Here is a 144,179-nt window from a genome sequence, read left to right as displayed (position 1 = left end):
AGAAATTGCATGGTGACTGATACAACACATACTATGACGACTTCTGTCCAGGCGAGTAACGCAGCAAACGGTCTGTGCTTGGAACCTTTCCTGGGAGCCCAGTAGTAGTTTTTGATGCACCGCTGCTGGTTTACTGTAACCCTTGGAGCTTCACATTGTCGATGGAACACAATAATTGCATCGGGATTTATTACACCAGGCACAATGTCGACTTCTGTCCAGGGGAGTAACGCTGCAAACGGTCTGTTTTGGAACCTTTCCTGGGAGCCCAGTAGTAGTTTCCGATGCACCACTGCAGGTTTACAAATTCTCATTGGATATAAAACACAGAAATTGCATGGTGATTGATGCAACACATACTATGACGACTTCTGTCCAGGCGAGTAACGCAGCAAACGGTCTGTGCTGGGAACCTTTCCTGGGAGCCCAGTAGTAGTTTTTGAAGCACCGCTGCTGGTTTACTGTAACCCTTGGAGCTTCACATTGTCGATGGAACACAATAATTGCATCGGGATTTATTACACCAGGCACAATGTCGACTTCTGTCCAGGGGAGTAACGCTGCAAACGGTCTGTTTTGGAACCTTTCCTGGGAGCCCAGTAGTAGTTTCCGATGCACCACTGCAGGTTTACAAATTCTCATTGGATATAAAACACAGAAATTGCATGGTGATTGATACAACACGTACTATGACGACTTCTGTCCAGGCGAGTAACGCAGCAAACGGTCTGTGTTTGGAACCTTTCCTGGGAGCCCAGTGGTAGTTATTGATGCGCCACTGCAGGTTTACTGTAACCCTTGGAGCTTCAAATTGTCGATGGAACACAATAATTGCATCGGGATTTATTACACCAGGCACAATGTCGACTTCTGTCCAGGGGAGTAACGCTGCAAACGGTCTGTTTTGGAACCTTTCCTGGGAGCCCAGTAGTAGTTTCCGATGCACCAGTGCAGGTTTACAAATTCTCATTGGATATAAAACACAGAAATTGCATGGTGATTGATACAACACGTACTATGACGACTTCTGTCCAGGCGAGTAACGCAGCAAACGGTCTGTGCTTGGAACCTTTCCTGGGAGCCCAGTAGTAGTTATTGATGCGCCACTGCAGGTTTACTGTAACCCTTGGAGCTTCACATTGTCGATGGAACACAATAATTGCATCGGGACTTATTACACCAGGCACAAAGTCGACTTCTGTCCAGGGGAGTAACGCTGCAAACAGTCTGTTTTGGAACCTTTCCTGGGAGCCCAGTAGTAGTTTTTGATGCACCGCTGCTGGTTTACTGTAACCCTTGGAGCTTCACATTGTCGATGGAACACAATAATTGCATCGGGATTTATTACACCAGGCACAATGTCGACTTCTGTCCAGGGGAGTAACGCTGCAATCGGTCTGTTTGGGAACCTTTCCTGGGTGCCCAGTAGTAGTTTCCGATGCACCAGTGGAAGTTTACAAATTCTCATTGGATATAAAACTCAGAAATTGCATGGTGATTGATACAACACGTACTATGACGACTTCAGTCCAGGCGAGTAACGCAGCAAACGGTCTGTGCTTGGAACCTTTCCTGGGAGCCCAGTAGTAGTTATTGATGCGCCACTGCAGGTTTACTGTAACCCTTGGAGCTTCACATTGTCGATGGAACACAATAATTGCATCGGGATTTATTACACCAGGCACAATGTCGACTTCTGTCCAGGGGAGTAACGCTGCAAACGGTCTGTTTTGGAACCTTTCCTGGGAGCCCAGTAGTAGTTTTTGATGCACCGCTGCTGGTTTACTGTAACCCTTGGAGCTTCACATTGTCGATGGAACACAATAATTGCATCGGGATTTATTACACCAGGCACAATGTCGACTTCTGTCTAGGGGAGTAACGCTGCAAACGGTCTGTTTTGGAACCTTTCCTGGGAGCCCAGTAGTAGTTTTTGATGCACCGCTGCTGGTTTACTGTAACCCTTGGAGCTTCACATTGTCGATGGAACACAATAATTGCATCGGGATTTATTACACCAGGCACAATGTCGACTTCTGTCTAGGGGAGTAACGCTGCAAACGGTCTGTTTTGGAACCTTTCCTGGGAGCCCAGTAGTAGTTTTTGATTCACCGCTGCTGGTTTACTGTAACCCTTGGAGCTTCACATTGTCGATGGAACACAATAATTGCATCGGGATTTATTACACCAGGCACAATGTCGACTTCTGTCCAGGGGAGTAACGCTGCAAACGGTCTGTTTTGGAACCTTTCCTGGGAGCCCAGTAGTAGTTTTTGATGCACCGCTGCTGGTTTACTGTAACCCTTGGAGCTTCACATTGTAGATGGAACACAATAATTGCATCGGGATTTATTAAACCAGGCACAATGTCGACTTCTGTCCAGGGGAGTAACGCTGCAAACGGTCTGTTTTGGAACCTTTCCTGGGAGCCCAGTAGTAGTTTCCGATGCACCACTGCAGGTTTACAAAATCTCATTGGATATAAAACACAGAAATTGCATGGTGATTGATACAACACATACTATGACGACTTCTGTCCAGGCGAGTAACGCAGCAAACGGTCTGTGCTTGGAACCTTTCCTGGGAGCCCAGTAGTAGTTTCTGATGCACCGCTGCTGGTTTACTGTAACCCTTGGAGCTTCACATTGTCGATGGAACACAATAATTGCATCGGGATTTATTACACCAGGCACAATGTCGACTTCTGTCCAGGGGAGTAACGCTGCAAACGGTCTGTTTTGGAACCTTTCTTGGGAGCCCAGTAGTAGTTTCCGATGCACCACTGCAGGTTTAAACATTCTCATTGGATATAAAACACAGAAATTGTATGGTGATTGATACAACACGTACTATGACGGCATCTGTCCAGGCGAGTAACGCAGCAAACGGTCTGTGCTTGGAACCTTTCCTGGGAGCCCAGTAGTAGTTATTGATGCACCGTGGCTGGTTTACTGTAACCCTTGGAGCTTCACATTGTAGATGGAACACAATAATTGCATCGGGATTTATTACACCAGGCACAATGTCGACTTCTGTCCAGGGGAGTAACGCTGCAAACGGTCTGTTTTGGGACCTTTCCTGGGAGCCCAGTAGTAGTTTCCGATGCACCACTGCAGGTTTACAAATTCTCATTGGATATAAAACACAGAAATTGCATGGTCATTGATACAACACATACTATGACGACTTCTGTCCAGGCGAGTAACGCAGCAAACGGTCTGTGCTTGGAACCTTTCCTGGGAGCCCAGTAGTAGTTTTTGATGCACTGCTGCTGGTTTACTGTAACCCTTGGAGCTTCACATTGTCGATGGAACACAATAATTGCATCGGGATTTATTACACCAGGCACAATGTCGACTTCTGTCCAGGGGAGTAACGCTGCAAACGGTCTGTTTTGGAACCTTTCCTGGGAGCCCAGTAGTAGTTTCCGATGCACCACTGCAGGTTTACAAATTCTCATTGGATATAAAACACAGATATTGCATGGTGATTGATACAACACGTACTATGACGACTTCTGTCCAGGCGAATAACGCAGCAAACGGTCTGTGCTTGGAACCTTTCCTGGGAGCCCAGTAGTAGTTTTTGATGCACCGCTGCTGGTTTACTGTAACCCTTGGAGCTTCACATTGTCGATGGAACACAATAATTGCATCGGGATTTATTACACCAGGCACAATGTCGACTTCTGTCCAGGGGAGTAACGCTGCAAACGGTCTGTTTTGGAACCTTTCCTGGGAGCCCAGTAGTAGTTTCCGATGCACCACTGCAGGTTTACATATTCTCATTGGGTATAAAACACAGAAATTGCATGGTGATTGATACAACACATACTATGACGACTTCTGTCCAGGCGAGTAACGCAGCAAACGGTCTGTGCTTGGAACCTTTCCTGGGAGCCCAGTAGTTGTTTTTGATGCACCGCTGCTGGTTTACTGTAACCCTTGGAGCTTCACATTGTCGATGGAACACAATAATTGCATCGGGATTTATTACACCAGGCACAATGTCGACTTCTGTCCAGGGGAGTAACGCTGCAAACGGTCTGTTTTGGATCCTTTCCTGGGAGCCCAGTAGTAGTTTCCGATGCACCAGTGCAGGTTTACAAATTCTCATTGGATATAAAACACAGAAATTGCATGGTGATTGATACAACACATACTATGACGACTTCTGTCCAGGCGAGTAACGCAGCAAACGGTCTGTGCTTGGAACCTTTCCTGGGAGCCCAGTAGTAGTTTTTGATGCACCGCTGCTGGTTTACTGTAACCCTTGGAGCTTCACATTGTCGATGGAACACAATAATTGCATCGGGATTTATCACACCAGGCACAATGTCGACTTCTGTACAGGGGAGTAACGCTGCAAACGGTCTGTTTTGGAACCTTTCCTGGGAGCCCAGTAGTAGTTTCCGATGCACCACTGCAGGTTTACAAATTCTCATTGGATATAAAACACAGAAATTGCATGGTGATTGATACGACACATACTATGACGACTTCTGTCCAGGCGAGTAACGCAGCAAACGGTCTGTGCTTGGAACCTTTCCTGGGAGCCCAGTAGTAGTTTTTGATGCACTGCTGCTGGTTTACTGTAACCCTTGGAGCTTCACATTGTCGATGGAACACAATAATTGCATCGGGATTTATTACACCAGGCACAATGTCGCCTTCTGTCCAGGGGAGTAACGCTGCAAACGGTCTGTTTTGGAACCTTTCCTGGGAGCCCAGTAGTAGTTTCCGATGCACCACTGCAGGTTTACAAATTCTCATTGGATATAAAACACAGATATTGCATGGTGATTGATACAACACGTACTATGACGACTTCTGTCCAGGCGAGTAACGCAGCAAGCGGACTGTGCTTGGAACCTTTCCTGGGAGCCCAGTAGTAGTTTTTGATGCACCGCTGCTGGTTTACTGTAACCCTTGGAGCTTCACATTGTCGATGGAACACAATAATTGCATCGGGATTTATTACACCAGGCACAATGTCGACTTCTGTCCAGGGGAGTAACGCTGCAAACGGTCTGTTTTGGAACCTTTCCTGGGAGCCCAGTAGTAGTTTTTGATGCACCGCTGCAGGTTTACTGTAACCCTTGGAGCATCACATTGTCGATGGAACACAATAATTGCATCGGGATTTATTACACCAGGCACAATGTCGACTTCTGTCCAGGGGAGTAACGCTGCAAACGGTCTGTTTTGGAACCTTTCCTGGGAGCCCAGTAGAAGTTTTTGATGCACCGCTGCTGGTTTACTGTAACCCTTGGAGCTTCACATTGTCGATGGAACACAATAATTGCATCGGGATTTATTACACCAGGCACAATGTCGACTTCTGTCCAGGGGAGTAACGCTGCAAACGGTCTGTTTTGGAACCTTTCCTGGGAGCCCAGTAGTAGTTTCCGATGCACCACTGCAGGTTTACAAATTCTCATTGGATATAAAACACAGAAATTGCATGGTGATTGATACAACATATACTATGACGACTTCTGTCCAGGCGAGTAATGCAGCAAACGGTCTGTGCTTGGAACCTTTCCTGGGAGCCCAGTAGTAATTTTTGATGCACCGCTGCTGGTTTACTGTAACCCTTGGAGCTTCACATTGTCGATGGAACACAATAATTGCATCGGGATTTATCACACCAGGCACAATGTCGACTTCTGTACAGGGGAGTAACGCTGCAAACGGTCTGTTTTGGAACCTTTCCTGGGAGCCCAGTAGTAGTTTCCGATGCACCACTGCAGGTTTACAAATTCTCATTGGATATAAAACACAGAGAAATTGCATGGTGATTGATACAACACATACTATGACGACTTCTGTCCAGGCGAGTAACGCAGCAAACGGTCTGTGCTTGGAACCTTTCCTGGGAGCCCAGTAGTAGTTTTTGATGTACCGCTGCTGGTTTACTGTAACCCTTGGAGCTTCACATTGTCGATGGAACACAATAATTGCATCGGGATTTATTACACCAGGCACAATGTCGACTTCTGTCCAGGGGAGTAACGCTGCAAACGGTCTGTTTTGGAACCTTTCCTGGGAGCCCAGTAGTAGTTTCCGATGCACCACTGCAGGTTTACAAATTCTCATTGGATATAAAACACAGAAATTGCATGGTGATTGATACAACACATACTATGACGACTTCTGTCCAGGCGAGTAACGCAGCAAACGGTCTGTGCTTGGAACCTTTCCTGGGAGCCCAGTAGTAGTTTTTGAAGCACCGCTGCTGGTTTACTGTAACCCTTGGAGCTTCAAATTGTCGATGGAACACAATAATTGCATCGGGATTTACTACACCAGGCACAATGTCGACTTCTGTCCAGGGGAGTAACGCTGCAAACGGTCTGTTTTGGAACCTTTCCTGGGAGCCCAGTAGTAGTTTCCGATGCACCACTGCAGGTTTACAAATTCTCATTGGATATAAAACACAGAAATTTCATGGTGATTGATACAACACATACTATGACGACTTCTGTCCAGGCGAGTAACGCAGCAAACGGTCTGTGCTTGGAACCTTTCCTGGGTGCCCAGTAGTAGTTTTTGATGCACCGCTGCTGGTTTACTGTAACCCTTGGAGCTTCACATTGTCGATGGAACACAATAATTGCATCGGGATTTATTACACCAGGCACAATGTCGACTTCTGTCCAGGGGAGTAACGCTGCAAACGGTCTGTTTTGGAACCTTTCCTGGGAGCCCAGTAGTAGTTTCCGATGCACCACTGCAGGTTTACAAATTCTCATTGGATATAAAACACAGAAATTGCATGGTGATTGATACAACACATACTATGACGACTTCTGTCCAGGCGAGTAACGCAGCAAACGGTCTGTGCTTGGAACCTTTCCTGGGAGCCCAGTAGTAGTTTTTGATGCACCGCTGCTGGTTTACTGTAACCCTTGGTGCTTCACATTGTCGATGGAACACAATAATTGCATCGGGATTTATTACACCAGGCACAATGTCGACTTCTGTCCAGGGGAGTAACGCTGCAAACGGTCTGTTTTGGAACCTTTCCTGGGAGCCCAGTAGTAGTTTCCGATGCACCACTGCAGGTTTACAAATTCTCATTGGATATAAAACACAGAAATTGCATGGTGATTGATACAACACATACTATGACGACTTCTGTCCAGGCGAGTAACACAGCAAACGGTCTGTGCTTGGAACCTTTCCTGGGAGCCCTGTAGTTGTTTTTGATGCACCGCTGCTGGTTTACTGTAACCCTTGGAGCTTCACATTGTCGATGGAACACAATAATTGCATCGGGATTTATTACACCAGGCACAATGTCGACTTCTGTCCAGGGGAGTAACGCTGCAAACGGTCTGTTTTGGAACCTTTCCTGGGCGCCCAGTAGTAGTTTCCGATGCACCACTGCAGGTTTACAAATTCTCATTGGATATAAAACACAGAAATTGCATGGTGATTGATACAACACATACTATGACGACTTCTGTCCAGGCGAGTAACGCAGCAAACGGTCTGTGCTTGGAACCTTTCCTGGGAGCCCAGTAGTAGTTTTTGATGCACCGCTGCTGGTTTACTGTAACCCTTGGAGCTTCACATTGTCGATGGAACACAATAATTGCATAGGGATTTATTACACCAGGCACAATGTCGACTTCTGTCCAGGGGAGTAACGCAGCAAACGGTCTGTTTTGGAACCTTTCCTGGGAGCCCAGTAGTAGTTTCTGATGCACCACTGCAGGTTTACAAATTCTCATTGGATATAAAACACAGAAATTGCATGGTGATTGATACAACACATACTATGACGACTTCTGTCCAGGCGAGTAACGCAGCAAACGGTCTGTGCTTAGAACCTTTCCTGGGAGCCCAGTAGTAGTTTATGATGCACCGCTGCTGGTTTACTGTAACCCTTGGAGCTTCACATTGTCGATGGAACACAATAATTGCATCGGGATTTATTACACCAGGCACAATGTCGACTTCTGTCCAGGGGAGTAACGCTGCAAACGGTCTGTTTTGAAACCTTTCCTGGGAGCCCAGTAGTAGTTTCCGATGCACCACTGCAGGTTTACAAATTCTCATTGGATATAAAACACAGAAATTGCATGGTGATTGATACAACACATACTATGACGACTTCTGTCCAGGCGAGTAACGCAGCAAGCGGACTGTGCTTGGAACCTTTCCTGGGAGCCCAGTAGTAGTTTTTGATGCACCGCTGCTGGTTTACTGTAACCCTTGGAGCTTCACATTGTCGATGGAACACAATAATTGCATCGGGATTTATTACACCAGGCACAATGTCGACTTCTGTCCAGGGGAGTAACGCTGCAAACGGTCTGTTTTGGAACCTTTCCTGGGAGCCCAGTAGTAGTTTTTGATGCACCGCTGCAGGTTTACTGTAACCCTTGGAGCATTACATTGTCGATGGAACACAATAATTGCATCGGGATTTATTACACCAGGCACAATGTCGACTTCTGTCCAGGGGAGTAACGCTGCAAACGGTCTGTTTTGGAACCTTTCCTGGGAGCCCAGTAGAAGTTTTTGATGCACCGCTGCTGGTTTACTGTAACCCTTGGAGCTTCACATTGTCGATGGAACACAATAATTGCATCGGGATTTATTACACCAGGCACAATGTCGACTTCTGTCCAGGGGAGTAACGCTGCAAACGGTCTGTTTTGGAACCTTTCCTGGGAGCCCAGTAGTAGTTTCCGATGCACCACTGCAGGTTTACAAATTCTCATTGGATATAAAACACAGAAATTGCATGGTGATTGATACAACACATACTATGACGACTTCTGTCCAGGCGAGTAACGCAGCAAACGGTCTGTGCTTGGAACCTTTCCTGGGAGCCCAGTAGTAATTTTTGATGCACCGCTGCTGGTTTACTGTAACCCTTGGAGCTTCACATTGTCGATGGAACACAATAATTGCATCGGGATTTATCACACCAGGCACAATGTCGACTTCTGTACAGGGGAGTAACGCTGCAAACGGTCTGTTTTGGAACCTTTCCTGGGAGCCCAGTAGTAGTTTTTGATGCACCGCTGCTGGTTTACTGTAACCCTTGGAGCTTCACATTGTCGATGGAACACAATAATTGCATCGGGATTTATTACACCAGGCACAATGTCGACTTCTGTCCAGGGGAGTAACGCTGCAAACGGTCTGTTTTGGAACCTTTCCTGGGAGCCCAGTAGTAGTTTCCGATGCACCACTGCAGGTTTACAAATTCTCATTGGATATAAAACACAGAAATTGCATGGTGATTGATACAACACATACTATGACGACATCTGTCCAGGCGAGTAACGCAGCAAACGGTCTGTGCTTGGAACCTTTCCTGGGAGCCCAGTAGTAGTTTTTGATGCACCGCTGCTGGTTTACTGTAACCCTTGGAGCTTCACATTGTCGATGGAACACAATAATTGCATCGGGATTTATTACACCAGGCACAATGTCGACTTCTGTCCAGGGGAGTAACGCTACAAACGGTCTGTTTTTTAACCTTTCCTGGGAGCCCAGTAGTAGTTTCCGATGCACCACTGCAGGTTTACAAATTCTCATTGGATATAAAACACAGAAATTGCATGGTGATTGATACAACACATAATATGACGACTTCTGTCCAGGCGAGTAACGCAGCAAACGGTCTGTGCTTGGAACCTTTCCTGGGAGCCCAGTAGTAGTTTTTGATGCACCGCTGCTGGTTTACTGTAACCCTTGGAGCTTCACATTGTCGATGGAACACAATAATTGCATCAGGATTTATTACACCAGGCACAATGTCGACTTCTGTCCAGGGGAGTAACGCTGCAAACGGTCTGTTTTGGAACCTTTCCTGGGAGCCCAGTAGTAGTTTCCGATGCACCACTGCAGGTTTACAAATTCTCATTGGATATAAAACACAGAAATTGCATGGTGATTGATACAACACATACTATGACGACTTCTGTCCAGGCGAGTAACGCAGCAAACGGTCTGTGCTTGGAACCTTTCCTGGGAGTCCAGTAGTAGTTTTTGATGCACCGCTGCTGGTTTACTGTAACCCTTGGAGCTTCACGTTGTCGATGGAACACAACAATTGCATCGGGATTTATTACACCAGGCACAATGTCGACTTCTGTCCAGGGGAGTAACGCTGCAAACGGTCTGTTTTGGAACCTTTCCTGGGAGCCCAGTAGTAGTTTCCGACGCACCACTGCAGGTTTACAAATTCTCATTGGATATAAAACACAGAAATTGCATGGTGATTGATACAACACATACTATGACGACTTCTGTCCAGGCGAGTAACGCAGCAAACGGTCTGTGCTTGCAACCTTTCCTGGGAGCCCAGTAGTAGTTTTTGATGCACCGCTGCTGGTTTACTGTAACCCTTGGAGCTTCACATTGTCGATGGAACACAATAATTGCATCGGGATTTATTACACCAGGCACAATGTCGACTTCTGTCCAGGGGAGTAACGCTGCAAACGGTCTGTTTTGGAACCTTTCCTGGGAGCCCAGTAGTAGTTTTTGATGCACCGCTGCTGGTTTACTGTAACCCTTGGAGCTTCACATTGTCGATGGAACACAATAATTGCATCGGGATTTATTACACCAGGCACAATGTCGACTTCTGTCCAGGGGAGTAACGCTGCAAACGGTCTGTTTTGGAACCTTTCCTGGGAGCCCAGTAGTAGTTTCCGATGCACCACTGCAGGTTTACAAATTCTCATTGGATATAAAACACAGAAATTGCATGGTGATTGATACAACACATACTATGACGACTTCTGTCCAGGCGAGTAACGCGGCAAACGGTCTGTGCTTGGAACCTTTCCTGGGAGCCCAGTAGTAGTTTTTGATGCACCGCTGCTGGTTTACTGTAACCCTTGGAGCTTCACATTGTCGATGGAACACAATAATTGCATCGGGATTTATTACACCAGGCACAATGTCGATTTCTGTCCAGGGGAGTAACGCTGCAAACGGTCTGTTTTGGAACCTTTCCTGGGAGCCCAGTAGTAGTTTCCGATGCACCACTGCAGGTTTACAAATTCTCATTGGATATAAAACACTGAAATTGCTTGGTGATTGATACAACACATACTATGACGACTTCTGTCCAGGCGAGTAACGCAGCAAACGGTCTGTGCTTGGAACCTTTCCTGGGAGCCCAGTAGTAGTTTTTGATGCACCGCTGCTGGTTTACTGTAACCCTTGGAGCTTCACATTGTCGATGGAACACAATAATTGCATCGGGATTTATTACACTAGGCACAATGTCGACTTCTGTCCAGGGGAGTAACGCTGCAAACGGTCTGTTTTGGAACCTTTCCTGGGAGCCCAGTAGTAGTTTTTGATGCACCGCTGCTGGTTTACTGTAACCCTTGGAGCTTCACATTGTCGATGGAACACAATAATTGCATCGGGATTTATTACACCAGTCACAATGTCGACTTCTGTCCAGGGGAGTAACGCTGCAAACGGTCTGTTTTGGAACCTTTCCTGGGAGCTCAGTAGTAGTTTCCGATGCACCACTGCAGGTTTACAAATTCTCATTGGATATAAAACACAGAAATTGCATGGTGATTGATACAACACATACTATGACGACTTCTGTCCAGGCGAGTAACGCAGCAAACGGTCTGTGCTTGGAACCTTTCCTGGGAGCCCAGTAGTAGTTTTTGATGCACCGCTGCAGGTTTACTGTAACCCTTGGAGCTTCACATTGTCGATGGAACACAATAATTGCATCGGGATTTATTACACCAGGCACAATGTCGAGTTCTGTCCAGGGGAGTAACGCTGCAAACGGTCTGTTTTGGAACCTTTCCTGGGAGCCCAGTAGTAGTTTCCGATGCACCACTGCAGGTTTACAAATTCTCATTGGATATAAAACACAGAAATTGCATGGTGATTGATACAACACATACTATGACGACTTCTGTCCAGGCGAGTAACGCTGCAAACGGTCTGTGCTTGGAACCTTTCCTGGGAGCCCAGTAGTAGTTTTTGATGCACCGCTGCTGGTTTACTGTAACCCTTGGAGCTTCACATTGTCGATGGAACACAATAATTGCATCGGGATTTATTACACCAGTCACAATGTCGACTTCTGTCCAGGGGAGTAACGCTGCAAACGGTCTGTTTTGGAACCTTTCCTGGGAGCTCAGTAGTAGTTTCCGATGCACCACTGCAGGTTTACAAATTCTCATTGGATATAAAACACAGAAATTGCATGGTGATTGATACAACACATACTATGACGACTTCTGTCCAGGCGAGTAACGCAGCAAACGGTCTGTGCTTGGAACCTTTCCTGGGAGCCCAGTAGTAGTTTTTGATGCACCGCTGCAGGTTTACTGTAACCCTTGGAGCTTCACATTGTCGATGGAACACAATAATTGCATCGGGATTTATTACACCAGGCACAATGTCGACTTCTGTCCAGAGGAGTAACGCTGCAAACGGTCTGTTTTGGAACCTTTCCTGGGAGCCCAGTAGTAGTTTCCGATGCACCACTGCAGGTTCACAAATTCCCATTGGATATAAAACACAGAAATTGCATGGTGATTGAAACAACACGTACTATGACGACTTCTGTCCAGGCGAGTAACGCAGCAAACGGTCTGTGCTAGGAACCTTTCCTGGGAGCCCAGTAGTAGTTTTTGATGCACCGCTGCTGGTTTACTGTAAGTCTTGGAGCTTAACATTGTCGATGGAACACAATAATTGCATCGGGATTTATTACACCAGGCACAATGTCGACTTCTGTCCAGGGGAGTAACGCTGCAAACGGTCTGTTTTGGAACCTTTCCTGGGAGCGCAGTAGTAGTTTTTGATGCACGGCTGCTGGTTTACTGCAACCCTTGGAGCTTCACATTGTCGATGGAACACAATAATTGCATCGGGATTTATTACACCAGGCACAATGTCGACTTCTGTCCAGGGGAGTAACGCTGCAAACGGTCTGTTTTGGAACCTTTCCTGGGTGCCCAGTAGTAGTTTTTGATGCACCGCTGCTGGTTTACTGTAACCCTTGGAGCTTCACATTGTCGATGGAACACAATAATTGCATCGGGATTTATTACACCAGGCACAATGTCGACTTCTGTCCAGGGGAGTAACGCTGCAAACGGTCTGTTTTGGAACCTTTCCTGGGAGCCCAGTAGTAGTTTCCGATGCACCACTGCAGGTTTACAAATTCTCATTGGATATAAAACACAGAAATTGCATGGTGATTGTTACAACACGTACTATGACGACTTCTGTCCAGGCGAGTAACGCTGCAAACGGTCTGTGCTTGGAACCTTTCCTGGGAGCCCAGTAGTAGTTTTTGATGCACCGCTGCTGGTTTACTGTAACCCTTGGAGCTTCACATTGTCGATGGAACACAATAATTGCATCGGGATTTATTACACCAGGCACAATGTCGACTTCTGTCCAGGGGAGTAACGCTGCAAACGGTCTGTTTTGGAACCTTTCCTGGGAGCCCAGTAGTAGTTTTTGATGCACCGCTGCTGGTTTACTGTAACCCTTGGAGCTTCACATTGTCGATGGAACACAATAATTGCATCGGGATTTATTACACCAGGCACAATGTCGACTTCTGTCCAGGGGAGTAACGCTGCAAACGGTCTGTTTTGGAACCTTTCCTGGGAGCCCAGTAGTAGTTTTTGATGCACCGCTGCTGGTTTACTGTAACCCTTGGAGCTTCACATTGTCGATGGAACACAATAATTGCATCGGGATTTATTACACCAGGCACAATGTCGACTTCTGTCCAGGGGAGTAACGCTGCAAACGGTCTGTTTTGGAACCTTTCCTGGGAGCCCAGTAGTAGTTTTTGATGCACCGCTGCTGGTTTACTTTAACCCTTGGAGCTTCACATTGTCGATGGAACACAATAACTGCATCGGGATTTATTACACCAGGCACAATGTCGACTTCTGTCCAGGGGAGTAACGCTGCAAACGGTCTGTTTTGGAACCTTTCCTGGGAGCTCAGTAGTAGTTTCCGATGCACCACTGCAGGTTTACAAATTCTCATTGGATATAAAACACAGAAATTGCGTGGTGATTGATACAACACATACTATGACGACTTCTGTCCAGGCGAGTAACGCAGCAAACGGTCTGTGCTTGGAACCTTTCCTGGGAGCCCAGTAGTAGTTTTTGATGCACCGCTGCTGGTTTACTGTAACCCTTGGAGCTTCACATTGTCGATGGAACACAATAATTGCATCGGGATTTATTACACCAGGCACAATGTCGACATCTGTCCAGAGGAGTAACGCTGCAAACGGTCTGTTTTGGAACCTTTCCTTGGAGCCCAGTAGTAGTTTCCGATGCACCACTGCAGGTTCACAAATTCTCATTGGATATAAAACACAGAAATTGCATGGTGATTGATACAACACGTACTATGACGACTTCTGTCCAGGCGAGTAATGCAGCAAACGGTCTGTGCTTGGAACCTTTCCTGGGAGCCCAGTAGTAGTTTTTGATGCACCGCTGCTGGTTTACTGTAAGTCTTGGAGGTTCACATTGTCGATGGAACACAATAATTGCATTGGGATTTATTACACCAGGCACAATGTCGATTTCTGTCCAGGGGAGTAACGCTGCAAACGGTCTGTTTTGGAACCTTTCCTGGGAGCTAAGTAGTAGTTTTTGATGCACCGCTGCTGGTTTACTGTAACCCTTGGAGCTTCACATTGTCGATGGAACACAATAATTGCATCGGGATTTATTACACCAGGCACAATGTCGACTTCTGTCCAGGGGAGTAACGCTGCAAACGATCTGTTTTGGAACCTTTCCTGGGAGCCCAGTAGTAGTTTTTGATGCACCGCTGCTGGTTTACTGTAACCCTTGGAGCTTCACATTGTCGATGGAACACAATAATTGCATCGGGATTTATTACACCAGGCACAATGTCGACTTCTGTCCAGGGGAGTAACGCTGCAAACGGTCTGTTTTGGAACCTTTCCTGGGAGCCCAGTAGTAGTTTCCGATGCACCACAGCAGGTTTACAAATTCTCATTGGATATAAAACACAGAAATTGCATGGTGATTGAAACAACACGTACTATGTCGACTTCTGTCCCGGCGAGTAACGCAGCAAACTTTCTGTGCTTGGAACCTTTCCTGGGAGCCCAGTAGTAGTTATTGATGCGCCACTGCAGGTTTACTGTAACCCTTGGAGCTTCACATTGTCGATGGAACACAATAAATGCATCGGGATTTATTACACCAGGCACAATGTCGACTTCTGTCCAGGGGAGTAACGCTGCAAACGGTCTGTTTTGGAACCTTTCCTGGGAGCCCAGTAGTAGTTTCCGATGCACCAGTGCAGGTTTACAAATTCTCATTGGATATAAAACACAGAAATTGCATGGTGATTGAAACAACACGTACTATGTCGACTTCTGTCCAGGCGAGTAACGCAGCAAACGGTCTGTGCTTGGAACCTTTCGTGGGAGCCCAGTAGTAGTTATTGATGCGCCACTGCAGGTTTACTGTAACCCTTGGAGTTTCACATTGTCGATGGAACACAATAATTGCATCGGTATTTATTACACCAGGCACAATGTCGACTTCTGTCCAGGGGAGTAACGCTGCAAACGGTCTGTTTTGGAACCTTTCCTGGGAGCCCAGTAGTAGTTTCCGATGCACCACTGCAGGTTTACAAATTCTCGTTGGATATAAAACACAGAAATTGCATGGTGATTGATACAACACATACTATGACGACTTCTGTCCAGGCGAGTAACGCAGCAAACGGTCTGTGCTTGGAACCTTTCCTGGGAGCCCAGTAGTAGTTTTTGATGCACCGCTGCTGGTTTACTGTAACCCTTGGAGCTTCACATTGTCGATGGAACACAATAATTGCATCTGGATTTATTACACCAGGCACAATGTCGACTTCTGTCCAGGGCAGTAACGCTGCAAACGGTTTGTTTTGGAACCTTTCCTGGGAGCCCAGTAGTAGTTTTTGATGCACCGCTGCTGGTTTACTGTAACCCTTGGAGCTTCACATTGTCGATGGAACACAATAATTGCATCGGGATTTATTAAACCAGGCACAATGTCGACTTCTGTCCAGTGGAGTAACGCTGCAAACGGTCTTTTTTGGAACCTTTCCTGGGAGCCCAGTAGTAGTTTCCGATGCACCACTGCAGGTTTACAAATTCTCATTGGATATAAAACACAGAAATTGCATGGTGATTGATACAACACATACTATGACGACTTCTGTCCAGGCGAGTAACGCAGCAAACGGTCTGTGCTTGGAACCTTTCCTGGGAGCCCAGTAGTAGTTATTGATGCGCCACTGCAGGTTTACTGTAACCCTTGGAGCTTCACATTGTCGATGGAACACAATAATTGCATCGGGATTTATTACACCAGGCACAATGTCGAGTTCTGTCCAGGGGAGTAACGCTGCAAACGGTCTGTTTTGGAACCTTTCCTGGGAGCCCAGTAGTAGTTTCCGATGCACCACTGCAGGTTTACAAATTCTCATTGGATATAAAACACAGAAATTGCATGGTGATTGATACAACACATACTATGACGACTTCTGTCCAGGCGAGTAACGCTGCAAACGGTCTGTGCTTGGAACCTTTCCTGGGAGCCCAGTAGTAGTTTTTGATGCACCGCTGCTGGTTTACTGTAACCCTTGGAGCTTTACATTTTCGATGGAACACAATAATTGCATCTGGATTTATTACACCAGGCACAATGTCGACTTCTGTCCAGGGGAGTAACGCTGCAAACGGTCTGTTTTGGAACCTTTCCTGGGAGCCCAGTAGTAGTTTCCGATGCACCACTGCAGGTTTACAAATTCTCATTGGATATAAAACACAGAAATTGCATGGTGATTGATACAACACATACTATGACGACTTCTGTCCAGGCGAGTAACGCAGCAAACGGTCTGTGCTTGGAACCTTTCCTGGGAGCCCAGTAGTAGTTTTTGATGCACCGCTGCTGGTTTACTGTAACCCTTGGAGCTTCACACTGTCGATGGAACACAATAATTGCATCGGGATTTATTACACCAGGCACAATGTCGACTTCTGTCCGGGGGAGTAACGCTGCAAACGGTCTGTTTTGGAACCTTTCCTGGGAGCCCAGTAGTAGTTTCCGATGCACCACTGCAGGTTTACAAATTCTCATTGGATATAAAACACAGAAATTGCATGGTGATTGATACAACACATACTATGACGACTTCTGTCCAGGCGAGTAACGCTGCAAACGGTCTGTGCTTGGAACCTTTCCTGGGAGCCCAGTAGTAGTTATTGATGCGCCACTGCAGGTTTACTGTAACCCTTGGAGCTTCACATTGTCGATGGAACACAATAATTGCATCGGGATTTATTACACCAGGCACAATGTCGACTTCTGTCCAGGGGAGTAACGCTGCAAACGGTCTGTTTTGGAACCTTTCCTGGGAGCCCAGTAGTAGTTTTTGATGCACCGCTGCTGGTTTACTGTAACCCTTGGAGCTTCACATTGTCGATGGAACACAATAATTGCATCGGGATTTATTACACCAGGCACAATGTCGACTTCTGTCCAGGGGAGTAACGCTGCAAACGGTCTGTTTTGGAACCTTTCCTGGGAGCCCAGTAGTAGTTTTTGATGCACCGCTGCTGGTTTACTTTAACCCTTGGAGCTTCACATTGTCGATGGAACACAATAACTGCATCGGGATTTATTACACCAGGCACAATGTCGACTTCTGTCCAGGGGAGTAACGCTGCAAACGGTCTGTTTTGGAACCTTTCCTGGGAGCTCAGTAGTAGTTTCCGATGCACCACTGCAGGTTTACAAATTCTCATTGGATATAAAACACAGAAATTGCGTGGTGATTGATACAACACATACTATGACGACTTCTGTCCAGGCGAGTAACGCAGCAAACGGTCTGTGCTTGGAACCTTTCCTGGGAGCCCAGTAGTAGTTTTTGATGCACCGCTGCTGGTTTACTGTAACCCTTGGAGCTTCACATTGTCGATGGAACACAATAATTGCATCGGGATTTATTACACCAGGCACAATGTCGACATCTGTCCAGAGGAGTAACGCTGCAAACGGTCTGTTTTGGAACCTTTCCTTGGAGCCCAGTAGTAGTTTCCGATGCACCACTGCAGGTTCACAAATTCTCATTGGATATAAAACACAGAAATTGCATGGTGATTGATACAACACGTACTATGACGACTTCTGTCCAGGCGAGTAATGCAGCAAACGGTCTGTGCTTGGAACCTTTCCTGGGAGCCCAGTAGTAGTTTTTGATGCACCGCTGCTGGTTTACTGTAAGTCTTGGAGGTTCACATTGTCGATGGAACACAATAATTGCATTGGGATTTATTACACCAGGCACAATGTCGATTTCTGTCCAGGGGAGTAACGCTGCAAACGGTCTGTTTTGGAACCTTTCCTGGGAGCTAAGTAGTAGTTTTTGATGCACCGCTGCTGGTTTACTGTAACCCTTGGAGCTTCACATTGTCGATGGAACACAATAATTGCATCGGGATTTATTACACCAGGCACAATGTCGACTTCTGTCCAGGGGAGTAACGCTGCAAACGATCTGTTTTGGAACCTTTCCTGGGAGCCCAGTAGTAGTTTTTGATGCACCGCTGCTGGTTTACTGTAACCCTTGGAGCTTCACATTGTCGATGGAACACAATAATTGCATCGGGATTTATTACACCAGGCACAATGTCGACTTCTGTCCAGGGGAGTAACGCTGCAAACGGTCTGTTTTGGAACCTTTCCTGGGAGCCCAGTAGTAGTTTCCGATGCACCACAGCAGGTTTACAAATTCTCATTGGATATAAAACACAGAAATTGCATGGTGATTGAAACAACACGTACTATGTCGACTTCTGTCCCGGCGAGTAACGCAGCAAACTTTCTGTGCTTGGAACCTTTCCTGGGAGCCCAGTAGTAGTTATTGATGCGCCACTGCAGGTTTACTGTAACCCTTGGAGCTTCACATTGTCGATGGAACACAATAAATGCATCGGGATTTATTACACCAGGCACAATGTCGACTTCTGTCCAGGGGAGTAACGCTGCAAACGGTCTGTTTTGGAACCTTTCCTGGGAGCCCAGTAGTAGTTTCCGATGCACCAGTGCAGGTTTACAAATTCTCATTGGATATAAAACACAGAAATTGCATGGTGATTGAAACAACACGTACTATGTCGACTTCTGTCCAGGCGAGTAACGCAGCAAACGGTCTGTGCTTGGAACCTTTCGTGGGAGCCCAGTAGTAGTTATTGATGCGCCACTGCAGGTTTACTGTAACCCTTGGAGTTTCACATTGTCGATGGAACACAATAATTGCATCGGTATTTATTACACCAGGCACAATGTCGACTTCTGTCCAGGGGAGTAACGCTGCAAACGGTCTGTTTTGGAACCTTTCCTGGGAGCCCAGTAGTAGTTTCCGATGCACCACTGCAGGTTTACAAATTCTCGTTGGATATAAAACACAGAAATTGCATGGTGATTGATACAACACATACTATGACGACTTCTGTCCAGGCGAGTAACGCAGCAAACGGTCTGTGCTTGGAACCTTTCCTGGGAGCCCAGTAGTAGTTTTTGATGCACCGCTGCTGGTTTACTGTAACCCTTGGAGCTTCACATTGTCGATGGAACACAATAATTGCATCTGGATTTATTACACCAGGCACAATGTCGACTTCTGTCCAGGGCAGTAACGCTGCAAACGGTTTGTTTTGGAACCTTTCCTGGGAGCCCAGTAGTAGTTTTTGATGCACCGCTGCTGGTTTACTGTAACCCTTGGAGCTTCACATTGTCGATGGAACACAATAATTGCATCGGGATTTATTAAACCAGGCACAATGTCGACTTCTGTCCAGTGGAGTAACGCTGCAAACGGTCTTTTTTGGAACCTTTCCTGGGAGCCCAGTAGTAGTTTCCGATGCACCACTGCAGGTTTACAAATTCTCATTGGATATAAAACACAGAAATTGCATGGTGATTGATACAACACATACTATGACGACTTCTGTCCAGGCGAGTAACGCAGCAAACGGTCTGTGCTTGGAACCTTTCCTGGGAGCCCAGTAGTAGTTATTGATGCGCCACTGCAGGTTTACTGTAACCCTTGGAGCTTCACATTGTCGATGGAACACAATAATTGCATCGGGATTTATTACACCAGGCACAATGTCGAGTTCTGTCCAGGGGAGTAACGCTGCAAACGGTCTGTTTTGGAACCTTTCCTGGGAGCCCAGTAGTAGTTTCCGATGCACCACTGCAGGTTTACAAATTCTCATTGGATATAAAACACAGAAATTGCATGGTGATTGATACAACACATACTATGACGACTTCTGTCCAGGCGAGTAACGCTGCAAACGGTCTGTGCTTGGAACCTTTCCTGGGAGCCCAGTAGTAGTTTTTGATGCACCGCTGCTGGTTTACTGTAACCCTTGGAGCTTTACATTTTCGATGGAACACAATAATTGCATCTGGATTTATTACACCAGGCACAATGTCGACTTCTGTCCAGGGGAGTAACGCTGCAAACGGTCTGTTTTGGAACCTTTCCTGGGAGCCCAGTAGTAGTTTCCGATGCACCACTGCAGGTTTACAAATTCTCATTGGATATAAAACACAGAAATTGCATGGTGATTGATACAACACATACTATGACGACTTCTGTCCAGGCGAGTAACGCAGCAAACGGTCTGTGCTTGGAACCTTTCCTGGGAGCCCAGTAGTAGTTTTTGATGCACCGCTGCTGGTTTACTGTAACCCTTGGAGCTTCACACTGTCGATGGAACACAATAATTGCATCGGGATTTATTACACCAGGCACAATGTCGACTTCTGTCCGGGGGAGTAACGCTGCAAACGGTCTGTTTTGGAACCTTTCCTGGGAGCCCAGTAGTAGTTTCCGATGCACCACTGCAGGTTTACAAATTCTCATTGGATATAAAACACAGAAATTGCATGGTGATTGATACAACACATACTATGACGACTTCTGTCCAGGCGAGTAACGCTGCAAACGGTCTGTGCTTGGAACCTTTCCTGGGAGCCCAGTAGTAGTTATTGATGCGCCACTGCAGGTTTACTGTAACCCTTGGAGCTTCACATTGTCGATGGAACACAATAAATGCATCGGGATTTATTACACCAGGCACAATGTCGACTTCTGTCCAGGGGAGTAACGCTGCAAACGGTCTGTTTTGGAACCTTTCCTGGGAGCACAGTAGTAGTTTCCGATGCACCACTGCAGGTTTACAAATTCTCGTTGGATATAAAACACAGAAATTGCATGGTGATTGATACAACACATAATATGACGACTTCTGTGCAGGCGAGTAACGCAGCAAACGGTCTGTGCTTGGAACCTTTCCTGGGAGCCCAGTAGTAGTTTTTGATGCACCGCTGCTGGTTTACTGTAACCCTTGGAGCTTCACATTGTCGATGGAACACAATAATTGCATCTGGATTTATTACACCAGGCACAATGTCGACTTCTGTCCAGGGCAGTAACGCTGCAAACGGTCTGTTTTGGAACCTTTCCTGGGAGCCCAGTAGTAGTTTTTGATGCACCGCTGCTGGTTTACTGTAACCCTTGGAGCTTCACATTGTCGATGGAACACAATAATTGCATCGGGATTTATTACACCAGGCAGAATGTCAACCTCTGTCCAGTGGAGTAACGCTGCAAACGGTCTGTTTTGGAACCTTTCCTGGGAGCCCAGTAGTAGTTTCCGATGCACCACTGCAGGTTTACAAATTCTCATTGGATATAAAACACAGAAATTGCAGGGTGATTGATACAACACATACTATGACGACTTCTGTCCAGGCGAGTAACGCAGCAAACGGTCTGTGCTTGGAACCTTTCCTGGGAGCCCAGTAGTAGTTATTGATGCGCCACTGCGGGTTTACTGTAACCCTTGGAGCTTCACATTGTCGATGGAACACAATAATTGCATCGGGATTTATTACACCAGGCACAATGTCGAGTTCTGTCCAGGGGAGTAACGCTGCAAACGGTCTGTTTTGGAACCTTTCCTGGGAGCCCAGTAGTAGTTTCCGATGCACCACTGCAGGTTTACAAATTCTCATTGGATATAAAACACAGAAATTGCATGGTGATTGATACAACACATACTATGACGACTTCTGTCCAGGCGAGTAACGCTGCAAACGGTCTGTGCTTGGAACCTTTCCTGGGAGCCCAGTAGTAGTTTTTGATGCACCGCTGCTGGTTTACTGTAACCCTTGGAGCTTCACATTGTCGATGGAACACAATAATTGCATCTGGATTTATTACACCAGGAACAATGTCGACTTCTGTCCAGGGGAGTAACGCTGCAAACGGTCTGTTTTGGAACCTTTCCTGGGAGCCCAGTAGTAGTTTCCGATGCACCACTGCAGGTTTACAAATTCTCGTTGTATATAAAACACAGAAATTGCATGGTGATTGATACAACACATACTATGACGACTTCTGTCCAGGCGAGTAACGCAGCAAACGGTCTGTGCTTGGAACCTTTCCTGGGAGCCCAGTAGTAGTTTTTGATGCACCGCTGCTGGTTTACTGTAACCCTTGGAGCTTCACATTGTAGATGGAACACAATAATTGCATCGGGATTTATTACACCAGGCACAATGTCGACTTCTGTCCGGGGGAGTAACGCTGCAAACGGTCTGTTTTGGAACCTTTCCTGGGAGCCCAGTAGTAGTTTCCGATGCACCACTGCAGGTTTACAAATTCTCATTGGATATAAAACACAGTAATTGCATGGTGATTGATACAACACATACTATGACGACTTCTGTCCAGGCGAGTAACGCTGCAAACGGTCTGTGCTTGGAACCTTTCCTGGGAGCCCAGTAGTAGTTTTTGATGCACCGCTGCTGGTTTACTGTAACCCTTGGAGCTTCACATTGTCGATGGAACACAATAATTGCATCGGGATTTATTACACCAGGCACAATGTCGACTTCTGTCCAGGGGAGTAACGCTGCAAACGGTCTGTTTTGGAACCTTTCCTGGGAGCGCAGTAGTAGTTTCCGACGCACCACTGCAGGTTTACAAATTCTCATTGCATATAAAACACAGAAATTGCATGGTGATTGATACAACACATACTATGACGACTTCTCTCCAGGCGAGTAACGCAGCAAACGGTCTGTGCTTGGAACCTTTCCTGGGAGCCCAGTAGGAGTTTTTGATGCACCGCTGCTGGTTTACTGTAACCCTTGGAGCTTCACATTGTCGATGGAACACAATAATTGCATCGGGATTTATTACACCAGGCACAATGTCGACTTCTGTCCAGGGGAGTAACGCTGCAAACGGTCTGTTTTGGAACCTTTCCTGGGAGCCCAGTAGTAGTTTTTGATGCACCGCTGCTGATTTACTGTAACCCTTGGAGCTTCACATTGTCGATGGAACACAATAATTGCATCGGGATTTATTACACCAGGCACAATGTCGACTTCTGTCCAGGGGAGTAACGCTGCAAACGGTCTGTTTTGGAACCTTTCCTGGGAGCCCAGTAGTAGTTTTTGATGCACCGCTGCTGGTTTACTGTAACCCTTGGAGCTTCACATTGTCGATGGAACACAATAATTGCAATGGGATTTATTACACCAGGCACAATGTCGACTTCTGTCCAGGGGAGTAACGCTGCAAACGGTCTGTTTTGGAACCTTTCCTGGGAGCCCAGTAGTAGTTTCCGATGCACCACTGCAGGTTTACAAATTCTCATTGGATATAAAACACAGAAATTGCATGGTGATTGAAACAACACGTACTATGTCGACTTCATTCCCGGCGAGTAACGCAGCAAACGGTCTGTGCTTGGAACCTTTCCTGGGAGCCCAGTAGTAGTTATTGATGCGCCACTGCAGGTTTACTGTAACCCTTGGAGCTTCACATTGTCGATGGAACACAATAATTGCAATGGGATTTATTACACCAGACACAATGTCGAGTACTGTCCAGGGGAGTTACGCTGCAAACGGTCTGTTTTGGAACGTTTCCTGGGAGCCCAGTAGTAGTTTCCGATGCACCACTGCAGGTTTACAAATTCTCATTGGATATAAAACACAGAAATTGCATGGTGATTGATACAACACATACTATGACGACTTCTGTCCAGGCGAGTAACGCTGCAAACGGTCTATGCTTGGAACCTTTCCTGGGAGCCCAGTAGTAGTTATTGATGCGCCACTGCAGGTTTACTGTAACCCTTGGAGCTTCACATTGTCGATGGAACACAATAAATGCATCGGGATTTATTACACCAGGCACAATGTCGACTTCTGTCCAGGGGAGTAACGCTGCAAACGGTCTGTTTTGGAACCTTTCCTGGGAGCCCAGTAGTAGTTTCCGATGCACCACTGCAGGTTTACAAATTCTCGTTGGATATAAAACACAGAAATTGCATGGTGATTGATACAACACATACTATGACGACTTCTGTCCAGGCGAGTAACGCAGCAAACGGTCTGTGCTTCGAACCTTTCCTGGGAGCCCAGTAGTAGTTTTTGATGCACCGCTGCTGGTTTACTGTAACCCTTGGAGCTTCACATTGTCGATGGAACACAATAATTGCATCTGGATTTATTACACCAGGCACAATGTCGACTTCTGTCCAGGGGAGTAACGCTGCAAACGGTCTGTTTTGGAACCTTTCCTGGGAGCCCAGTAGTAGTTTTTGATGCACCGCTGCTGGTTTACTGTAACCCTTGGAGCTTCACATTGTCGATGGAACACAATAATTGCATCTGGATTTATTACACCAGGCACAATGTCGACTTCTGTCCAGTGGAGTAACGCTGCAAACAGTCTGTTTTGGAACCTTTCCTGGGAGCCCAGTAGTAGTTTCCGATGCACCATTGCAGGTTTACAAATTCTCATTGGATATAAAACACAGAAATTGCATGGTGATTGATACAACACATACTATGACGACTTCTGTCCAGGCGAGTAACGCAGCAAACGGTCTGTGCTTGGAACCTTTCCTGGGAGCCCAGTAGTAGTTATTGATGCGCCACTGCAGGTTTACTGTAACCCTTGGAGCTTCACATTGTCGATGGAACACAATAATTGCATCGGGATTTATTACACCAGGCACAATGTCGAGTTCTGTCCAGGGGAGTAACGCTGCAAACGGTCTGCTTTGGAACCTTTCCTGGGAGCCCAGTAGTAGTTTCCGATGCACCACTGCAGGTTTACAAATTCTCATTGGATATAAAACACAGAAATTGCATGGTGATTGATACAACACATACTATGACGACTTCTGTCCAGGCGAGTAACGCTGCAAACGGTCTGTGCTTGGAACCTTTCCTGGGAGCCCTGTAGTAGTTTTTGATGCACCGCTGCTGGTTTACTGTAACCCTTGGAGCTTCACATTGTCGATGGAACACAATAATTGCATCTGGATTTATTACACCAGGCACAATGTCGACTTCTGTCCAGGGGAGTAACGCTGCAAACGGTCTGTTTTGGAACCTTTCCTGGGAGCCCAGAAGTAGTTTTTGATGCACCGCTGCTGGTTTACTGTAACCCTTGGATCTTCACATTGTCGATGGAACACAATAATTGCATCGGGATTTATTACACCAGGCACAATGTCGACTTCTGTCCAAGGGAGTAACGCTGCAAACGGTCTGTTTTGGAACCTTTCCTGGGAGCCCAGTAGTAGTTTTTGATGCACCGCTGCTGGTTTACTGTAACCTTTGGAGCTTCACATTGTCGATGGAACACAATAATTGCATCGGGATTTATTACACCAGGCACAATGTCGACTTCTGTCCAGGGGAGTAACGCTGCAAACGGTCTGTTTTGGTACCTTTCCTGGGAGCCCAGTAGTAGTTTCCGATGCACCACTGCAGGTTTACAAATTCTCATTGGATATAAAACACAGAAATTGCATGGTGATTGAAACAACACGTACTATGTCGACTTCTGTCCCGGCGAGTAACGCAGCAAACGGTCTGTGCTTGGAACCTTTCCTGGGAGCCCAGTAGTAGTTATTGATGCGCCACTGCAGGTTTACTGTAACCCTTGGAGCTTCACATTGTCGATGGAACACAATAATTGCATCGGGATTTATTACACCAGGCACAATGTCGACTTCTGTCCAGGGGAGTAACGCTGCAAACGGTCTGTTTTGGAACCTTTCCTGGGAGCCCAGTAGTAGTTTCCGATGCACCAGTGCAGGTTTACAAATTCTCATCGGATATAAAACACAGAAATTGCATGGTGATTGAAACAACACGTACTATGTCGACTTCTGTCCAGGCGAGTAACGCAGCAAACAGTCTGTGCTTGGAACCTTTCCTGGGAGCCCAGTAGTAGTTATTGATGCGCCACTGCAGGTTTACTGTAACCCTTGGAGCTTCACATTGTCGATGGAACACAATAATTGCATCGGGATTTATTACACCAGGCACAATGTCGACTTCTGTCCAGGGGAGTAACGCTGCAAACGGTCTGTTTTGGAACCTTTCCTGGGAGCCCAGTAGTAGTTTCCGATGCACCACTGCAGGTTTACAAATTCTCATTGGATATAAAACACAGAAATTGCATGGTGATTGATACAACACATACTATGACGACTTCTGTCCAGGCGAGTAACGCTGCAAACGGTCTATGCTTGGAACCTTTCCTGGGAGCCCAGTAGTAGTTATTGATGCGCCACTGCAGGTTTACTGTAACCCTTGGAGCTTCACATTGTCGATGGAACACAATAAATGCATCGGGATTTATTACACCAGGCACAATGTCGACTTCTGTCCAGGGGAGTAACGCTGCAAACGGTCTGTTTTGGAACCTTTCCTGGGAGCCCAGTAGTAGTTTCCGATGCACCACTGCAGGTTTACAAATTCTCGTTGGATATAAAACACAGAAATTGCATGGTGATTGACACAACACATACTATGACGACTTCTGTCCAGGCGAGTAACGCAGCAAACGGTCTGTGCTTGGAACCTTTCCTGGGAGCCCAGTAGTAGTTTTTGATGCACCGCTGCTGGTTTACTGTAACCCTTGGAGCTTCACATTGTCGATGGAACACAATAATTGCATCTGGATTTATTACACCAGGCACAATGTCGACTTCTGTCCAGGGCAGTAACGCTGCAAACGGTCTGTTTTGGAACCTTTCCTTGGAGCCCAGTAGTAGTTTTTGATGCACCGCTGCTGGTTTACTGTAACCCTTGGAGCTTCACATTGTCGATGGAACACAATAATTGCATCGGGATTTATTACACCAGGCACAATATCGACTTCTGTCCAGTGGAGTAACGCTGCAAACGGTCTGTTTTGGAACCTTTCCTGGGAGCCCAGTAGTAGTTTCCGATGCACTACTGCAGGTTTACAAATTCTCATTGGATATAAAACACAGAAATTGCATGGTGATTGATACAACACATACTATGACGACTTCTGTCCAGGCGAGTAACGCAGCAAACGGTCTGTGCTTGGAACCTTTCCTGGGAGCCCAGTAGTAGTTATTGATGCGCCACTGCAGGTTTACTGTAACCCTTGGAGCTTCACATTGTCGATGGAACACAATAATTGCATCGGGATTTATTACACCAGGCACAATGTCGAGTTCTGTCCAGGGGAGTAACGTTGCAAACGGTCTGTTTTGGAACCTTTCCTGGGAGCCCAGTAGTAGTTTCCGATGCACCACTGCAGGTTTACAAATTCTCATTGGATATAAAACACAGAAATTGCATGGTGATTGATACAACACATACTATGACGACTTCTGTCCAGGCGAGTAACGCTGCAAACGGTCTGTGCTTGGAACCTTTCCTGGGAGCCCAGTAGTAGTTTTTGATGCACCGCTGCTGGTTTACTGTAACCCTTGGAGCTTCACATTGTCGATGGAACACAATAATTGCATCGGGATTTATTACACCAGGCACAATGTCGACTTCTGTCCAGGGGAGTAACGCTGCAAACGGTCTGTTTTGGAACCTTTCCTGGGAGCCCAGTAGTAGTTTCCGTTGCACCACTGCAGGTTTACAAATTCTCATTGGATATAAAACACAGAAATTGCATGGTGATTGATACAACACATACTATGACGACATCTGTCCAGGCGAGTAACGCAGCAAACGGTCTGTGCTTGGAACCTTTCCTGGGAGCCCAGTAGTAGTTTTTGATGCACCGCTGCTGGTTTACTGTAACCCTTGGAGCTTCACATTGTCGATGGAACACAATAATTGCATCGGGATTTATTACACCAGGCACAATGTCGACTTCTGTCCGGGGGAGTAACGCTGCAAACGGTCTGGTTTGGAACCTTTCCTGGGAGCCCAGTAGTAGTTTCCGATGCACCACTGCAGGTTTACAAATTCTCATTGGATATAAAACACAGAAATTGCATGGTGATTGATACAACACATACTATGACGACTTCTGTCCAGGCGAGTAACGCTGCAAACGGTCTGTGCTAGGAACCTTTCCTGGGAGCCCAGTAGTAGTTTTTGATGCACCGCTGCTGGTTTACTGTAACCCTTGGAGCTTCACATTGTCGATGGAACACAATAAATGCATCGGGATTTATTACACCAGGCACAATGTCGACTTCTGTCCAGGGGAGTAACGCTGCAAACGGTCTGTTTTGGAACCTTTCCTGGGAGCCCAGTAGTAGTTTCCGACGCACCACTGCAGGTTTACAAATTCTCATTGGATATAAAACACAGAAATTGCATGGTGATTGATACAACACATACTATGACGACTTCTGTCCAGGCGAGTAACGCAGCAAACGGTCTGTGCTTGGAACCTTTCCTGGGAGCCCAGTAGTAGTTTTTGATGCACCGCTGCTGGTTTACTGTAACCCTTGGAGCTTCACATTGTCGATGGAACACAATAATTGCATCGGGATTTATTACACCAGGCACAATGTCGACTTCTGTCCAGGGGAGTAACGCTGCAAACGGTCTGTTTTGGAACCTTTCCTGGGAGCCCAGTAGTAGTTTCCGATGCACCAGTGCAGGTTTACAAATTCTCATTGGATATAAAACACAGAAAATGCATGGTGATTGAAACAACACGTACTATGTCGACTTCTGTCCAGGCGAGTAACGCAGCAAACGGTCTGTGCTTGGAACCTTTCCTGGGAGCCCAGTAGTAGTTATTGATGCGCCACTGCAGGTTTACTGTAACCCTTGGAGCTTCACATTGTCGATGGAACACAATAATTGCATCAGGATTTATTACACCAGGCACAATGTCGAGTTCTGTCCAGGGGAGTAACGCTGCAAACGGTCTGTTTTGGAACCTTTCCTGGGAGCCCAGTAGTAGTTTCCGATGCACCACTGCAGGTTTACAAATTCTCATTGGATATAAAACACAGAAATTGCATGGTGATTGATACAACACATACTATGACGACTTCTGTCCAGGCGAGTAACGCTGCAAACGGTCTATGCTTGGAACCTTTCCTGGGACCCCAGTAGTAGTTATTGATGCGCCACTGCAGGTTTACTGTAACCCTTGGAGCTTCACATTGTCGATGGAACACAATAAATGCATCGGGATTTATTACACCAGGCACAATGTCGACTTCTGTCCAGGGGAGTAACGCTGCAAACGGTCTGTTTTGGAACCTTTCCTGGGAGCCCAGTAGTAGTTTCCGATGCACCACTGCAGGTTTACAAATTCTCGTTGGATATAAAACACAGAAATTGCATGGTGATTGATACAACACATACTATGACGACTTCTGTCCAGGCGAGTAACGCAGCAAACGGTCTGTGCTTGGAACCTTTCCTGGGAGCCCAGTAGTAGTTTTTGATGCACCGCTGCTGGTTTACTGTAACCCTTGGAGCTTCACATTGTCGATGGAACACAATAATTGCATCTGGATTTATTACACCAGGCACAATGTCGACTTCTGTCCAGGGCAGTAACGCTGCAAACGGTCTGTTTTGGAACCTTTCCTGGGAGCCCAGTAGTAGTTTTTGATGCACCGCTGCTGGTTTACTGTAACCCTTGGAGCTTCACATTGTCGATGGAACACAATAATTGCATCGGGATTTATTACACCAGGCACAATGTCGAGTTCTGTCCAGGGGAGTAACGCTGCAAACGGTCTGTTTTGGAACCTTTCCTGGGAGCCCAGTAGTAGTTTCCGATGCACCACTGCAGGTTTACAAATTCTCATTGGATATAAAACACAGAAATTGCATGGTGATTGATACAACACATAATATGACGACTTCTGTCCAGGCGAGTAACGCTGCAAACGGTCTGTGCTTGGAACCTTTCCTGGGAGCCCAGTAGTAGTTTTTGATGCACCGCTGCTGGTTTACTGTAACCCTTGGAGCTTCACATTGTCGATGGAAGACAATAATTGCATCTGGATTTATTACACCAGGCACAATGTCGACTTCTGTCCAGGGGAGTAACGCTGCAAACGGTCTGTTTTGGAACCTTTCCTGGGAGCCCAGTAGTAGTTTCCGATGCACCACTGCAGGTTTACAAATTCTCATTGGATATAAAACACAGAAATTGCATGGTGATTGATACAACACATACTATGACGACTTCTGTCCAGGCGAGTAACGCAGCAAACGGTCTGTGCTTGGAACCTTTCCTGGGAGCCCAGTAGTAGTTTTTGATGCACCGCTGCTGGTTTACTGTAACCCTTGGAGCTTCACATTGTCGATGGAACACAATAATTGCATCGGGATTTATTACACCAGGCACAATGTCGACTTCTGTCCGGGGGAGTAACGCTGCAAACGGTCTGTTTTGGAACCTTTCCTGGGAGCCCAGTAGTAGTTTCCGATGCACCACTGCAGGTTTACAAATTCTCATTGGATATAAAACACAGAAATTGCATGGTGATTGATACAACACATACTATGACGACTTCTGTCCAGGCGAGTAACGCTGCAAACGGTCTGTGCTTGGAACCTTTCCTGGGAGCCCAGTAGTAGTTTTTGATGCACCGCTGCTGGTTTACTGTAACCCTTGGAGCTTCACATTGTCGATGGAACACAATAATTGCATCGGGATTTATTACACCAGGCACAATGTCGACTTCTGTGCAGCGGAGTAACGCTGCACACGGTCTGTTTTGGAACCTTTCCTGGGAGCCCAGTAGTAGTTTCCGACGCACCGCTGCAGGTTTACAAATTCTCATTGGATATAAAACACAGAAATTGCATGGTGATTGATACAACACATACTATGACGACTTCTGTCAGGCGAGTAACGCAGCAAACGGTCTGTGCTTGGAACCTTTCCTGGGAGCCCAGTAGTAGTTTTTGATGCACCGCTGCTGGTTTACTGTAACCCTTGGAGCTTCACATTGTCGATGGAACACAATAATTGCATCGGGATTTATTACACCAGGCACAATGTCGACTTCTGTCCAGGGGAGTAACGCTGCAAACGGTCTGTTTTGGAACCTTTCCTGGGAGCCCAGTAGTAGTTTTTGATGCACCGCTGCTGGTTTACTGTCACCCTTGGAGCTTCACATTGTCGATGGAACACAATAATTTCATCGGGATTTATTACACCAGGCACAATGTCGACTTCTGTCCAGGGGAGTAACGCTGCAAACGGTCTGTTTTGGAACCTTTCCTGGGAGCCCAGTAGTAGTTTTTGATGCACCGCTGCTGGTTTACTGTAACCCTTGGAGCTTCACATTGTCGATGGAACACAATAATTGCATCGGTATTTATTACACCAGGCACAATGTCGACTTCTGTCCAGGGGAGTAACGCTGCAAACGGTCTGTTTTGGAACCTTTCCTGGGAGCCCAGTAGTAGTTTTTGATGCACCGCTGCTGGTTTACTGTAACCCTTGGAGCTTCACATTGTCGATGGAACACAATAATTGCATCGGGATTTATTACACCAGGCACAATGTCGACTTCTGTCCAGGGGAGTAACGCTGCAAACGGTCTGTTTTGGAACCTTTCCTGGGAGCCCAGTAGTAGTTTTTGATGCACCGCTGCTGGTTTACTGTAACCCTTGGAGCTTCACATTGTCGATGGAACACAATAATTGCATCGGTATTTATTACACCAGGCACAATGTCGACTTCTGTCCAGGGGAGTAACGCTGCAAACGGTCTGTTTTGGAACCTTTCCTGGGAGCCCAGTAGTAGTTTCCGATGCACCACTGCAGGTTTACAAATTCTCATTGGATATAAAACACAGAAATTGCATGGTGATTGATACAACATGTACTATGACGACTTCTGTCCAGGCGAGTAACGCTGCAAACGGTCTGTGCTTGGAACCTTTCCTGGGAGCCCAGTAGTAGTTTTTGATGCACCGCTGCTGTTTTACTGTAACCCTTGGAGCTTCACATTGTCGATGGAACACAATAATTGCATCGGGATTTATTACACCAGGCACAATGTCGACTTCTGTCCAGGGGAGCAACGCTGCAAACGGGGTGTTTTGGTACCTTTCCTGGGAGCCCAGTAGTAGTTTCCGATGCACCACTGCAGGTTTACAAATTCTCATTGGATATAAAACACAGAAATTGCATGGTGATTGATACAACACATACTATGACGACTTCTGTCCAGGCGAGTAACGCTGCAAACGGTCTGTGCTTGGAACCTTTCCTGGGAGCCCAGTAGTAGCTTTTGATGCACCGCTGCTGGTTTACTGTAACCCTTGGAGCGTCACATTGTCGATGGAACACAATAATTGCATCGGGATTTATTACACCAGGCACAATGTCGACTTCTGTCCAGGGGAGTAACGCTGCAAACGGTCTGTTTTGGAACCTTTCCTTGGAGCCCAGTAGTAGTTTCCGATGCACCACTGCAGGTTTACAAATTCTCATTGGATACAAAACACAGAAATTGCATGGTGATTGATACAACACATACTATGACGACTTCTGTCCAGGCGAGTAACGCAGCAAACGGTCTGTGCTTGGAACCTTTCCTGGGAGCCCAGTAGTAGTTTTTGATGCACCGCTGCTGGTTTACTGTAACCCTTGGAGCTTCACATTGTCGATGGAACACAATAATTGCATCGGGATTTATTACACCAGGCACAATGTCGACTTCTGTCCAGGGGAGTAACGCTGCAAACGGTCTGTTTTGGAACCTTTCCTGGGAGCCCAGTAGTAGTTTCCGATGCACCACTGCAGGTTTACAAATTCTCATTGGATATAAAACACAGAAATTGCATGGTGATTGATACAACACATACTATGATGACATCTGTCCAGGCGAGTAACGCAGCAAACGGTCTGTGCTTGGAACCTTTCCTGGGAGCCCAGTAGTAGTTTTTGATGCACCGCTGCTGGTTTACTGTAACCCTTGGAGCTTCACATTGTCGATGGAACACAATAATTGCATCGGGATATATTACACCAGGCACAATGTCGACTTCTGTCCAGGGGAGTAACGCTGCAAACGGTCTGTTTTGGAACCTTTCCTGGGAGCCCAGTAGTAGTTTTTGATGCACCGCTGCTGGTTTACTCTAACCCTTGGAGCTTCACATTGTCGATGGAACACAATAATTGCATCGGGATTTATTACACCAGGCACAATGTCGACTTCTGTCCAGGGGAGTAACGCTGCAAACGGTCTGTTTTGGAACCTTTCCTGGGAGCCCAGTAGTAGGTTCCGATGCGCCACTGCAGGTTTACAAATTCTCATTGGATATAAAACACAGAAATTGCATGGTGATTGATACAACACGTAGTATGACGACTTCTGTCCAGGCGAGTAACGCAGCAAACGGTCTGTGCTTGGAACCTTTCCTGGGAGCCCAGTAGTAGTTATTGATGCGCCACTGCAGGTTTACTGTAACCCTTGGAGCTTCACATTGTCGATGGAACACAATAATTGCATCGGGATTTATTACACCAGGCACAATGTCGACTTCTGTCCAGGGGAGTAACGCTGCAAACGGTCTGTTGTGGAATCTTTCTTGGGAGCCCAGTAGTAGTTTCCGATGCACCACTGCAGGTTTACAAATTCTCATTGGATATAAAACACAGAAATTGCATGGTGATTGATACAACACATACTATGACGACTTCTGTCCAGGCGAGTAACGCAGCAAACGGTCTGTGCTTGGAACCTTTCCTGGGAGCCCAGTAGTAGTTATTGATGCGCCACTGCAGGTTTACTGTAACCCTTGGAGCTTCACATTGTCGATGGAACACAATAATTGCATCGGGATTTGTAACACCAGGCACAATGTCGACTTCTGTCCAGGGGAGTAACGCTGCAAACGGTCTGTTTTGGAACCTTTCCTGGGAGCCCAGTAGTAGTTTTTGATGCACCGCTGCTGGTTTACTGTAACCCTTGGAGCTTCACATTGTCGATGGAACACAATAATTGCATCGGGATTTATTACACCAGGCACAATGTCGACTTCTGTCCAGGGGAGTAACGCTGCAAACGGTATGTTTTGGAACCTTTCCTGGGAGTCCAGTAGTAGTTTTTGATGCACCGCTGCTGGTTTACTGTAACCCTTGAAGCTTCACATTGTCGATGGAACACAATAATTGCATCGGGATTTATTACACCAGGCACAATGTCGGTTTCTGTCCAGGCGAGTAACGCTGCAAACGGTCTGTTTTGGAACCTTTCCTGGGAGCCCAGTAGTAGTTTTTGATGCACCGCTGCTGGTTTACTGTAACCCTTGGAGCTTCACATTGTCGATGGAACACAATAATTGCATCGGGATTTATTACACCAGGCACAATGTCGACTTCTGTCCAGGGGAGTAACGCTGCAAACGGTCTGTTTTGGAACCTTTCCTGAGAGCCCAGTAGTAGTTTTTGATGCACCGCTGCTGGTTTACTGTAACCCTTGGAGCTTCACATTGTCGATGGAACACAATAATTGCATCGGGATTTATTACACCAGGCACAATGTCGACTTTTGTCCAGGGGAGTAACGGTGCAAACGGTCTGTTTTGGAACCTTTCCTGGGAGCCCAGTAGTAGTTTCCGATTCACCACTGCAGGTTTACAATTTCTCATTGGATATAAAACACAGAAATTGCATGGTGATTGATACAACACGTACTTTGACGACTTCTGTCCAGGCGAGTAACGCTGCAAACGGTCTGTGCTTGGAACCTTTCCTGGGAGCCCAGTAGTAGTTTTTGATGCACCGCTGCTGGTTTACTGTAACCCTTGGAGCTTCACATTGTCGATGGAACACAATAATTGCATCGGGATTTATTACACCAGGCACAATGTCGGTTTCTGTCCAGGGGAGTAACGCTGCAAACGGTCTGTTTTGGAACCTTTCCTGGGAACCCAGTAGTAGTTTCCGATGCACCACTGCAGGTTTACAAATTCTCATTGGATATAAAACACAGAAATTGCATGGTGATTGATACAACACATACTATGACGACTTCTGTCCAGGCGAGTAACGCTGCAAACGGTTTGTGCTAGGAACCTTTCCTGGGAGCCCAGTAGTAGCTTTGATGCACCGCTGCTGGTTTACTGTAACCCTTGGAGCTTCACATTGTCGATGGAACACAATAATTGCATCGGGATTTATTACACCAGGCACAATGTCGACTTCTGTCCAGGGGAGTAACGCTGCAAACGGTCTGTTTTGGAACCTTTCCTGGGAGCCCAGTAGTAGTTTCCGATGTACCAATGCAGGTTTTTAAATTCTCATTGGATATAAAACACAGAAATTGCATGGTGATTGATACAACACATACTATGTCGACTTCTGTCCAGGCGAGTAACGCTGCAAACGGTCTGTGCTTGGAACCTTTCCTGGGAGCCCAGTAGTAGTTTTTGATGCACCGCTGCTGGTTTACTGTAACCCTTGGAGCTTCACATTGTCGATGGAACACAATAATTGCATCGGGATTTATTACACCAGGCACAATGTCGACTTCTGTCCAGGGGAGTAACGCTGCAAATGGTCTGTTTTGGAACCTTTCCTGGGAGCCCAGTAGTAGTTTCCGATGCACCACTGCAGGTTTACAAATTCTCATTGGATATGAAACACAGAAATTGCATGGTGATTGATACAACACATACTATGACGACTTCTGTCCAGGCGAGTAACGCTGCAAACGGTCTGTGCTTGGAACCTTTACTGGGAGCCCAGTAGTAGTTTTTGATGCACCGCTGCTGGTTTACTGTAACCCTGGGAGCTTCACATTGTCGATGGAACACAATAATTGCATCGGGATTTATTACACCAGGCACAATGTCGACTTCTGTCCAGGGGACTAACGCTGCAAAGGGTCTGTTTTGGAACCTTTCCTGGGAGCCCAGTAGTAGTCTCCGATGCACCACTGCAGGTTTACTGTAACCCTGGGAGCTTCACATTGTCGATGGAACACAATAATTGCATCGGGATTTTTTACACCAGGCACAATGTCGACTTCTGTCCAGGGGAGTAACGCTGCAAACGGTCTGTTTTGGAACCTTTCCTGGGAACCCAGTAGTAGTTTCCGATGCACCACTGCAGGTTTACAAATTCTCATTGGATATAAAACACAGAAACTGCATGGTGATTGATACAACACATACTATGACGACTTCTGTCCAGGCGGGTAACGCTGCAAACGGTCTGTGCTTGGAACCTTTCCTGGGAGCACAGTAGTAGTTTTTGATGCACCGCTGCTGGTTTACTGTAACCCTGGGAGCTTCACATTGTCGATGGAACACAATAATTGCATCGGGATTTATTACACCAGGCACAATGTCGACTTCTGTCCAGGGGACTAACGCTGCAAACAGTCTGTTTTGGAACCTTTCCTTGGAGCCCAGTAGTAGTTTCCGATGCACCACTGCAGGTTTACAAATTCTCATTGGATATAAAACACAGAAATTGCATGGTGATTGATACAACACGTACTATGACGACTTCTGTCCAGGCGAGTAACGCAGCAAACGGTCAGTGCTTGGAACCTTTCCTGGGAGCCCAGTAGTAGTAATTGATGCGCCACTGCAGGTTTACTGTAACCCTGGAAGCTTCACATTGTCGATGGAACACAATAATTGCATCGGGATTTATTACACCGGGCACAATGTCGACTTCTGTCCAGGGGAGTAACGCTGCAAACGGTCTGTTTTGGAACCTTTCCTGGGAGCCCAGTAGTAGTTTTTGATGCACCTCTGCTGGTTTACTGTAACCCTTGGAGCTTCACATTGTCGATGGAACACAATAATTGCATCGGGATTTATTACACCAGGCACAATGTCGACTTCTGTCCAGGGGAGTAACGCTGCAAACGGTCTGTTTTCGAACCTTTCCTGGGAGCCCAGTAGTAGTTTCCGATGCACCACTGCAGGTTTACAAATTCTCATTGGATATAAAACACAGAAATTGCATGGTGATTGATACAACACATACTATGACGACTTCTGTCCAGGCGAGTAACGCTGCAAACAGTCTGTGCTTGGAACCTTTCCTGGGAGCCCAGTAGTAGTTTTTGATGCACCGCTGCTGGTTTACTGTAACCCTGGGAGCTTCACATTGGCGATGGAACACAATAATTGCATCGGGATTTATTACACCAGGCACAATGTCGACTTCTGTCCAGGGGACTAACGCTGCAAACGGTCTGTTTTGGAACCTTTCCTGGGAGCCCAGTAGTAGTCTCCGATGCACCACTGCAGGTTTACTGTAACCCTGGGAGCTTCACATTGTCGATTGAACACAATAATTGCATCGGGATTTATTACACCGGGCACAATGTCGACTTCTGTCCAGGGGAGTAACGCTGCAAACGGTCTGTTTTGGAACCTTTCCAGGGAGCACAGTAGTAGTTTCCGATGCACCACTGCAGGTTTACAAATTCTCATTGGATATAAAACACAGAAATTGCATGGTGATTGATACAACACATACTATGACGACTTCTGTCCAGGCGGGTAACGCTGCAAACGGTCTGTGCTTGGAACCTTTCCTGGGAGCCCAGTAGTAGTTTTGATGCACCGCTGCTGGTTTACTGTAACCCTGGGAGCTTCACATTGTCGATGGAACACAATAATTGCATCGGGATTTATTACACCAGGCACAATGTCGACTTCTGTCCAGGGGACTAACGCTGCAAACGGTCTGTTTTGGAACCTTTCCTTGGAGCCCAGTAGTAGTTTCCGATGCACCACTGCAGGTTTACAAATTCTCATTGGATATAAAACACAGAAATTACATGGTGATTGATACAACACGTACTATGACGACTTCTGTCCAGGCGAGTAACGCAGCAAACGGTCGGTGCTTGGAACCTTTCCTGGGAGCCCAGTAGTAGTTATTGATGCGCCACTGCAGGTTTACTGTAACCCTGGAAGCTTCACATTGTCGATGGAACACAATAATTGCATCGGGATTTATTACACCAGGCACAATGTTGACTTCTGTCCAGGGGAGTAACGCTGCAAACGGTCTGTTTTGGAACCTTTCCTGGGAGCCCAGTAGTAGTTTTTGATGCACCGCTGCTGGTTTACTGTAACCCTTGGAGCTTCACATTGTCGATGGAACACAATAATTGCATCGGGATTTATTACACCAGGCACAATGTCGACTTCTGTCCAGGGGAGTAACGCTGCAAACGGTCTGTTTTGGAACCTTTCCTGGGAGCCCAGTAGTACTTTTTGATGCACCGCTGCTCGTTTACTGTAACCCTTGGAGCTTCACATTGTCGATGGAACACAATAATTGCATCGGGATTTATTACACCAGGCACAATGTCGACTTCTGTCCAGGGGAGTAACGCTGCAAACGGTCTGTTTTGGAACCTTTCCTGGGAGCCCAGTAGTAGTTTCCGATGCACCACTGCAGGTTTACAAATTCTCATTGGATATGAAACACAGAAATTGCATGGTGATTGATACAACACGTACTATGACGACTTCTGTCCAGGCGAGTAACGCAGCAAACGGTCTGTGCTTGGAACCTTTCCTGGGAGCCCAGTAGTAGTTTTTGATGCACCGCTGCTGGTTTACTGTAACCCTTGGAGCTTCACATTGTCGATGGAACACAATAATTGCATCGGGATTTATTACACCAGGCACAATGTCGACTTCTGTCCAGGGGAGTAACGCTGCAAACGGTCTGTTTTGGAACCTTTCCTGGGAGCCCAGTAGTAGTTTCCGATGCACCACTGCAGGTTTACAAATTCTCATTGGATATAAAACACAGAAATTGCATGGTGATTGATACAACACATACTATGACGACTTCTGTCCAGGCGAGTAACGCTGCAAACGGTCTGTGCTCGGAACCTTTCCTGGGAGCCCAGTAGTAGTTTTTGATGCACCGCTGCTGGTTTACTGTAACCCTGGCAGCTTCACATTGTCGATGGAACACAATAATTGCATCGGGATTTATTACACCAGGCACAATGTCGACTTCTGTCCAGGGGACTAACGCTGCAAACGGTCTGTTTTGGAACCTTTCCTGGGAGCCCAGTAGTAGTCTCCGATGCACCACTGCAGGTTTACTGTAACCCTGGGAGCTTCACATTGTCGATGGAACACAATAATTGCATCGGGATTTATTACACCAGGCACAATGTCGACGTCTGTGCAGGGGAGTAACGCTGCAAACGGTCTGTTTTGGAACCTTTCCTGGGAGCCCAGTAGTAGTTTCCGATGCACCACTGCAGGTTTACAAATTCTCATTGGATATAAAACACAGAAATTGCATGGTGATTGATACAACACATACTATGACGACTTCTGTCCAGGCGGGTAACGCTGCAAACGGTCTGTGCTTGGAACCTTTCCTGGGAGCCCAGTAGTAGTTTTTGATGCACCGCTGCTGGTTTACTGTAACCCTGGGAGCTTCACATTGTCGATGGAACACAATAATTGCATCGGGATTTATTACACCAGGCACAATGTCGACTTCTGTCCAGGGGACTAACGCTGCAAACGGTCTGTTTTGGAACCTTTCCTTGGAGCCCAGTAGTAGTTTCCGATGCACCACTGCAGGTTTACAAATTCTCATTGGATATAAAACACAGAAATTAAATGGTGATTGATACAACACGTACTATGACGACTTCTGTCCAGGCGAGTAACGCAGCAAACGGTCAGTGCTTGCAACCTTTCCTGCGAGCCCAGTAGTAGTTATTGATGCGCCACTGCAGGTTTACTGTAACCCTGGAAGCTTCACATTGTCGATGGAACACAATAATTGCATCGGGATTTATTACACCAGGCACAATGTCGACTTCTGTCCAGGGGAGTAACGCTGCAAACGGTCTGTTATGGAACCTTGCCTGGGAGCCCAGTAGTAGTTTTTGATGCACCGCTGCTGGTTTACTGTAACCCTTGGAGCTTCACATTGTCGATGGAACACAATAATTGCATCGGGATTTATTACACCAGGCACAATGTCGACTTCTGTCCAGGGGAGTAACGATGCAAACGGTCTGTTTTCGAACCTTTCCTGGGAGCCCAGTAGTAGTTTTTGAAGCACCGCTGCTGGTTTACTGTAACCCTTGGAGCTTCACATTGTCGATGGAACACAATAATTGCATCGGGATTTATTACACCAGGCACAATGTCGACTTCTGTCCAGGGGAGTAACGCTGCAAACGGTCTGTTTTGGAACCTTTCCTGGGAGCCCAGTAGTAGTTTCCGATGAACCACTGCAGGTTTACAAATTCTCATTGGATATGAAACACAGAAATTGCATGGTGATTGATACAACACGTACTATGACGACTTCTGTCCAGGCGAGTAACGCAGCAAACGGTCTGTGCTTGGAACCTTTCCTGGGAGCCCAGTAGTAGTTTTTGATGCACCGCTGCTGGTTTACTTTAACCCTTGGAGCTTCACATTGTCGATGGAACACAATAATTGCATCGGGATTTATTACACCAGGCACAATGTCGACTTCTGTCCAGGGGAGTAACGCTGCAAACGGTCTGTTTTGGAACCTTTCCTGGGAGCCCAGTAGTAGTTTTTGATGCACCGCTGCTGGTTTACTGTAACCCTTGGAGCTTCACATTGTCGATGGAACACAATAATTGCATCGGGATTTATTACACCAGGCACAATGTTGACTTCTGTCCAGGGGAGTAACGCTGCAAACGGTATGTTTTGGAACTTTTCCTTGGAGCCCAGTAGTAGTTTCTGATGCACCAGTGCAAGTTTACAAATTCTCATTGGATATAAAACGCAGAAATTGCATGGTGATTGATACAACACATACTATGACGACTTCTGTCCAGGCGAGTAACGCAGCAAACGGTCTGTGCTTGGAACCTTTCCTGGGAGCCCAGTAGTAGTTTTTGATGCACCGCTGCTGGTTTACTGTAACCCTTGGAGCTTCACATTGTCGATGGAACACAATAATTGCATCGGGATTTATTACACCAGGCACAATGTCGACTTCTGTCCAGGGGAGTAACGCTGCAAACGGTCTGTTTTGGAACCTTTCCTGGGAGCCCAGTAGTAGTTTCCGATGCACCACTGCAGGTTTACAAATTCTCATTGGATATAAAACACAGAAATTGCATGGTGATTGATACAACACATACTATGACGACTTCTGTCCAGGCGAATAACGCAGCAAATGGTCTGTGCTTGGAACCTTTCCAGGGAGCCCAGTAGTAGTTTCTGATGCTCCGCTGCTGGTTTACTGTAACCCTTGGAGCTTCACATTGTCGATGGAACACAATAATTGCATCGGGATTTATTACACCAGGCACAATGTCGACTTCTGTCCAGGGGAGTAACGCTGCAAACGGTCAGTTTTGGAACCTTTCCTTGGAGCCCAGTAGTAGTTTCCGATGCACCACTGCAGGTTTACAAATTCTCATTGGATATAAAACACTGAAATTTATTACACCAGGCACAATGTCGACTTCTGTCCAGGGGTGTAACGCTGCAAACGGTCTGTTTTGGAACCTTTCCTGGGAGCCCAGTAGTAGTTTTAGATGCACCGCTGCTGGTTTACTGTAACCCTTGGAGCTTCACATTGTCGATCGAACACAATAATTGCATCGGGATTTATTACACCAGGCACAATGTCGACTTCTGTCCAGGGGAGTAACGCTGCAAACGGTCTGTTTTGGAACCTTTCCTGGGAGCCCAGTAGTAGTTTCCGATGCACCACTGCAGGTTTACAAATTCTCATTGGATATAAGACACAGAAATTGCATGGTGATTGATACAACACATACTATGCCGACTTCTGTCCAGGCGAGTAACGCAGCAAACGGTCTGTGCTTGGAACCTTTCCTGGGAGCCCAGTAGTAGTTTTTGATGCACCGCTGCTGGTTTACTATAACCCTTGGAGCTTCACATTGTCGATGGAACACAATAATTGCATCGGGATTTATTACACCAGGCACAATGTCGACTTCTGTCCAGGGGAGTAACGCTGCAAACGGTCTGTTTTGGAACCTTTCCTGGGAGCCCAGTAGTAGTTTCCGATGCACCACTGCAGGTTTACAAATTCTCATTGGATATAAAACACAGAAATTGCATGGTGATTGATACAACACATACTATGACGACTTCTGTCCAGGCGAGTAACGCTGCAATCGGTCTGTGCTTGGAACCTTTCCTGGGAGCCCAGTAGTAGTTTTTGATGCACCGCTGCTCGTTTACTGTAACCCTTGGAGCTTCACATTGTCGATGGAACACAATAATTGCATCGGGATTTATTACACCAGGCACAATGTCGACGTCTGTGCAGGGGAGTAACGCTGCAAACGGTCTGTTTTGGAACCTTTCCTGGGAGCCCAGTAGCAGTTTCCGATGCACCACTGCGGGTTTACAAATTCTCATTGGATATAAAACACAGAAATTGCATGGTGATTGATACAACACATACTATGACGACTTCTGACTAGGCGAGTAACGCAGCAAACGGTCTGTGCTTGGAACCTTTCCTGGGAGCCCAGTAGTAGTTTTTGATGCACCGCTGCTGGTTTACTGTAACCCTTGGAGCTTCACATTGTCGATGGAACACAATAATTGCAACGGGATTTATTACACCAGGCACAATGTCGACTTCTGTCCAGGGGAGTAACGCTGCAAACGGTCTGTTTTGGAACCTTTCCTGGGAGCCCAGTAGTAGTTTCCGATGCACCACTGCAGGTTTACAAATTCTCATTGGATATAAAACACAGAAATTGCATGGTGATTGATACAACACATACTATAACGACTTCTGTCCAGGCGAGTAACGCAGCAAACGGTCTGTGCTTGGAACCTTTCCTGGGAGCCCAGTAGTAGTTTTTGATGCACCGCTGCGGTTTACTGTAACCCTTGGAGCTTCACATTGTCGATGGAACACAATAATTGCATCGGGATTTATTACACCAGGCACAATGTCGACTTCTGTCCAGGGGAGTAACGCTGCAAACGGTCTGTTTTGGAACCTTTCCTGGGAGCCCAGTAGTAGTTTTTGATGCACCGCTGCTGGTTTACTGTAACCCTTGGAGCTTCACATTGTCGATGGAACACAATAATTGCATCGGGATTTATTACACCAGGCACAATGTCGACTTCTGTCCAGGGGAGTAACGCTGCAAACGGTCTGTTTTGGAACCTTTCCTGGGAGCCCAGTAGTAGTTTCCGATGCAACACTGCAGGTTTACAAATTCTCATTGGATATAAGACACAGAAATTGCATAGTGATTGATACATCACATACTATGCCGACTTCTGTCCAGGCGAGTAACGCAGCAAACGGTCTGTGCTTGGAACCTTTCCTGGGAGCCCAGTAGTAGTTTTTGATGCACCGCTGCTGGTTTACTGTAACCCTGGGAGCTTCACATTGTCGATGGAACACAATAATTGCATCGCGATTTATTACACCAGGCACAATGTCGACTTCTGTCCAGGGGAGTAACGCTGCAAACGGTCTGTTTTGGAACCTTTCCTGGGAGCCCAGTAGTAGTTTCCGATGCACCACTGCAGGTTTACAAATTCTCATTGGATATAAAACACAGAAATTGCATGGTGATTGATACAACACATACTATGACGACTTCTGTCCAGGCGAGTAACGCAGCAAACGGTCTGTGCTTGGAACCTTTCCTGGGAGCCCAGTAGTAGTTTTTGATGCACCGCTGCTGGTTTACTGTAACCCTTGGAGCTTCACATTGTCGATGGAACACAATAATTGCATCGGGATTTATTACACCAGGCACAATGTCGACTTCTGTCCAGGGGAGTAACGCTGCAAACGGTCTGTTTTGGAACCTTTCCTGGGAGCCCAGTAGTAGTTTCCGATGCACCAGTGCAGGTTTACAAATTCTCATTGGATATAAGACACAGAAATTGCATGGTGATTGATACAACACGTACTATGACGACTTCTGTCCAGGCGAGTAACGCAGCAAACGGTCTGTGCTTGGAACCTTTCCTGGGAGCCCAGTAGTAGTTATTGATGCGCCACTGCAGGTTTACTGTAACCCTGGGAGCTTCACATTGTCGATGGAACACAATAATTGCATCGGGATTTATTACATCAGGCACAATGTCGACTTCTGTCCAGGGGAGTAACGCTGCAAACGGTCTGTTTTGGAACCTTTCCTGGGAGCCCAGTAGTAGTTTTTGATGCACCGCTGCTGGTTTACTGTAACCCTTGGAGCTTCACATTGTCGATGGAACACAATAATTGCATCGGGATTTATTACACCAGGCACAATGTCGACTTCTGTCCAGAGGAGTAACGCTGCAAACGGTCTGTTTTGGAAGCTTTCCTGGGAGCCCAGTAGTAGTTTCCGATGCACCACTGCAGGTTTACAAATTCTCATTGGATATAAAACAAAGAATTTGCATGGTGATTAATACAACACATACTATGACGACTTCTGTCCAGGCGAGTAACGCAGCAAACGGTCTGTGCTTGGAACCTTTCCTGGGAGCCCAGTAGTAGTTTTTGATGCACCGCTGCTGGTTTACTGTAACCCTTGGAGCTTCACATTGTCGATGGAACACAATAATTGCATCGGGATTTATTACACCAGCACAATGTCGACTTCTGTCCAGGGGAGTAACGCTGCAAACGGTCTGTTTTGGAACCTTTCCTGGGAGCCCAGTAGTAGTTTTTGATGCACCGCTGCTGGTTTACTGTAACCCTTGGAGCTTCACATTGTCGATGGAACACAATAATTGCATCGGGATTTATTACACAAGGCACAATGTCGACTTCTGTCCAGGGGAGTAACGCTGCAAACGGTCTGTTTTGGAACCTTTCCTGGGAGCCCAGTAGTAGTTTCCGATGCACCACTGCAGGTTTACAAATTCTCATAGGATATAAAACACAGATATTGCATGGTGATTGATACAACACATACTATGACGACTTCTGTCCTGGCGAGTAACGCAGCAAACGGTCTGTGCTTGGAACCTTTCCTGGGAGCCCAGTAGTAGTTTTTGATGCACCGCTGCTGGTTTACTGTAACCCTTGGAGCTTCACATTGTCGATGGAACACAATAATTGCATCGGGATTTATTACACCGGGCACAATGTCGACTTCTGTCCAGGGGAGTAACGCTGCAAACGGTCTGTTTTGGAACCTTTCCTGGGAGCCCAGTAGTAGTTTTTGATGCACCGCTGATGGTTTACTGTAACCCTTGGAGCTTCACATTGTCGGTGGAACACAATAATTGCATCGGGATTTATTACACCAGGCAAAATGTCGACTTCTGTCCAGGGGAGTAACGCTGCAAACGGTCTGTTTTGGAACCTTTCCTGGGAGCCCAGTAGTAGTTTTTGATGCACCGCTGCTGGTTTACTGTAACCCTTGGAGCTTCACATTGTCGATGGAACACAATAATTGCATCGGGATTTATTACACCAGGCACAATGTAGACTTCTGTCCAGGGGAGTAGCGCTGCAAACGGTCTGTTTTGGAACCTTTCCTGGGAGCCCAGTAGTAGTTTCCGATGCACCACTGCAGGTTTACAAATTCTCATTGGATATAAAACACAGAAATTGCATGGTGATTGATACAACACATACTATGACGACTTCTGTCTAGGCGAGTAACGCAGCAAACGGTCTGTGCTTGGAACCTTTCCTGGGAGCCCAGTAGTAGTTTTTGATGCACCGCTGCTGGTTTACTGTAACCCTTGGAGCTTCACATTGTCGATGGAACACAATAATTGCATCGGGATTTATTACACCAGGCACAATGTCGACTTCTGTCCAGGGGAGTAACGCTGCAAACGGTCTGTTTTGGAACCTTTCCTGGGAGCCCAGTAGTAGTTTCCGATGCACCACTGCAGGTTTACAAATTCTCATAGGATATAAAACACAGAAATTGCATGGTGATTGATACAACACATACTATGACGACTTCTGTCCAGGCGAGTAACGCAGCAAACGGTCTGTGCTTGGAACCTTTCCTGGGAGCCCAGTAGTAGTTTTTGATGCACCGCTGCTGGTTTACTGTAACCCTTGGAGCTTCACATTGTCGGTGGAACACAATAATTGCATCGGGATTTATTACACCAGGCACAATGTCGACTTCTGTCCAGGGGAGTAACGCTGCAAACGGTCTGTTTTGGAACCTTTCCTGGGAGCCCAGTAGTAGTTTTTGATGGACCGCTGCTGGTTTACTGTAACCCTTGGAGCTTCACATTGTCGATGGAACACAATAATTGCATCGGGATTTATTACACCAGGCACAATGTCGACTTCTGTCCAGGGGAGTAACGCTGCAAACGGTCTGTTTTGGAACCTTTCCTGGGAGCCCAGTAGTAGTTTCCGATGCACCACTGCAGGTTTACAAATTCTCATTGGATATAAAACACAGAAATTGCATGATGATTGATACAACACGTACTATGACGACTTCTGTCCAGGCGAGTAACGCTGCAAACGGTCTGTGCTTGGAACCTTTCCTGGGAGCCCAGTAGTAGTTTCCGATGCACCACTGCAGGTTTACAAATTCTCATTGGATATAAAACACAGAAATTGCATGGTGATTGATACAACACATACTATGACGACTTCTGTCCAGGCGAGTAACGCTGCAAACGGTCTGTGCTTGGAACCTTTCCTGGGAGCCCAGTAGTAGTTTTTGATGCACCGCTGCTGGTTTACTGTAACCCTTGGAGCTTCACATTGTCGATGGAACACAATAATTGCATCGCGATTTATTACACCAGGCACAATGTCGACTTCTGTCCAGGGGAGTAACGCTGCAAACGGTCTGTTTTGGAACGTTTCGTGGGAGCCCAGTAGTAGTTTCCGATGCACCACTGCAGGTTTACAAATTCTCATGGGATATAAAACACAGAAATTGCATGGTGATTGATACAACACGTACTATGACGACTTCTGTCCAGGCGAGTAACGCAGCAAACGGTCTGTGCTTGGAACCTTTCCTGGGAGCCCAGTAGTAGTTTTTGATGCACCGCTGCTGGTTTACTGTAACCCTTGGAGCTTCACATTCTCGATGGAACACAATAATTGCATCGGGATTTATTACACCAGGCACAATGTCGACTTCTGTCCAGGGGAGTAACGCTGCAAACGGTCTGTTATGGAACCTTTCCTGGGAGCCCAGTAGTGGTTTCCGATTCAAAACTGCAGGTTTACAAATTCTCATAGGATATAAAACACAGAAATTGCATGGTGATTGATACAACACGTACTATGACGACTTCTGTCCAGGCGAGTAACGCAGCAAACGGTCTGTGCTTGGAACCTTTCCTGGGAGCCCAGTAGTAGTTTTTGATGCACCGCTGCTGGTTTACTGTAACCCTTGGAGCTTCACATTGTCGATGGAACACAATAATTGCATCGGGATTTATTACACCAGGCACAATGTAGACTTCTGTCCAGGGGAGTAGCGCTGCAAACGGTCTGTTTTGGAACCTTTCCTGGGAGCCCAGTAGTAGTTTCCGATGCACCACTGCAGGTTTACAAATTCTCATTGGATATAAAACACAGAAATTGCATGGTGATTGATACAACACATACTATGACGACTTCTGTCTAGGCGAGTAACGCAGCAAACGGTCTGTGCTTGGAACCTTTCCTGGGAGCCCAGTAGTAGTTTTTGATGCACCGCTGCTGGTTTACTGTAACCCTTGGAGCTTCACATTGTCGATGGAACACAATAATTGCATCGGGATTTATTACACCAGGCACAATGTAGACTTCTGTCCAGGGGAGTAGCGCTGCAAACGGTCTGTTTTGGAACCTTTCCTGGGAGCCCAGTAGTAGTTTCCGATGCACCACTGCAGGTTTACAAATTCTCATTGGATATAAAACACAGAAATTGCATGGTGATTGATACAACACATACTATGACGACTTCTGTCTAGGCGAGTAACGCAGCAAACGGTCTGTGCTTGGAACCTTTCCTGGGAGCCCAGTAGTAGTTTTTGATGCACCGCTGCTGGTTTACTGTAACCCTTGGAGCTTCACATTGTCGATGGAACACAATAATTGCATCGGGATTTATTACACCAGGCACAATGTCGACTTCTGTCCAGGGGAGTAACGCTGCAAACGGTCTGTTTTGGAACCTTTCCTGGGAGCCCAGTAGTAGTTTCCGATGCACCACTGCAGGTTTACAAATTCTCATAGGATATAAAACACAGAAATTGCATGGTGATTGATACAACACATACTATGACGACTTCTGTCCAGGCGAGTAACGCAGCAAACGGTCTGTGCTTGGAACCTTTCCTGGGAGCCCAGTAGTAGTTTTTGATGCACCGCTGCTGGTTTACTGTAACCCTTGGAGCTTCACATTGTCGATGGAACACAATAATTGCATCGGGATTTATTACACCAGGCACAATGTCGACTTCTGTCCAGGGGAGTAACGCTGCAAACGGTCTGTTTTGGAACCTTTCCTGGGAGCCCAGTAGTAGTTTTTGATGGACCGCTGCTGGTTTACTGTAACCCTTGGAGCTTCACATTGTCGATGGAACACAATAATTGCATCGGGATTTATTACACCAGGCACAATGTCGACTTCTGTCCAGGGGAGTAACGCTGCAAACGGTCTGTTTTGGAACCTTTCCTGGGAGCCCAGTAGTAGTTTCCGATGCACCACTGCAGGTTTACAAATTCTCATTGGATATAAAACACAGAAATTGCATGGTGATTGATACAACACATACTATGACGACTTCTATCCAGGCGAGTAACGCAGCAAACGGTCTGTGCTTGGAACCTTTCCTGGGAGCCCAGTAGTAGTTTTTGATGCACCGCTGCTGGTTTACTGTAACCCTTGGAGCTTCACATTGTCGATGGAACACAATAATTGCATCGGGATTTATTACACCAGGCACAATGTCGACTTCTGTCCAGGGGAGTATTGCTGCAAACGGTCTGTTTTGGAACCTTTCCTGGGAGCCCAGTAGTAGTTTTTGATGCACCGCTGCTGGTTTACTGTAACCCTTGGAGCTTCACATTGTCGATGGAACACAATAATTGCATCGGGATTTATTACACCAGGCATTATGTCGACTTCTTTCCAGGGGAGTAACGCTGCAAACGGTCTGTTTTGGAAAATTTCCTGGGAGCCCAGTAGTAGTTTTTGATGCACCGCTGCTGGTTTACTGTAACCCTTGGAGCTTCACATTGTCGATGGAACACAATAATTGCATCGGGATTTATTACACCAGGCACAATGTCGACTTCTGTCCAGGGGAGTAACGCTGCAAACGGTTTGTTTTGGAACCTTTCCTGGGAGCCCAGTAGTAGTTTCCGATGCACCAGTGCAGGTTTACAAATTCTCATTGGATATAAAACACAGAAATTCCATGGTGATTGATACAACACGTACTTTGACGACTTCTGTCCAGGCGAGTAACGCAGCAAACGGTCTGTGCTTGGAACCTTTCCTGGGAGCCCAGTAGTAGTTTTTGATGCACCGCTGCTGGTTTACTGTATCCCTTGGAGCTTCACATTGTCGATGGAACACAATAATTGAACGGGATTTATTACACCAGGCACAATGTCGACTTCTGTCCAGGGGAGTAACGCTGCAAACGGTCTGTTTTGGAACCTTTCCTGGGAGCCCAGTAGTAGTTTCCGATGCACCACTGCAGGTTTACAAATTCTCATTGGATATAAAACACAGATATTGCATGGTGATTGATACAACACGTACTATGACGACTTCTGCCCAGTCGAGTAACGCAGCAAACGGTCTGTGCTTGGAACCTTTCCTGGGAGCCAAGTAGTAGTTATTGATGCGCCACTGCTGGTTTACTGTAACCCTTGGAGCTTCACATTGTCGATGGAACACAATAATTGCATCGGGATTTATTACACCAGGCACAATGTCGACTTCTGTCCAAGGGAGTAACGCTGCAAACGGTCTGTTTTGGAACCTTTCCTGGGAGCCCAGTAGTAGTTTCCGATGCACCACTGCAGGTTTACAAATTCTCATTGGATATAAAACACAGAAATTGCATGGTGATTGATACAACACGTACTATGACGACTTCTGTCCAGGCGAGTAACGCTGCAAACGGTCTGTGCTTGGAACCTTTCCTGGGAGCCCAGTAGTAGTTTCCGATGCACCACTGCAGGTTTACAAATTCTCATTGGATATAAAACACAGAAATTGCATGGTGATTGATACAACACATACTATGACGACTTCTGTCCAGGCGAGTAACGCTGCAAACGGTCTGTGCTTGGAACCTTTCCTGGGAGCCCAGTAGTAGTTTTTGATGCACCGCTGCTGGTTTACTGTAACCCTTGGAGCTTCACATTGTCGATGGAACACAATAATTGCATCGCGATTTATTACACCAGGCACAATGTCGACTTCTGTCCAGGGGAGTAACGCTGCAAACGGTCTGTTTTGGAACGTTTCGTGGGAGCCCAGTAGTAGTTTCCGATGCACCACTGCAGGTTTACAAATTCTCATGGGATATAAAACACAGAAATTGCATGGTGATTGATACAACACGTACTATGACGACTTCTGTCCAGGCGAGTAACGCAGCAAACGGTCTGTGCTTGGAACCTTTCCTGGGAGCCCAGTAGTAGTTTTTGATGCACCGCTGCTGGTTTACTGTAACCCTTGGAGCTTCACATTCTCGATGGAACACAATAATTGCATCGGGATTTATTACACCAGGCACAATGTCGACTTCTGTCCAGGGGAGTAACGCTGCAAACGGTCTGTTATGGAACCTTTCCTGGGAGCCCAGTAGTGGTTTCCGATGCACCACTGCAGGTTTACAAATTCTCATAGGATATAAAACACAGAAATTGCATGGTGATTGATACAACACGTACTATGACGACTTCTGTCCAGGCGAGTAACGCAGCAAACGGTCTGTGCTTGGAACCTTTCCTGGGAGCCCAGTAGTTGTTTTTGATGCACCGCTGCTGGTTTACTGTAACCCTTGGAGCTTCACATTGTCGATGGAACACAATATTTGCATCGGGATTTATTACACCAGGCACAATGTCGACTTCTGTCCAGGGGAGTAACGCTGCAAACGGTCTGTTTTGGAACCTTTCCTGGGAGCCCAGTAGTAGTTTCCGATGCACCACTGCAGGTTTACAAATTCTCATTGGATATAAATCACAGAAATTGCATGGCGATTGATACAACACATACTATGACAACTTCTGTCCAGGCGAGTAACACTGCAAACGGTCTGTGCTTGGAACCTTTCCTGGGAGCCCAGTAGTAGTTTTGGATGCACCGCTGCTGGTTTACTGTAACCCTTGGAGCTTCACATTGTCGATGGAACACAATAATTGCATCGGGATTTATTACACCAGGCACAAAGTCGACTTCTGTCCAGGGGAGTAACGCTGCAAACGGTCTGTTTTGGAACCTTTCCTGGGAGCCCAGTAGTAGTTTTTGATGCACCGCTGCTGGTTTACTGTAACCCTTGGAGCTTCACATTGTCGATGGAACACAATAATTGCATCGGGATTTATTACACCAGGCACAATGTCGACTTCTGTCCAGGGGAGTAACGCTGCAAACGGTTTGTTTTGGAACCTTTCCTGGGAGCCCAGTAGTAGTTTCCGATGCACCAGTGCAGGTTTACAAATTCTCATTGGATATAAAACACAGAAATTCCATGGTGATTGATACAACACGTACTTTGACGACTTCTGTCCAGGCGAGTAACGCAGCAAACGGTCTGTGCTTGGAACCTTTCCTGGGAGGCCAGTAGTAGTTTTTGATGCACCGCTGCTGGTTTACTGTATCCCTTGGAGCTTCACATTGTCGATGGAACACAATAATTGCAACGGGATTTATTACACCAGGCACAATGTCGACTTCTGTCCAGGGGAGTAACGCTGCAAACGGTCTGTTTTGGAACCTTTCCTGGGAGCCCAGTAGTAGTTTCCGATGCACCACTGCAGGTTTACAAATTCTCATTGGATATAAAACACAGATATTGCATGGTGATTGATACAACACGTACTATGACGACTTCTGCCCAGTCGAGTAACGCAGCAAACGGTCTGTGCTTGGAACCTTTCCTGGGAGCCAAGTAGTAGTTATTGATGCGCCACTGCTGGTTTACTGTAACCCTTGGAGCTTCACATTGTCGATGGAACACAATAATTGCATCGGGATTTATTACACCAGGCACAATGTCGACTTCTGTCCAAGGGAGTAACGCTGCAAACGGTCTGTTTTGGAACCTTTCCTGGGAGCCCAGTAGTAGTTTCCGATGCACCACTGCAGGTTTACAAATTCTCATTGGATATAAAACACAGAAATTGCATGGTGATTGATACAACACGTACTATGACGACTTCTGTCCAGGCGAGTAACGCTGCAAACGGTCTGTGCTTGGAACCTTTCCTGGGAGCCCAGTAGTAGTTTCCGATGCACCACTGCAGGTTTACAAATTCTCATTGGATATAAAACACAGAAATAGCATGGTGATTGATACAACACATACTATGACGACTTCTGTCCAGGCGAGTAACGCTGCAAACGGTCTGTGCTTGGAACCTTTCCTGGGAGCCCAGTAGTAGTTTTTGATGCACCGCTGCTGGTTTACTGTAACCCTTGGAGCTTCACATTGTCGATGGAACACAATAATTGCATCGCGATTTATTACACCAGGCACAATGTCGACTTCTGTCCAGGGGAGTAACGCTGCAAACGGTCTGTTTTGGAACGTTTCGTGGGAGCCCAGTAGTAGTTTCCGATGCACCACTGCAGGTTTACAAATTCTCATGGGATATAAAACACAGAAATTGCATGGTGATTGATACAACACGTACTATGACGACTTATGTCCAGGCGAGTAACGCAGCAAACGGTCTGTGCTTGGAACCTTTCCTGGGAGCCCAGTAGTAGTTTTTGATGCACCGCTGCTGGTTTACTGTAACCCTTGGAGCTTCACATTCTCGATGGAACACAATAATTGCATCGGGATTTATTACACCAGGCACAATGTCGACTTCTGTCCAGGGGAGTAACGCTGCAAACGGTCTGTTATGGAACCTTTCCTGGGAGCCCAGTAGTGGTTTCCGATGCACCACTGCAGGTTTACAAATTCTCATAGGATATAAAACACAGAAATTGCATGGTGATTGATACAACACGTACTATGACGACTTCTGTCCAGGCGAGTAACGCAGCAAACGGTCTGTGCTTGGAACCTTTCCTGGGAGCCCAGTAGTTGTTTTTGATGCACCGCTGCTGGTTTACTGTAACCCTTGGAGCTTCACATTGTCGATGGAACACAATATTTGCATCGGGATTTATTACACCAGGCACAATGTCGACTTCTGTCCAGGGGAGTAACGCTGCAAACGGTCTGTTTTGGAACCTTTCCTGGGAGCCCAGTAGTAGTTTCCGATGCACCACTGCAGGTTTACAAATTCTCATTGGATATAAATCACAGAAATTGCATGGCGATTGATACAACACATACTATGACAACTTCTGTCCAGGCGAGTAACACTGCAAACGGTCTGTGCTTGGAACCTTTCCTGGGAGCCCAGTAGTAGTTTTGGATGCACCGCTGCTGGTTTACTGTAACCCTTGGAGCTTCACATTGTCGATGGAACACAATGTTTGCATCGGGATTTATTACACCAGGCACAATGTCGACTTCTGTCCAGGGGAGTAACGCTGCAAACGGTCTGTTTTGGAACCTTTCCTGGGAGCCCAGTAGTAGTTTCCGATGCACCACTGCAGGTTTACAAATTCTCATTGGATATAAAAAACAGAAATTGCATGGTGATTGATACAACACGTACTATGACGACTTTTGTCCAGGCGAGTAACGCAGCAAACGGTCTGTGCTTGGAACCTTTCCTGGGAGCCCAGTAGTAGTTTTTGATGCACCGCTGCTGGTTTACTGTAACCCTTGGAGCTTCACATTGTCGATGGAACACAATAATTGCAACGGGATTTATTACACCAGGCACAATGTCGACTTCTGTCCAGGGGAGTAACGCTGCAAACGGTCTGTTTTGGAACCTTTCCTTGGAGCCCAGTAGTAGTTTCCGATGCACCACTGCAGGTTTACAAATTCTCATTGGATATAAAACACAGAAATTTATTACACCAGGCACAATGTCGACTTCTGTCCAGAGGAGTAACGCTGCAAACGGTCTGTTTTGGAACCTTCCCTTGGAGCCCAGTAGTAGTTTCCGATGCACCACTGCAGGTTTACAAATTCTCATTGGATATAAAACACAGAAATTGCATGGTGATTGATACAACACATACTATGACGACTTCTGTCCAGGCGAGTAACGCAGCAAACGGTCTGTGCTTGGAACCTTTCCTGGGAGCCCAGTAGTAGTTTTTGATGCACTGCTGCTGGTTTACTGTAACCCTTGGAGCTTCACATTGTCGATGGAACACAATAATTGCATCGGGATTTATTACACCAGGCACAACGTCGACTTCTGTCCAGGGGAGTAACGCTGCAAACGGTCTGTTTTGGAACCTTTCCTGGGAGCCCAGTAGTTGTTTCCGATGCACCAGTGCAGGTTTACAAATTCTCATTGGATATAAAACACAGAAATTGCATGGTGATTGATACAACACGTACTATGACGACTTCTGTCCAGGCGAGTAACGCAGCAAACGGTCTGTGCTTGGAACCTTTCCTGGGAGCCCAGTAGTAGTTTTTGATGCACCGCTGCTGGTTTACTGTAACCCTTGGAGCTTCACATTGTCGATGGAACACAATAATTGCATCGGGATTTATTACACCAGGCAAAATGTCGACTTCTGTCCAGGGGAGTAACGCTGCAAACGGTCTGTTTTGGAACCTTTCCTGGGAGCCCAGTAGTAGTTTTTGATGCACCGCTGCTGGTTTACTGTAACCCTTGGAGCTTCACATTGTCGATGGAACACAATAATTGCATCGGGATTTATTACACCAGGCACAATGTCGACTTCTGTCCAGGGGAGTAACGCTGCAAACGGTCTGTTTTGGAACCTTTCCTGGGAGCCCAGTAGTAGTTTCCGATGCACCACTGCAGGTTTACAAATTCTCATTGGATATAAAACACAGAAATTGCATGGTGATTGATACAACACATACTATGACGACTTCTGTCTAGGCGAGTAACGCAGCAAACGGTCTGTGCTTAGAACCTTTCCTGGGAGCCCAGTAGTAGTTTTTGATGCACCGCTGCTGGTTTACTGTAACCCTTGGAGCTTCACATTGTCGATGGAACACAATAATTGCATCGGGATTTATTACACCAGGCACAATGTCGACTTCTGTCCAGGGGAGTAACGCTGCAAACGGTCTGTTTTGGAACCTTTCCTGGGAGCCCAGTAGTAGTTTTTGATGCACCGCTGCTGGTTTACTGTAACCCTTGGAGCTTCACAATGTCGATGGAACACAATAATTGCATCGGGATTTATTACACCAGGCACAATGTCGACTTCTGTCCAGGGGAGTAACGCTGCAAACGGTCTGTTTTGGAACCTTTCCTGGGAGCCCAGTAGTAGTTTCCGATGCACCACTGCAGGTTTACAAATTCTCATTGGATATAAGACACAGAAATTGCATGGTGATTGATACAACACATACTATGACGACTTCTGTCCAGGCGAGTAACGCAGCAAACGGTCTGTGCTTGGAACCTTACCTGGGAGCCCAGTAGTAGTTTTTGATGCACCGCTGTTGGTTTACTGTAACCCTTGGAGCTTCACATTGTCGATGGAACACAATAATTGCATCGGGATTTATTACACCAGGCACAATGTCGACTTCTGTCCAGGGGAGTAACGCTGCATACGGTCTGTGCTTGGAACCTTTCCTGGGAGCCCAGTAGTAGTTTTTGATGCATCGCTGCTGGTATACTGTAACCCTTGGAGCTTCACATTGTCGATGGAACACAATAATTGCATCGGGATTTATTACACCAGGCACAATGTCGACTTCTGTCCAGGGGAGTAACGCTGCAAACGGTCTGTTTTGGAACCTTTCCTGGGAGCCCAGTAGTAGTTTTTGATGCACCGCTGCTGGTTTACTGTAACCCTTGGAGCTTCACATTGTCGATGGAACACAATAATTGCATCGGGATTTATTACACCAGGCACAATGTCGACTTCTGTCCAGGGGAGTAACGCTGCAAACGGTCTGTTTTGGAACCTTTCCTGGGAGCCCAGTAGTAGTTTCCGATGCACCACTGCAGGTTTACAAATTCTCATTGGATATAAAACACAGAAATTGCATGGTGATTGATACAACACGTACTATGACGACTTCTGTCCAGGCGAGTAACGCAGCAAACGGTCTGTGCTTGGAACCTTTCCTGGGAGCCCAGTAGTAGTTACTGATGCGCCACTGCAGGTTTACTGTAACCCTGGGAGCTTCACATTGTCGATGGAACACAATAATTGCATCGGGATTTATTACACCAGGCACAATGTCGACTTCTGTCCAGGGGAGTAACGCTGCAAACGGTCTGTTTTGGAACCTTTCCTGGGAGCCCAGTAGTAGTTTCCGATGCACCACGGCAGGTTTACAAATTCTCATTGGATATAAAACACAGAAATTGCATGGTGATTGATACAACACATACTATGACGTCTTCTGTCCAGGCGAGTAACGCAGCAAACGGTCTGTGCTTGGAACCTTTCCTGGGAGCCCAGTAGTAGTTTTTGATGCACCGCTGCTGGTTTACCGTAACCCTTGGAGCTTCACATTGTCGATGGAACACAATAATTGCATCGGGATTTATTACACCAGGCACAAAGTCGACTTCTGTCCAGGGGAGTAACGCTGCAAACGGTCTGTTTTGGAACCTTTCCTGGGAGCCCAGTAGTAGTTTTTGATGCACCGCTGCTGGTTTACTGTAACCCTTGGAGCTTCACATTGTCGATGGAACACAATAATTGCATCGGGATTTATTACACCAGGCACTATGTCGACTTCTGTCCAGGGGAGTAACGCTGCAAACGGTCTGTTTAGGAACCTTTCCTGGGAGCCCAGTAGTAGTTTCCGATGCACCACTGCAGGTTTACAAATTCTCATTGGATGTAAAACACAGAAATTGCATGGTGATTGATACAACACATACTATGACGACTTCTGTCCAGGCGAGTAACGCAGCAAACGGTCTGTGCTTGGAACCTTTCCTGGGAGCCCAGTAGTAGTTTTTGATGCACCGCTGCTGGTTTACTGTAACCCTTGGAGCTTCACATTGTCGATGGAACACAATAATTGCATCGGGATTTATTACACCAGGCACAATGTCGACTTCTGTCCAGGGGAGTAACGCTGCAAACGGTCTGTTTTGGAACCTTTCCTGGGAGTCCAGTAGTAGTTTTTGATGCACCGCTGCTGGTTTACTGTAACCCTTGGAGCTTCACATTGTCGATGGAACACAATAATTGCATCGGGATTTATTACACCAGGCACAATGTCGACTTCTGTCCAGGGGAGTAACGCTGCAAACGGTCTGTTTTGGAACCTTTCCTGGGAGCCCAGTAGTAGTTTGCGATGCACCACTGCAGGTTTACAAATTCTCATTGGATATAAAACACAGAAATTGCATGGTGATTGATACAACACATACTATGACGACTTCTGTCCAGGCGAGTAACGCAGCAAACGGTCTGTGCTTGGAACCTTTCCTGGGAGCCCAGTAGTAGTTTTTGATGCACCGCTGCTGATTTACTGTAACCCTTGGAGCTTCACATTGTCGATGGAACACAATAATTGCATCGGGATTTATTACACCAGGCACAATGTCGACTTCTGTCCAGGGGAGTAACGCTGCAAACGGTCTGTTTTGGAACCTTTCCTGGGAGCCCAGTAGTAGTTTTTGATGCACCGCTGCTGGTTTACTGTAACCCTTGGAGCTTCACATTGTCGATGGAACACAATAATTGCATCGGGATTTATTACACCAGGCACAATGTCGACTTCTGTCCAGGGGAGTAACGCTGCAAACGGTCTGTTTTGGAACCTTTCCTGGGAGCCCAGTAGTAGTTTCCGATGCACCACTGCAGGTTTACAAATTCTCATTATATATAAAACACAGAAATTGCATGGTGATTGATACTACACATACTATGACGACTTCTGTCCAGGCGAGTAACGCTGCAAACGGTCTGTGCTTGGAACCTTTCCTGGGAGCCCAGTAGTAGTTTTTGATGCACCGCTGCTGGTTTACTGTAACCCTTTGAGGTTCACATTGTCGATGGAACACAATAATTGCATCGGGATTTATTACACCAGGCACAATGTCGACTTCTGTCCAGGGGAGTAACGCTGCAAACGGTCTGTTTTTGAACCTTTCCTGGGAGCCCAGTAGTAGTTTTTGATGCACCGCTGCTGGTTTACTGTAACCCTTGGAGCTTCACATTGTCGATGGAACACAATAATTGCATCGGGATTTATTACACCAGGCACAATGTCGACTTCTGTACAGGGGAGTAACGCTGCAAACGTTCTGTTTTGGAACCTTTCCTGGGAGCCCAGTAGTAGTTTTTGATGCACCGCTGCTGGTTTACTGTAACCCTTGGAGCTTCACATTGTCGATGGAACACAATAATTGCATCGGGATTTATTACACCAGGCACAATGTCTACTTCTGTCCAGGGGAGTAACGCTGGAAATGGTCTGTTTTGGAACCTTTCCTGGGAGCCCAGTAGTAGTTTTTGATGCACCGCTGCTGGTTTACTGTAACCCTTGGAGCTTCACATTGTCGATGGAACACAATAATTGCATCGGGATTTATTACACCAGGCACAATGTCGACTTCTGTCCAGGGGAGTAACGCTGCAAACGGTCTGTTTTGGAACCTTTACTGGGAGCCCAGTAGTAGTTTCCGATGCACCACTGCAGGTTTACAAATTCTCATAGGATATAAAACACAGAAATTGCATGGTGATTGATACAACACATACTATGACGACTTCTGTCCAGGCGAGTAACGCAGCAAGCGGTCTGTGCTTGCAACCTTTCCTGGGAGCCCAGTAGTAGTTTTTGATGCACCGCTGCTGGTTTACTGTAACCCTTGGAGCTTCACATTGTCGAAGGAACACAATAATTGCATCGGGATTTATTACACCAGGCACAATGTCGACTTCTGTCCAGGGGAGTAACGCTGCAAACGGTCTGTTTTGGAACCTTTCCTGGGAGCCCAGTAGTAGTTTTTGATGCACCGCTGCTGGTTTACTGTAATCCTTGGAGCTTCACATTGTCGATGGAACACAATAATTGCATCGGGATTTATTACACCAGGCACAATGTCGACTTCTGTCCAGGGGAGTAACGCTGCAAACGTTCTGTTTTGGAACCTGTCCTGGGAGCCCAGTAGTAGTTTTTGATGCACCGCTGCTGGTTTACTGTAACCCTTGGAGCTTCACATTGTCGATGGAACACAATAATTGCTTCGGGATTTATTACACCAGGCACAATGTCTACTTCTGTCCAGGGGAGTAACGCTGCAAACGGTCTGTTTTGGAACCTTTCCTGGGAGCCCAGTAGTAGTTTTTGATGCACCGCTGCTGGTTTACTGTAACCCTTGGAGCTTCACATTGTCGATGGAACACAATAATTGCATCGGGATTTATTACACGAGGCACAATGTCGACTTCTGTCCAGGGGAGTAACGCTGCAAACGGTCTGTTTTGGAACCTTTCCTGGGAGCCCAGTAGTAGTTTTTGATGCACCGCTGCTGGTTTACTGTAACCCTTGGAGCTTCACATTGTCGATGGAACACAATAATTGCATCGGGATTTATTACACCAGGCACTATGTCGACTTCTGTCCAGGGGAGTAACGCTGCAAACGTTCTGTTTTGGAACCTTTCCTGGGAGCCCAGTAGTAGTTTTTGATGCACCGCTGCTGGTTTACTGTAACCCTTGGAGCCTCACATGGTCGATGGAACACAATAATTGCATCGGGATTTATAACACCAGGCACAATGTCGACTTCTGTCCAGGGGAGTAACGCTGCAAACGGTCTGTTTTGGAACCTTTCCTGGGAGCCCAGAAGTAGTTTTTGATGCACCGCTGCTGGTTTACTGTAACCCTTGGAGCTTCACATTGTCGATGGAACACAATAATTGCATCGGGATTTATGACACGAGGCACAATGACGACTTCTGTCCAGGGGAGTAACGCTGCAAACGGTCTGTTTTGGAACCTTTCCTGGGAGCCCAGTAGTAGTTTCCGATGCACCACTGCAGGTTTACAAATTCTCATTGGATATAAAACACAGAAATTGCATGGTGACTGATACAACACAAACTATGACGACTTCTATCCAGGCGAGTAACGCAGCAAACGGTCTGTGCTTGGAACCTTTCCTGGGAGCCCAGTAGTAGTTTTTGATGCACCGCTGCTGGTTTACTGTAAACCTTGGAGCTTCACATTGTCGATGGAACACAATAATTGCATCGGGATTTATTACACCTGGCACAATGTCGACTTCTGTCCAGGGGAGGAACGCTGCAAACGGTCTGTTTTGGAACCTTTCCTGGGAGCCCAGTAGTAGTTTTTGATGCACCGCTGCTGGTTTACTGTAACCCTTGGAGCTTCACATTGTCGATGGAACACAATAATTGCATTGGGATTTATTACACCAGGCACAATGTCAACTTCTGTCCAGGGGAGTAACGCTGTAAACGGTCTGTTTTGGAACCTTTCCTGGGAGCCCAGTAGTAGTTTTTGATGCACTGCTGCTGGTTTACTGTAACCCTCGGAGCTTCACATTGTCGATGGAACACAATAATTGCATCGGGATTTATTACACCAGGCACAATGTCGACTTCTGTCCAGGGGAGTAACGCTGCAAACGGTCTGTTTTGGAAAATTTCCTGGGAGCCCAGTAGTAGTTTTTGATGCACCGCTGCTGGTTTACTGTAACCCTTGGAGCTTCACATTGTCGATGGAACACAATAATTGCATCGGGATTTATTACACCAGGCACAATGTCGACTTCTGTCCAGGGGAGTAACGCTGCAAACGGTTTGTTTTGGAACCTTTCCTGGGAGCCCAGTAGTAGTTTGCGATGCACCAGTGCAGGTTTACAAATTCTCATTGGATATAAAAGACAGAAATTGCATGGTGATTGATACAACACGTACTTTGACGACTTCTGTCCAGGCGAGTAACGCAGCAAACGGTCTGTGCTTGGAACCTTTCCTGGGAGCCCAGTAGTAGTTTTTGATGCACCGCTGCTGGTTTACTGTAACCCTTGGAGCTTCACATTGTCGATGGAACACAATAATTGCATCGGGATTTATTACACCAGGCACAATGTCGACTTCTGTCCAGGGGAGTAACGCTGCAAACGGTCTGTTTTGGAACCTTTCCTGGGAGCCCAATAGTAGTTTCCGATGCACCACTGCAGGTTTACAAATTCTCATTGGATATAAAACACAGAAATTGCATGGTGATTGATACAACACGTACTATGACGACTTCTGTCCAGGCGAGTAACGCAGCAAACGGTCTGTGCTTGGAACCTTTCCTGGGAGCCCAGTAGTAGTTTTTGATGCACCGCTGCTGGTTTACTGTAACCCTTGGAGCTTAACATTGTCGATGGAACACAATAATTGCATCGGGATTTATTACACCAGGCACAATGTCTACTTCTGTCCAGGGGAGCACCGCTGCAAACGGTCTGTTTTTGGAACCTTTCCTGGGAGCCCAGTAGTAGTTTCCGATGCACCACTGCAGGTTTACAAATTCTCAATGGATATAAAACACAGAAATTGCATGGTGATTGATACAACACGTACTATGACGACTTCTGTCCAGGCGAGTAACGCAGCAAACGGTCTGTGCTTGGAACCTTTCCTGGGAGCCCAGTAGTAGTTTTTGATGCACCGCTGCTGGTTTACTGTAACCCTTGGAGCTTAACATTGTCGATGGAACACAATAATTGCATCGGGATTTATTACACCAGGCATAATGTCTACTTCTGTCCAGGGGAGTAACGCTGCAAACGGTCTGTTTTTGGAACCTTTCCTGGGAGCCCAGTAGTAGTTTCCGATGCACCACTGCAGGTTTACAAATTCTCAATGGATATAAAACACAGAAATTGCATGGTGATTGATACAACACGTACTATGACGACTTCTGTCCAGGCGAGTAACGCAGCAAACGGTCTGTGCTTGGAACCTTTCCTGGGAGCCCAGTAGTTGTTTTTGATGCACCGCTGCTGGTTTACTGTAACCCTTGGAGCTTCACATTGTCGATGGAACACATTAATTGCATCGGGATTTATTACACCAGGCACAATGTCGACTTCTGTCCAGGGGAGTAACGCTGCAAACGGTCTGTTTTGGAACCTTTCCTGGGAGCCCAGTAGTATTTTCCGATGCACCACTGCAGGTTTACAAATTCTCATTGGATATAAATCACAGAAATTGCATGGTGATTGATACAACACGTACTATGACGACTTCTGTCCAGGCGAGTAACGCAGCAAACGGTCTGTGCTTGGAACCTTTCCTGGGAGCCCAGTAGTAGTTTTTGATGCACCGCTGCTGGTTTACTGTAACCCTTGGAGCTTCACATTGTCGATGGAACACAATAATTGCATCGGGATTTATTACACCAGGCACAATGTCGACTTCTGTCCAGGGGAGTAACGCTGCAAACGGTCTGTTTTGGAACCTTTCGTGGGAGCCCAGTAGTAGTTTCCGATGCACCAGTGCAGGTTTACAAATTCTCATTGGATATAAAACACAGAAATTGCATGGTGATTGAAACAACACGTACTATGTCGACTTCTGTCCAGGCGAGTAACGCAGCAAACGGTCTGTGCTTGGAACCTTTCCTGGGAGCCCAGAAGTAGTTATTGATGCGCCACTGCAGGTTTACTGTAACCATTGGAGCTTCACTTTGTCGATGGAACACAATAATTGCATCGTGATTTATTACACCAGGCAAAATGTCGACTTCTGTCCAGTGGAGTAAAGCTGCAAACGGTCTGTTTTGGAACCTTTCCTGGGAGCCCAGTAGTAGTTTCCGATGCACCAGTGCAGGTTTACAAATTCTCATTGGATATAAAACACAGAAATTGCATGGTGATTGATACAACACGTACTATGGCAACTTCTGTCCAGGCGAGTAACGCAGCAAACGGTCTGTGCTTGGAACCTTTCCTGGGAGCCCAGTAGTAGTTATTGACGCGCCACTGCAGGTTTACTGTAACCCTTGGAGCTTCACATTGTCGATGGAAAACAATAATTGCATCGGGATTTATTACACCAGGCACAATTTCGACTTCTGTCCAGTGGTGTAACGCTGCAAACGGTCTGTTTTGGAACCTTTCCTGGGAGCCCAGTAGTAGTTTCCGATGCACCAGTGCAGGTTTACAAATTCTCATTGGATATAAAACACAGAAATTGCATGGTGATTGATACAACACGTACTATGACGACTTCTGTCCAGGCGAGTAATGCAGCAAACGGTCTGTGCTTGGAACCTTTCCTGGGAGCCCAGTAGTAGTTATTGATGCGCCACTGCAGGTTTACTGTAACCCTTGGTGCTTCACATTGTCGATGGAACACAATAATTGCATCGGGATTTATTACGCCAGGCACAATGTCGACTTCTGTCCAGGGTAGTAACGCTGCAAACGGTCTGTTTTGGAACCTTTCCTGGGAGCCCAGTAGTATTTTCCATTGCACCAGGGCAGGTTTACAAATTCTCATTGGATATAAAACACAGAAATTGCATGGTGATTGATACAACACGTACTATGGCGACTTCTGTCCAGGCGAGTAACGCAGCAAACGGTCTGTGCTTGGAACCTTTCCTGGGAGCCCAGTAGTAGTTATTGATGCGTCACTGCAGGTTTACTGTAACCCTTGGAGCTTCACATTGTCGATGGAACACAATAATTGCATCGGGATTTATTACACCAGGCACAATGTCGACTTCTGTCCAGGGGAGTAACGCTGCAAACGGTCTGTTTTGGAACCTTACCTGGGAGCCCAGTAGTAGTTATTGATGCGCCACTGCAGGTTTACTGTAACCCTTGGAGCTTCACATTGTCGATGGAACACAATAATTGCATCGGGATTTATTACACCAGGCACAATGTTGACTTCTGTCCAGGGGAGTAACGCTGCAAACGGTCTGTTTTGGAACCCTTCCTGGGAGCCCAGTAGTAGTTTCCGATGCACCACTGCAGGTTTACAAATTCTCATTGGATATAAAACACAGAAATTGCATGGTGATTGATACAACACGTACTTTGACGACTTCTGTCCAGGCGAGTAACGCAGCAAACGGTCTGTGCTTGGAACCTTTCCTGGGAGCCCAGTAGTAGTTACTGATGCGCCACTGCAGGTTTACTGTAACTCTTGGAGCTTCACATTGTCGATGGAACACAATAATTGCATCGAGATTTATTACACCAGGCACAATGTCGACTTCTGTCCAGGGGAGTAACGCTGCAAACGGTCTGTTTTGGAACCTTTCCTGGGAACCCAGTAGTAGTTTCCGATGCACCAGTGCAGGTTTACAAATTCTCATTGGATATAAAACACAGAAATTGCATGGTGATTGATACAACACGTACTATGACGACTTCTGTCCAGGCGAGTAACGCAGCAAACGGTCTGTGCTTGGAACCTTTAATGGGAGCCCAGTAGTAAATATTGATGCGCCCCTGCAGGTTTACTGTAACCCTTGGAGCTTCACATTGTCGATGGAACACAATAATTGCATCGGGATTTATTACACCAGGCCCAATGTCGACTTCTGTCCAGGGGAGTAACGCTGCAAACGGTCTGTTTTGGAACCTTTCCTGGGAGCCCAGTAGTAGTTACTGATGCGCCACTGCAGGTTTACTGTAACCCTTGGAGCTTCACATTGTCGATGGAACACAATAATTGCATCGGGATTTATTACACCAGGCACAATGTCGACTTCTGTCCAGGGGAGTAACGCTGCAAGCGGTCTGTTTTGGAATCTTTCCTGGGAGTCCAGTAGTAGTTTCCGATGCACCACTGCAGGATTACAAATTCTCATTGGATATAAAACACAGAAATTGCATGGTGATTGATACAACACGTACTTTGACGACTTCTGTCCAGGCGAGTAACGCAGCAAACGGTCTGTGCTTGGAACCTTTCCTGGGAGCCCAGTAGTAGTTATTGATGCGCCACTGCAGGTTTACTGTACCCTTGGAGCTTCACATTGTCGATGGAACACAATAATTGCATCGGGATTTATTACACCAGGCACAATGTCGACTTCTGTCCATGGGAGTAACGCTGCAAATGGTCTGTTTTGGAACCTTTCCTGGGAGCCCAGTAGTAGTTTCCGATGCACCAGTGCAGGTTTACAAATTCTCATTGGATATAAAACACAGAAATTGCATGGTGATTGATACAACACGTACTATGACGACTTCTGTCAAGGCGAGTAACGCAGCAAACGGTCTGTGCTTGGAACCTTTCCTGGGAGCCCAGTAGTAGTTATTGATGCGCCACTGCAGGTTTACTGTAACCCTTGGAGCTTCACATTGTCGATGGAACACAATAATTGCATCGGGATTTATTACACCAGGCACAATGTCGACTTCTGTCCAGGGGAGTAACGCTGCAAACGGTCTGTTTTGGAACCTTTCCTGGGAGCCCAGTAGTAGTTATTGATGCGCCACTGCAGGTTTACTGTAACCCTTGTAGCTTCACATTGTCGATGGAACACAATAATTGCATCGGGATTTATTACACCAGGCACAATGTCGACTTCTGTCCAGGGGAGTAACGCTGCAAACGGTGTGTTTTGGAACCTTTCCTGGGAGCCCAGTAGTAGTTTCCGATGCACCAGTGCAGGTTTACAAATTCTCATTGGATATAAAACACTGAAATTGCATGGTGATTGATACAACACGTACTATGACAACTTCTGTCCAGGCGAGTAACGCAGCAAACGGTCTGTGCTTGGAACCTTTCCTGGGAGCCCAGTAGTAGTTATTGATGCGCCACTGCAGGTTTACTGTAACCCTTGGAGCTTCACATTGTCGATGGAACACAATAATTGCATCGGGATTTATTACACCAGGCACAATGTCGACTTCTGTCCAGCGGAGTAACGCTGCAAACGGTCTGTTTTGGAACCTTTCCTGGGAGCCCAGTAGTAGTTTCCGATGCACCAGTGCAGGTTTACAAATTCTCATTGGATATAAAACACAGAAATTGCATGGTGATTGATACAACACGTACTATGACGACTTCTGTCCAGGCGAGTAACGCAGCAAACGGTCTGTGCTTGGAACCTTTCCTGGGAGTCCAGTAGTAGTTATTGATGCGCCACTGCAGGTTTACTGTAACCCTTGGAGCTTCACATTGTCGATGGAACACAATAATTGCATCGGGATTTATTACACCAGGCACAATGTCGACTTCTGTCCAGGGGAGTAACGCTGCAAACGGTCTGTTTTGGAACCTTTCCTGGGAGCCCAGTAGTAGTTATTGATGCGCCACTGCAGGTTTACTGTAACCCTTGGAGCTTCACATTGTCGATGGAACACAATAATTGCATCGGGATTTATTACACCAGGCACAATGTCGACTTCTGTCCAGGGGAGTAACGCTGCAAACGGTCTGTTTTGGAACCTTTCCTGGGAGACCAGTAGTAGTTTCCGATGCACCAGTGCAGGTTTACAAATTCTCATTGGATATAAAACACAGAAATTGCATGGTGATTGATACAACACGTACTATGACGACTTCTGTCCAGGCGAGTAACGCAGCAAACGGTCTGTGCTAGGAACCTTTCCTGGGAGCCCAGTAGTAGTTATTGATGCGCCACTGCAGGTTTACTGTAACCCTTGGAGCTTCACATTGTCGATGGAACACAATAATTGCATCGGGATTTATTACACCAGGCACAATGTCGACTTCTGTCCAGGGGAGTAACGTTGCAAACGGTCTGTTTTGGAACCTTTCCTGCGAGCCCAGTAGTAGTTTCCGATGCACCAGTGCAGGTTTACAAATTCTCATTGGTTATAAAACACAGAAATTGCATGGTGATTGATACAACACGTACTATGACGACTTCTGTCCAGGCGAGTAACGCAGCAAACGGTCTGTGCTTGGAACCTTTCCTGGGAGCCCAGTAGTAGTTATTGATGCGCCACTGCAGGTTTACTGTAACCCTTGGAGCTTCACATTGTCGATGGAACATAATAATAGCATCGGGATTTATTACACCAGGCACAATGTCGACTTCTGTCCAGGGGAGTAACGCTGCAAACGGTCTGTTTTGGAACCTTTCCTGGGAGCCCAGTAGTAGTTTCAGATGCACCAGTGCAGGTTTACAAATTCTCATTGTATATAAAACACAGAAATTGCATGGTGATTGATACAACACGTACTGTGACGACTTCTGTCCAGGCGAGTAACGCAGCAAACGGTCTGTGCTTGGAACCTTTCCTGGGAGCCCAGTAGTAGTTATTGATGCGCCACTGCAGGTTTACTGTAACCCTTGGAGCTTCACATTGTCGATGGAACACAATAATTGCATCGGGATTTATTACACCAGGCACAATGTCGACTTCTGTCCAGGAGAGTAACGTTGCAAACGGTCTGTTTTGGAACATTTCCTGGGAGCCCAGTAGTAGTTTCCGATGCACCACTGCAGGTTTACAAATTCTCATTGGATATAAAACACAGAAATTGCATGGTGATTGATACAACACGTACTATGACGACTTCTGTCCAGGCGAGTAACGCAGCAAACGGTCTGTGCTTGGAACCTTTCCTGGGAGCCCAGTAGTAGTTATTGATGCGCCACTGCAGGTTTACTGTAACCCTTGGAGCTTCACATTGTCGATGGAACACATTAATTGCATCGGGATTTATTACACCAGGCACAATGTCGACTTCTGTCCAGGGGAGTAACGCTGCAAACGGTCTGTTTTGGAACCTTTCCTGGGAGTCCAGTAGTAGTTATTGATGCGCTACTGCAGGTTTACTGTAACCCTTGGAGCTTCACATTGTCGATGGAACACAATAATTGCATCGGGATTTATTACACCAGGCACAATGTCGACTTCTGTCCAGGGGAGTAACGCTGCAAACGGTCTGTTTTGGAACCTTTCCTGGGAGCCCAGTAGTAGTTATTGATGCGCCACTGCAGGTTTACTGTAACCCTTGGAGCTTCACATTGTCGATGGAACACAATAATTGCATCGGGATTTATTACACCAGGCACAATGTCGACTTCTGTCCAGTGGAGTAACGCTGCAAACGGTTTTTACTGGAACCTTTCCTGGGAGCCCAGTAGTAGTTTCCGATGCACCAGTGCAGGTTTACAAATTCTCATTGGATATAAAACACAGAAATTGCATGGTGATTGATACAACACGTACTTGAACGACTTCTGTCCAGGCGAGTAACGCAGCAAACGGTCTGTGCTTGGAACCTTTCCTGGGAGTCCAGTAGTAGTTATTGATGCGCCACTGCAGGTTTACTGTAACCCTTGGAGCTTCACATTGTCGATGGAACACAATAATTGCATCGGGATTTATTACACCAGGCACAATGTCGACTTCTGTCCAGGGGAGTAACGCTGCAAACGGTCTGTTTTGGAACCTTTCCTGGGAGCCCAGTAGTAGTTTCCGATGCACCACTGCAGGTTTACAAATTCTCATTGGATATAAAACACAGAAATTGCATGGTGATTGATACAACACGTACTATGACGACTTCTGTCCAGGCGAGTAACGCAGCAAACGGTCTGTGCTTGGAACCTTTCCTGGGAGCCTAGTAGTAGTTATTGATGCGCCACTGCAGGTTTGCTGTAACCCTTGGAGCTTCACATTGTCGATGGAACACAATAATTGCATCGGGATTTATTACACCAGGCACAATGTCGACTTCTGACCAGGGGAGTAACGCTGCAAACGGTCTGTTTTGGAACCTTTCCTGGGAGCCCAGTAGTAGTTTCCGATGCACCAGTGCAGGTTTACAAATTCTCATTGGATATAAAACACAGAAATTGCATGGTGATTGATACAACACGTACTATGACGACTTCTGTCCAGGCGAGTAACGCAGCAAACGGTCTGTGCTTGGAACCTTTCCTGGGAGCCCAGTAGTAGTTATTGATGCGCCACTGCAGGTTTACTGTAACCCTTGGAGCTTCACATTGTCGATGGAACACAATAATTGCATCGGGATTTATTACACCAGGCACAATGTCGACTTCTGTCCAGGGGAGTAACGCTGCAACGGTCTGTTTTGGAACCTTTCCTGGGAGCCCAGTAGTAGTTTCCGATGCACCAGTGCAGGTTTACAAATTCTCATTGGATATAAAACACAGAAATTGCATGGTGATTGATACAACACGTACTATGACGACTTCTGTCGAGGCGAGTAACGCAGCAAACGGTCTGTGCTTGGAACCTTTCCTGGGAGCCCAGTAGTAGTTATTGATGCGCCACTGCAGGTTTACTGTAACCCTTGGAGCTTCACATTGTCGATGGAACACAATAATAGCATCGGGATTTATTACACCAGGCACAATGTCGACTTCTGTCCAGGGGAGTAACGCTGCAAACGGTCTGTCTTGGAACCTTTCCTGGGAGCCCAGTAGTAGTTTCCGATGCACCAGTGCAGGTTTACAAATTCTCATTGGATATAAAACACAGAAATTGCATGGTGATTGATACAACACGAACTATGACGACTTCTGTCCAGGCGAGTAACGCAGCAAACGGTCTGTGCTTGGAACCTTTCCTGGGAGCCCAGTAGTAGTTATTGATGCGCCACTGCAGGTTTACTGTAACCCTTGGAGCTTCACATTGTCGATGGAACACAATAATTGCATCGGGATTTATTACACCAGGCACAATGTCGACTTCTGTCCAGGGGAGTAACGTTGTAAACGGTCTGTTTTGGAAATTTTCCTGGGAGCCCAGTAGTAGTTTCCGATGCACCACTGCAGGTTTACAAATTCTCATTGGATATAAAACACAGAAATTGCATGGTGATTGATACAACACGTACTATGACGACTTCTGTCCAGGCGAGTAACGCAGCAAACGGTCTGTGCTTGGAACCTTTCCTGGGAGCCCAGTAGTAGTTATTGATGCGCCACTGCAGGTTTACTGTAACCCTTGGAGCTTCACATTGTCGATGGAACACAATAATTGCATCGGGATTTATTACACCAGGCACAATGTCGACTTCCGTCCAGGGGAGTAACGCTGCAAACGGTCTGTTTTGGAACCTTCCCTGGGAGCCCAGTAGTAGTTTCCGATGCACCAGTGCAGGTTTACAAATTCTCATTGGATATAAAACACAGAAATTGCATGGTGATTGATACAACACGTACTATGACGACTTCTGTCCAGGCGAGTAACGCAGCAAACGGTCTGTGCTTGGAACCTTTCCTGGGAGCCCAGTAGTAGTTATTGATGCGCCACTGCAGGTTTACTGTAACCCTTGGAGCTTCACATTGTCGATGGAACACAATAATTGCATCGGGATTTATTACACCAGGCACAATGTCGACTTCTGTCCAGGGGAGTAACGCTGCAAACGGTCTGTTTTGGAATTTTTCCTGGGAGCCCAGTAGTAGTTTCCGATGCACCAGTGCAGGTTATCAAATTCTCATTGGATATAAAACACAGAAATTGCATGGTGATTGATACAACACGTACTATGACGACTTCTGTCCAGGCGAGTAACGCAGCAAACGGTCTGTGCTTGGAACCTTTCCTGGGAGCCCAGTAGTAGTTATTGATGCGCCACTGCAGGTTTACTGTAACCTTTGGAGCTTCACATTGTCGATGGAACACAATAATTGCATCGGGATTTATTACACCAGGCACAATGTCGACTTCTGTCCAGGGGAGTAACGCTGCAAACGGTCTGTTTTGGAACCTTTCCTGGGAGCCCAGTAGTAGTTTCCGATGCACCAGTGCAGGTTTACAAATTCTCATTGGATATAAAACACAGAAATTGCATGGTGATTGATACAACACGTACTATGACGACTTCTGTCCAGGCGAGTAACGCAGCAAACGGTCTGTGCTTGGAACCTTTCCTGGGAGCCCAGTAGTAGTTATTGATGCGCCACTGCAGGTTTACTGTAACCCTTGGAGCTTCACATTGTCGATGGAACACAATAATTGCATCGGGATTTATTACACCAGGCACAATGTCGACTTCCGTCCAGGGGAGTAACGCTGCAAACGGTCTGTTTTGGAACCTTTCCTGGGAGCCCAGTAGTAGTTTCCGATGCACCACTGCAGGTTTACAAATTCTCATTGGATATAAAACACAGAAATTGCATGGTGATTGATACAACACGTACTATGACGACTTCTGTCCAGGCGAGTAACGCAGCAAACGGTCTGTGCTTGGAACCGTTCCTGGGAGCCCAGTAGTAGTTATTGATGCGCCACTGCAGGTTTACTGTAACCCTTGGAGCTTCACATTGTCGATGGAACACAATAATTGCATCGGGATTTATTACACCAGGCACAATGTCGACTTCTGTCCAGGGGAGTAACGCTGCAAACGGTCTGTTTTGGAACCTTTCCTGGGAGCCCAGTAGTAGTTATTGATGCGCCACTGCAGGTTTACTGTAACCCTTGGAGCTTCACATTGTCGATGGAACACAATAATTGCATCGGGATTTATTACACCAGGCACAATGTCGACTTCTGTCCAGTGGAGTAACGCTGCAAACGGTTTTTACTGGAACCTTTCCTGGGAGCCCAGTAGTAGTTTCCGATACACCAGTGCAGGTTTACAAATTCTCATTGGATATAAAACACAGAAATTGCATGGTGATTGATACAACACGTACTATGACGTCTTCTGTCCAGGCGAGTAACGCAGCAAACGGTCTGTGCTTGGAACCTTTCCTGGGAGCCCAGTAGTAGTTATTGATGCGCCACTGCAGGTTTACTGTAACCCTTGGAGCTTCACATTGTCGAAGGAACACAATAATTGCATCGGGATTTATTACACCAGGCACAATGTCGACTTCTGTCCAGGGGAGTACCGCTGCAAACGGTCTGTTTTGGAACCTTTCCTGGGAGCCCAGTAGTAGTTTCCGATGCACAACTGCAGGTTTACAAATTCTCATTGGATATAAAACACAGAAATTGCATGGTGATTGATACAACACGTACTATGACGACTTCTGTCCAGGCGAGTAACGCAGCAAACGGTCTGTGCTTGGAACCTTTCCTGGGAGCCCAGTAGTAGTTATTGATGCGCCACTGCAGGTTTACTGTAACCCTTGGAGCTTCACATTGTCGATGGAACACAATAATTGCATCGGGATTTATTACACCAGGCACAATGTCGACTTCTGTCCAGGGGAGTAACGTTGCAAACGGTCTGTTTTGGAACCTTTCCTGGGAGCCCAGTAGTAGTTTCCGATGCACCACTGCAGGTTTACAAATTCTCATTGGATATAAAACACAGATATTGCATGGTGATTGATACAACACGTACTATGACGACTTCTGTCCAGGCGAGTAATGCAGCAAACGGTCTGTGCTTGGAACCTTTCCTGGGAGCCCAGTAGTAGTTATTGATGCGCCACTGCAGGTTTACTGTAACCCTTGGAGCTTCACATTGTCGATGGAACACAATAATTGCATCGGGATTTATTACACCAGGCACAATGTCGACTTCTGTCCAGGGGAGTAACGCTGCAAACGGTCTGTTTTGGAACCTTTCCTGGGAGCCCAGTAGTAGTTTCCGATGCACCAGTGCAGGTTTACAAATTCTCATTGGATATAAAACACAGAAATTGCATGGTGATTGATACAACACGTACTTGAACGACTTCTGTCCAGGCGAGTAACGCAGCAAACGGTCTGTGCTTGGAACCTTTCCTGGGAGCCCAGTAGTAGTTATTGATGCGCCACTGCTGGTTTACTGTAACCCTTGGAGCTTCACATTGTCGATGGAACACAATAATTGCATCGGGATTTATTACACCAGGCACAATGTCGACTTCTGTCCAGGGGAGTAACGCTGCAAACGGTCTGTTTTATAACCTTTCCTGGGAGCCCAGTAGCAGTTTCCGATGCACCAGTGCAGGTTTACAAATTCTCATTGGATATAAAACACAGAAATTGCATGGTGATTGATACAACACGTACTATGACGACTTCTGTCCAGGCGAGTAACGCAGCAAACGGTCTGTGCTTGGAACCTTTCCTGGGAGCCCAGTAGTAGTTATTGATGCGCCACTGCAGGTTTACTGTAACCCTTGGAGCTTCACATTGTCGATGGAACACAATAATTGCATCGGGATTTATTACACCAGGCACAATGTCGACTTCTGTCCAGGGGAGTAACGCTGCAAACGGTCTGTTTTGGAACCTTTCCTGGGAGCACAGTAGTAGTTTCCGATGCACCAGTGCAGGTTTACAAATTCTCATTGGATATAAAACACAGAAATTGCATGGTGATTGATACAACACGTACTATGACGACTTCTGTCCAGGGAGTAACGCAGCAAACGGTCTGTGCTTGGAACCTTTCCTGGGAGCCTAGTAGTAGTTATTGATGCGCCACTGGAGGTTTACTGTAACCCTTGGAGCTTCACATTGTCGATGGAACACAATAATGGCATCGGGATTTATTACACCAGGCACAATGTCGACTTCTGTCCAGGGGAGTAACGTTGCAAACGGTCTGTTTTGGAACCTTTCCTGGGAGCCCAGTAGTAGTTTCCGATGCACCACTGCAGGTTTACAAATTCTCATTGGATATAAAACACAGAAATTGCATGGTGATTGATACAACACGTACTATGACGACTTCTGTCCAGGCGAGTAACGCAGCAAACGGTCTGTGCTTGGAACCTTTCCTGGGAGCCCAGTAGTAGTTATTGATGCGCCACTGCAGGTTTACTGTAACCCTTGGAGCTTCACATTGTCGATGGAACACAATAATTGCATCGGGATTTATTACACCAGGCACAATGTCGACTTCCGTCCAGGGGAGTAACGCTGCAAACGGTCTGTTTTGGAACCTTTCCTGGGAGCCCAGTAGTAGTTTCCGATGCACCACTGCAGGTTTACAAATTCTCATTGGATATAAAACACAGAAATTGCATGGTGATTGATACAACACGTACTATGACGACTTCTGTCCAGGGAGTAACGCAGCAAACGGTCTGTGCTTGGAACCTTTCCTGGGAGCCTAGTAGTAGTTATTGATGCGCCACTGGAGGTTTACTGTAACCCTTGGAGCTTCACATTGTCGATGGAACACAATAATGGCATCGGGATTTATTACACCAGGCACAATGTCGACTTCTGTCCAGGGGAGTAACGTTGCAAACGGTCTGTTTTGGAACCTTTCCTGGGAGGCCAGTAGTAGTTTCCGATGCACCACTGCAGGTTTACAAATTCTCATTGGATATAAAACACAGAAATTGCATGGTGATTGATACAACACGTACTATGACGACTTCTGTCCAGGCGAGTAACGCAGCAAACGGTCTGTGCTTGGAACCTTTCCTGGGAGCCCAGTAGTAGTTATTGATGCGCCACTGCAGGTTTACTGTAACCCTTGGAGCTTCACATTGTCGATGGAACACAATAATTGCATCGGGATTTATTACACCAGGCACAATGTCGACTTCCGTCCAGGGGAGTAACGCTGCAAACGGTCTGTTTTGGAACCTTTCCTGGGAGCCCAGTAGTAGTTTCCGATGCACCACTGCAGGTTTACAAATTCTCATTGGATATAAAACACAGAAATTGCATGGTGATTGATACAACACGTACTATGACGACTTCTGTCCAGGCGAGTAACGCAGCAAACGGTCTGTGCTTGGAACCTTTCCTGGGAGCCCAGTAGTAGTTATTGATGCGCCACTGCAGGTTTACTGTAACCCTTGGAGCTTCACATTGTCGATGGAACACAATAATTGCATCGGGATTTATTACACCAGGCACAATGTCGACTTCTGTCCAGGGGAGTAACGCTGCAAACGGTCTGTTTTGGAACCTTTCCTGGGAGCCCAGTAGTAGTTTCCGATGCACCAGTGCAGGTTTACAAATTCTCATTGGATATAAAACACAGAAATTGCATGGTGATTGATACAACACGTACTTGAACGACTTCTGTCCAGGCGAGTAACGCAGCAAACGGTCTGTGCTTTGAACCTTTCCTGGGAGCCCAGTAGTAGTTATTGATGCGCCACTGCTGGTTTACTGTAACCCTTGCAGCTTCACATTGTCGATGGAACACAATAATTGCATCGGGATTTATTACACCAGGCACAATGTCGACTTCTGTCCAGGGGAGTAACGCTGCAAACGGTCTGTTTTGGAACCTTTCCTGGGAGCCCAGTAGCAGTTTCCGATGCACCAGTGCAGGTTTACAAATTCTCATTGGATATAAAACACAGAAATTGCATGGTGATTGATACAACACGTACTATGACGACTTCTGTCCAGGCGAGTAACGCAGCAAACGGTCTGTGCTTGGAACCTTTCCTGGGAGCCCAGTAGTAGTTATTGATGCGCCACTGCAGGTTTACTGTAACCCTTGGAGCTTCACATTGTCGATGGAACACAATAATTGCATCGGGATTTATTACACCAGGCACAATGTCGACTTCTGTCCAGGGGAGTAACGCTGCAAACGGTCTGTTTTGGAACCTTTCCTGGGAGCACAGTAGTAGTTTCCGATGCACCAGTGCAGGTTTACAAATTCTCATTGGATATAAAACACAGAAATTGCATGGTGATTGATACAACACGTACTATGACGACTTCTGTCCAGGGAGTAACGCAGCAAACGGTCTGTGCTTGGAACCTTTCCTGGGAGCCTAGTAGTAGTTATTGATGCGCCACTGGAGGTTTACTGTAACCCTTGGAGCTTCACATTGTCGATGGAACACAATAATGGCATCGGGATTTATTACACCAGGCACAATGTCGACTTCTGTCCAGGGGAGTAACGTTGCAAACGGTCTGTTTTGGAACCTTTCCTGGGAGCCCAGTAGTAGTTTCCGATGCACCACTGCAGGTTTACAAATTCTCATTGGATATAAAACACAGAAATTGCATGGTGATTGATACAACACGTACTATGACGACTTCTGTCCAGGCGAGTAACGCAGCAAACGGTCTGTGCTTGGAACCTTTCCTGGGAGCCCAGTAGTAGTTATTGATGCGCCACTGCAGGTTTACTGTAACCCTTGGAGCTTCACATTGTCGATGGAACACAATAATTGCATCGGGATTTATTACACCAGGCACAATGTCGACTTCCGTCCAGGGGAGTAACGCTGCAAACGGTCTGTTTTGGAACCTTTCCTGGGAGCCCAGTAGTAGTTTCCGATGCACCACTGCAGGTTTACAAATTCTCATTGGATATAAAACACAGAAATTGCATGGTGATTGATACAACACGTACTATGACGACTTCTGTCCAGGCGAGTAACGCAGCAAACGGTCTGTGCTTGGAACCTTTCCTGGGAGCCCAGTAGTAGTTATTGATGCGCCACTGCAGGTTTACTGTAACCCTTGGAGCTTCACATTGTCGATGGAACACAATAATTGCATCGGGATTTATTACACCAAGCACAATGTCGACTTCTGTCCAGGGGAGTAACGCTGCAAACAGTCTGTTTTGGAACCTTTCCTGGGAGCCCAGTAGTAGTTATTGATGCGCCACTGCAGGTTTACTGTAACCCTTGGAGCTTCACATTGTCGATGGAACACAATAATTGCATCGGGATTTATTACACCAGGCACAATGTCGACTTCTGTCCAGTGGAGTAACGTTGCAAACGGTCTGTTTTGGAACCTTTCCTGGGAGCACAGTAGTATTTTCCTATGCACCAGTGCAGGTTTACAAATTCTCATTGGATATAAAACACAGAAATTGCATGGTGATTGATACAACACGTACTATGACGACTTCTGTCCAGGCGAGTAACGCAGCAAACGGTCTGTGCTTGGAACCTTTCCTGGGAGCCCAGTAGTAGTTATTGATGCGCCACTGCAGGTTTACTGTAACCCTTGGAGCTTCACATTGTTGATGGAACACAATAATTGCATCGGGATTTATTACACCAGGCACAATGTCGCCTTCTGTCCAGGGGAGTAACGCTGCAAACGGTCTGTTTTGGAACCTTTCCTGGGAGCCCAGTAGTAGTTTCCGATGCACCAGTGCAGGTTTACAAATTCTCATTGGATATAAAACACAGAAATTGCATGGTGATTGATACAACACGTACTATGACGACTTCTGTCCAGGCGAGTAACGCAGCAAACGGTCTGTGCTTGGAACCTTTCCTGGGAGCCCAGTAGTAGTTATTGATGCGCCACTGCAGGTTTCTGTAACCCTTGGAGCTTCACATTGTCGATGGAACACAATAATTGCATCGGGATTTATTACACCAGGCACAATGTCGACTTCTGTCCAGGGGAGTAACGCTGCAAACGGTCTGTTTTGGAACCTTTCCTGGGAGCCCAGTAGCAGTTTCCGATGCACCAGTGCAGGTTTACAAATTCTCATTGGATATAAAACACAGAAATTGCATGGTGATTGATACAACACGTACTTGAACGACTTCTGTCCAGGCGAGTAACGCAGCAAACGGTCTGTGCTTGGAACCTTTCCTGGGAGCCCAGTAGTAGTTATTGATGCGCCACTGCAGGTTTACTGTAACCCTTGGAGCTTCACATTGTCGATGGAACACAATAATTGCATCGGGATTTATTACACCAGGCACAATGTCGACTTCTGTCCAGGGGAGTAACGCTGCAAACGGTCTGTTTTGGAACCTTTCCTGGGAGCCCAGTAGTAGTTTCCGATGCACCAGTGCAGGTTTACAAATTCTCATTGGATATAAAACACAGAAATTGCATGGTGATTGATACAACACGTACTTGAACGACTTCTGTCCAGGCGAGTAACGCAGCAAACGGTCTGTGCTTGGAACCTTTCCTGGGAGCCCAGTAGTAGTTATTGATGCGCCACTGCAGGTTTACTGTAACCCTTGGAGCTTCACATTGTCGATGGAACACAATAATTGCATCGGGATTTATTACACCAGGCACAATGTCGACTTCTGTCCAGGGGAGTAACGCTGCAAACGGTCTGTTTTGGAACCTTTCCTGGGAGCCCAGTAGCAGTTTCCGATGCACCAGTGCAGGTTTACAAATTCTCATTGGATATAAAACACAGAAATTGCATGGTGATTGATACAACACGTACTTGAACGACTTCTGTCCAGGCGAGTAACGCAGCAAACGGTCTGTGCTTGGAACCTTTCCTGGGAGTCCAGTAGTAGTTATTGATGCGCCACTGCAGGTTTACTGTAACCCTTGGAGCTTCACATTGTCGATGGAACACAATAATTGCATCGGGATTTATGACACCAGGCACAATGTCGACTTCTGTCCAGGGGAGCAACGCTGCAAACGGTCTGTTTTGGAACCTTTCCTGGGAGCCCAGTAGTAGTTTCCGATGCACCACTGCAGGTTTACAAATTCTCATTGGATATAAAACACAGAAATTGCATGGTGATTGATACAACACGTACTATGACGACTTCTGTCCAGGCGAGTAACGCAGCAAACGGTCTGTGCTTGGAACCATTCCTGGGAGCCTAGTAGTAGTTATTGATGCGCCACTGCAGGTTTGCTGTAACCCTTGGAGCTTCACATTGTCGATGGAACACAATAATTGCATCGGGATTTATTACACCACGCACAATGTCGACTTCTGTCCAGGGGAGTAATGCTGCAAACGGTCTGTTTTGGAACCTTTCCTGGGAGCCCAGTAGTAGTTTCCGATGCACCAGTGCAGGTTTACAAATTCTCATTGGATATAAAACACAGAAATTGCATGGTGATTGATACAACACGTACTATGACGACTTCTGTCCAGGCGAGTAACGCAGCAAACGGTCTGTGCTTGGAACCTTTCCTGGGAGCCCAGTAGTAGTTATTGATGCGCCACTGCAGGTTTACTGTAACCCTTGGAGCTTCACATTGTCGATGGAACACAATAATTGCATCGGGATTTATTACACCAGGCACAATGTCGACTTCTGTCCAGGGGAGTAACGCTGCAAACGGTCTGTTTTGGAACATTTCCTGGGAGCCCAGTAGTAGTTTCCGATGCACCACTGCAGGTTTACAAATTCTCATTGGATATAAAACACAGAAATTGCATGGTGATTGATACAACACGTACTATGACGACTTCTGTCCAGGCGAGTAACGCAGCAAACGGTCTGTGCTTGGAACCATTCCTGGGAGCCCAGTAGTAGTTATTGGTGCGCCACTGCAGGTTTACTGTAACCCTTGGAGCTTCACATTGTCGATGGAACACAATAATTGCATCGGGATTTATTACACCAGGCACAATGTCGACTTCCGTCCAGGGGAGTAACGCTGCAAACGGTCTGTTTTGGAACCTTTCCTGGGAGCCCAGTAGTAGTTTCCGATGCACCAGTGCAGGTTTACAAATTCTCATCGGATATAAAACACAGAAATTGCATGGTGATTGATACAACACGTACTATGGCGACTTCTGTCCAGGCGAGTAACGCAGCAAACGGTCTGTGCTTGGAACCTTTCCTGGGAGCCCAGTAGTAGTTATTGATGCGCCACTGCAGGTTTACTGTAACCCTTGGAGCTTCACATTGTCGATGGAACACAATAATTGCATCGGGATTTATTACACCAGGCACAATGTCGACTTCTGTCCAGGGGAGTAACGCTGCAAACGGTCTGTTTTGGAACCTTTCCTGGGAGCCCAGTAGTAGTTTCCGATGCACCAGTGCAGGTTATCAAATTCTCATTGGATATAAAACACAGAAATTGCATGGTGATTGATACAACACGTACTATGACGACTTCTGTCCAGGCGAGTAACGCAGCAAACGGTCTGTGCTTGGAACCTTTCCTGGGAGCCCAGTAGTAGTTATTGATGCGCCACTGCAGGTTTACTGTAACCCTTGGAGCTTCACATTGTCGATGGAACACAATAATTGCATCGGGATTTATTACACAAGGCACAATGTCGACTTCTGTCCAGGGGAGTAACGCTGCAAACGGTCTGTTTTGGAACCTTTCCTGGGAGCCCAGTAGTAGTTTCCGATGCACCAGTGCAGGTTTACAAATTCTCATTGGATATAAAACACAGAAATTGCATGGTGATTGATACAACACGTACTATGACGACTTCCGTCCAGGCGAGTAACGCAGCAAACGGTCTGTGCTTGGAACCTTTCCTGGGAGCCCAGTAGTAGTTATTGATGCGCCACTGCAGGTTTACTGTAACCCTTGGAGCTTCACATTGTCGATGGAACACAATAATTGCATCGGGATTTATTACACCAGGCACAATGTCGACTTCCGTGCAGGGGAGTAACGCTGCAAACGGTCTGTTTTGGAACCTTTCCTGGGAGCCCAGTAGTAGTTTCCGTTGCACCACTGCAGGTTTACAAATTCTCATTGGATATAAAACACAGAAATTGCATGGTGATTGATACAACACGTACTATGACGACTTCTGTCCAGGCGAGTAACGCAGCAAACGGTCTGTGCTTGGAACCTTTCCTGGGAGCCCAGTAGTAGTTATTGATGCGCCACTGCAGGTTTACTGTAACCCTTGGAGCTTCACATTGTCGATGGAACACAATAATTGCATCAGGATTTATTACACCAGGCACAATGTCGACTTCTGTCCAGGGGAGTAACGCTGCAAACGGTCTGTTTTGGAACCTTTCCTGGGAGCCCAGTAGTAGTTTCCGATGCACCAGTGCAGGTTTACAAATTCTCATTGGATATAAAACACAGAAATTGCATGGTGATTGATACAACACGTACTATGACGACTTCTGTCCAGGCGAGTAACGCAGCAAACGGTCTGTGCTTGGAACCTTTCCTGGGAGCCCAGTAGTAGTTATTGATGCGCCACTGCAGGTTTACTGTAACCCTTGGAGCTTCACATTGTCGATGGAACACAATAATTGCATCGGGATTTATTAACCCAGGCACAATGTCGACTTCTGTCCAGGGGAGTAACGTTGCAAACGGTCTGTTTTGGAACCTTTCCTGGGAGCCCAGTAGTAGTTTCCGATGCACCACTGCAGGTTTACAAATTCTCATTGGATATAAAACACAGAAATTGCATGGTGATTGATACAACACGTACTATGACGACTTCCGTCCAGGCGAGTAACGCAGCAAACGGTCTGTGCTTGGAACCTTTCCTGGGAGCCCAGTAGTAGTTATTGATGCGCCACTGCAGGTTTACTGTAACCCTTGGAGCTTCACATTGTCGATGGAACACAATAATTGCATCGGGATTTATTACACCAGGCACAATGTCGACTTCCGTGCGGGGGAGTAACGCTGCAAACGGTCTGTTTTGGAACCTTTCCTGGGAGCCCAGTAGTAGTTTCCGATGCACCACTGCAGGTTTACAAATTCTCATTGGATATAAAACACAGAAATTGCATGGTGATTGATACAACACGTACTATGACGACTTCTGTCCAGGCGAGTAACGCAGCAAACGGTCTGTGCTTGGAACCTTTCCTGGGAGCCCAGTAGTAGTTATTGATGCGCCACTGCAGGTTTACTGTAACCCTTGGAGCTTCACATTGTGGATGGAACACAATAATTGCATCGGGATTTATTACACCAGGCACAATGTCGACTTCTGTCCAGGGGAGTAACGCTGCAAACGGTCTGTTTTGGAACCTTTCCTGGGAGCCCAGTAGTAGTTATTGATGCGCCACTGCAGGTTTACTGTAACGCTTGGAGCTTCACATTGTCGATGGAACACAATAATTGCATCGGGATTTATTACACCAGGCACAATGTCGACTTTTGTCCAGTGGAGTAACGCTGCAAACGGTCTTTATTGGAACCTTTCCTGGGAGCCCAGTAGTAGTTTCCGATGCACCAGTGCAGGTTTACAAATTCTCATTGGATATGAAACCCAGAAATTGCATGGTGATTGATACAACACGTGCTATGACGTCTTCTGTCCAGGCGAGTAACGCAGCAAACGGTCTGTGCTTGGAACCTTTCCTGGGAGCCCAGTAGTAGTTATTGATGCGCCACTGCAGGTTTACTGTAACCCTTGGAGCTTCACATTGTCGATGGAACACAATAATTGCATCGGGATTTATTACACCAGGCACAATGTCGACTTCTGTCCAGGGGAGTAACGCTGCAAACGGTCTGTTTTGGAACCTTTCCTGGGAGCCCAGTAGTAGTTTCCGATGCACCAGTGCAGGTTTACAAATTCTCATTGGATATAAAACACAGAAATTGCATGGTGATTGATACAACACGTACTTGAACGACTTCTGTCCAGGCGAGTAACGCAGCAAACGGTCTGTGCTTGGAACCTTCCCTGGGAGCCCAGTAGTAGTTATTGATGCGCCACTGCAGGTTTACTGTAACCCTTGGAGCTTCACATTGTCGATGGAACACAATAATTGCATCGGGATTTATTACACCAGGCACAATGTCGACTTCTGTCCAGGGGAGTAACGCTGCAAACGGTCTGTTTTGGAACCTTTCCTGGGAGCCCAGTAGTAGTTTCCGATGCACCAGTGCAGGTTATCAAATTCTCATTGGATATAAAACACAGAAATTGCATGGTGATTGATACAACACGTACTATGACGACTTCTGTCCAGGCGAGTAACGCAGCAAACGGTCTGTGCTTGGAACCTTTCCTGGGAGCCCAGTAGTAGTTATTGATGCGCCACTGCAGGTTTACTGTAACCCTTGGAGCTTCACATTGTCGATGGAACACAATAATTGCATCGGGATTTATTACACCAGGCACAATGTCGACTTCTGTCCAGGGGAGTAACGCTGCAAACGGTCTGTTTTGGAACCTTTCCTGGGAGCCCAGTAGTAGTTTCCGATGCACCAGTGCAGGTTTACAAATTCTCATTGGATATAAAACACAGAAATTGCATGGTGATTGATACAACACGTACTATGACGACATCCGTCCAGGCGAGTAACGCAGCAAACGGTCTGTGCTTGGAACCTTTCCTGGGAGCCCAGTAGTAGTTATTGATGCGCCACTGCAGGTTTACTGTAACCCTTGGAGCTTCACATTGTCGATGGAACACAATAATTGCATCGGGATTTATTACACCAGGCACAATGTCGACTTCCGTGCAGGGGAGTAACGCTGCAAACGGTCTGTTTTGGAACCTTTCCTGGGAGCCCAGTAGTAGTTTCCGATGCACCACTGCAGGTTTACAAATTCTCATTGGATATAAAACACAGAAATTGCATGGTGATTGATACAACACGTACTATGACGACTTCTGTCCAGGCGAGTAACGCAGCAAACGGTCTGTGCTTGGAACCTTTCCTGGGAGCCCAGTAGTAGTTATTGATGCGCCACTGCAGGTTTACTGTAACCCTTGGAGCTTCACATTGTCGATGGAACACAATAATTGCATCGGGATTTATTACACCAGGCACAATGTCGACTTCTGTCCAGGGGAGTAACGCTGCAAACGGTCTGTTTTGGAACCTTTCCTGGGAGCCCAGTAGTAGTTTCCGATGCACCAGTGCAGGTTTACAAATTCTCATTGGATATAAAACACAGAAATTGCATGGTGATTGATACAACACGTACTATGACGACTTCTGTCCAGGCGAGTAACGCAGCAAACGGTTTGTGCTTGGAACCTTTCCTGGGAGCCCAGTAGTAGTTATTGATGCGCCACTGCAGGTTTACTGTAACCCTTGGAGCTTCACATTGTCGATGGAACACAATAATTGCATCGGGATTTATTAACCCAGGCACAATGTCGACTTCTGTCCAGGGGAGTAACGTTGCAAACGGTCTGTTTTGGAACCTTTCCTGGGAGCCCAGTAGTAGTTTCCGATGCACCACTGCAGGTTTACAAATTCTCATTGGATATAAAACACAGAAATTGCATGGTGATTGATACAACACGTACTATGACGACTTCCGTCCAGGCGAGTAACGCAGCAAACGGTCTGTGCTTGGAACCTTTCCTGGGAGCCCAGTAGTAGTTATTGATGCGCCACTGCAGGTTTACTGTAACCCTTGGAGCTTCACATTGTCGATGGAACACAATAATTGCATCGGGATTTATTACACCAGGCTCAATGTCGACTTCCGTGCGGGGGAGTAACGCTGCAAACGGTCTGTTTTGGAACCTTTCCTGGGAGCCCAGTAGTAGTTTCCGATGCACCACTGCAGGTTTACAAATTCTCATTGGATATAAAACACAGAAATTTCATGGTGATTGATACAACACGTACTATGACGACTTCTGTCCAGGCGAGTAACGCAGCAAACGGTCTGTGCTTGGAACCTTTCCTGGGAGCCCAGTAGTAGTTATTGATGCGCCACTGCAGGTTTACTGTAACCCTTGGAGCTTCACATTGTCGATGGAACACAATAATTGCATCGGGATTTATTACACCAGGCACAATGTCGACTTCTGTCCAGGGGAGTAACGCTGCAAACGGTCTGTTTTGGAACCTTTCCTGGGAGCCCAGTAGTAGTTATTGATGCGCCACTGCAGGTTTACTGTAACGCTTGGAGCTTCACATTGTCGATGGAACACAATAATTGCATCGGGATTTATTACACCAGGCACAATGTCGACTTTTGTCCAGTGGAGTAACGCTGCAAACGGTCTTTATTGGAACCTTTCCTGGGAGCCCAGTAGTAGTTTCCGATGCACCAGTGCAGGTTTACAAATTCTCATTGGATATGAAACACAGAAATTGCATGGTGATTGATACAACACGTACTATGACGTCTTCTGTCCAGGCGAGTAACGCAGCAAACGGTCTGTGCTTGGAACCTTTCCTGGGAGCCCAGTAGTAGTTATTGATGCGCCACTGCAGGTTTACTGTAACCCTTGGAGCTTCACATTGTCGATGGAACACAATAATTGCATCGGGATTTATTACACCAGGCACAATGTCGACTTCTGTCCAGGGGAGTACCGCTGCAAACGGTCAGTTTTGGAACCTTTCCTGGGAGCCCAGTAGTAGTTTCCGATGCACAACTGCAGGTTTACAAATTCTCATTGGATATAAAACACAGAAATTGCATGGTGATTGATACAACACGTACTATGACGACTTCTGTCCAGGCGAGTAATGCAGCAAACGGTCTGTGCTTGGAACCTTTCCTGGGAGCCCAGTAGTAGTTATTGATGCGCCACTGCAGGTTTACTGTAACCCTTGGAGCTTCACATTGTCGATGGAACACAATAATTGCATCGGGATTTATTACACCAGGCACAATGTCGACTTCTGTCCAGGGGAGTAACGCTGCAAACGGTCAGTTTTGGAACCTTTCCTGGGAGCCCAGTAGCAGTTTCCGATGGACCAGTGCCGGTTTACAAATTCTCATTGGATATAAAACACAGAAATTGCATGGTGATTGATACAACACGTACTATGACGACTTCTGTCCAGGCGAGTAACGCAGAAAACGGTCTGTGCTTGGAACCTTTCCTGGGAGCCCAGTAGTAGTTATTGATGCGCCACTGCAGGTTTACTGTAACCCTTGGAGCTTCACATTGTCGATGGAACACAATAATTGCATCGGGATTTATTACACCAGGCACAATGTCGACTTCTGTCCAGGGGAGTAACGCTGCAAACGGTCTGTTTTGGAACCTTTCCTGGGAGCCCAGTAGTAGTTTCCGATGCACCAGTGCAGGTTTACAAATTCTCATTGGATATAAAACACAGAAATTGCATGGTGATTGATACAACACGTACTTGAACGACTTCTGTCCAGGCGAGTAACGCAGCAAACGGTCTGTGCTTGGAACCTTCCCTGGGAGCCCAGTAGTAGTTATTGATGCGCCACTGCAGGTTTACTGTAACCCTTGGAGCTTCACATTGTCGATGGAACACAATAATTGCATCGGGATTTATTACACCAGGCACAATGTCGACTTCTGTCCAGGGGAGTAACGCTGCAAACGGTCTGTTTTGGAACCTTTCCTGGGAGCCCAGTAGTAGTTTCCGATGCACCAGTGCAGGTTATCAAATTCTCATTGGATATAAAACACAGAAATTGCATGGTGATTGATACAACACGTACTATGACGACTTCTGTCCAGGCGAGTAACGCAGCAAACGGTCTGTGCTTGGAACCTTTCCTGGGAGCCCAGTAGTAGTTATTGATGCGCCACTGCAGGTTTACTGTAACCCTTGGAGCTTCACATTGTCGATGGAACACAATAATTGCATCGGGATTTATTACACCAGGCACAATGTCGACTTCTGTCCAGGGGAGTAACGCTGCAAACGGTCTGTTTTGGAACCTTTCCTGGGAGCCCAGTAGTAGTTTCCGATGCACCAGTGCAGGTTTACAAATTCTCATTGGATATAAAACACAGAAATTGCATGGTGATTGATACAACACGTACTATGACGACTTCCGTCCAGGCGAGAAACGCAGCAAACGGTCTGTGCTTGGAACCTTTCCTGGGAGCCCAGTAGTAGTTATTGATGCGCCACTGCAGGTTTACTGTAACCCTTGGAGCTTCACATTGTCGATGGAACACAATAATTGCATCGGGATTTATTACACCAGGCACAATGTCGACTTCCGTGCAGGGGAGTAACGCTGCAAACGGTGTTTTGGAACCTTTCCTGGGAGCCCAGTAGTAGTTTCCGTTGCACCACTGCAGGTTTACAAATTCTCATTGGATATAAAACACAGAAATTGCATGGTGATTGATACAACACGTACTATGACGACTTCTGTCCAGGCGAGTAACGCAGCAAACGGTCTGTGCTTGGAACCTTTCCTGGGAGCCCAGTAGTAGTTATTGATGCGCCACTGCAGGTTTACTGTAACCCTTGGAGCTTCACATTGTCGATGGAACACAATAATTGCATCGGGATTTATTAACCCAGGCACAATGTCGACTTCTGTCCAGGGGAGTAACGTTGCAAACGGTCTGTTTTGGAACATTTCCTGGGAGCCCAGTAGTAGTTTCCGATGCACCACTGCAGGTTTACAAATTCTCATTGGATATAAAACACAGAAATTGCATGGTGATTGATACAACACGTACTATGACGACTTCCGTCCAGGCGAGTAACGCAGCAAATGGTCTGTGCTTGGAACCTTTCCTGGGAGCCCAGTAGTAGTTATTGATGCGCCACTGCAGGTTTACTGTAACCCTTGGAGCTTCACATTGTCGATGGAACACAATAATTGCATCGGGATTTATTACACCAGGCACAATGTCGACTTCCGTGCGGGGGAGTAACGCTGCAAACGGTCTGTTTTGGAACCTTTCCTGGGAGCCCAGTAGTAGTTTCCGATGCACCACTGCAGGTTTAAAATTTCTCATTGGATATAAAACACAGAAATTGCATGGTGATTGATACAACACGTACTATGACGACTTCTGTCCAGGCGAGTAACGCAGCAAACGGTCTGTGCTTGGAACCTTTCCTGGGAGCCCAGTAGTAGTTATTGATGCGCCACTGCAGGTTTACTGTAACCCTTGGAGCTTCACATTGTCGATGGAACACAATAATTGCATCGGGATTTATTACACCAGGCACAATGTCGACTTCTGTCCAGGGGAGTAACGCTGCAAACGGTCTGTTTTGGAACCTTTCCTGGGAGCCCAGTAGTAGTTATTGATGCGCCACTGCAGGTTTACTGTAACGCTTGGAGCTTCACATTGTCGATGGAACACAATAATTGCATCGGGATTTATTACACCAGGCACAATGTCGACTTTTGTCCAGTGGAGTAACGCTGCAAACGGTCTTTATTGGAACCTTTCCTGGGAGCCCAGTAGTAGTTTCCGATGCACCAGTGCAGGTTTACAAATTCTCATTGGATATGAAACACAGAAATTGCATGGTGATTGATACAACACGTACTATGACGTCTTCTGTCCAGGCGAGTAACGCAGCAAACGGTCTGTGCTTGGAACCTTTCCTGGGAGCCCAGTAGTAGTTTCCGATGCACCAGTGCAGGTTTACAAATTCTCATTGGATATAAAACACAGAAATTGCATGGTGATTGATACAACACGTACTATGACGACTTCCGTCCAGGCGAGTAACGCAGCAAACGGTCTGTGCTTGGAACCTTTCCTGGGAGCCCAGTAGTAGTTATTGATGCGCCACTGCAGGTTTACTGTAACCCTTGGAGCTTCACATTGTCGATGGAACACAATAATTGCATCGGGATTTATTACACCAGGCACAATGTCGACTTCCGTGCAGGGGAGTAACGCTGCAAACGGTCTGTTTTGGAACCTTTCCTGGGAGCCCAGTAGTAGTTTCCGTTGCACCACTGCAGGTTTACAAATTCTCATTGGATATAAAACACAGAAATTGCATGGTGATTGATACAACACGTACTATGACGACTTCTGTCCAGGCGAGTAACGCAGCAAACGGTCTGTGCTTGGAACCTTTCCTGGGAGCCCAGTAGTAGTTATTGATGCGCCACTGCAGGTTTACTGTAACCCTTGGAGCTTCACATTGTCGATGGAACACAATAATTGCATCGGGATTTATTACACCAGGCACAATGTCGACTTCTGTCCAGGGGAGTAACGCTGCAAACGGTCTGTTTTGGAACCTTTCCTGGGAGCCCAGTAGTAGTTTCCGATGCACCAGTGCAGGTTTACAAATTCTCATTGGATATAAAACACAGAAATTGCATGGTGATTGATACAACACGTACTATGACGACTTCTGTCCAGGCGAGTAACGCAGCAAACGGTCTGTGCTTGGAACCTTTCCTGGGAGCCCAGTAGTAGTTATTGATGCGCCACTGCAGGTTTACTGTAACCCTTGGAGCTTCACATTGTCGATGGAACACAATAATTGCATCGGGATTTATTAACCCAGGCACAATGTCGACTTCTGTCCAGGGGAGTAACGTTGCAAACGGTCTGTTTTGGAACCTTTCCTGGGAGCCCAGTAGTAGTTTCCGATGCACCACTGCAGGTTTACAAATTCTCATTGGATATAAAACACAGAAATTGCATGGTGATTGATACAACACGTACTATGACGACTTCCGTCCAGGCGAGTAACGCAGCAAACGGTCTGTGCTTGGAACCTTTCCTGGGAGCCCAGTAGTAGTTATTGATGCGCCACTGCAGGTTTACTGTAACCCTTGGAGCTTCACATTGTCGATGGAACACAATAATTGCATCGGGATTTATTACACCAGGCACAATGTCGACTTCCGTGCGGGGGAGTAACGCTGCAAACGGTCTGTTTTGGAACCTTTCCTGGGAGCCCAGTAGTAGTTTCCGATGCACCACTGCAGGTTTACAAATTCTCATTGGATATAAAACACAGAAATTGCATGGTGATTGATACAACACGTACTATGACGACTTCTGTCCAGGCGAGTAACGCAGCAAACGGTCTGTGCTTGGAACCTTTCCTGGGAGCCCAGTAGTAGTTATTGATGCGCCACTGCAGGTTTACTGTAACCCTTGGAGCTTCACATTGTGGATGGAACACAATAATTGCATCGGGATTTATTACACCAGGCACAATGTCGACTTCTGTCCAGGGGAGTAACGCTGCAAACGGTCTGTTTTGGAACCTTTCCTGGGAGCCCAGTAGTAGTTATTGATGCGCCACTGCAGGTTTACTGTAACGCTTGGAGCTTCACATTGTCGATGGAACACAATAATTGCATCGGGATTTATTACACCAGGCACAATGTCGACTTTTGTCCAGTGGAGTAACGCTGCAAACGGTCTTTATTGGAACCTTTCCTGGGAGCCCAGTAGTAGTTTCCGATGCACCAGTGCAGGTTTACAAATTCTCATTGGATATGAAACCCAGAAATTGCATGGTGATTGATACAACACGTGCTATGACGTCTTCTGTCCAGGCGAGTAACGCAGCAAACGGTCTGTGCTTGGAACCTTTCCTGGGAGCCCAGTAGTAGTTATTGATGCGCCACTGCAGGTTTACTGTAACCCTTGGAGCTTCACATTGTCGATGGAACACAATAATTGCATCGGGATTTATTACACCAGGCACAATGTCGACTTCTGTCCAGGGGAGTAACGCTGCAAACGGTCTGTTTTGGAACCTTTCCTGGGAGCCCAGTAGTAGTTTCCGATGCACCAGTGCAGGTTTACAAATTCTCATTGGATATAAAACACAGAAATTGCATGGTGATTGATACAACACGTACTTGAACGACTTCTGTCCAGGCGAGTAACGCAGCAAACGGTCTGTGCTTGGAACCTTCCCTGGGAGCCCAGTAGTAGTTATTGATGCGCCACTGCAGGTTTACTGTAACCCTTGGAGCTTCACATTGTCGATGGAACACAATAATTGCATCGGGATTTATTACACCAGGCACAATGTCGACTTCTGTCCAGGGGAGTAACGCTGCAAACGGTCTGTTTTGGAACCTTTCCTGGGAGCCCAGTAGTAGTTTCCGATGCACCAGTGCAGGTTATCAAATTCTCATTGGATATAAAACACAGAAATTGCATGGTGATTGATACAACACGTACTATGACGACTTCTGTCCAGGCGAGTAACGCAGCAAACGGTCTGTGCTTGGAACCTTTCCTGGGAGCCCAGTAGTAGTTATTGATGCGCCACTGCAGGTTTACTGTAACCCTTGGAGCTTCACATTGTCGATGGAACACAATAATTGCATCGGGATTTATTACACCAGGCACAATGTCGACTTCTGTCCAGGGGAGTAACGCTGCAAACGGTCTGTTTTGGAACCTTTCCTGGGAGCCCAGTAGTAGTTTCCGATGCACCAGTGCAGGTTTACAAATTCTCATTGGATATAAAACACAGAAATTGCATGGTGATTGATACAACACGTACTATGACGACTTCCGTCCAGGCGAGTAACGCAGCAAACGGTCTGTGCTTGGAACCTTTCCTGGGAGCCCAGTAGTAGTTATTGATGCGCCACTGCAGGTTTACTGTAACCCTTGGAGCTTCACATTGTCGATGGAACACAATAATTGCATCGGGATTTATTACACCAGGCACAATGTCGACTTCCGTGCAGGGGAGTAACGCTGCAAACGGTCTGTTTTGGAACCTTTCCTGGGAGCCCAGTAGTAGTTTCCGATGCACCACTGCAGGTTTACAAATTCTCATTGGATATAAAACACAGAAATTGCATGGTGATTGATACAACACGTACTATGACGACTTCTGTCCAGGCGAGTAACGCAGCAAACGGTCTGTGCTTGGAACCTTTCCTGGGAGCCCAGTAGTAGTTATTGATGCGCCACTGCAGGTTTACTGTAACCCTTGGAGCTTCACATTGTCGATGGAATACAATAATTGCATCGGGATTTATTACACCAGGCACAATGTCGACTTCTGTCCAGGGGAGTAACGCTGCAAACGGTCTGTTTTGGAACCTTTCCTGGGAGCCCAGTAGTAGTTTCCGATGCACCAGTGCAGGTTTACAAATTCTCATTGGATATAAAACACAGAAATTGCATGGTGATTGATACAACACGTACTATGACGACTTCTGTCCAGGCGAGTAACGCAGCAAACGGTTTGTGCTTGGAACCTTTCCTGGGAGCCCAGTAGTAGTTATTGATGCGCCACTGCAGGTTTACTGTAACCCTTGGAGCTTCACATTGTCGATGGAACACAATAATTGCATCGGGATTTATTAACCCAGGCACAATGTCGACTTCTGTCCAGGGGAGTAACGTTGCAAACGGTCTGTTTTGGAACCTTTCCTGGGAGCCCAGTAGTAGTTTCCGATGCACCACTGCAGGTTTACAAATTCTCATTGGATATAAAACACAGAAATTGCATGGTGATTGATACAACACGTACTATGACGACTTCCGTCCAGGCGAGTAACGCAGCAAACGGTCTGTGCTTGGAACCTTTCCTGGGAGCCCAGTAGTAGTTATTGATGCGCCACTGCAGGTTTACTGTAACCCTTGGAGCTTCACATTGTCGATGGAACACAATAATTGCATCGGGATTTATTACACCAGGCTCAATGTCGACTTCCGTGCGGGGGAGTAACGCTGCAAACGGTCTGTTTTGGAACCTTTCCTGGGAGCCCAGTAGTAGTTTCCGATGCACCACTGCAGGTTTACAAATTCTCATTGGATATAAAACACAGAAATTGCATGGTGATTGATACAACACGTACTATGACGACTTCTGTCCAGGCGAGTAACGCAGCAAACGGTCTGTGCTTGGAACCTTTCCTGGGAGCCCAGTAGTAGTTATTGATGCGCCACTGCAGGTTTACTGTAACCCTTGGAGCTTCACATTGTCGATGGAACACAATAATTGCATCGGGATTTATTACACCAGGCACAATGTCGACTTCTGTCCAGGGGAGTAACGCTGCAAACGGTCTGTTTTGGAACCTTTCCTGGGAGCCCAGTAGTAGTTATTGATGCGCCACTGCAGGTTTACTGTAACGCTTGGAGCTTCACATTGTCGATGGAACACAATAATTGCATCGGGATTTATTACACCAGGCACAATGTCGACTTTTGTCCAGTGGAGTAACGCTGCAAACGGTCTTTATTGGAACCTTTCCTGGGAGCCCAGTAGTAGTTTCCGATGCACCAGTGCAGGTTTACAAATTCTCATTGGATATGAAACACAGAAATTGCATGGTGATTGATACAACACGTACTATGACGTCTTCTGTCCAGGCGAGTAACGCAGCAAACGGTCTGTGCTTGGAACCTTTCCTGGGAGCCCAGTAGTAGTTATTGATGCGCCACTGCAGGTTTACTGTAACCCTTGGAGCTTCACATTGTCGATGGAACACAATAATTGCATCGGGATTTATTACACCAGGCACAATGTCGACTTCTGTCCAGGGGAGTACCGCTGCAAACGGTCAGTTTTGGAACCTTTCCTGGGAGCCCAGTAGTAGTTTCCGATGCACAACTGCAGGTTTACAAATTCTCATTGGATATAAAACACAGAAATTGCATGGTGATTGATACAACACGTACTATGACGACTTCTGTCCAGGCGAGTAATGCAGCAAACGGTCTGTGCTTGGAACCTTTCCTGGGAGCCCAGTAATAGTTATTGATGCGCCACTGCAGGTTTACTGTAACCCTTGGAGCTTCACATTGTCGATGGAACACAATAATTGCATCGGGATTTATTACACCAGGCACAATGTCGACTTCTGTCCAGGGGAGTAACGCTGCAAACGGTCTGTTTTGGAACCTTTCCTGGGAGCCCAGTAGCAGTTTCCGATGCACCAGTGCCGGTTTACAAATTCTCATTGGATATAAAACACAGAAATTGCATGGTGATTGATACAACACGTACTATGACGACTTCTGTCCAGGCGAGTAACGCAGAAAACGGTCTGTGCTTGGAACCTTTCCTGGGAGCCCAGTAGTAGTTATTGATGCGCCACTGCAGGTTTACTGTAACCCTTGGAGCTTCACATTGTCGATGGAACACAATAATTGCATCGGGATTTATTACACCAGGCACAATGTCGACTTCTGTCCAGGGGAGTAACGCTGCAAACGGTCTGTTTTGGAACCTTTCCTGGGAGCCCAGTAGTAGTTTCCGATGCACCAGTGCAGGTTTACAAATTCTCATTGGATATAAAACACAGAAATTGCATGGTGATTGATACAACACGTACTTGAACGACTTCTGTCCAGGCGAGTAACGCAGCAAACGGTCTGTGCTTGGAACCTTCCCTGGGAGCCCAGTGGTAGTTACTGATGCGCCACTGCAGGTTTACTGTAACCCTTGGAGCTTCACATTGTCGATGGAACACAATAATTGCATCGGGATTTATTACACCAGGCACAATGTCGACTTCTGTCCAGGGGAGTAACGCTGCAAACGGTCTGTTTTGGAACCTTTCCTGGGAGCCCAGTAGTAGTTTCCGATGCACCAGTGCAGGTTATCAAATTCTCATTGGATATAAAACACAGAAATTGCATGGTGATTGATACAACACGTACTATGACGACTTCTGTCCAGGCGAGTAACGCAGCAAACGGTCTGTGCTTGGAACCTTTCCTGGGAGCCCAGTAGTAGTTATTGATGCGCCACTGCAGGTTTACTGTAACCCTTGGAGCTTCACATTGTCGATGGAACACAATAATTGCATCGGGATTTATTACACCAGGCACAATGTCGACTTCTGTCCAGGGGAGTAACGCTGCAAACGGTCTGTTTTGGAACCTTTCCTGGGAGCCCAGTAGTAGTTTCCGATGCACCAGTGCAGGTTTACAAATTCTCATTGGATATAAAACACAGAAATTGCATGGTGATTGATACAACACGTACTATGACGACTTCCGTCCAGGCGAGTAACGCAGCAAACGGTCTGTGCTTGGAACCTTTCCTGGGAGCCCAGTAGTAGTTATTGATGCGCCACTGCAGGTTTACTGTAACCCTTGGAGCTTCACATTGTCGATGGAACACAATAATTGCATCGGGATTTATTACACCAGGCACAATGTCGACTTCCGTGCAGGGGAGTAACGCTGCAAACGGTGTTTTGGAACCTTTCCTGGGAGCCCAGTAGTAGTTTCCGTTGCACCACTGCAGGTTTACAAATTCTCATTGGATATAAAACACAGAAATTGCATGGTGATTGATACAACACGTACTATGACGACTTCTGTCCAGGCGAGTAACGCAGCAAACGGTCTGTGCTTGGAACCTTTCCTGGGAGCCCAGTAGTAGTTATTGATGCGCCACTGCAGGTTTACTGTAACCCTTGGAGCTTCACATTGTCGATGGAACACAATAATTGCATCGGGATTTATTAACCCAGGCACAATGTCGACTTCTGTCCAGGGGAGTAACGTTGCAAACGGTCTGTTTTGGAACCTTTCCTGGGAGCCCAGTAGTAGTTTCCGATGCACCACTGCAGGTTTACAAATTCTCATTGGATATAAAACACAGAAATTGCATGGTGATTGATACAACACGTACTATGACGACTTCCGTCCAGGCGAGTAACGCAGCAAATGGTCTGTGCTTGGAACCTTTCCTGGGAGCCCAGTAGTAGTTATTGATGCGCCACTGCAGGTTTACTGTAACCCTTGGAGCTTCACATTGTCGATGGAACACAATAATTGCATCGGGATTTATTACACCAGGCACAATGTCGACTTCCGTGCGGGGGAGTAACGCTGCAAACGGTCTGTTTTGGAACCTTTCCTGGGAGCCCAGTAGTAGTTTCCGATGCACCACTGCAGGTTTAAAATTTCTCATTGGATATAAAACACAGAAATTGCATGGTGATTGATACAACACGTACTATGACGACTTCTGTCCAGGCGAGTAACGCAGCAAACGGTCTGTGCTTGGAACCTTTCCTGGGAGCCCAGTAGTAGTTATTGATGCGCCACTGCAGGTTTACTGTAACCCTTGGAGCTTCACATTGTCGATGGAACACAATAATTGCATCGGGATTTATTACACCAGGCACAATGTCGACTTCTGTCCAGGGGAGTAACGCTGCAAACGGTCTGTTTTGGAACCTTTCCTGGGAGCCCAGTAGTAGTTATTGATGCGCCACTGCAGGTTTACTGTAACGCTTGGAGCTTCACATTGTCGATGGAACACAATAATTGCATCGGGATTTATTACACCAGGCACAATGTCGACTTTTGTCCAGTGGAGTAACGCTGCAAACGGTCTTTATTGGAACCTTTCCTGGGAGCCCAGTAGTAGTTTCCGATGCACCAGTGCAGGTTTACAAATTCTCATTGGATATGAAACACAGAAATTGCATGGTGATTGATACAACACGTACTATGACGTCTTCTGTCCAGGCGAGTAACGCAGCAAACGGTCTGTGCTTGGAACCTTTCCTGGGAGCCCAGTAGTAGTTATTGATGCGCCACTGCAGGTTTACTGTAACCCTTGGAGCTTCACATTGTCGATGGAACACAATAATTGCATCGGGATTTATTACACCAGGCACAATGTCGACTTCTGTCCAGGGGAGTACCGCTGCAAACGGTCAGTTTTGGAACCTTTCCTGGGAGCCCAGTAGTAGTTTCCGATGCACAACTGCAGGTTTACAAATTCTCATTGGATATAAAACACAGAAATTGCATGGTGATTGATACAACACGTACTATGACGACTTCTGTCCAGGCGAGTAATGCAGCAAACGGTCTGTGCTTGGAACCTTTCCTGGGAGCCCAGTAGTAGTTATTGATGCGCCACTGCAGGTTTACTGTAACCCTTGGAGCTTCACATTGTCGATGGAACACAATAATTGCATCGGGATTTATTACACCAGGCACAATGTCGACTTCTGTCCAGGGGAGTAACGCTGCAAACGGTCTGTTTTGGAACCTTTCCTGGGAGCCCAGTAGCAGTTTCCGATGCACCAGTGCCGGTTTACAAATTCTCATTGGATATAAAACACAGAAATTGCATGGTGATTGATACAACACGTACTATGACGACTTCTGTCCAGGCGAGTAACGCAGCAAACGGTCTGTGCTTGGAACCTTTCCTGGGAGCCCAGTAGTAGTTATTGATGCGCCACTGCAGGTTTACTGTAACCCTTGGAGCTTCACATTGTCGATGGAACACAATAATTGCATCGGGATTTATTACACCAGGCACAATGTCGACTTCTGTCCAGGGGAGTAACGCTGCAAACGGTCTGTTTTGGAACCTTTCCTGGGAGCCCAGTAGTAGTTTCCGATGCACCAGTGCAGGTTTACAAATTCTCATTGGATATAAAACACAGAAATTGCATGGTGATTGATACAACACGTACTTGAACGACTTCTGTCCAGGCGAGTAACGCAGCAAACGGTCTGTGCTTGGAACCTTCCCTGGGAGCCCAGTAGTAGTTATTGATGCGCCACTGCAGGTTTACTGTAACCCTTGGAGCTTCACATTGTCGATGGAACACAATAATTGCATCGGAATTTATTACACCAGGCACAATGTCGACTTCTGTCCAGGGGAGTAACGCTGCATACGGTCTGTTTTGGAACCTTTCCTGGGAGCCCAGTAGTAGTTTCCGATGCACCAGTGCAGGTTTACAAATTCTCATTGGATATAAAACACAGAAATTGCATGGTGATTGATACAACACGTACTATGACGATTTCTGTCCAGGCGAGTAACGCAGCAAACGGTCTGTGCTTGGAACCTTTCCTGGGAGCCCAGTAGTAGTTATTGATGCGCCACTGCAGGTTTACTGTAACCCTTGGAGCTTCACATTGTCGATGGAACACAATAATTGCATCGGGATTTATTACACCAGGCACAATGTCGACTTCTGTCCAGGGGAGTAACGCTGCAAATGGTCTGTTTTGGAACCTTTCCTGGGAGCCCAGTAGCAGTTTCCGATGCACCAGTGCAGGTTTACAAATTCTCATTGGATATAAAACACAGAAATTGCATGGTGATTGATACAACACGTACTATGACGACTTCTGTCCAGGCGAGTAACGCAGCAAACGGTCTGTGCTTGGAACCTTTCCTGGGAGCCCAGTAGTAGTTATTGATGCGCCACTGCAGGTTTACTGTAACCCTTGGAGCTTCACATTGTCGATGGAACACAATAATTGCATCGGGATTTATTACACCAGGCACAATGTCGACTTCTGTCCAGGTGAGTAACGTTGCAAACGGTCTGTTTTGGAACCTTTCCTGGGAGCCCAGTAGTGGTTTCCGATGCACCACTGCAGGTTTACAAATTCTCATTGGATATAAAACACAGAAATTGCATGGTGATTGATACAAAACGTACTTGAACGACTTCTGTCCAGGCGAGTAACGCAGCAAACGGTCTGTGCTTGGAACCTTTCCTGGGAGCCCAGTAGTAGTTATTGAAGCGCCACTGCAGGTTTAATGAAACCCTTGGAGCTTCACATTGTCGATGGAACACAATAATTGCATCGGGATTTATTACACCAGGCACAATGTCGACTTCTGTCCAGGGGAGTAACGCTGCAAACGGTCTGTTTTGGAACCTTTCCTGGGAGCCCAGTAGTAGTTTCCGATGCACCAGTGCAGGTTTACAAATTCTCATTGGATATAAAACACAGAAATTGCGTGGTGATTGATACAACACGTACTTGAACGACTTCTGTCCAGGCGAGTAACGCAGCAAACGGTCTGTGCTTGGAACCTTTCCTGGGAGCCCAGTAGTAGTTATTGATGCGCCACTGCAGGTTTACTGTAACCCTTGGAGCTTCACATTGTCGATGGAACACAATAATTGCATCGGGATTTATTACACCAGGCACAATGTCGACTTCTGTCCAGGGGAGTAACGTTGCAAACGGTCTGTTTTGGAACCTTTCCTGGGAGCCCAGTAGTAGTTTCCGATGCACCACTGCAGGTTTACATATTCTCATTGGATATAAAACACAGAAATTGCATGGTGATTGATACAACACGTACTATGACGACTTCTGTCCAGGCGAGTAACGCAGCAAACGGTCTGTGCTTGGAACCTTTCCTGGGAGCCCAGTAGTAGTTGTTGATGCGCCACTGCAGGTTTACTGTAACCCTTGGAGCTTCACATTGTCGATGGAACACAATAATTGCATCGGGATTTATTACACCAGGCACAATGTCGACTTCCGTCCGGGGGAGTAACGCTGCAAACGGTCTGTTTTGGAACCTTTCCTGGGAGCCCAGTAGTAGTTTCCGATGCACCACTGCAGGTTTACAAATTCTCATTGGATATAAAACACAGAAATTGCATGGTGATTGATACAACACGTACTATGACGACTTCTGTCCAGGCGAGTAACGCAGCAAACGGTCTGTGCTTGGAACCTTTCCTGGGAGCCCAGTAGTAGTTATTGATGCGCCACTGCAGGTTTACTGTAACCCTTGGAGCTTCACATTGTCGATGGAACACAATAATTGCATCGGGATTTATTACACCAGGCACAATGTCGACTTCTGTCCAGGGGAGTAACGTTGCAAACGGTCTGTTTTGGAACCTTTCCTTGGAGCCCAGTAGTAGTTTCCGATGCACCACTGCAGGTTTACAAATTCTCATTGGATATAAAACACAGAAATTGCATGGTGATTGATACAACACGTACTATGACGACTTCTGTCCAGGCGAGTAACGCAGCAAACGGTCTGTGCTTGGAACCTTTCCTGGGAGCCCAGTAGTAGTTATTGATGCGCCACTGCAGGTTTACTGTAACCCTTGGAGCTTCACATTGTCGATGGAACACAATAATTGCATCGGGATTTATTACACCAGGCACAATGTCGACTTCTGTCCAGGTGAGTAACGCTGCAAACGGTCTGTTTTGGAACCTTTCCTGGGAGCCCAGTAGCAGTTTCCGATGCACCAGTGCAGGTTTACAAATTCTCATTGGATATAAAACACAGAAATTGCATGGTGATTGATACAACACGTACTATGACGACTTCTGTCCAGGCGAGTAACGCAGCAAACGGTCTGTGCTTGGAACCTTTCCTGGGAGCCCAGTAGTAGTTATTGATGCGCCACTGCAGGTTTACTGTAACCCTTGGAGCTTCACATTGTCGATGGAACACAATAATTGCATCGGGATTTATTACACCAGGCACAATGTCGACTTCTGTCCAGGGGAGTAACGCTGCAAACGGTCTGTTTTGGAACCTTTCCTGGGAGCCCAGTAGTAGTTTCCGATGCACCAGTGCAGGTTTACAAATTCTCATTGGATATAAAACACAGAAATTGCATGGTGATGGATACAACACGTACTATGACGACTTCTGTCCAGGCGAGTAACGCAGCAAACGGTCTGTGCTTGGAACCTTTCCTGGGAGCCTAGTAGTAGTTATTGATGCGCCACTGCAGGTTTACTGTAACCCTTGGAGCTTCACATTGTCGATGGAACACAATAATTGCATCGGGATTTATTACACCAGCCACAATGTCGACTTCTGTCCTGGGGAGTAACGCTGCAAACGGTCTGTTTTGGAACCTTTCCTGGGAGCCCAGTAGTGGTTTCCGATGCACCACTGCAGGTTTACAAATTCTCATTGGATATAAAACACAGAAATTGCATGGTGATTGATACAACACGTACTTGAACGACTTCTGTCCAGGCGAGTAACGCAGCAAACGGTCTGTGCTTGGAACCTTTCCTGGGAGCCCAGTAGTAGTTATTGAAGCGCCATTGCAGGTTTAATGAAACCCTTGGAGCTTGACATTGTCGATGGAACACAATAATTGCATCGGGATTTATTACACCAGGCCCAATGTCGACTTCTGTCCAGGGGAGTAACGCTGCAAACGGTCTGTTTTGGAACCTTTCCTGGGAGCCCAGTAGTAGTTTCCGATGCACCAGTGCAGGTTTACAAATTCTCATTGGATATAAAACACAGAAATTGCATGGTGATTGATACAACACGTACTATGACGACTTCTGTCCAGGCGAGTAACGCAGCAAACGGTCTGTGCTTGGAACCTTTCCTGGGAGCCCAGTAGTAGTTATTGATGCGCCACTGCAGGTTTACTGTAACCCTTGGAGCTTCACATTGTCGATGGAACACAATAATTGCATCGGGATTTATTACACCAGGCACAATGTCGACTTCTGTCCAGGGGAGTAACGTTGCAAACGGTCTGTTTTGGAACCTTTCCTGGGAGCCCAGTAGTAGTTTCCGATGCACCAGTGCAGGTTTACAAATTCTCATTGGATATAAAACACAGAAATTGCATGGTGATTGATACAACACGTACTATGACGACTTCTGTCCAGGCGAGTAACGCAGCAAACGGTCTGTGCTTGGAACCTTTCCTGGGAGCCCAGTAGTAGTTATTGATGCGCCACTGCAGGTTTACTGTAACCCTTGGAGCTTCACATTGTCGATGGAACACAATAATTGCATCGGGATTTATTACACCAGGCACAATGTCGACATCTGTCCAGGGGAGTAACGCTGCAAACGGTCTGTTTTGGAACCTTTCCTGGGAGCCCAGTAGTAGTTTCCGATGCACCAGTGCAGGTTTACAAATTCTCATTGGATATAAAACACAGAAATTGCATGGTGATTGATACAACACGTAGTATGACGACTTCTGTCCAGGCGAGTAACGCAGCAAATGGTCTGTGCTTGGAACCTTTCCTGGGAGCCCAGTAGTAGTTATTGATTCGCCACTGCAGGTTTACTGTAACCCTTGGAGCTTCACATTGTCGATGGAATACAATAACTGCATCGGGATTTATTACACCAGGCACAATGTCGACTTCTGTCCAGGGGAGTAACGTTGCAAACGGTCTGTTTTGGAACCTTTCCTGGGAGCCCAGTAGTAGTTTCCGATGCACCACTGCAGGTTCACAAATTCTCATTGGATATAAAACACAGAAATTGCATGGTGATTGATACAACACGTACTATGACGACTTCTGTCCAGGCGAGTAACGCAGCAAACGGTCTGTGCTTGGAACCTTTCCTGGGAGCCCAGTAGTAGTTATTGATGCGCCACTGCAGGTTTACTGTAACCCTTGGAGCTTCACATTGTCGATGGAACACAATAATTGCATCGGGATTTATTACACCAGGCACAATGTCGACTTCTGTCCAGGGGAGTAACGTTGCAAACGGTCTGTTTTGGAACCTTTCCTGGGAGCCCAGTAGTAGTTTCCGATGCACCACTGCAGGTTTACATATTCTCATTGGATATAAAACACAGAAATTGCATGGTGATTGATACAACACGTACTATGACGACTTCTGTCCAGGCGAGTAACGCAGCAAACGGTCTGTGCTTGGAACCTTTCCTGGGAGCCCAGTAGTAGTTGTTGATGCGCCACTGCAGGTTTACTGTAACCCTTGGAGCTTCACATTGTCGATGGAACACAATAATTGCATCGGGATTTATTACACCAGGCACAATGTCGACTTCCGTCCGGGGGAGTAACGCTGCAAACGGTCTGTTTTGGAACCTTTCCTGGGAGCCCAGTAGTAGTTTCCGATGCACCACTGCAGGTTTACAAATTCTCATTGGATATAAAACACAGAAATTGCATGGTGATTGATACAACACGTACTATGACGACTTCTGTCCAGGCGAGTAACGCAGCAAACGGTCTGTGCTTGGAACCTTTCCTGGGAGCCCAGTAGTAGTTATTGATGCGCCACTGCAGGTTTACTGTAACCCTTGGAGCTTCACATTGTCGATGGAACACAATAATTGCATCGGGATTTATTACACCAGGCACAATGTCGACTTCTGTCCAGGGGAGTAACGTTGCAAACGGTCTGTTTTGGAACCTTTCCTGGGAGCCCAGTAGTAGTTTCCGATGCACCACTGCAGGTTTACAAATTCTCATTGGATATAAAACACAGAAATTGCATGGTGATTGATACAACACGTACTATGACGACTTCTGTCCAGGCGAGTAACGCAGCAAACGGTCTGTGCTTGGAACCTTTCCTGGGAGCCCAGTAGTAGTTATTGATGCGCCACAGCAGGTTTACTGTAACCCTTGGAGCTTCACATTTTCGATGGAACACAATAATTGCATCGGGATTTATTACACCAGGCACAATGTCGACATCTGTCCAGGGGAGTAACGCTGCAAACGGTCTGTTTTGGAACCTTTCCTGGGAGCCCAGTAGTAGTCTCCGATGCACCAGTGCAGGTTTACAAATTCTCATTGGATATAAAACACAGAAATTGCATGGTGATTGATACAACACGTAGTATGACGACTTCTGTCCAGGCGAGTAACGCAGCAAATGGTCTGTGCTTGGAACCTTTCCTGGGAGCCCAGTAGTAGTTATTGATTCGCCACTGCAGGTTTACTGTAACCCTTGGAGCTTCACATTGTCGATGGAACACAATAATTGCATCGGGATTTATTACACCAGGCACAATGTCGACTTCTGTCCAGGGGAGTAACGTTGCAAACGGTCTGTTTTGGAACCTTTCCTGGGAGCCCAGTAGTAGTTTCCGATGCACCACTGCAGGTTCACAAATTCTCATTGGATATAAAACACAGAAATTGCATGGTGATTGATACAACACGTACTATGACGACTTCTGTCCAGGCGAGTAACGCAGCAAACGGTCTGTGCTTGGAACCTTTCCTGGGAGCCCAGTAGTAGTTATTGATGCGCCACTGCAGGTTTACTGTAACCCTTGGAGCTTCACATTGTCGATGGAACACAATAATTGCATCGGGATTTATTACACCAGGCACAATGTCGACTTCTGTCCAGGGGAGTAACGCTGCAAACGGTCTGTTTTGGAACCTTTCCTGGGAGCCCAGTAGTAGTTATTGATGCGCCACTGCAGGTTTACTGTAACCCTTGGAGCTTCACATTGTCGATGGAACACAATAATTGCATCGGGATTTATTACACCAGGCACAATGTCGACTTCTGTCCAGGGGAGTAACGCTGCAAACGGTCTGTTTTGGAACCTTTCCTGGGAGCCCAGTAGTAGTTTCCGATGCACCAGTGCAGGTTTACAAATTCTCATTGGATATAAAACACAGAAATTGCATGGTGATTGATACAACACGTACTTGAACGACTTCTGTCCAGGCGAGTAACGCAGCAAACGGTCTGTGCTTGGAACCTTTCCTGGGAGCCCAGTAGTAGTTATTGATGCGCCACTGCAGGTTTACTGTAACCCTTGGAGCTTTACATTGTCGATGGAACACAATAATTGCATCGGGATTTATTACACCAGGCACAATGTCGACTTCTGTCCAGGGGAGTAACGCTGCAAACGGTCTGTTTTGGAACCTTTCCTGGGAGCCCAGTAGCAGTTTCCGATGCACCAGTGCAGGTTTACAAATTCTCATTGGATATAAAACACAGAAATTGCATGGTGATTGATACAACACGTACTATGATGACTTCTGTCCAGGCGAGTAACGCAGCAAACGGTCTGTGCTTGGAACCTTTCCTGGGAGCCCAGTAGTAGTTATTGATGCGCCACTGCAGGTTTACTGTAACCCTTGGAGCTTCACATTGTCGATGGAATACAATAATTGCATCGGGATTTATTACACCAGGCACAATGTCGACTTCTGTCCAGGGGAGTAACGCTGCAAACGGTCTGTTTTGGAACCTTTCCTGGGAGCCCAGTAGTAGTTTCCGATGCACCAGTGCAGGTTTACAAATTCTCATTGGATATAAAACACAGAAATTGCATGGTGATTGATACAACACGTACTATGACGACTTCTGTCCAGGCGAGTAACGCAGCAAACGGTCTGTGCTTGGAACCTTTCCTGGGAGCCCAGTAGTAGTTATTGATGCGCCACTGCAGGTTTACTGTAACCCTTGGAGCTTCACATTGTCGATGGAACACAATAATTGCATCGGGATTTATTACACCAGGCACAATGTCGACTTCCGTCCAGGGGAGTAACGCTGCCAACGGTCTGTTTTGGAACCTTTCCTGGGAGCCCAGTAGTAGTTTCCGATGCACCAGTGCAGGTTTACAAATTCTCATTGGAAATAAAACACAGAAATTGCATGGTGATTGATACAACACGTACTATGACGACTTCTGTCCAGGCGAGTAACGCAGCAAACGGTCTATGCTTGGAACCTTTCCTGGGAGCCCAGTAGTAGTTATTGATGCGCCACTGCAGGTTTACTGTAACCCTTGGAGCTTCACATTGTCGATGGAACACAATAATTGCATCGGGATTTATTACACCAGGCACAATGTCGACTTCCGTCCAGGGGAGTAACGCTGCAAACGGTTTGTATTGGAACCTTTCCTGGGAGCCCAGTAGTAGTTTCCGATGCACCAGTGCAGGTTTACAAATTCTCATTGGATATAAAACACAGAAATTGCATGGTGATTGATACAACACGTACTATGACGACTTCTGTCCAGGCGAGTAACGCAGCAAACGGTCTGTGCTTGGAACCTTTCCTGAGAGCCCAGTAGTAGTTATTGATTCGCCACTGCAGGTTTACTGTAACCCTTGGAGCTTCACATTGTCGATGGAACACAATAATTGCATCGGGATTTATTACACCAGGCACAATGTCGACTTCTGTCCAGGGGAGTAACGCTGCAAACGGTCTGTTTTGGAACCTTTCCTGGGAGCCCAGTAGTAGTTTCCGATGCACCAGTGCAGGTTTACAAATTCTCATTGGATATAAAACACAGAAATTGCATGGTGATTGATACAACACGTACTTGAACGACTTCTGTCCAGGCGAGTAACGCAGCAAACGGTCTGTGCTTGGAACCTTTCCTGGGAGCCCAGTAGTAGTTATTGATGCGCCACTGCAGGTTTACTGTAACCCTTGGAGCTTCACATTGTCGATGGAACACAATAATTGCATCGGGATTTATTACACCAGGCACAATGTCGACTTCTGTCCAGGGGAGTAACGCTGCAAACGGTCTGTTTTGGAACCTTTCCTGGGAGCCCAGTAGCAGTTTCCGATGCACCAGTGCAGGTTTACAAATTCTCATTGGATATAAAACACAGAAATTGCATGGTGATTGATACAACACGTACTATGACGACTTCTGTCCAGGCGAGTAACGCAGCAAACGGTCTGTGCTTGGAACCTTTCCTGGGAGCCCAGTAGTAGTTATTGATGCGCCACTGCAGGTTTACTGTAACCCTTGGAGCTTCACATTGTCGATGGAATACAATAATTGCATCGGGATTTATTACACCAGGCACAATGTCGACTTCTGTCCAGGGGAGTAACGCTGCAAACGGTCTGTTTTGGAACCTTTCCTGGGAGCCCAGTAGTAGTTTCCGATGCACCAGTGGAGGTTTACAAATTCTCATTGGATATAAAACACAGAAATTGCATGGTGATTGATACAACACGTACTATGACGACTTCTGTCCAGGCGAGTAACGCAGCAAACGGTCTGTGCTTGGAACCTTTCCTGGGAGCCTAGTAGTAGTTATTGATGCGCCACTGCAGGTTTACTGTAACCCTTGGAGCTTCAGATTGTCGATGGAACACAATAATTGCATCGGGATTTATTACACCAGGCACAATGTCGACTTCCGTCCAGGGGAGTAACGCTGCAAATGGTCTATTTTGGAACCTTTCCTGGGAGCCCAGTAGTAGTTTCCGATGCACCAGTGCAGGTTTACAAATTCTCATTGGATATAAAACACAGAAATTGCATGGTGATTGATACAACACGTACTATGACGACTTCTGTCCAGGCGAGTAACGCAGCAAACGGTCTGTGCTTGGAACCTTTCCTGGGAGCCCAGTAGTAGTTATTGATGCGCCACTGCAGGTTTACTGTAACCCTTGGAGCTTCACATTGTCGATGGAACACAATAATTGCATCGGGATTTATTACACCAGGCACAATGTCTACTTCCGTCCAGGGGAGTAACGCTGCAAACGGTCTGTTTTGGAACCTTTCCTGGGAGCTCAGTAGTAGTTTCCGATGAACCAGTGCAGGTTTACAAATTCTCATTGGAAATAAAACACAGAAATTGCATGGTTATTGATACAACACGTACTATGACGACTTCTGTCCAGGCGAGTAACGCAGCAAACGGTCTGTGCTTGGAACCTTTCCTGGGAGCCCAGTAGTAGTTATTGATGCGCCACTGCAGGTTTACTGTAACCCTTGGAGCTTCACATTGTCGATGGAACACAATAATTGCATCGGGATTTATTACACCAGGCACAATGTCGACTTCTGTCCAGGGGAGTAACGCTGCAAACGGTTTGTTTTGGAACCTTTCCTGGGAGCCCAGTAGTAGTTTCCGATGCACCAGTGCAGGTTTACAAATTCTCATTGGATATAAAACACAGAAATTGCATGGTGATTGATACAACACGTACTATGACGACTTCTGTCCAGGCGAGTAACGCAGCAAACGGTCTGTGCTTGGAACCTTTTCCTGGGAGCCCAGTAGTAGTTATTGATGCGCCACTGCAGGTTTACTGTAACCCTTGGAGCTTCACATTGTCGATGGAACACAATAATTGCATCGGGATTTATTACACCAGGCACAATGTCGACTTCCGTCCAGGGGAGTAACGCTGCAAACGGTCTGTTTTGGAACCTTTCCTGGGAGCCCAGTAGTAGTTTCCGATGCACCAGTGCAGGTTTACAAATTCTCATTGGATATAAAACACAGAAATTGCATGGTGATTAATACAACACGTACTATGACGACTTCTGTCCAGGCGAGTAACGCAGCAAACGGTCTGTGCTTGGAACCTTTCCTGGGAGCCCAGTAGTAGTTATTGATGCGCCACTGCAGGTTTACTGTAACCCTTGGAGCTTCACATTGTCGATGGAACACAATAATTGCATCGGGATTTATTACACCAGGCACAATGTCGACTTCCGTCCAGGGGAGTAACGCTGCAAACGGACTGTTTTGGAACCTTTCCTGGGAGCCCAGTAGTAGTTTCCTATGCACCACTGGAGGTTTACAAATTCTCATTGGATATAAAACACAGAAATTGCATGGTGATTGATACAACACGTACTATGACGACTTCTGTCCAGGCGAGTAACGCAGCAAACGGTCTGTGCTTGGAACCTTTCCTGGGAGCCCAGTAGTAGTTATTGATGCGCCACTGCAGATTTAATGTAACCCTTGGAGCTTCACATTGTCGATGGAACACAATAATTGCATCGGGATTTATTACACCAGGCACAATGTCGACTTCTGTCCATGGGAGTAACGCTGCAAACGGTCTGTGCTTGGAACCTTTCCTGGGAGCCCAGTAGTAGTTATTGATGCGCCACTGCAGGTTTACTGTAACCCTTGGAGCTTCACATTGTCGATGGAACACAATAATTGCATCGGGATTTATTACACCAGGCACAATGTCGACTTCCGTCCAGGGGAGTAACGCTGCAAATGGTCTATTTTGGAACCTTTCCTGGGAGCCCAGTAGTAGTTTCCGATGCACCAGTGCAGGTTTACAAATTCTCATTGGATATAAAACACAGAAATTGCATGGTGATTGATACAACACGTACTATGACGACTTCTGTCCAGGCGAGTAACGCAGCAAACGGTCTGTGCTTGGAACCTTTCCTGGGAGCCCAGTAGTAGTTATTGATGCGCCACTGCAGGTTTACTGTAACCCTTGGAGCTTCACATTGTCGATGGAACACAATAATTGCATCGGGATTTATTACACCAGGCACAATGTCTACTTCCGTCCAGGGGAGTAACGCTGCAAACGGTCTGTTTTGGAACCTTTCCTGGGAGCTCAGTAGTAGTTTCCGATGCACCAGTGCAGGTTTACAAATTCTCATTGGAAATAAAACACAGAAATTGCATGGTTATTGATACAACACGTACTATGACGACTTCTGTCCAGGCGAGTAACGCAGCAAACGGTCTGTGCTTGGAACCTTTCCTGGGAGCCCAGTAGTAGTTATTGATGCGCCACTGCAGGTTTACTGTAACCCTTGGAGCTTCACATTGTCGATGGAACACAATAATTGCATCGGGATTTATTACACCAGGCACAATGTCGACTTCTGTCCAGGGGAGTAACGCTGCAAACGGTTTGTTTTGGAACCTTTCCTGGGAGCCCAGTAGTAGTTTCCGATGCACCAGTGCAGGTTTACAAATTCTCATTGGATATAAAACACAGAAATTGCATGGTGATTGATACAACACGTACTATGACGACTTCTGTCCAGGCGAGTAACGCAGCAAACGGTCTGTGCTTGGAACCTTTCCTGGGAGCCCAGTAGTAGTTATTGATGCGCCACTGCAGGTTTACTGTAACCCTTGGAGCTTCACATTGTCGATGGAACACAATAATTGCATCGGGATTTATTACACCAGGCACAATGTCGACTTCCGTCCAGGGGAGTAACGCTGCAAACGGTCTGTTTTGGAACCTTTCCTGGGAGCCCAGTAGTAGTTTCCGATGCACCAGTGCAGGTTTACAAATTCTCATTGGATATAAAACACAGAAATTGCATGGTGATTAATACAACACGTACTATGACGACTTCTGTCCAGGCGAGTAACGCAGCAAACGGTCTGTGCTTGGAACCTTTCCTGGGAGCCCAGTAGTAGTTATTGATGCGCCACTGCAGGTTTACTGTAACCCTTGGAGCTTCACATTGTCGATGGAACACAATAATTGCATCGGGATTTATTACACCAGGCACAATGTCGACTTCCGTCCAGGGGAGTAACGCTGCAAACGGTCTGTTTTGGAACCTTTCCTGGGAGCCCAGTAGTAGTTTCCTATGCACCACTGCAGGTTTACAAATTCTCATTGGATATAAAACACAGAAATTGCATGGTGATTGATACAACACGTACTATGACGACTTCTGTCCAGGCGAGTAACGCAGCAAACGGTCTGTGCTTGGAACCTTTCCTGGGAGCCCAGTAGTAGTTATTGATGCGCCACTGCAGATTTAATGTAACCCTTGGAGCTTCACATTGTCGATGGAACACAACAATTGCATCGGGATTTATTACACCAGGCACAATGTCGACTTCTGTCCATGGGAGTAACGCTGCAAACGGTCTGTGCTTGGAACCTTTCCTGGGAGCCCAGTAGTAGTTATTGATGCGCCACTGCAGGTTTACTGTAACCCTTGGAGCTTCACATTGTCGATGGAACAGAATAATTGCATCGGGATTTATTACACCAGGCACAATGTCGACTTCTGTCCAGTGGAGTAACGCTGCAAACGGTCTGTTTTGGAACCTTTCCTGGGAGCCCAGTAGTAGTTTCCGATGCACCAGTGCAGGTTTACAAATTCTCATTGGATATAAAACACAGAAATTGCATGGTGATTGATACAACACGTACTATGACGACTTCTGTCCAGGCGAGTAACGCAGCAAACGGTCTGTGCTTGGAACCTTTCCTGGGAGCCCAGTAGTAGTTATTGATGCGCCACTGCAGGTTTACTGTAACCCTTGGAGCTTCACATTGTCGATGGAACACAATAATTGCATCGGGATTTATTACACCAGGCACAATGTCGACTTCTGTCCAGGGGAGTAACGCTGCAAACGGTCTGTTTTGGAACCTTTCCTGGGAGCCCAGTAGTAGCTTCCGATGCACCAGTGCAGGTTTACAAATTCTCATTGGATATAAAACACAGACTTTGCATGGTGATTGATACAACATGTACTATGAAGACTTCTGTCCAGGCGAGTAACGCAGCAAACGGTCTGTGCTTGGAACCTTTCCTGGGAGCCCAGTAGTAGTTATTGATGCGCCACTGCAGGTTTACTGTAACCCTTGAAGCTTCACATTGTCGATGGAACACAATAATTGCATCGGGATTTATTACACCAGGCACAATGTCGACTTCTGTCCAGGGGAGTAACGCTGCAAACGGTCTGTTTTGGAACCTTTCCTGGGAGCTCAGTAGTAGTTTCCGATGCACCACTGCAGGTTTACAAATTCTCATTGGATATAAAACACAGAAATTGCATGGTGATTGATACAACACGTACTATGACGACTTCTGTCCAGGCGAGTAACGCAGCAAACGGTCTGTGCTTGGAACCTTTCCTGGGAGCCCAGTAGTAGTTATTGATGCGCCACTGCAGGTTTACTGTAACCCTTGGAGCTTCACATTGTCGATGGAACACAATAATTGCATCGGGATTTATTACACCAGGCACAATGTCGACTTCTGTCCAGGGGAGTAACGCTGCAAACGGTCTGTTTTGGAACCTTTCCTGGGAGCCCAGTAGTAGTTATTGATGCGCCACTGCAGGTTTACTGTAACCCTTGGAGCTTCACATTGTCGATGGAACACAATAATTGCATCGGGATTTATTACACCAGGCACAATGTCGACTTCTGTCCAGTGGAGTAACGCTGCAAACGGTCTGTTTTGGAACCTTTCCTGGGAGCCCAGTAGTAGTTTCCGATGCACCAGTGCAGGTTTACAAATTCTCATTGGATATAAAACACAGAAATTGCATGGTGATTTATACAACACGTACTATGACGACTTCTGTCCAGGCGAGTAACGCAGCAAACGGTCTGTGCTTGGAACCTTTCCTGGGAGCCCAGTAGTAGTTATTGATACGCCACTGCAGGTTTACTGTAACCCTTGGAGTTTCACATTGTCGATGGAACACAATAATTGCATCGGGATTTATTACACCAGGCACAATGTCGACTTCTGTCCAGGGGAGTAACGCTGCAAACGGTCTGTTTTGGAACCTTTCCTGGGAGCCCAGTAGTAGTTTCCGATGCACCACTGCAGGTTTACAAATTCTCATTGGATATAAAACACAGAATTTGCATGGTGATTGATACAACACGTACTATGACGACTTCTGTCCAGGCGAGTAACGCAGCAAACGGTCTGTGCTTGGAACCTTTCCTGGGAGCCCAGTAGTAGTTATTGATGCGTCACTGCAGGTTTACTGTAACCCTTGGAGCTTCACATTGTCGATGGAACACAATAATTGCATCGGGATTTATTACACCAGGCACAATGTCGACTTCTGTCCAGGGGAGTAACGCTGCAAACGGTCTGTTTTGGAACCTTTCCTGGGAGCCCAGTAGCAGTTCCCGATGCACCAGTGCAGGTTTACAAATTCTCATTGGATATAAAACACAGAAATTGCATGGTGATTGATACAACACGTACTATGACGACTTCTGTCCAGGCGAGTAACGCAGCAAACGGTCTGTGCTTGGAACCTTTCCTGGGAGCCCAGTAGTAGTTATTGATGCGCCACTGCAGGTTTACTGTAACCCTTGGAGCTTCACATATTCGATGGAACACAATAATTGCATCGGGATTTATTACACCAGGCACAATGTCGACTTCTGTCCAGGGGAGTAACGCTGCAAACGGTCTGTTTTGGAACCTTTCCTGGGAGCCGAGTAGTAGTTTCCGATGCACCAGTGCAGGTTTACAAATTCTCATTGGATATAAAACACAGAAATTGCATGGTGATTGATACAACACGTACTTGAACGACTTCTGTCCAGGCGAGTAACGCAGCAAACGGTCTGTGCTTGGAACCTTTCCTGGGAGCCCAGTAGTAGTTATTGATGCGCCACTGCAGGTTTACTGTAACCCTTGGAGCTTCACATTGTCGATGGAACACAATAATTGCATCGGGATTTATTACACCAGGCACAATGTCGACTTCTGTCCAGGGGAGTAACGCTGCAAACGGTCTGTTTTGGAACCTTTCCTGGGAGCCCAGTAGTAGTTATTGATGCGCCACTGCAGGTTTACTGTAACCCTTGGAGCTTCACATTGTCGATGGAACACAATAATTGCATCGGGATTTATTACACCAGGCACAATGTCGACTTCTGTCCAGTGGAGTAACGCTGCAAACGGTCTGTTTTGGAACCTTTCCTGGGAGCCCAGTAGTAGTTTCCGATGCACCAGTGCAGGTTTACAAATTCTCATTGGATATAAAACACAGAAATTGCATGGTGATTGATACAACACGTACTATGACGACTTCTGTCCAGGCGAGTAACGCAGCAAACGGTCTGTGCTTGGAACCTTTCCTGGGAGCCCAGTAGTAGTTATTGATACGCCACTGCAGGTTTACTGTAACCCTTGGAGCTTCACATTGTCGATGGAACACAATAATTGCATCGGGATTTATTACACCAGGCACAATGTCGACTTCTGTCCAGGGGAGTAACGCTGCAAACGGTCTGTTTTGGAACCTTTCCTGGGAGCCCAGTAGTAGTTTCCGATGCACCACTGCAGGTTTACAAATTCTCATTGGATATAAAACACAGAATTTGCATGGTGATTGATACAACACGTACTATGACGACTTCTGTCCAGGCGAGTAACGCAGCAAACGGTCTGTGCTTGGAACCTTTCCTGGGAGCCCAGTAGTAGTTATTGATGCGCCACTGCAGGTTTACTGTAACCCTTGGAGCTTCACATTGTCGATGGAACACAATAATTGCATCGGGATTTATTACACCAGGCACAATGTCGACTTCTGTCCAGGGGAGTAACGCTGCAAACGGTCTGTTTTGGAACCTTTCCTGGGAGCCCAGTAGCAGTTCCCGATGCACCAGTGCAGGTTTACAAATTCTCATTGGATATAAAACACAGAAATTGCATGGTGATTGATACAACACGTACTATGACGACTTCTGTCCAGGCGAGTAACGCAGCAAACGGTCTGTGCTTGGAACCTTTCCTGGGAGCCCAGTAGTAGTTATTGATGCGCCACTGCAGGTTTACTGTAACCCTTGGAGCTTCACATATTCGATGGAACACAATAATTGCATCGGGATTTATTACACCAGGCACAATGTCGACTTCTGTCCAGGGGAGTAACGCTGCAAACGGTCTGTTTTGGAACCTTTCCTGGGAGCCGAGTAGTAGTTTCCGATGCACCAGTGCAGGTTTACAAATTCTCATTGGATATAAAACACAGAAATTGCATGGTGATTGATACAACACGTACTTGAACGACTTCTGTCCAGGCGAGTATCGCAGCAAACGGTCTGTGCTTGGAACCTTTCCTGGGAGCCCAGTAGTAGTTATTGATGCGCCACTGCAGGTTTACTGTAACCCTTGGAGCTTCACATTGTCGATGGAACACAATAATTGCATCGGGATTTATTACACCAGGCACAATGTCGACTTCGGTCCAGGGGAGTAACGCTGCAAACGGTCTGTTTTTGAACCTTTCCTGGGAGCCCAGTAGCAGTTTCCGATGCACCAGTGCAGGTTTACAAATTCTCATTGGATATAAAACACAGAAATTGCATGGTGATTGATACAACATGTACAATGACGACTTCTGTCCAGGCGAGTAACGCAGCAAACGGTCTGTGCTTGGAACCTTTCCTGAGAGCCCAGTAGTAGTTATTGATGCGCCACTGCAGGTTTACTGTAACCCTTGGAGCTTCACATTGTCGATGGAACACAATAATTGCATCGGGATTTATTACACCAGGCACAATGTCGACTTCTGTCCAGGGGAGTAACGCTGCAAACGGTCTGTTTTGGAACCTTTCCTGGGAGCCCAGTAGTAGTTTCCGATGCACCAGTGCAGGTTTACAAATTCTCATTGGATATAAAACACAGAAATTGCATGGTGATTGATACAACGCGTACTATGACGACTTCTGTCCAGGCGAGTAACGCAGCAAACGGTCTGTGCTTGGAACCTTTCCTGGGAGCCTAGTAGTAGTTATTGATGCGCCACTGCAGGTTTACTGTAACCCTTGGAGCTTCACATTGTCGATGGAACACAATAATTGCATCGGGATTTATTACACCAGGCACAATGTCGAGTTCTGTCCAGGGGAGTAACGCTGCAAACGGTCTGTTTTGGAACCTTTCCTGGGAGCCCAGTAGTAGTTTCCGATGCACCAGTGCAGGTTTACAAATTCTCATTGGATATAAAACACAGAAATTGCATGGTGATTGATACAACACGTACTATGACGACTTCTGTCCAGGCGAGTAACGCAGCAAACGGTCTGTGCTTGGAACCTTTCCTGGGAGCCCAGTAGTAGTTATTGATGCGCCACTGCAGGTTTACTGTAACCCTTGGAGCTTCACATTGTCGATGGAACACAATAATTGCATCGGGATTTATTACACCAGGCACAATGTCGACTTCTGTCCAGGGGAGTAACGCTGCAAACGGTCTGTTTTGGAACCTTTCCTGGGAGCCCAGTAGCAGTTTCCGATGCACCAGTGCAGGTTTACAAATTCTCATTGGATATAAAACACAGAAATTGCATGGTGATTGATACAACACGTACTATGACGACTTCTGTCCAGGCGAGTAACGCAGCAAACGGTCTGTGCTTGGAACCTTTCCTGGGAGCCCAGTAGTAGTTATTGATGCGCCACTGCAGGTTTACTGTAACCCTTGGAGCTTCACATTGTCGATGGAACACAATAATTGCATCGGGATTTATTACACCAGGCACAATGTCGACTTCTGTCCAGGGGAGTAACGCTGCAAACGGTCTGTTTTGGAACCTTTCCTGGGAGCCCAGTAGTAGTTTCCGATGCACCAGTGCAGGTTTACAAATTCTCATTGGATATAAAACACAGAAATTGCATGGTGATTGATACAACACGTACTTGAACGACTTCTGTCCAGGCGAGTAACGCAGCAGGTCTGTGCTTGGAACCTTTCCTGGGAGCCCAGTAGTAGTTATTGATGCGCCACTGCAGGTTTACTGTAACCCTTGGAGCTTCACATTGTCGATGGAACACAATAATTGCATCGGGATTTATTACACCAGGCACAATGTCGACTTCTGTCCAGGGGAGTAACGCTGCAAACGGTCTGTTTTGGAACCTTACCTGGGAGCCCAGTAGCAGTTTCCGATGCACCAGTGCAGGTTTACAAATTCTCATTGGATATAAAACACAGAAATTGCATGGTGATTGATACAACACGTACTATGACGACTTCTGTCCAGGCGAGTAACGCAGCAAACGGTCTGTGCTTGGAACCTTTCCTGGGAGCCCAGTAGTAGTTATTGATGCGCCACTGCAGGTTTACTGTAACCCTTGGAGCTTCACATTGTCGATGGAACACAATAATTGCATCGGGATTTATTACACCAGGCACAATGTCGACTTCTGTCCAGGGGAGTAACGCTGCAAACGGTCTGTTTTGGAACCTTTCCTGGGAGCCCAGTAGTAGTTTCCGATGCACCAGTGCAGGTTTACAAATTCTCATTGGATATAAAACACAGAAATTGCATGGTGATTGATACAACACGTACTATGACGACTTCTGTCCAGGCGAGTAACGCAGCAAACGGTCTGTGCTTGGAACCTTTCCTGGGAGCCCAGTAGTAGTTATTGATGCGCCACTGCAGGTTTACTGTAACCCTTGGAGCTTCACATTGTCGATGGAACACAATAATTGCATCGGGATTTATTACACCAGGCACAATGTCGACTTCTGTCCAGGGGAGTAACGCTGCAAACGGTCTGTTTTGGAACCTTTCCTGGGAGCCCAGTAGCAGTTTCCGATGCACCAGTGCAGGTTTACAAATTCTCATTGGATATAAAACACAGAAATTGCATGGTGATTGATACAACACGTACTATGACGACTTCTGTCCAGGCGAGTAACGCAGCAAACGGTCTGTGCTTGGAACCTTTCCTGGGAGCCTAGTAGTAGTTATTGATGCGCCACTGCAGGTTTACTGTAACCCTTGGAGCTTCACATTGTCGATGGAACACAATAATTGCATCGGGATTTATTACACCAGGCACAAGGTCGACTTCTGTCCAGGGGAGTAACGCTGCAAACGGTCTGTATTGGAACCTTTCCTGGGAGCCCAGTAGTAGTTTCCGATGCACCACTGCAGGTTTACAAATTCTCATTGGATATAAAACACAGAAATTGCATGGTGATTGATACAACACGTACTATGACGACTTCTGTCCAGGCGAGTATCGCAGCAAACGGTCTGTTGGTGGAACCTTTCCTGGGAGCCCAGTAGTAGTTATTGATGCGCCACTGCAGGTTTACTGTAACCCTTGGAGCTTCACATTGTCGATGGAACACAATAATTGCATCGGGATTTATTACACCAGGCACAATGTGGACTTCTGTCCAGGGGAGTAACGCTGCAAACGGTCTGTTTTGGAACCTTTCCTGGGAGCCCAGTAGTAGTTATTGATGCGCCACTGCAGGTTTACTGTAACCCTTGGAGCTTCACATTGTCGATGGAACACAATAATTGCATCGGGATTTATTACACCAGGCACTATGTCGACTTCTGTCCAGGGGAGTAACGCTGCAAACGGTCTGTTTTGGAACCTTTCCTTGGAGCCCAGTAGTAGTTTCCGATGCACCAGTGCAGGTTTACAAATTCTCATTGGATATAAAACACAGAAATTGCATGGTGATTGATACAACACGTACTATGACGACTTCTGTCCAGGCGAGTATCGCAGCAAACGGTCTGTGCTTGGAACCTTTCCTGGGAGCCCAGTAGTAGTTATTGATGCGCCACTGCAGGTTTACTGTAACCCTTGGAGCTTCACATTGTCGATGGAACACAATAATTGCATCGGGATTTATTACACCAGGCACAATGTCGACTTCTGTCCAGGGGAATAACGCTGCAAACGGTCTGTTTTGGAACCTTTCCTGGGAGCCCAGTAGTAGTTATTGATGCGCCACTGCAGGTTTACTGTAACCCTTGGAGCTTCACATTGTCGATGGAACACAATAATTGCATCGGGATTTATTACACCAGGCACAATGTCGACTTCTGTCCAGGGGAGTAACGCTGCAAACGGTCTGTTTTGGAACCTTTCCTTCGAGCCCAGTAGTAGTTTCCGATGCACCAGTGCAGGTTTACAAATTCTCATTGGATATAAAACACAGAAATTGCATGGTGATTGATACAACACGTACTATGACGACTTCTGTCCAGGCGAGTAACGCAGCAAACGGTCTGTGCTTGGAACCTTTCCTGGGAGCCCATTAGTAGTTATTGATGCGCCACTGCAGGTTTACTGTAACCCTTGGAGCTTCACATTGTCGATGGAACACAATAATTGCATCGGGATTTATTACACCAGGCACAATGTCGACTTCTGTCCAGGGGAGTAACGCTGCAAACGGTCTGTTTTGGAACCTTTCCTGGGAGCCCAGTAGTAGTTTCCGATGCACCACTGCAGGTTTACAAATTCTCATTGGATATAAAACACAGAAATTGCATGGTGATTGATACAAGTCTTTGGTGTGACGTCATAAGCGCGTGACGGCGTGTGAGATCGCTCTCTAAGTTTTCATCTATTTTTAGGTTTCAGATATATATTTTAACTGTTTTTGTGATAATATTTACTATATAAGTGACTTATTAGTGGTTTCTTCATTCACCTCTGCATTTCTTGTGTTGTGGCCTGATATTTGTGAGTGTTTCGTATCGAGCAACTTAATCTCTTACCCGTGTTTACATTCCGCGCTGACCAGTTGCAGCTGTAGCGGCGCATCGAAAGCTAAGTACTAATTAATTGTTCGTGTATAGTAGTTTATTTAGGGACTTTAGTAGTCTTCAACCGGTGTTCTTGGTGTTTTCCGGTGAAATAACTTCAGAAGAAATTTTTGCGAACTGCTTTCAGTTTCGTTATAGTCATTAGACGTTTGATTTTCTTTCTGTATTACTATTATTTATATTCTCATTTGTTGTTGATTAATACTGTCAATAATAGTAGTTACTTCCCTTGTAGAGCAAGTTTGTGATAATTGTAATCAGTTTTTAACATCTTCTTATTGTAGTAGCGGAACTTAGATAAAGTTGTTTTCTTGTTTCAATAATTGTAAAATTTTACCATGAGTGAGAAGTGTGGGCTTTGCCGTAGGTTCGTGAGTAGTGGATTACGGTGTGAGACTTGTTCGAAGTATTTTCACTGGGGGGAATGCAGTGGGGAAGCCAGTGGGCATTCTGGTGAGATCCTCTCCTGGAACTGAAGGTTATGTAGCAAGAGTAAGTTGATAGAGGAGCAGGAGCGTAAGATCTGTGCCCTTCAGGTGCAGTTGAAAAACGCACAGGAGGAGCTAGATAGGATGAGGAGGGAGAAGGGGGTTGGGGAATGGGAGCTGGCTGTTGGCAAGAGATCTGCTAGGAGAAGGAGATTTTCAGACAGTTTTACTATTGGTGTTTGTAATAGATATGACCAACTGTCAGAGTCAAGTGGAGAGGAATCTCTAGTAGCTGTAGATGTAGGAAGTATGCAGCAGACCTCAGCAGTTACGGTGGCTAGGACAGTTGCAAAGTCTAAGAGAAAGAAGAAGGTTCTGCTGTTAGGTAGTTCTCATGGTAGAGGTGTAGGCCAGCATTTGCAGGAAGTTTTGGGGAGTGAGTACCAGGTCACCAGCATTGTGAAGCCTAATGCAGGATTGGCTCAGGTGACTTTTAACATAGGGGGGTTATGTAGGGATTTTACTAAAGAGGATCAGGTAGTGATTGTGGGTGGGGCTGGTAATAGTATTGATAGGGATTGGGAGTATGACATAGATGGTGACCTGGAAAAGATGGCCACTCAGACTGGCAACACGAATGTGCATTTCGTGGAACTGTTTCAGCGTCACGATCGGCCTCATCTTAATACAGCCGTCAGGCGTAATAACATGAGACTTGGGGGTGCGCTGATGACAGAAGGCATGGGTCACATTTCAGTGGTGTCGGTGGAGTCTATCAGTAGGACGGGTTTCACTAGACATGGCCTGCACCTCAACAGGTATGGGAAGGGGAGGTTGGCAAAACTTGTAGGTGACAGCATAGGTGGGGGTGGTGGGATCACTCATGGGAAAATTCCGGTAGTTGTGGGTGTTAGAGCTGTACCTTTTTTAGATTGAAGTCAGCTGATAGGTATTCCTGCTTAAGGGAAGTCTCTCTAGCAAAGAAGCCACTTTCTACAAAGCTTGGGTATCCGATTAATGAGAGAATTAGTATATTTCATCAAAATATACAAGGTATTAGAGATAAAGTTAGTGAACTGCTTATAGATGTTGACTCTGAAATTATTGGTATATCTGAACACTTCTTAAATAAGGAGATAATTCAGAGGCTTCCTTTACCAGGATACAGGTTGGCTGGCAGCTTTTCTAGGAGCTCTTTGCGGTGTGGGGGAGTAGCCATGTATGTGAAAAACGGTATCCCATTTGAGTCAATTGATGTTTCAAAGTACTGCACTGAAAAGGTGTTTGAATGTTGTGCAGGTGTGGTTAAATTTAGTGGAGCTAAACTTCTTACTGTTGTTATTTATAGATCCCCAGACTCCGATTTCACAACTTTTTTGCTAAAGCTAGAGGAGGTTCTTGGTTCACTTTATAGGAAATACAAAAAGTTAGTTATATGTGGTGACTTCAATATTAATTGTATAAGTGATTGTGCAAGGAAAAGGATGCTGGTAGACCTCCTTAATTCATATAATCTTATGCAAACCGTATTCTTTCCAACGAGAGTGCAAGGGAACAGTAGAACAACCATAGACAATATTTTTGTTCATTCGTCATTATTAGAAGGGCATTCTGTTAGCAAAAAGGTGAATGGCCTTTCAGATCATGATGCACAAATTTTAAGTCTAAAAGTTTTTTGTGCTGCAACACATGTTAAAGATAGTTACCAACTTTTTAGGAAAGCTGATCCACTTGCTGTACAGACTTTTGTAAACCTTATCAAGGAACAAGAGTGGCAAGATGTTTATAGTGCTGATACAGTAGACGATAAATATAATGCTTTCCTCAAGACTTTTCTCGTGCTCTTTGAAAGTTGTTTTCCGTTAGAACGTTCAAAACAGGGTACTAGCACAAACAGGCAGCCTGGGTGGCTGACTAAAGGGATAAGAATATCTTGTAGAACAAAGTGGCAATTATATCAAAACGTTAGAAACAGCCAAAATCTAAATACAGCAGCCCATTACAAACAGTATTGTAAGGTGCTTAAAAAAGTTATTAGGAAGGCAAAAAGTATGTGGTATGCAGATAGAATAGCTAAGTCTCAGGATAAAATTAAAACCATATGGTCAGTCGTAAAGGAAGTGGCTGGTCTGCAGAGACAGGTCGAGAATATAGAATCAGTGCGTAGTGGGGATGTCCGTGTTACTGATAAGTCGCATATATGTACAGTACTTAATAATCACTTTCTGAATATAGCAGGTGAACTAAATAGAAACCTAGTCCCAACAGGGAATCATATAGCGCTCTTAGAAAAAAGTGTTCCGAGACTGTTACCTGAAATGCTCCTCCATGATACTGACAAGAGGGAGATTGAGTTAATAATTAAATCACTAAAGACCAAGAACTCTCATGGATATGACGGGGTATCTAGCAGAATACTGAAGTATTGTTCCACATATGTTAGCTCAGTACTTAGCCATATCTGTATCTTTTCCTTTAGGAGTGGTCGGTTTCCTGACCGATTAAAGTACTCGGTAGTGAAGCCACTTTATAAAAAGGGAGACAGGGATAATGTTGACAATTATAGACCTATTTCTATGCCATCGGTGTTTGCTAAAGTTATCGAGAGGGTTGTATATACAAGGTTACTGCAGCATTTAAATTCACATAATTTGCTGTCAAATGTACAGTTTGGTTTTAGAAATGGCTTAACAACTGAAAATGCTATAGTCTCTTTTCTCTGTGAGGTTTTGGACGGATTAAATAAAAGGTTGCGAACGTTAGGTGTTTTCTTTGATTTAACGAAGGCTTTTGACTGTGTTGACCACAAAGTATTACTGCAGAAGTTGGAACATTATGGAGTAAGGGGAGTAGCTTACAATTGGTTCGCCTCCTACTTTAAGAACAGAAAGCAGAAGGTAATCCTCCGCAATATTGAGAGTGGTAATGATGTTCAGTCCCAATGGGGCACTGTTAAATGGGGCGTTCCCCAAGGGTCGGTGCTGGGGCCACTGCTGTTTCTTATTTATGTAAATGATATGCCTTCTAGTATTACAGGTGATTCAAAAATATTTCTGTTTGCTGATGACACCACCTTGGTAGTGAAGGATTTTGTGTGTAATATTGAAACATTATCAAATAATGTAGTTCATGATATAAGTTCGTGGCTTGTGGAAAATAATTTGATGCTAAATCACAGTAAGACTCAGTTTTTACAGTTTCTAACCCACAATTCAACAAGAACTGACATTTTAATCAGACAGAATGGGCATGTTATAAGCGAGACGGAACAGTTCAAGTTCCTAGGTGTACGGATAGATAGTAAGCTGTTGTGGAAAGCCCATGTTCAGGATCTTGTTCAGAAACTAAATGCCGCTTTATTTACCATTAGAACAGTATCTGAAATAAGTGACATTTCAACACGAAAAGTAGTATACTTCGCATATTTTCATACGCTTATGTCATATGGTATTATTTTTTGGGGTAATTCTTCTGATTCAAAAAGGGTATTTTTGGCTCAAAAACGGGCTATTCGAGCTATGTATGGTGTAAGTTCGAAAACCTCTTGTCGACCCCTATTCAATAGTCTGGGAATTTTGACATTGCCTTCACAGTATGTATTTTCTTTAATGTCATTTGTTGTTAGCAATATTAGCTTATTCCCAAGAGTTAGCAGCTTTCACTCAGTTAATACTAGGCAGAAATCAAATCTGCATGTGGAATGCACTTCCTTGACTCTTGTGCAGAAAGGAGTGCAGTATTCTGCTGCATCAATTTTCAATATGCTACCACAAGAACTCAAAAATCTTAGCAGTAGCCCAAACACTTTTAAGTCTAAACTGAAGAGTTTCCTCATGGCTCACTCCTTCTATTCTGTCGAGGAGCTCCTGGAAGAGCTAAAAAATTAAGCAAATTCCAGTGTTACATTCTTGATTTTCTTTATTTAAACTAACGACTTGTCACCTGAATATGTTTCTTATATTTCATTTTATCTGTTTCTACAATCGTGTTATAATTTCATGTATTGACTCGTTCCATGACCATGGAGACTTCTCCTAAATGTGGTCCCACGGAACAATAAATAAATAAATAAATAAATAAATAAATAAACAACACGTACTATGACGACTTCTGTCCAGGCGAGTAACGCAGCAAACGGTCTGTGCTTGGAACCTTTCCTGGGAGCCCAGTAGTAGTTATTGATGCGCCACTGCAGGTTTACTGTAACCCTTGGAGCTTCACATTGTCGATGGAACACAATAATTGCATCGGGATTTATTACACCAGGCACAATGTCGACTTCTGTCCAGGGGAGTAACGCTGCAAACGGTCCGTTTTGGAACCTTTCCTGGGAGCCCAGTAGTAGTTTCCGATGCACCAGTGCAGGTTTACAAATTCTCATTGGATATAAAACACAGAAATTGCATGGTGATTGATACAACACGTACTATGACGACTTCTGTCCAGGCGAGTAACGCAGCAAACGGTCTGTGCTTGGAACCTTTCCTGGGAGCCCAGTAGTAGTTATTGATGCGCCACTGCAGGTTTACTGTAACCCTTGGAGCTTCACATTGTCGATGGAACACAATAATTGCATCGGGATTTATTACACCAGGCACAATGTCGACTTCTGTCCAGGGGAGTAACGCTGCAAACGGTCTGTTTTGGAACCTTACCTGGGAGCCCTGTAGTAGTTATTGATGCGCCACTGCAGGTTTACTGTAACCCTTGGAGCTTCACATTGTCGATGGAACACAATAATTGCATCGGGATTTATTACACCAGGCACAATGTCGACTTCTATCCAGGGGAGTAACGCTGCAAACGGTCTGTTTTGGAACCTTTCCTGGGAGCCCAGTAGTAGTTTCCGATGCACCAGTGCAGGTTTACAAATTCTCATTGGATATAAAACTCAGAAATTGCATGGTGATTGATACAACACGTACTATGACGACTTCTGTCCAGGCGAGTAACGCAACAAACGGTCTGTGCTTGGAACCTTTCCTGGGAGCCCAGTAGTAGTTATTGATGCGCCACTGCAGGTTTACTGTAACCCTTGGAGCTTCAAATTGTCGATGGAACACAATAATTGCATCGGGATTTATTACACCAGGCACAATGTCGACTTCTGTCCAGGGGAGTAACGCTGCAAACGGTCTGTTTTGGAACCTTTCCTGGGAGCCCAGTAGTAGTTTCCGATGCACCAGTGCAGGTTTACAAATTCTCATTGGATATAAAACACAGAAATTGCATGGTGATTGATACAACACGTACTTGAACGACTTCTGTCCAGGCGAGTAACGCAGCAAACGGTCTGTGCTTGGAACCTTTCCTGGGAGCCCAGTAGTAGTTATTGATGCGCCACTGCAGGTTTACTGTAACCCTTGGAGCTTCACATTGTCGATGGAACACAATAATTGCATCGGGATTTATTACACCAGGCACAATGTCGACTTCTGTCCAGGGGAGTAACGCTGCAAACGGTCTGTTTTGGAACCTTTCCTGGGAGCCCAGTAGTAGTTTCCGATGCACCAGGGCAGGTTTACAAATTCTCATTGGATATAAAACACAGAAATTGCATGGTGATTGATACAACACGTACTATGACGACTTCTGTCCAGGCGAGTAACGCAGCAAACGGTCTGTGCTTGGAACCTTTCCTGGGAGCCCAGTAGTAGTTATTGATGCGCCACTGCACGTTTACTGTAACCCTTGGAGCTTCACATTGTCGATGGAACACAATAATTGCATGGGGTTTTATTACACCAGGCACAATGTCGACTTCTGTCCAGGGGAGTAACGCTGCAAACGGTCTGTTTTGGAACCTTTCCTGGGAGCCCAGTAGTAGTTTCCGATGCACCAGTGCAGGTTTACAAATTCTCATTGGATATAAAACACAGAAATTGCATGGTGATTGATACAACACATACTATGACTACTTCTGTCCAGGCGAGTAACGCAGCAAACGGTCTGTGCTTGGAACCTTTCCTGGGAGCCCAGTAGTAGTTATTGATGCGCCACTGCAGGTTTACTGTAACCCTTGGAGCTTCACATTGTCGATGGAACACAATAATTGCATCGGGATTTATTACACCAGGCACAATGTCGACTTCTGTCCAGGGGAGTAACGCTGCAAACGGTCTGTTTTGGAACCTTTCCTGGGAGCCCAGTAGTAGTTATTGATGCGCCACTGCAGGTTTACTGTAACCCTTGGAGCTTCACATTGTCGATGGAACACAATAATTGCATCGGGATTTATTACACCAGGCACAATGTCGACTTCTGTCCAGGGGAGTAACGCTGCAAACGGTCTGTTTTGGAACCTTTCCTGGGAGCCCAGTAGTAGTTATTGATGCGGCACTGCAGGTTTACTGTAACCCTTGGAGCTTCACATTGTCGATGGAACACAATAATTGCATCGGGATTTATTACACCAGGCACAATGTCGACTTCTGTCCAGGGGAGTAACGCTGCAAACGGTCTGTTTTGGAACCTTTCCTGGGAGCCCAGTAGTAGTTTCCGATGCACCAGTGCAGGTTTACAAATTTTCATTGGATATAAGACACAGAAATTGCATGGTGCTTGATACAACACGTACTATGACGACTTCTGTCCAGGCGAGTAACGCAGCAAACGGTCTGTGCTTGGAACCTTTCCTGGGAGCCCAGTAGTAGTTATTGATGCGCCACTGCAGGTTTACTGTGACCCTTGGAGCTTCACATTGTCGATGGAACACAATAATTACATCGGGATTTATTACACCAGGCACAATGTCGACTTCTGTCCAGGGGAGTAACGCTGCAAACGGTCTGTTTTGGAACCTTTCCTGGGAGCCCAGTAGTAGTTTCCGATGCACCAGTGCAGGTTTACAAATTCTCATTGGATATAAAACACAGAAATTGCATGGTGATTGATACAACACGTACTATGACGACTTCTGTCCAGGCGAGTAACGCAGCAAACGGTCTGTGCTTGGAACCTTTCCTGGGAGCCCAGTAGTAGTTATTGATGCGCCACTGCAGGTTTACTGTAACCCTTGGAGCTTCACATTGTCGATGGAACACAATAATTGCATCGGGATTTATTACACCAGGCACAATGTCGACTTCTGTCCAGGGGAGTAACGCTGCAAACGGTCTGTTTTGGAACCTTTCCTGGGAGCCCAGTAGTAGTTTCCGATGCACCAGTGCAGGTTTACAAATTCTCATTGGATATAAAACACAGAAATTGCATGGTGATTGATACAACACGTACTATGACGACTTCTGTCCAGGCGAGTAACGCAGCAAACGGTCTGTGCTTGGAACCTTTCCTGGGAGCCCAGTAGTAGTTATTGATGTGCCACTGCAAGTGTACTGTAACTCTTGGAGCTTCACATTGTCGATGGAACACAATAATTGCATCGGGATTTATTACACCAGGCACAATGTCGACTTCTGTCCAGGGGAGTAACGCTGCAAACGGTCTGTTTTGGAACCTTTCCTGGGAGCCCAGTAGTAGTTATTGATGCGCCACTGCAGGTTTAGTGTAACCCTTGGAGCTTCAGATTGTCGATGGAACACAATAATTGCATCGGGATTTATTACACCACGCACAATGTCGACTTCTGTCCAGGGGAGTAACGCTGCAAACGGTCTGTTTTGGAACCTTTCCTGGGAGCCCAGTAGTAGTGTTTGATGCGGCACTGCAGGTTTACTGTAACCCTTGGAGCTTCACATTGTCGATGGAACACAATAATTGCATCGGGATTTATTACACCAGGCACAATGTCGACTTCTGTCCAGGGGAGTAACGCTGCAAACGGTCTGTTTTGGAACCTTTCCTGGGAGCCCAGAAGTAGTTATTGATGCGCCACTGCAGGTTTACTGTAACCCTTGGAGCTTCACATTGTCGATGGAACACAATAATTGCATCGGGATTTATTACACCAGGCACAATGTCGACTTCTGTCCAGGGGAGTAACGCTGCAAACGGTCTGTTTTGGAACCTTTCCTGGGAGCCCAGTAGTAGTTATTGATGCGCCACTGCAGGTTTACTGTAACCCTTGGAGCTTCACATTGTCGATGGAACACAATAATTGCATCGGGATTTATTACACCAGGCACAATGTCGACTTCTGTCCAGGGGAGTAACGCTGCAAACGGTCTGTTTTGGAACCTTTACTGGGAGCCCAGTAGTAGTTTCCGATGCACCAGTGCAGGTTTACAACTTCTCATTGGATATAAAACACAGAAATTGCATGGTGATTGATACAACACGTACTATGACGACTTCTGTCCAGGCGAGTAACGCAGCAAACGGTCTGTGCTTGGAACCTTTCCTGGGAGCCCAGTAGTAGTTATTGATGCGCCACTGCAGGTTTACTGTAACCCTTGGAGCTTCACATTGTCGATGGAACATAATAATTGCATCGGGATTTATTACACCACGCACAATGTCGACTTCTGTCCAGGGGAGTAACGCTGCAAACGGTCTGTTTTGGAACCTTTCCTGGGAGCCCAGTAGTAGTTTCCGATGCACCAGTGCAGGTTTACAAATTCTCATTGGATATAAAACACAGAAATTGCATGGTGATTGATACAACACGTACTATGACGACTTCTGTCCAGGCGAGTAACGCAGCAAACGGTCTGTGCTTGGAACCTTTCCTGGGAGCCCAGTAGTAGTTATTGATGCGCCACTGCTGGTTTACTGTAACCCTTGGAGCTTCACATTGTCGATGGAACACAATAATTGCATCGGGATTTATTACACCAGGCACAATGTCGACTTCTGTCCAGGGGAGTAACGCTGCAAACGGTCTGTTTTGGAACCTTTCCTGGGAGCCCAGTAGTAGTTTCCGATGCACCACTGCAGGTTTACAAATTCTCATTGGATATAAAACACAGAAATTGCATGGTGATTGATACAACACGTACTATGACGACTTCTGTCCAGGCGAGTAACGCAGCAAACGGTCTGTGCTTGGAACCTTTCCTGGGAGCCCAGTAGTAGTTATTGATGCGCCACTGCAGGTTTACTGTAACCCTTGGAGTTTCACATTGTCGATGGAACACAATAATTGCATCGGGATTTATTACACCAGGCACAATGTCGACTTCTGTCCAGGGGAGTAACGCTGCAAACGGTTTGTTTTGGAACCTTTCCTGGGAGCCCTGTAGTAGTTTCCGATGCACCAGTGCAGGTTTACAAATTCTCATTGGATATAAAACACAGAAATTGCATGGTGATTGATACAACACGTACTATGACGACTTCTGTCCAGGCGAGTAACGCAGCAAACGGTCTGTGCTTGGAACCTTTCCTGGGAGCCCAGTAGTAGTTATTGATGTGCCACTGCAGGTGTACTGTAACTCTTGGAGCTTCACATTGTCGATGGAACACAATAATTGCATCGGGATTTATTACACCAGGCACAATGTCGACTTCTGTCCAGGGGAGTAACGCTGCAAACGGTCTGTTTTGGAACCTTTCCTGGGAGCCCAGTAGTAGTTATTGATGCGCCACTGCAGGTTTACTGTAACCCTTGGAGCTTCACATTGTCGATGCAACACAATAATTGCATCGGGATTTATTACACCACGCACAATGTCGACTTCTGTCCAGGGAAGTAACGCTGCAAACGGTCTGTTTTGGAACCTTTCCTGGGAGCCCAGTAGTAGTTATTGATGCGGCACTGCAGGTTTACTGTAACCCTTGGAGCTTCACATTGTCGATGGAACACAATAATTGCATCGGGATTTATTACACCAGGCACAATGTCGACTTCTGTCCAGGGGAGTAACGCTGCAAACGGTTTGTTTTGGAACCTTTCCTGGGAGCCCTGTAGTAGTTTCCGATGCACCAGTGCAGGTTTACAAATTCTCATTGGATATAAAACACAGAAATTGCATGGTGATTGATACAACACGTACTATGACGACTTCTGTCCAGGCGAGTAACGCAGCAAACGGTCTGTGCTTGGAACCTTTCCTGGGAGCCCAGTAGTAGTTATTGATGCGCCACTGCAGGTTTACTGTAACCCTTGAAGCTTCACATTGTCGATGGAACACAATAATTGCATCGGGATTTATTACACCACGCACAATGTCGACTTCTGTCCAGGGGAGTAACGCTGCAAACGGTCTGTTTCGGAACCTTTCCTGGGAGCCCAGTAGTAGTTTCCGATGCACCACTGCAGGTTTACAAATTCTCATTGGATATAAAACACAGAAATTGCATGGTGATTGATACAACACGTACTATGACGACTTCTGTCCAGGCGAGTAACGCAGCAAACGGTCTGTGCTTGGAACCTTTCCTGGGAGCCCAGTAGTAGTTATTGATGCGCCACTGCAGGTGTACAGTAACTCTTGGAGCTTCACATTGTCGATGGAACACAATAATTGCATCGGGATTTATTACACCAGGCACAATGTCGACTTCTGTCCAGGGGAGTAACGCTGCAAACGGTCTGTTTTGGAACCTTTCCTGGGAGCCCAGTAGTAGTTATTGATGCGCCACTGCAGGTTTACTGTAACCCTTGGAGCTTCACATTGTCGATGGAACACAATAATTGCATCGGGATTTATTACACCAGGCACAATGTCGACTTCTGTCCAGGGGAGTAACGCTGCAAACGGTCTGTTTTGGAACCTTTCCTGGGAGCCCAGTAGTAGTTATTGATGCGCCACTGCAGGTTTACTGTAACCCTTGGAGCTTCACATTGTCGATGGAACACAATAATTGCATCGGGATTTATTACACCAGGCACAATGTCGACTTCTGTCCAGGGTAGTAACGCTGCAAACGGTCTGTTTTGGAACATTTCCTGGGTGCCCAGTAGTAGTTATTGATGCGCCACTGCAGGTTTACTGTAACCCTTGGTGCTTCACATTGTCGATGGAACACAATAATTGCATCGGGATTTATTACACCAGGCACAATGTCGACTTCTGTCCAGGGGAGTAACGCTGCAAACGGTCTGTTTTGGAACCTTTACTGGGAGCCCAGTTGTAGTTTCCGATGCACCAGTGCAGGTTTACAACTTCTCATTGGATATAAAACACAGAAATTGCATGGTGATTGATACAACACGTACTATGACGACTTCTGTCCAGGCGAGTAACGCAGCAAACGGTCTGTGCTTGGAACCTTTCCTGGGAGCCCAGTAGTAGTTATTGATGCGCCACTGCAGGTTTACTGTAACCCTTGGAGCTTCACATTGTCGATGGAACATAATAATTGCATCGGGATTTATTACACCAGGCACAATGTCGACTTCTGTCCAGGGGAGTAACGCTGCAAACGGTCTGTTTTGGAACCTTTCCTGGGAGCCCAGTAGTAGTTTCCGATGCACCAGTGCAGGTTTACAAATTCTCATTGGATATAAAACACAGAAATTGCATGGTGATTGATACAACACGTACTATGACGACTTCTGTCCAGGCGAGTAACGCAGCAAACGGTCTGTGCTTGGAACCTTTCCTGGGAGCCCAGTAGTAGTTATTGATGCGCCACTGCAGGTTTACTGTAACCCTTGGAGCTTCACATTGTCGATGGAACACAATAATTGCATCGGGATTTATTACACCAGGCACAATGTCGACTTCTGTCCAGGGGAGTAACGCTGCAAACGGTCTGTTTTGGAACTTTTCCTGGGAGCCCAGTAGTAGTTTCCGATGCGCCAGTGCAGGTTTACAAATTCTCATTGGATATAAAACACAGAAATTGCATGGTGATTGATACAACACGTACTATGACGACTTCTGTCCAGGCGAGTAACGCAGCAAACGGTCTGTGCTTGGAACCTTTCCTGGGAGCCCAGTAGTAGTTATTGATGCGCCACTGCAGGTTTACTGTAACCCTTGGAGCTTCACATTGTCGATGGAACACAATAATTGCATCGGGATTTATTACACCAGGCACAATGTCGACTTCTGTCCAGGGGAGTAACGCTGCAAACGGTCTGTTTTGGAACCTTTCCTGGGAGCCCAGTAGTAGTTTCCGATGCACCACTGCAGGTTTACAAATTCTCATTGGATATAAAACACAGAAATTGCATGTTGATTGATACAACACGTACTATGACGACTTCTGTCCAGGCGAGTAACGCAGCAAACGGTCTGTGCTTGGAACCTTTCCTGGGAGCCCAGTAGTAGTTATTGATGCGACACTGCAGGTTTACTGTAACCCTTGGAGCTTCGTATTGTCGATGGAACACAATAATTGCATCGGGATTTATTACACCAGGCACAATGTCGACTTCTGTCCAGGGGAGTAACGCTGCAAACGGTTTGTTTTGGAACCTTTCCTGGGAGCCCTGTAGTAGTTTCCGATGCACCACTGCAGGTTTACAAATTCTCATTGGATATAAAACACAGAAATTGCATGGTGATTGATACAACACGTACTATGACGACTTCTGTCCAGGCGAGTAACGCAGCAAACGGTCTGTGCTTGGAACCTTTCCTGGGAAACCAGTAGTAGTTATTGATGCGCCACTGCAGGTTTACTGTAACCCTTGGAGCTTCACATTGTCGATGGAACACAATAATTGCATCGGGATTTATTACACCAGGCACAATGTCGACTTCTGTCCAGGGAAGTAACGCTGCAAACGGTCTGTTTTGGAACCTTTCCTGGGAGCCCAGTAGTAGTTTCCGATGCACCAGTGCAGGTTTACAAATTCTCATTGGATATAAAACACAGAAATTGCATGGTGATTGATACAACACGTACTATGACGACTTCTGTCCAGGCGAGTAACGCAGCAAACGGTCTGTGCTTGGAACCTTTCCTGGGAGCCCAGTAGTAGTTATTGATGCGCCATTGCAGGTTTACTGTAACCCTTGGAGCTTCACATTGTCGATAGAACACAATAATTGCATCGGGATTTATTACACCAGGCACAATGTCGACTTCTGTCCAGGGGAGTAACGCTGCAAACGGTCTGTTTTGGAACCTTTCCTGGGAGCCCAGTAGTAGTTTCCGATGCACCAGTGCAGGTTTACAAATTCTCATTGGATATAAAACACAGAAATTGCATGTTGATTGATACAACACGTACTATGACGACTTCTGTCCAGGCGAGGAACGCAGCAAACGGTCTGTGCTTGGAACCTTTCCTGGGAGCCCAGTAGTAGTTATTGATGCGCCACTGCAGGTTTACTGTAACCCTTGGAGCTTCACATTGTCGATGGAACACAATAATTGGATCGGGATTTATTACACCACGCACAATGTCGACTTCTGTCCAGGGGAGTAACGCTGCAAACGGTCTGTTTTGGAACCTTTCCTGGGAGCCCAGTAGTAGTTTCCGATGCACCAGTGCAGGTTTACAAATTCTCATTGGATATAAAACACAGAAATTGCATGGTGATTGATACAACACGTACTATGACGACTTCTGTCCAGGCGAGTAACGCAGCAAACGGTCTGTGCTTGGAACCTTTCCTGGGAGCCCAGTAGTAGTTATTGATGCGCCACTGCAGGTTTACTGTAACCCTTGGAGCTTCACATTGTCGATGGAACACATTAATTGCATCGGGATTTATTACACCAGGCACAATGTCGACTTCTGTCCAGGGGAGTAACGCTGCAAACGGTCTGTTTTGGAACCTTTCCTGGGAGCCCAGTAGTAGTTATTGATGCGCCACTGCAGGTTTACTGTAACCCTTGGAGCTTCACATTGTCGATGGAACACAATAATTGCATCGGGATTTATTACACCACGCACAATGTCGACTTCTGTCCAGGGGAGTAACGCTGCAAACGGTCTGTTTTGGAACCTTTCCTGGGAGCCCAGTTGTAGTTATTGATGCGCCACTGCAGGTTTACTGTAACCCTTGGAGCTTCACATTGTCGATGGAACACAATAATTGCATCGGGATTTATTACACCAGGCACAATGTCGACTTCTGTCCAGGGGAGTAACGCTGCAAACGGTCTGTTTTGGAACCTTTCCTGGGAGCCCAGTAGTAGTTATTGATGCACCACTGCAGGTTTACTGTAACCATTGGAGCTTCACATTGTCGATGGAACACATTAATTGCATCGGGATTTATTACACCAGGCACAATGTCGACTTCTGTCCAGGGGAGTAACGCTGCAAACGGTCTGTTTTGGAACCTTTCCTGGGAGTCCAGTAGTAGTTATTGATGCGCCACTGCAGGTTTACTGTAACCCTTGGAGCTTCACATTGTCGATGGAACACAATAATTGCATCGGGATTTATTACACCAGGCACAATGTCGACTTCTGTCCAGGGGAGTAACGCTGCAAACGGTCTGTTTTGGAACCTTTCCTGGGAGCCCAGTAGTAGTTTCCGATGCACCAGTGCAGGTTTACAAATTCTCATTGGATATAAAACACAGAAATTGCATGGTGATTGATACAACACGTACTATGACGACTTCTGTCCAGGCGAGTAACGCAGCAAACGGTCTGTGCTTGGAACCTTTCCTGGGAGCCCAGTAGTAGTTATTGATGCGCCACTGCAGTTTTACTGTAACCCTTGGACCTTCACACTGTCGATGGAACACATTAATTGCATCGTTATTTATTACACCAGGCACAATGTCGACTTCTGTCCAGGGGAGTAACGCTGCAAACGGTCTGTTTTGGAACCTTTCCTGGGAGCCCAGTAGTAGTTATTGATGCGCCACTGCAGGTTTACTGTAACCCTTGGAGCTTCACATTGTCGATGGAAAACAATAATTGCATCGGGATTTATTACACCAGGCACAATGTCGACTTCTGACCAGGGGAGTAACGCTGCAAACGGTCTGTTTTGGAACCTTTCCTGGGAGCCCAGTAGTAGTTTCCGATGCACCAGTGCAGGTTTACAAATTCTCATTGGATATAAAACACAGAAATTGCATGGTGATTGATACAACACGTACTGTGACGACTTCTGTCCAGGCGAGTACGCAGCTAACGGTCTGTGCTTGGAACCTTTCCTGGGAGCCCAGTAGTAGTTATTGATGCGCCACTGCAGGTTTACTGTAACCCTTGGAGCTTCACATTGTCGATGGAACACAATTATTGCATCGGGATTTATTACACCACGCACAATGTCGACTTCTGTCCAGGGGAGTAACGCTGCAAACGGTCTGTTTTGGAACCTTTCCTGGGAGCCCAGTAGTAGTTTCCGATGCACCAGTGCAGGTTTACAAATTCTCATTGGATATAAAACACAGAAATTGCATGGTGATTGATACAACACGTACTATGACGACTTCTGTCCAGGCGAGTAACGCAGCAAACGGTCTGTGCTTGGAACCTTTCCTGGGAGCCCAGTAGTAGTTATTGATGCGCTACTGCAGGTTTACTGTAACCCTTGGAGCTTCACATTGTCGATGGAACACATTAATTGCATCGGGATTTATTACACCAGGCACAATGTCGACTTCTGTCCAGGGGAGTAACGCTGCAAACGGTCTGTTTTGGAACCGTTCCTGGGAGCCCAGTAGTAGTTATTGATGCGCCACTGCAGGTTTACTGTAACCCTTGGAGCTTCACATTGTCGATGGAACACAATAATTGCATCGGGATTTATTACATCACGCACAATGTCGACTTCTGTCCAGGGGAGTAACGCTGCAAACGGTCTGTTTTGGAACCTTTCCTGGGAGCCCAGTAGTAGTTTCCGATGCACCAGTGCAGGTTTACAAATTCTCATTGGATATAAAACACAGAAATTGCATGGTGATTGATACAACACGTACTATGACGACTTCTGTCCAGGCGAGTAACGCAGCAAACGGTCTGTGCTTGGAACCTTTCCTGGGATCCCAGTAGTAGTTATTGATGCGCCACTGCAGGTTTACTGTAACCCTTGGAGCTTTACATTGTCGATGGAACACAATAATTGCATCGGGATTTATTACACCAGGCACAATGTCGACTTCTGTCCAGGGGAGTAACGCTGCAAACGGTTTGTTTTGGAACCTTTCTTGGGAGCCCTGTAGTAGTTTCCGATGCACCACTGCAGGTTTACAAATTCTCATTGGATATAAAACACAGAAATTGCATGGTGATTGATACAACACGTACTATGACGACTTCTGTCCAGGCGAGTAACGCAGCAAACGGTCTGTGCTTGGAACCTTTCCTGGGAAACCAGTAGTAGTTATTGATGCGCCACTGAAGGCTTACTGTAACCCTTGGAGCTTCACATTGTCGATGGAACACAATAGTTGCATCGGGATTTATTACACCACGCACAATGTCGACTTCTGTCCAGGGGAGTAACGCTGCAAACGGTCTGTTTTGGAACCTTTCCTGGGAGCCCAGTAGTAGTTTCCGATGCACCAGTGCAGGTTTACAAATTCTCATTGGATATAAAACACAGAAATTGCATGGTGATTGATACAACACGTACTATGACGACTTCTGTCCAGGCGAGTAACGCAGCAAACGGTCTGTGCTTGGAACCTTTCCTGGGAGCCCAGTAGTAGTTATTGATGCGCCACTGCAGGTTTACTGTAACCCTTGGAGCTTCACATTGTCGATGGAACACAATAATTGCATCGGGATTTATTACACCAGGCACAATGTCGACTTCTGTCCAGGGGAGTAACGCTGCAAACGGTCTGTTTTGGAATCTTTCCTGGGAGCCCAGTAGTAGTTTCCGATGCACCAGTGCAGGTTTACAAATTCTCATTGGATATAAAACACAGAAATTGCATGGTGATTGATACAACACGTACTATGACGACTTCTGTCCAGGCGAGTAACGCAGCAAACGGTCTGTGCTTGGAACCTTTCCTGGGAGCCCAGTTGTAGTTATTGATGCGCCACTGCAGGTTTACTGTAACCCTTGGAGCTTCACATTGTCGATGGAACACAATAATTGCATCGGGATTTATTACACCACGCACAATGTCGACTTCTGTCCAGGGGAGTAACGCTGCAAACGGTCTGTTTTGGAACCTTTCCTGGGAGCCCAGTAGTAGTTATTGATGCGCCACTGCAGGTTTACTGTAACCCTTGGAGCTTCACATTGTCGATGGAACACAATAATTGCATCGGGATTTATTACACCAGGCACAATGTCGACTTCTGTCCAGGGGAGTAACGCTGCAAACGTTCTGTTTTGGAACCTTTCCTGGGAGCCCAGTAGTAGTTATTGATGCGCCACTGCAGGTTTACTCTAACCATTGGAGCTTCACATTGTCGATGGAACACAATAATTGCATCGGGATTTATTACACCAGGCACAATGTCGACTTCTGTCCAGGGGAGTAACGCTGCAAACGGTCTGTTTTGGAACCTTTCCTGGGAGCCCAGTAGTAGTTTCCGATGCACCAGTGCAGGTTTATAAATTCTCATTGGATATAAAACACAGAAATTGCATGGTGATTGATACAACACGTACTATGACGACTTCTGTCCAGGCGAGTAACGCACCAAACGGTCTGTGCTTGGAACCTTTCCTGGGAGCCCAGTAGTAGTTATTGTTGCGCCACTGCAGTTTTACTGTAACCCTTGGAGCTTCACATTGTCGATGGAACACAATAATTGCATCGGGATTTATTACACCAGGCACAATGTCGACTTCTGTCCAGGGGAGTAACGCTGCAAACGGTCTGTTTTGGAACCTTTCCTGGGAGCCCAGTAGTTGTTATTGATGCGCCACTGCAGGTTTACTGTAACCCTTGGAGCTTCACATTGTCGATGGAACACAATAATTGCATCGGGATTTATTACACCAGGCACAATGTCGACTTCTGTCCAGGGGAGTAACGCTGCAAACGGTCTGTTTTGGAACGTTTCCTGGGAGCCCAGTAGTAGTTTCCGATGCACCACTGCAGGTTTACAAATTCTCATTGGATATAAAACACAGAAATTGCATGGTGATTGATACAACACGTACTATGACGACTTCTGTCCAGGCGAGTAACGCAGCAAACGGTCTGTGCTTGGAACCTTTCCTGGGAGCCCAGTAGTAGTTATTGATGCGCCACTGCAGGTTTACTGTAACCCTTGGAGCTTCACATTGTCGATGGAACACAATAATTGCATCGGGATTTATTACACCAGGCACAATGTCGACTTCTGTCCAGGGGAGTAACGCTGCAAACGGTTTGTTTTGGAACCTTTCCATGGAGCCCTGTAGTAGTTTCCGATGCACCACTGCAGGTTTACAAATTCTCATTGGATATAAAACACAGAAATTGCATGGTGATTGATACAACACGTACTATGACGACTTCTGTCCAGGCGAGTAACGCAGCAAACGGTCTGTGCTTGGAACCTTTCCTGGGAAACCAGTAGTAGTTATTGATGCGCCACTGCAGGTTTACTGTAACCCTTGGAGCTTCACATTGTCGATGGAACACAATAATTGCATCGGGATTTATTACACCAGGCACAATGTCGACTTCTGTCCAGGGAAGTAACGCTGCAAACGGTCTGTTTTGGAACCTTTCCTGGGAGCCCAGTAGTAGTTTCCGATGCACCAGTGCAGGTTTACAAATTCTCATTGGATATAAAACACAGAAATTGCATGGTGATTGATACAACACGTACTATGACGACTTCTGTCCAGGCGAGTAACGCAGCAAACGGTCTGTGCTTGGAACCTTTCCTGGGAGCCCAGTAGTAGTTATTGATGCGCCACTGCAGGTTTACTGTAACCCTTGGAGCTTCACATTGTCGATAGAACACAATAATTGCATCGGGATTTATTACACCAGGCACAATGTCGACTTCTGTCCAGGGGAGTAACGCTGCAAACGGTCTGTTTTGGAACCTTTCCTGGGAGCCCAGTAGTAGTTTCCGATGCACCAGTGCAGGTTTACAAATTCTCATTGGATATAAAACACAGAAATTGCATGTTGATTGATACAACACGTACTATGACGACTTCTGTCCAGGCGAGGAACGCAGCAAACGGTCTGTGCTTGGAACCTTTCCTGGGAGCCCAGTAGTAGTTATTGATGCGCCACTGCAGGTTTACTGTAACCCTTGGAGCCTCACATTGTCGATGGAACACAATAATTGGATCGGGATTTATTACACCACGCACAATGTCGACTTCTGTCCAGGGGAGTAACGCTGCAAACGGTCTGTATTGGAACCTTTCCTGGGAGCCCAGTAGTAGTTTCCGATGCACCAGTCCAGGTTTACAAATTCTCATTGGATATAAAACACAGAAATTGCATGGTGATTGATACAACACGTACTATGACGACTTCTGTCCAGGCGAGTAACGCAGCAAACGGTCTGTGCTTGGAACCTTTCCTGGGAGCCCAGTAGTAGTTATTGATGCGCCACTGCAGGTTTACTGTAACCCTTGGAGCTTCACATTGTCGATGGAACACATTAATTGCATCGGGATTTATTACACCAGGCACAATGTCGACTTCTGTCCAGGGGAGTAACGCTGCAAACGGTCTGTTTTGGAACCTTTCCTGGGAGCCCAGTAGTAGTTATTGATGCGCCACTGCAGGTTTACTGTAACCCTTGGAGCTTCACATTGTCGATGGAACACAATAATTGCATCGGGATTTATTACACCACGCACAATGTCGACTTCTGTCCAGGGGAGTAACGCTGCAAACGGTCTGTTTTGGAACCTTTCCTGGGAGCCCAGTTGTAGTTATTGATGCGCCACTGCAGGTTTACTGTAACCCTTGGAGCTTCACATTGTCGATGGAACACAATAATTGCATCGGGATTTATTACACCAGGCACAATGTCGACTTCTGTCCAGGGGAGTAACGCTGCAAACGGTCTGTTTTGGAACCTTTCCTGGGAGCCCAGTAGTAGTTATTGATGCGCCACTGCAGGTTTACTGTAACCATTGGAGCTTCACATTGTCGATGGAACACATTAATTGCATCGGGATTTATTACACCAGGCACAATGTCGACTTCTGTCCAGGGGAGTAACGCTGCAAACGGTCTGTTTTGGAACCTTTCCTGGGAGTCCAGTAGTAGTTATTGATGCGCCACAGCAGGTTTACTGTAACCCTTGGAGCTTCACATTGTCGATGGAACACAATAATTGCATCGGGATTTATTACACCAGGCACAATGTCGACTTCTGTCCAGGGGAGTAACGCTGCAAACGGTCTGTTTTGGAACCTTTCCTGGGAGCCCAGTAGTAGTTTCCGATGCACCAGTGCAGGTTTACAAATTCTCATTGGATATAAAACACAGAAATTGCATGGTGATTGATACAACACGTACTATGACGACTTCTGTCCAGGCGAGTAACGCAGCAAACGGTCTGTGCTTGGAACCTTTCCTGGGAGCCCAGTAGTAGTTATTGATGCGCCACTGCAGTTTTACTGTAACCCTTGGAGCTTCACACTGTCGATGGAACACATTAATTGCATCGTTATTTATTACACCAGGCACAATGTCGACTTCTGTCCAGGGGAGTAACGCTGCAAACGGTCTGTTTTGGAACCTTTCCTGGGAGCCCAGTAGTAGTTATTGATGCGCCACTGCAGGTTTACTGTAACCCTTGGAGCTTCACATTGTCGATGGAAAACAATAATTGCATCGGGATTTATTACACCAGGCACAATGTCGACTTCTGACCAGGGGAGTAACGCTGCAAACGGTCTGTTTTGGAACCTTTCCTGGGAGCCCAGTAGTAGTTTCCGATGCACCAGTGCAGGTTTACAAATTCTCATTGGATATAAAACACAGAAATTGCATGGTGATTGATACAACACGTACTGTGACGACTTCTGTCCAGGCGAGTAACGCAGCTAACGGTCTGTGCTTGGAACCTTTCCTGGGAGCCCAGTAGTAGTTATTGATGCGCCACTGCAGGTTTACTGTAACCCTTGGAGCTTCACATTGTCGATGGAACACAATTATTGCATCGGGATTTATTACACCACGCACAATGTCGACTTCTGTCCAGGGGAGTAACGCTGCAAACGGTCTGTTTTGGAACCTTTCCTGGGAGCCCAGTAGTAGTTTCCGATGCACCAGTGCAGGTTTACAAATTCTCATTGGATATAAAACACAGAAATTGCATGGTGATTGATACAACACGTACTATGACGACTTCTGTCCAGGCGAGTAACGCAGCAAACGGTCTGTGCTTGGAACCTTTCCTGGGAGCCCAGTAGTAGTTATTGATGCGCTACTGCAGGTTTACTGTAACCCTTGGAGCTTCACATTGTCGATGGAACACATTAATTGCATCGGGATTTATTACACCAGGCACAATGTCGACTTCTGTCCAGGGGAGTAACGCTGCAAACGGTCTGTTTTGGAACCTTTCCTGGGAGCCCAGTAGTAGTTATTGATGCGCCACTGCAGGTTTACTGTAACCCTTGGAGCTTCACATTGTCGATGGAACACAATAATTGCATCGGGATTTATTACATCACGCACAATGTCGACTTCTGTCCAGGGGAGTAACGCTGCAAACGGTCTGTTTTGGAACCTTTCCTGGGAGCCCAGTAGTAGTTTCCGATGCACCACTGCAGGTTTACAAATTCTCATTGGATATAAAACACAGAAATTGCATGGTGATTGATACAACACGTACTATGACGACTTCTGTCCAGGCGAGTAACGCAGCAAACGGTCTGTGCTTGGAACCTTTCCTGGGATCCCAGTAGTAGTTATTGATGCGCCACTGCAGGTTTACTGTAACCCTTGGAGCTTCACATTGTCGATGGAACACAATAATTGCATCGGGATTTATTACACCAGGCACAATGTCGACTTCTGTCCAGGGGAGTAACGCTGCAAACGGTTTGTTTTGGAACCTTTCTTGGGAGCCCTGTAGTAGTTTCCGATGCACCACTGCAGGTTTACAAATTCTCATTGGATATAAAACACAGAAATTGCATGGTGATTGATACAACACGTACTATGACGACTTCTGTCCAGGCGAGTAACGCAGCAAACGGTCTGTGCTTGGAACCTTTCCTGGGAAACCAGTAGTAGTTATTGATGCGCCACTGAAGGCTTACTGTAACCCTTGGAGCTTCACATTGTCGATGGAACACAATAGTTGCATCGGGATTTATTACACCACGCACAATGTCGACTTCTGTCCAGGGGAGTAACGCTGCAAACGGTCTGTTTTGGAACCTTTCCTGGGAGCCCAGTAGTAGTTTCCGATGCACCAGTGCAGGTTTACAAATTCTCATTGGATATAAAACACAGAAATTGCATGGTGATTGATACAACACGTACTATGACGACTTCTGTCCAGGCGAGTAACGCAGCAAACGGTCTGTGCTTGGAACCTTTCCTGGGAGCCCAGTAGTAGTTATTGATGCGCCACTGCAGGTTTACTGTAACCCTTGGAGCTTCACATTGTCGATGGAACACAATAATTGCATCGGGATTTATTACACCAGGCACAATGTCGACTTCTGTCCAGGGGAGTAACGCTGCAAACGGTCTGTTTTGGAATCTTTCCTGGGAGCCCAGTAGTAGTTTCCGATGCACCAGTGCAGGTTTACAAATTCTCATTGGATATAAAACACAGAAATTGCATGGTGATTGATACAACACGTACTATGACGACTTCTGTCCAGGCGAGTAACGCAGCAAACGGTCTGTGCTTGGAACCTTTCCTGGGAGCCCAGTTGTAGTTATTGATGCGCCACTGCAGGTTTACTGTAACCCTTGGAGCTTCACATTGTCGATGGAACACAATAATTGCATCGGGATTTATTACACCACGCACAATGTCGACTTCTGTCCAGGGGAGTAACGCTGCAAACGGTCTGTTTTGGAACCTTTCCTGGGAGCCCAGTAGTAGTTATTGATGCGCCACTGCAGGTTTACTGTAACCCTTGGAGCTTCACATTGTCGATGCAACACAATAATTGCATCGGGATTTATTACACCACGCACAATGTCGACTTCTGTCCAGGGAAGTAACGCTGCAAACGGTCTGTTTTGGAACCTTTCCTGGGAGCCCAGTAGTAGTTATTGATGCGGCACTGCAGGTTTACTGTAACCCTTGGAGCTTCACATTGTCGATGGAACACAATAATTGCATCGGGATTTATTACACCAGGCACAATGTCGACTTCTGTCCAGGGGAGTAACGCTGCAAACGGTTTGTTTTGGAACCTTTCCTGGGAGCCCTGTAGTAGTTTCCGATGCACCAGTGCAGGTTTACAAATTCTCATTGGATATAAAACACAGAAATTGCATGGTGATTGATACAACACGTACTATGACGACTTCTGTCCAGGCGAGTAACGCAGCAAACGGTCTGTGCTTGGAACCTTTCCTGGGAGCCCAGTAGTAGTTATTGATGCGCCACTGCAGGTTTACTGTAACCCTTGAAGCTTCACATTGTCGATGGAACACAATAATTGCATCGGGATTTATTACACCACGCACAATGTCGACTTCTGTCCAGGGGAGTAACGCTGCAAACGGTCTGTTTCGGAACCTTTCCTGGGAGCCCAGTAGTAGTTTCCGATGCACCACTGCAGGTTTACAAATTCTCATTGGATATAAAACACAGAAATTGCATGGTGATTGATACAACACGTACTATGACGACTTCTGTCCAGGCGAGTAACGCAGCAAACGGTCTGTGCTTGGAACCTTTCCTGGGAGCCCAGTAGTAGTTATTGATGCGCCACTGCAGGTTTACTGTAACCCTTGGAGCTTCACATTGTCGATGGAACACAATAATTGCATCGGGATTTATTACACCAGGCACAATGTCGACTTCTGTCCAGGGGAGTAACGCTGCAAACGGTCTGTTTTGGAATCTTTCCTGGGAGCCCAGTAGTAGTTTCCGATGCACCAGTGCAGGTTTACAAATTCTCATTGGATATAAAACACAGAAATTGCATGGTGATTGATACAACACGTACTATGACGACTTCTGTCCAGGCGAGTAACGCAGCAAACGGTCTGTGCTTGGAACCTTTCCTGGGAGCCCAGTTGTAGTTATTGATGCGCCACTGCAGGTTTACTGTAACCCTTGGAGCTTCACATTGTCGATGGAACACAATAATTGCATCGGGATTTATTACACCACGCACAATGTCGACTTCTGTCCAGGGGAGTAACGCTGCAAACGGTCTGTTTTGGAACCTTTCCTGGGAGCCCAGTAGTAGTTATTGATGCGCCACTGCAGGTTTACTGTAACCCTTGGAGCTTCACATTGTCGATGGAACACAATAATTGCATCGGGATTTTTACACCAGGCACAATGTCGACTTCTGTCCAGGGGAGTAACGCTGCAAACGTTCTGTTTTGGAACCTTTCCTGGGAGCCCAGTAGTAGTTATTGATGCGCCACTGCAGGTTTACTCTAACCATTGGAGCTTCACATTGTCGATGGAACACAATAATTGCATCGGGATTTATTACACCAGGCACAATGTCGACTTCTGTCCAGGGGAGTAACGCTGCAAACGGTCTGTTTTGGAACCTTTCCTGGGAGCCCAGTAGTAGTTTCCGATGCACCAGTGCAGGTTTATAAATTCTCATTGGATATAAAACACAGAAATTGCATGGTGATTGATACAACACGTACTATGACGACTTCTGTCCAGGCGAGTAACGCACCAAACGGTCTGTGCTTGGAACCTTTCCTGGGAGCCCAGTAGTAGTTATTGTTGCGCCACTGCAGTTTTACTGTAACCCTTGGAGCTTCACATTGTCGATGGAACACAATAATTGCATCGGGATTTATTACACCAGGCACAATGTCGACTTCTGTCCAGGGGAGTAACGCTGCAAACGGTCTGTTTTGGAACCTTTCCTGGGAGCCCAGTAGTTGTTATTGATGCGCCACTGCAGGTTTACTGTAACCCTTGGAGCTTCACATTGTCGATGGAACACAATAATTGCATCGGGATTTATTACACCAGGCACAATGTCGACTTCTGTCCAGGGGAGTGACGCTGCAAACGGTCTGTTTTGGAACCTTTCCTGGGAGCCCAGTAGTAGTTTCCGATGCACCAGTGCAGGTTTACAAATTCTCATTGGATATAAAACACAGAAATTGCATGGTGATTGATACAACACGTACTATGACGACTTCTGTCCAGGCGAGTAACGCAGCAAACGGTCTGTGCTTGGAACCTTTCCTGGGAGCCCAGTAGTAGTTATTGATGCGCCACTGCAGGTTTACTGTAACCCTTGGAGCTTCACATTGTCGATGGAACACAATAATTGCATCGGGATTTATTACACCAGGCACAATGTCGACTTCTGTCCAGGGGAGTAACGCTGCAAACGGTCTGTTTTGGAACCTTTCCTGGGAGCCCAGTAGTAGTTTCCGATGCACCAGTGCAGGTTTACAAATTCTCATTGGATATAAAACACAGAAATTGCATGGTGATTGATACAACACGTACTATGACGACTTCTGTCCAGGCGAGTAACGCAGCAAACGGTCTGTGCTTGGAACCTTTCCTGGGAGCCCAGTAGTAGTTATTGATGCGCCACTGCAGGTTTACTGTAACCCTTGGAGCTTCACATTGTCGATGGAACACATTAATTGCATCGGGATTTATTACACCAGGCACAATGTCGACTTCTGTCCAGGGGAGTAACGCTGCAAACGGTCTGTT

Source organism: Schistocerca serialis, chromosome 8 (assembly GCF_023864345.2).
Source record: "Schistocerca serialis cubense isolate TAMUIC-IGC-003099 chromosome 8, iqSchSeri2.2, whole genome shotgun sequence".
Classification (NCBI taxonomy): Eukaryota; Metazoa; Arthropoda; class Insecta; order Orthoptera; family Acrididae; genus Schistocerca; species Schistocerca serialis.
Note: the sequence above shows the minus strand (reverse complement) of the source record.